General features: G+C 37.0%; 4 protein-coding genes and 1 long non-coding RNA gene across 6 annotated transcripts; 1 reads left to right on the top strand and 4 right to left on the bottom strand.

Moving 5' to 3' along the window:
• Positions 1-8,328: 8,328 nt before the first annotated feature.
• Positions 8,329-31,571, bottom strand: LOC115964066 (DNA-binding protein RHL1). The gene is made up of 12 exons (XM_031083364.1): positions 31,108-31,571; positions 30,909-31,019; positions 30,691-30,777; positions 30,404-30,609; positions 29,143-29,258; positions 28,654-28,871; positions 27,254-27,293; positions 27,122-27,171; positions 26,920-26,968; positions 16,953-16,987; positions 9,027-9,068; positions 8,329-8,731 (listed from the first exon to the last, which is right to left on the bottom strand). The coding sequence occupies exons 1-12, from the start codon at positions 31,402-31,404 to the stop codon at positions 8,696-8,698; spliced, it is 1,287 nt and encodes a 428-aa protein (XP_030939224.1). The 5' UTR covers positions 31,405-31,571; the 3' UTR covers positions 8,329-8,695.
• A 21,141-nt stretch (positions 31,572-52,712) lies between these two features.
• Positions 52,713-59,605, top strand: LOC115963682 (plastid division protein CDP1, chloroplastic). 2 transcript variants are annotated; one of them, XM_031082777.1, is made up of 12 exons: positions 52,713-53,146; positions 53,227-53,340; positions 53,463-53,600; positions 54,149-54,253; positions 54,349-54,471; positions 55,045-55,413; positions 55,638-55,733; positions 55,892-56,011; positions 56,880-56,945; positions 57,015-57,776; positions 58,498-58,666; positions 59,092-59,605. In XM_031082777.1, exons 1-12 carry the CDS (start codon positions 52,814-52,816, stop codon positions 59,115-59,117), a joined length of 2,421 nt encoding a protein of 806 aa, XP_030938637.1. In that variant the 5' UTR covers positions 52,713-52,813; the 3' UTR covers positions 59,118-59,605. The 2 variants fall into 2 exon arrangements, with proteins under 2 accessions (XP_030938637.1, XP_030938636.1); XM_031082776.1 differs by having other exon boundaries at positions 58,476-58,666.
• Positions 59,606-60,042: 437 nt separating this feature from the next.
• Positions 60,043-60,990, bottom strand: LOC115964668. Its single transcript, XM_031083932.1, has 2 exons — positions 60,547-60,990; positions 60,043-60,417 (listed from the first exon to the last, which is right to left on the bottom strand). Exons 1-2 carry the CDS (start codon positions 60,988-60,990, stop codon positions 60,043-60,045), a joined length of 819 nt encoding a protein of 272 aa, XP_030939792.1.
• Positions 60,991-61,050: 60 nt separating this feature from the next.
• Positions 61,051-62,367, bottom strand: LOC115964667. Its single transcript, XM_031083931.1, has 2 exons — positions 62,058-62,367; positions 61,051-61,919 (listed from the first exon to the last, which is right to left on the bottom strand). Exons 1-2 carry the CDS (start codon positions 62,365-62,367, stop codon positions 61,051-61,053), a joined length of 1,179 nt encoding a protein of 392 aa, XP_030939791.1.
• Positions 62,368-82,658: 20,291 nt separating this feature from the next.
• On the bottom strand, positions 82,659-85,433 carry LOC115966073. Its single transcript, XR_004086303.1, has 3 exons — positions 85,087-85,433; positions 83,950-84,011; positions 82,659-82,704 (listed from the first exon to the last, which is right to left on the bottom strand). It is a non-coding gene; the product is annotated as an uncharacterized LOC115966073 (long non-coding RNA).
• Positions 85,434-113,308: the final 27,875 nt, after the last annotated feature.

Below are 113,308 nucleotides of genomic sequence, written 5' to 3'. Positions count from 1 at the left end.
ATGCAACATCACATCTTGAGAATGAAATCAACTTGAAATTTTGAAAACTTATCATAAAACTCAAACCATTGCAACCCACTTTATTGATGAATTATAAGAGTGCATGAATTGAAAGACTCATTGAATTGAAACAATAAATACATGCTAAATTGAAATAACAAAGACACTTCGAAATTGAAAAACACTCTGAAATGAAAGACTATTGTGGATACAATAACAAAGGCTAAACTTCTCGATCAATCAACCTTAAGTAGGAGGAGGCACAACATTGTAGTCGGGGAGAGGATTACTCTTGATGTTTGGGAGGTTGATGGGTGGCTTAGGGATTTTTCCAGATTGAATGAGGTCTTCAATGTCATGACGGAGACGAATACACTTATCAGTAGAATGACCATGGTTCTGATAGTACTTGCAATATTCACTTGTGTTGTAGTTAGGGGCAGAAGTGTTTGGAGTATACATTCCAAGATCCAATGGCTTGATAAATCCTTTGGTTAATAAAGTTTCAAGTGCTTAGGATAAAGTCATTCCCAATGTAGTGAACTCTCTTCGAACATTTACAGCATTAACTTCACTTGTCTTACCACCATTGTTACCACTATTACTTGAATACCCTACCCCAAACTTCTTTTAAGGTTTTGCATCACTCTTCTCAATAAGTCCATTATTAATAGCATCCTCAACTTGCATACCAGCATCATACAAATCTACAAAAGTCTTCAAAGGAATTGTTGCAAGTTGGTGCCCATAAGTAGGTAGAATGTTCTTCATGACCATCCTCACTTGGTCTTTCTCACTAGGACGATTAGGCATCTTGGAAGCTTTTCTTCTCCACCTCATCAGAAAATGAGTCATTGTTCAATTGCTTTTTAGTCTCCAAGTCTCTAAGGCTCACATCCAATTGAACATTGTATGAATATTGTTGTGCAAAGGCTTCAGCCATCTTGTTCCAATCATTCATCTTAGCACTTTCCAATGAGCGATATCATTGTAGGGCTACACCATTAAGAGTTCAAGGGAAACACAAAATGTTTTGCTCCTTGGTAAGACCTAGAGGCTTCATGGCAAGAACATATTGCTTCAAATGATTCTTGGGATTTCTAGTACCATCAAAAGAGTCCATCTTTGGCATCTTGAACTTTGGGGGGAGTTGGACATCAGGAAATGGACACAATCCCTCAATATCAAGCATGTAGTCCTCCATACCTTGGGACCTCTTAAGCATACCTTTCATCTTCTCAATTTCTTGACTCATCTCTTTGGTTTCCTTTGACTTTTCTTTTTTCTTAGGTTCCTTATTGTTCTCAACCTCTTTTTCCTCAAAATAATCCTCATCAAAGATAGAGTCTTCATCTTGAGGTTCTTGCACTACCTTCTTCTTCTTTCCTTAAGCACCCTCAAGATGGTGAAGCCTCTCAATGATAGGAGCAGTCATTCTTGCCATAATTTCTTCCATCTTCTTCAAAATATCTTGGTCACTTGATGCCATTTGGTCGACACAAGTAAGATAAGTTCTTATGTGGTGATTATTAGAAGTTCGGGACCACGATGGTTGTGCAAGATTCTTTTTAGGAGCAATGATGGGTCACCTATAAGAGACTTATCCTTATGAGAAACTTTTCATGAAGATCACTAACAATAACTTTTATGTTCAATTCCCACTCAACCATGCCCCTAGAATTAGACCACAAAATTTAGACAAGACCCAAAAGAAAGAAACTTGAAGATACAACAATGAAAACACTAAAATATGACAAACCTTGACATGTGCCTAATGCCCCTAGGCAAACAAGAGTGGACCTAGGGCCCAAAACAAAAGATAAGATAAGGTAACAACCCTAGATGACATGACATGGACCTAAGGCTCTAAAACAAAAACAAGGATGGGTCTAAGGCCCCAAGACATAACAAAGATGGGCTTAATGCCCCTAGACAAAACAAGGATGGGCCTAAAGCGCAAGACACAACAAAGGATGGGTTTAAGACCCAAGACAACACAATGATGGGCTTAATGCCCCTAGACAAAACAAGGATGGGCTTAATGCCCTTAGACAAAAAAAGAATGGGCCTCAGGCCCAAGGCAAGACAAAACACGGGGGGACCTAAGCCCAAGACACAACAAAGGAAAGACTCAAAAAATCAAACAAAAATGGGCTACTAGAAAGGGCCAACCTTTGAAAAAAAAATTTATTACTAAAGAAAAACTCAAAAGATTTTGTTGGGAAAATTTTATTTTGAAAGAAACTCTTTTCTAAAAACTCAATTTGATTTTCTTTCTTTTATTATTTATTTATTTATTTTTTTTTTTTACAGAAAACTCACTTCTTTTTTTTGAAAACCTTTTAAGGAATTTATAATGATAAAAAAAATCTCACTAAAAACTCACATTTTATTTTGAAAGCAACTCTTTCTTGAAGAAAAATATTCACAAAGAAACTCACTCTTTTTAATTTTTTTTTGAATTGATATATATATATATATATATATATATATAAAATAAAAAACCTAATTGAAAACTCGCATTTTTTTTTTTTTTGGGTGAAAACTTCACACATTTAAAAAAAAAATTAAAAAAAAAACTTGAGAACTTGAAAAAAAATTTGGTTTTATTTTGAAAACATAAAAGACTATAAAAAAGATTGACCCAATTTATTAGCCCAACAAACACTTCAAACAAAGCACACATAATTGGGTAACCCTACATGATTGGGTTTGAAGCTCATCTACATGTGGGTAAGCTCTATAAAGCTAAAGGGATAAATCAATAGGTCACTCACAACTAGGTGGGCCATGATTCCAACTAAGGGCCTAAGTGGACCTTTGTGGATTGGTGTCAAACCGTTAACGTACTCAAAGCCTATCACAGGCAATGGCACAGATTGTGAGTGGTGGGATGAACTTCAAAAGACTTTGGCTTGAATTGAGTGTACTCATCTTCCCACTCATCACCAACCGAGGTGAAAGGGACAAAAAAACCAAATGAAGTTTGTGCAAACAAGTATTGAATAAGCCTTTATTAAAATTAAGAAATAAGACACATTGGAGTCAAACTCTCTATCCCTAGTGGAGTAGCCACCGTGGGTGCAACGATTTCCTCCTTAAAGGAAAAGGGAGTATGCCTCGACCGAGTGTACCGAAGTGGAGAAAAGATGGAGTTGCCACCTCCATTAGGTCTAGGAATCATAAATATAACACCCTTACGTGGAAGGACTAATCTTACTAGTAGAATATGGGTTCGGAGTTTAGGAATGGGGATGGGAAGGTGTTAGGCACCCAACCCCACCCGACCCATGAGTTAACTTCCAGTCTTTGTGTCTTACATTTTAATTTCATTAAAGGCTCATTCAATATTGTTATCCATATCCACACACACTAGCATACATCTAGCAATCAATATGGCATCAATCATCCCAAAACCCTAACATACATTTATTATGGCAACTCATATCAAACCTAGCATACATCTATCACGCATATCATATCATTTCATCCAAGGCAGCCAACAAACAAGATATCACAAGGGTAGAAACATAGACATGGCAACAAGGTATTAAAATCAAATATAACTCAAACATCTAAACACAATATCCAGGCATCAAACAAACATATTCATTGTGTTCATCATCCAAAACGCATGACTTACCTCACTTACTTTACTGCATTATATCACATATGCATTAATGGATGGACATGTGAATGCATGAATGTTCATGTGGTTCATCAAAGCATAAACCTTAATTATCAACCCAACAATCAAAGCATGTGAAACATGTTATTCTACTAACCTTAATGCTAAAAATGTGAAAACTAGACTCAATAATATCTAAACATGTGATTATTTCTAACCAAAACAAATAAAATAGTAAGAACCCTAAATTTGGGTTTTTGGGCATGAGTATGCATGCGCATACATGAAGTATGCATATGCATGCCTCGAGTATGCGTACACATGCTTGAAGCATGTGCACATATACCGCCCAGAAACTCAGTTTTAAAGTAACAACAAAACAACAATCAAACAAAACCTAGCATGCTTCTAATACAAAACTAAACAACCTAATCTAACAAAAAAGATATCAAAGATAAACAAAACAAAATCTATTCCTAAACATGCATTGGATCTTATAACAAACAGGAACAACACTTAACACATCGAAACATGTTCATCAATATATCTAATTATTCAACTCTCCAATCAAAGCATGATAAGACACAATAAGAAAAAAATTAAACAAATAAAAACATATTTCTAAGAATATATAACATATAAATCAATCAAGAATAACAAAAACAAGAATTATAAAAGATTTAAATTAAGGAAGAGCCATGAAGAGAGACTCGCATTACTTATGGAACACAGCTTGGTTTATATTTAACCAACCCCTTAGTGCCTACACAACAAGATTCAATGATAATCAAAGGGAATCAAAGTATTCAATAGTTCATAGGTAATCACATCTCAAAAATAAAAATATTTTGAAAAGATTGTCTGAAATTTTTTTTGAAAGAGATTAGAAAGTAGTTTCTGCCCTAATGAGTAATAAAGAGTGGTTTTGAAAAGCCAAAAACGTGCTCAATGATGTGTGTTCAGAAAGTTCAAAGTTAGAAAAGAGTTTTGGAAGAGTTTAGGTGAAAAATCCACTCTCTCTAGCTAGGGTTTGAGTTTGGAGGCTTAAAGTTGTATTTATATTTTTAAACTAGGGTTTTCCCACTCATTTAGAGGGTTTTGGATGTCCCCAGAAACCCTAGTTTTGACAACTTTGATGGCCCAACTTCAAACAGCCATAACTCACTTGGTAAATAGAAATTAGGAAAACTTTATGTTCAAATTGAAGCCTAGGATGTTTACTTTCCAATAAAACTAACCTCACTCAAAATTTATTTGTGGATCAAAAGTTATGATCAAAATAGTGAGAAAATGTCATTTTTCGACATCATTTTCAAAGCGATTTAAGAACTTTTGAGTTGTGATTACTTCCAAATTATCAAAATAACTTCAATTACCTCCTTTTGTAGACATGTCAAGCTCATCATTGAGACCGAAGACTAAAATTTATTAATGGGTACAAAATGCGATGTCTACAGAGGACGCGACTTCCTAGGCACGAGGAAAAAGGGTAAGGATGCTAGCAAGAAGACGCAAGCCCAAAAAAGGCAATGTTCAGTAGATTAGAAGGCCTAGCCTCTTCGAGTGGTTTCCTCTCTCTCTCTCTCAACCTTTTCTCTAGAACCATGTACTGGGGTTTCCTTTCCATGTATCCTTTATCTTTCCAACACTTTGCTTGGGCTGCGTTCTTTGGGTATGGCAATGTTTGATTTACATTTCCTGTACCTTGCTGGATCATGCCCTTAGAACGTTGGCAATGTCTGTTTTACCTTTCCCGCTCTATGTGATAGCATTATACATGATATATGTATATCTATATAGCATTACTCTTTTAAAAAAGAATCAAAAAATGGTTGGATTTACGTTTTGTAATAAGATATAATAAAATAAGTATATTAAATAGGAACATTGTGTTTTTTTTCTTTTTTAGAAAGTGATTTGATAGAATTTTTTTCTTTGGTAGTTTTTTAATATTTTATATGTACTGTTCCAATGTTAGATGACATCACATGAGTAGGTTTTATTTAATGTTTTATCTTAGTCTCTATTATTCCATCTTTTACCCATTTATGATTTTTAAAGCTACGTATAGGCCTGTCCACGGGTCGGGTCGAGTGGGGTCAATTTTGGACCCAACTTGGAATCAATCCACCAACGTCAGATGGAAGGTGGAGGGACTTGAGAAACCGATTATCGACATCAATTGGTCAAGTCGATTTCAAGTTCGGGTGAAGGCCACTGGAACCTGCAAAAATCGCCGGAATCTTCAAAAATTCATATAATTCTGCAAAAATTCTTTGAAATTTGTTGGGATTTGGGCGGATCTGGCTAAATCTCACCAGATCAAGTCAAGATCTCGCTAGATCTCCCCAAAACATAGCTTGATCTTGCTATATTTGACCGAATTTCTTATATAGCATCGGTCGAGTCAAGTGGCTCAAGTTTTGGAGAAGTAAACTTGCCACTCAACCCACCGATGTCAGTTCTTAGAGGTGGATACTTGCACCGCCAACCATCGGGAGCTTCAATTCGGGCTGGAATTAGGTCACATTGGGTAGTTTGGTCGGGTTTTAGAGTGGTGGTCAAGTGTGGACACCCCTAGCTACGTATATAACAATTTGATTTTCATGACTCCTGTAACAAACGGCTATTTTACTTTTAGTTTAGGAAAAACGCGTTTACTTCCGTACCAATGGAAACAAAACGTTGGACAAAAGTTTAATTCAATGTTATAGATGTACTATACATGTACAATACGTATATTTACTAACTAAATAATAGATAAAAAAAAAAATTAACTTTGTGAAGGACAATTTAGATCTAATTACTTGTCCCGGAAAAAAAAAAAAAATCTAGGCTCTCTTTATTTTGTTGTAAATGTTTCCTGCATTTTATTATGTTTGCTTTATTATAAAATTTGGTCAAACCTGAAAGTGTTTCTGCTGACTATAAAATCTTTTGTAAAAAAATGTTGTAAAACATTTTACATTTAAAAATTTGGCAAAACATTTTACAAAAACACATAGTAGCTTTCCCCTCCCATCAAGTGGCTAGGTGGCCAGTTCGGTATCAATGATCCAGTTGCCAAAGCCTCCAATCCAATGCCAATAGTTCAGCCACTAGCAGCTGAGCCACCGATTTTAGTAATTTGTGTTTGAAAAAAAAATTAAATTTCACATCATGCACCTAAAAATATTTACATCTTTTTTTATAAGATATTAAATTATGTAAGGATGTGGTGTTAAAACCTATGTTTTACCCCTCCAATCCCAACATGTCATATCATCTTATCACATATTTAAGAATAAACGCAACTACACTCAATCAATTATAATACCCATATATAAATCCAACCAAATTGAGAGTTTATTGAAATGTTATTTGGTATGGTAAGATGTATTGAATTAAAGTAAAACTAGTCGCAAACCCACGTGATGCGTGGAAATATACAACTATTTTGTAACGTGGTATAATGTATGATTTATTTTATAAACGTATTGGAGATATCATTTTTAAAATTATGGATGTTCCCCCTACACACACACACTCTCTCTCTCTCTCTCTCTTTATGTTTATGTGTCACCTCTCCAATGGAGGAGGATTCTATTTATACAGGTAGTGCCATCCCATTAACGAGGGGATTGAGTAGAGAAGATTGAAAGATACTTGTCTCGTCAAGGGTTTCTTTCACTTTTTAGAGAGATGAGGGGGTAAAGAGCAATGTTCAAGCCAATCATTTAGTAATAAATGCAGTCATTGGTATGTGGGAATATCAGTTTAATGTGAAAGTGACTATTGCTTGATCTAGGTGCTACTATCCCTAGTTCGCCGGTTGTACTTTCCGCAAGACTTTGGATATCCACTAGTTCTTCCACAGTTTGCTCATATTCATTGGTCATAGGCTGAGGTCATGATATTCCTCGGCCATGTACCGATTTGGAATGGAGATTATTGTTGGGGTGGTCTCTGTGGCCCAATGAGAGCTCCCCACATTCTTTATTCCATTCCCTGGGGCTTTTGGCCCATGGGCTTTTTTGCAAATAGTCCACCCTAAACAGAGATATTGCTCGAGTAAATGTTGATTGTTTCTTCTTCTCCTTTTCTAAGTAAGAACTGAATTCCAAATCCTTCCCCTCATCTTTCACCATTGCACCAGGATAGCCATGGTCTTTCTTTCCCTTCACTGATACAGCAACTATGTTTTGGAACATGTACTGCACTATTGTAGCTTTCTTTCACTGCACCCTCCCTCCGCTTTGCCCTAAACTCTGCATTTGCTTTTAGATACTTGTACGTTTGTTTGCTCCATCACAGACTTGGCGCTCTTGTGACCGGCTGGGTTTCTGGTTCTCTCGTGGTCCTCATTATTCCTGCGCTTTCATTACACACAAAACATGGACTCTTGAACTTTTAACATCACCAGTAGTATACTACTATACTTATTTTTGTTTCTTGTACTCTTCTCTAGTAACATTCTGATTATGCTATCATCACCATTCATTTTGTGTTTTCAGCAAGTTGTGGACAGAGAACAATTCCTACAACCCTCCTATTGTAATGTGTGCATGGACGTGCTTATTTATTTTTCAAAATTTTTTACGTTTCAAGTGCCACACTGCAATTACAAAAAGGCATAGTTGCCAAGCAAACGATTTCCGGGGGAGAATCATTTTCTTGAAACAGCTTACAAATGTCTGCTGCCCTGACAATTGAATCCATGGAAAAGAAAGGGCGCATACATAATTCTAGTGCATGGAGAAGTTGGGAGAGATAATTCAGCATTCAAAATAGAACAGTTGTAATTCACGACCTGAGCAATTTACCTATAAAGAGGAATCAGACAGCAACTTTTCCTCCACACCAGACGCCAACTCATGAAGGAAATTTTTGTTTCTTTGTTATATTTCAGTAACAAAAATCAACTTTAACTCCCCCAAAACAAAGGGTTAAGGCTGTGGCAGTATAACCAGGTTTCAAAGATCACTTACAAGCCTGTGAGCTCCTAGAGCACTATGATTCCACTGGGAATTAATATACATCATTTGGTTGAAAACTATATTGGTGTTTCCTAACAATGACATTAGAATCTTAGGCGGTCCAATCTTCATCACTTCCCTCAGCATCCTAAACAAGATAATAATGAATGAAATTAGCAAGATCAGCAAACTATATAAATTCACACATTCTTCAAAAGACTAGTTGTAACACTGTTGCAGCGTCAATGGCTATCACAGTAACAGTTCAAGTTCAGTGCCAAAAATCAGTTATCACAACCTGGCTTCAAACAACAATACATCAGCAATGACTGAAATTTGATATATAGTTGTTTACCATTGACATTGAGACCAAATGTTTGCAAATGCAATAAGATATATATATATATATATATATATATATATATATTTCATTCGAAAATCACCTGTGAAGAGCTTGAGAATTGTTCAATTTCATCATCTTTAATCTGCAAGGTTCATGAATTCAAAGGTTAGCAAAGAAGCAAATCACTTGATTGAATCCCCCCCCAAAAAAAAAAAAAAGGATCTAAGAAAACCCATATCTTAAGCTCTTATAATAGAAAAGTCTGACCCTTGAAAGCTCTCTATTGCACTCACCACAAATGCACATAACGCATAAAAGACACTGCTTCCAAGCAGCACTGGGTCTCCACCGTGGTTTTAAAATCAGTATGGTCAAAGAATTGGAATAGAGAGTGGTTCTCGGTTTTATGGTCGGACCGGGGTTGGACCGATAGTCGAACTGATGAAAGTATATATATATATAGACAGCCAAACTCAAGCCCACTAGAAAAAGTATTTTAGTTATTCTTTTATTTTGCAAATAACAAAAGTCACCGGTGAGTAGCAATATCATTGCCCACTTGATATTTCTTTCCCACCACATATCCTACCTTTACACGTCGATACTCCACCCACCACATACTTTGAAATCTTACATCCACAGCTTGGTTAATTAAAAGGTCTGTACTTCTAGTTTCTTCTTTCACTTTTTTCTAATTTTTCATCTCTTTGCCTTCAATACTCTCTCTCTCTCTTTCTCGTCAATATATGTGCATCAGTGCATGTGCAAGTCTGCAAGAGCAGCAAGCAAAGCTCTTAAACTGAAGCGGACATATTGTACCTGCATCTCTTTGGTTTGGGCTTCCTCAGTTCTTCCTCAATTGAGTCAACTCATAAATAGTAAATCTGATGTTTTTTGTGTCAATGTGAGCATCCTAGGCTTCACAGCTCTAGACTAGACAACATCTTCAAAGTCAAAATCTCTCTTCTTCTTAAATCTGAAATAAAATTTCTATCTTTTTTATTTTTTTGTCAAAAACACAGTGGCTGAAGTGTTAATGAACAAAGCAGCTTAAAACCGGTTTAACCGTACCGGTTTCCAGTCAAACTGGCGGTTTTCCGGTTTTCCTTTTTTTTTCCTTTAATTTCTGGTTTTTAACAATAACTGGACTGGATTAAGGTCCAGTTTCCGGCTGAATTGGTCGAACCGGCCGGTCCGGTTTGGTTTTTAAAACCATGGTCTCCATTACTAAGTGCCCCACATCAAGAATCCAAAAAGTACATTTTCGACTTGAGCATAATCAAGACAAGCCAGACAAAGCAAACATCAAGATCAAAGCTGGCAGGCAACCAAACCACACAAAAGGAGGATGATCAATTGACGCAAGGGCTATGAAACAAACTGAGCCGAGTACTAAAATTTTAGAATTGTTCATTTAATCTTATTTCATGAGCAGAGCTCAAGCCTATCAACAAACTAGATTACATGTTCAAACTTGATTCATTTTCTTATTGAGCAAGCTCGAGTATTCACGAGATACTTGATTAACTTATTATTTTTCCATATAAGTAATCATCATGACTAAAATTTTTTACATCGTCACCAATTTAGACTAAAACTTAATAACTAATTTAATATTGAAATTATATTATTTGAGTTGATTAGATAGAATGATTTAGATTTATGAACTTATAAGATTACCTTGTATTCACAATGATTAAATATAATTTTTATTATGAAATGAACTATTTGATAAATCGCTAGTTCTCCCAAAAGTTTAAACTAATAGGAAATTGTGAATTTAATCATTAACTATAATTCTAACACTTTCCCTCACATGAGGATCCAAATTTCTCAATAAATGGGACCCAACACATGTGATTTTTAATATTTTATATGAGAGGTAGAGTAGAGACAGGAATCGAGTTCAAGATCTCCTACTTTGTTACCATAATAAATTACCATTTCTCCCATAAGCTTAAACTATTAGGAAATTATGAATTTACTTATTTAACTATAATTCTAACACTTTATACTATTAATAAATTACAAATAATATTTTAATATCTTATGAACTTATATATACACTTATACAATCAAATATCAAGTTTACATAAGTATTGTTGCTAGTGGTATTTACATGTTCGGGGTAATTCTGTAAAAATATACTAAATCTATTAGTATAAATACTAAAAGTCCGTTTGGGAACAACTTATTTAGTTGAAATTAAAAACTTTTTGCTGAAAGTACTAAAATTAAAAGGTAGTTGAAATTATACAATGAAACCCATGAATAATACCAAAAAAGTGTAATGGGACCCATGAATAATAGCAAAAATAAACTAAATAGTAAAAAAAGCTAGTTTTTTAAGCTAATACCAAACGCAACCTAAGTATGTGTTAGGTTAAATTAATTAACCCTAAACACAATTCTCGTCACTAACATGGTATGAGAGCACACAAACACCCATTGCCACTACCACTAACACTAGCGTCGACGTTCCTCATTGCTAGCAGTATAGTAATAGCAATCCCTGACTCCAACAACTGCAGTCACTCCCAAAAGAAAAAGGTCCCCTTCAAGACTTCAACGAGGCTTCTGTTGCCATTAAGAGAGTACCACCACTCGTTTGTACCCATCGTGACTCCAATGAGGTTCTTATAGTCATTCCAAGACCAAACAGTGCCGTCATGACCCAGTTAAGTTACTAAGTCAAAGACCAAACAGTGCTGTCACAACCCAGTTAAGTTACCAAGTCCGACTGGCCTGTATCTCAGTATTTTGCTAGCTTTGTGTTTGGAGTTTTGTGATTGGACAGTATTAGTGACTAGTTGGTGGTTTGTGTGTGGGACAGTAATGCTGGTGGTTTATTCCATTGCTTGGTGCTATGAAGTCCAAAGATGGTAATCCAAACCTAAATTTTTGTTCTCCTGATATGCTTTCCATTAGAGTCTGCCTACGGACATGCCTAAACCTACACCCAATTTCACAACATACTCGGATGTGAACTTATGATTGGATTTCACTACTTACACATGGGACCACTATTGCTAAAACAAAAATTTAAGTGCCCCAATCACAAGGTGACACTAAAGTGTATTGTGGGTTTGGGTGTGTACTTGGATGTGTCTCTAGACTTACCCTTTGAATCTCTGCCTCTTTTGTAATATGCAAGTAATATGTCCTTCACTCCTCCATAGAGAATTCAAATGATTTTGATTCAATATAAAAAAAAAAAATAATAATAATAATAAAATAAAAAAAATAAAAAAAAAAACAAAAAAAAAAACAGATTCAACATTTCATTAGAAAACCTGAAAGTAGGATGCAAACTGAAAACTAAGAAAAACTGAAAAAGACTGAGAAAATCTATGGCTAATTCGAGGTAGCCAGGCCTCATTTATGACTAATTCAAGGTAGCCAGGCCTCAAAAAGAGAAAATTTTCATGGTCTCAAAGTTCACCTAATGGTCCAATAAAACAACAAACTGCAAATTATTAATGTATAAGCAGAAACAATAGTACAGGGAAAAAATAATTTTATAGTATATGTAAAGAACTCAATCTTTACCTAGGAAGCACCTGCATGGATACAGGAGCCAGTGCGGGTGTGAATGCAATGCGGCAACACAGTAATTTTCGAAAAAGTTGGACACGGGTGCAGTGGGGATATGTTTATTAATTAATTATATACATGTGTGTGTGTATATATAAATGTAATTTCAAAGCTTACAGAATTTGTTTTATAACAAATATATTATTCGTTTTAAAGTAATTGTTAAAAATTATTTTAAACCCATATATGTGTGTGTCTATTGTCTATCTAAATAATGAAAAAAGAATTGTAAAAGAATATAATTACTTAGCTTGATAGGGTTTTAATTCATAAAGGACCAATTTGAAAAGAAGCACATGTGGTTGGTGGAGAAGATAAATGCAAAATAAAGATAAACATACACACAGGACACACCCACGGACAAAACAGGTGAAAAGGGCAAGAGGAAAATCCTTAAGAGAAACAGATCTGGCCTAAGGAAGAAGAAGAAGAAGAGGGAGGAGATTGCGTGAAAGGAAGAAGATGGAGGAGATCGCCTAAGAAGAAGAAGACAAGGAAGGAGATCGGTGTGAGAAGAAGAAGAAGAAGAGGAGGAAGGAGGAGATCGATCGGCGTGATAGTACTGAGAGGTTCAGGTTTTCATCTTTTTCTTCTTTTTTTCTCTGAGACCGTATCCCACCATGTCCCGAACATATCCGGGCTTTGTCCCGACCGTATTGGATTAAAAAAAAAAAAAAAACGTGTGGACGTGCGTGCAGCCGCATCCTACATCGCATACGAGTCTGACACAAGTACGAATACCATTTAGCCGCACCTGTGCAACCTAGATCTTTACCAATCCATCTCCTCTGATGTTAAAACGAAGAAGAAACAAAGAGATTGTATGCACGTCAATCACCCTCCCTAGCTTACCTATAGCCTTTGATCTTGTGAAATCACAAATTTGGGTTGTAAAGACATCCCTTTGAGTGAATCTTTTGGTAGACTTAAGCCCCGCTATCTGATTCTAGTACTATTGCATTACCCTCTAGTGATAAATATGCCTTTTTCACCTCTATGAGCGGTAGAGGTTGTTGTGGCATCTATGGAGATCAAGATAATGGAGGTTGTGAGAAAAGGGGAGGAGGTCATGGTAAAGGACATGGTCCTCATAAATGTACATATTTTCATGGTGAGAATCATATGGTAGACATTTGTTGGGATCTTCATTGGAAACCTATTGCACATCAAATTAGTTTCCAGAAAGAGGAGAATGTTCACAACCCTTTTCAACCAAGGGAGTCAATTGTGCACAAAGGCCATTTCGGTTTGGTCAAGGGAACGATTTGTTTTGGTACATGTCATTAGTAGTGTACCGTTTCAAGATTACCACTACATATGTGTGCGTTTATAAACATATAATTCAAAATCCAAATTTTATGAGCTCAAATATTAACCAAAGTACATTAACCCAATGTTTTTTTTTTTGGATAAGTTACATTAACCCAATGTATTAGCTTAAATATCATGTTTTATAACATTTTCTTTATAATGATATTTTTAATTGTTTTTTATTGTATTGGCCAAAACATCAATAGTAGCTAAAACACTCAAAAAATCTCTACTACAACCCATTCAACCCACAATTTTATTTGGTACTTTTTAGAGGAGTACTGGCACCGGTTTAGTGGCTAGTACAATACTAATCGCCGGTACAACCAATACCAATACGGTATTGGCTACCTTGATTTCAACTGGCAAAGTGGTGTCCATTCCTAAGGAAGAGTATCATCACCTTGTGTCTCTACGATCTCAGTCTACTACATCCTCTTCTACTATTGCTCACTCTCAAACACATCCTCCCATTGTCACTCAAGATCCCTAGGTCATATATTCCAGAGCAACTGATCATATGACTAGTAATCCAGGTTTGCTCTCTGATCTAAAGACACCTTCTAATCTTACCCCTACTCTTTCCTTGTCTTCAATGCTATATGATATGTTCCTTGGCTTCCACTTAGTCTAGTGTCTATTAGCAAACTTACCAAAGCTCTTAATTGTGTTGCAATATTCTTACCTCATATTGCACTTTTGAAGATCTCAAAAAGGGAGGGAAGTTTGGTGGCAGACATGAGTCTAACAATCTTTACTATCGAGATTTTCATGATTCACCTCATTTAGTGTCCCTTCAATCATCAATCTCGCCTTTTTAGCATCATTGACATCTTGGCCGTCCCACTCTTTAGAGTTTGAACTTGTTGGTCTCATCATGTCGTTAAATTCAGTCCATACAATGTGAAGCATGTCAATTAAGTAAGCACCATCGGTGCCTTTTGTGTCTAGACGTGAGAGTCGAGTCAGCAATCCTTTTCACCTAGTTTATTCAGATATTTGGGATCCCATAGAAGTCCCTTCATATTTGGGTTTAGGTATTTTTTCATGTTTGTTGACGATTTCTCTCAAGTCACTTACCTTTACCTTATGAAGGAAAGGTTAGAATTGTATTAAATTTTTATATCATTTTATATGTAAATATAGACTCAATTTTGATGCTTTCATTTGTGTTTTTAGATTTAATAATGCTTGTGAATATTTTCATATTGCTTCAACTCAATTCCTTGATGACCATTAGCCTTCTTGTACCCATACCCAACAACAAAATGGTGTGGCGGAACATAAATTGAGACATTTGTTGGAAGTCAAAAGAGCACTCTTATTTCGTTAGTATTCTTAAAGCCGATAGAAGTGATGCTATTCTGACAGCCTGTTATCTTATCAAAACATCAAACTCTGAATTTCCAAAACAAAATCCTAGATCATGAATAACTCTGAATTCAACCAAGCTCTACTAAGTAAATGGCTATGGAGGTATGGTATGGAGACAAGTCACCTTTGGCGGCAGGTTATTGAGATCAAGTATGGGAGGGAGGGTGGTGTACAAAAGAAGTAACAGCTACTTATGATGTTAGTCTTTGGAGAACCATAAGACAATGCTGGCCTGCTTTCTTTAAATCCATCATCCTCAAAGTTGGCAATGGTAATAGAATTAAATTTTGGCATCATTTGTGGTGTGGGGATTGTACTCTTCGGGAGGCATTTCCGGAACTCTACTACTTTAGTTGTAACAAGGATTCCTATCTTGCGGATGTCATGTCCTTTCCTAACCAGAGACTTCACTGGGATCTTCGATTCTATAGAGAGCCCCAAGATTGGGAGATGGAACAATTTGATATTTTTTGGAACCTTATTCATTCTATGACTTTTACTGGTGAGGGGCATGACAAACTTTGTTGGAAGTCAACAAAGAATAAGGGCTTTAAGGTAGTGAATACTACTTATCCCTCTTTTCGAGTCCTGACACTTTTTTTCCTTGAAAACTTGTGTGGCGCTCAAAGATCCCTCCTAGAGTTGCTTTCTTTTTCTTGGATTGTCGCCTTAGGCAAGATTTTGACCCTTGATAGATTATGGAATAAGGGTGTCCCTGTCATGGATTGGTGTTATATATGTAAAAAACGTGGGGAATCGGTAAACCATCTTCTTCTTCATTGTCCCTTTGCTTTCGAGCTATGGTCTATGGTTTGGGTCCTTTTTGGTGTGATCTGGGTTATGCCTCAGAGTGTGGCAAATATATTCGCATCTTGGCAGGGCCCGTTTGGTAGACATCGCAAAATAGACTTGTGGAGGGCCATCCCACATTGTGTATTATGGTGTCCTTGGCGTGAAAGGAACATTAGATGCTTCGAGGGAATGGAACGGTCAATTGTTGAGATTAAATCTCTCCTCCTCCACTCTTTGTTTGATCAGTGTTCTGTTTTTTGTTCTTTTTCATGTTCTAATCTTTTTGTTATGCTTGATCATTGTAGTTTACGATCTTGATGTACTCCTATCCATGTACACTCCCAGTGTACCTAGGTCTTTTTTATTGATGATATTTCGTTATTTATAACCAAAAAAAAAAAAAAAAAAACCCCAAAAAAGCATAACAAACCCTTATTCAAAAAAGGGAAGAAAAAATAAACCATCAATTAAAATGCATTTGGATTCAGATTCACTAAACCATTTGGGATAAGTGCATCTAAAAAGTATTGGATTGACACTATGTCTTGCACTTCTAGGGGAGATACATCTCAACCATGGGGGGAAGTTGTAGGAGGTGCTGAAGAAGGGGATGAGGGAAAGAAGAGGGGTTAGGGGAGTGAGAGAGACTTTTGTTATATATATATATATTTTGGGTGGGGGGGGGGGGGTTTGCTGAAGAAGGGTGAGGGAGATGTCATTAGGGAATTTTCATATAAAGGCTTAAAATGACATAACACAGTAAGATAGACGGTTTTGAACTTGGGACAAGTAATTAGGAAGCCAGCGCCTTCACCACTAAGCTACAACCCTCATTTGTATATGACTCAACTAAATATGTGACTGGAACCAACTTCCACCCTCCTAATTTAATAAGATAGTAACAAGACAGGAATACGCAAAGCATAAATTTGAACCAAAACTAAAAAAATAATACCTCAACTTCCTTTCTCTTTCCCGTGATACTTCCTCCTGCAAATTTAGAAACACCAATTCATTAGCTTGCCAAAGTTGACATATATAAAACACCAATTCATTAGCTTGCCAAAGTTGACATATATACACATCTGGTAATGACACAACTCATGCATAGGAAATTTCGAAATGAAGCATTGATAAACATATATAGAAATGTAATTTTCTGAAAGACCACAGAATCTGTAGGAGAGAGGCCTGACAATGTTTATTGTATAATCCTGGCTCTAACACCATCCACAACTATAACCAGAACTGCAAATAATGATCTGGTCATCCTGCTTTATTTTGAAAAAAATGACACCTTATATTCCTACATGCAAAAAACTAAGTACACCCAGAAATCCATGAAAACAGATGAGATCACAAATATAGGAAAGTTAAATAATGTCCACTTAGACTGAAAACTAAGCGTTAATACAAAAAGATAACCATCCCCATCTTCATCACAACACCAAAGAAGTCACAAACCATTAACCAACTTGAAGAGAGGCTAAGCAGCCAGCTCGGAAACAGTCTCAATTCCATCAAGACACAACCACTTAAAATTTCACAGATGATGCTAATAAAATCAAAGTTGCTTATGTTGGACCTGCTGAAACTTATCCATGCACACGACCAGTAGAAGTCAACCACAACTTTGTCAAGTCTAAAACTAAATTGCATATCCATGTCTGTGTGATGATTAATGAATGCATTCTCATGAAGTCTACTCCTTATGTCCCATATTATTGGGCTTGGATCTAGTTAACTACGCTCGAGGGCCTCTGAATCCCATTTTGCACCAAGGTCCATTGACTCAAATGAAAGAAGCCCAAATCTGTTCACACCAAGAAATTGACCCAGACCTGTCGCAATCTCAGGGAAGAGCCACCCCAAGGTGGTAACAGCAAGCATCCAAAGGTCATCATGGGTGGGCACCTAAGGCAAACAGATATTTCGGGAGCCTCATTGAAACAGCAAGGCAAGGAAGCTCTAGTTATATACGGTCATCGAAATTGTCATATATGGATAGTTGTTCTATTGTGAACCAAGATATTTTACTGAATATAAAAGATAGTTGATTTGAGATGACCAATCTCCTGAACTTGAGAGAGGAAATAGACATTTTTTGTTAATTTTCTGCTTAATTCTCATTAATGCATTTAACGTACATAAATAGCCAAGATGAGATAACCTCATCAACAAATCCTAAAACAAAAGAACTAATACTACCCTAAAACATAGAGATCAATTTGAATACAAATAAATAACAATACTAATCTATCTAGGAAGCCTTATTCTATCACTATACTAAATTGAAATAATTTATCTAGCACCCAGGTGATAACATGTTTCCCATTGTTTGATGTGGTGTTTTTGGAGGGAAAGAAAAAGTAAATGCTTTGAAGATAATGAGAGAACTATGCCAGATCTCAAGTTATTCTTTTTTAGAACCTTAATGGACTGGTTGTCAGCATTGAGAAACCATTCTTTCTTTTCTATTCTTGATTTACTTGATTTATTGCACACCCCTATATACTCCATGTGTACTTGGGTGTCTCTTTCTTTGATATCAATAAATCTTTATTACTTATAAAAAAAAAATTAAAAAAAAAAAAACAGAGCTCTAGAACAGCAATGTATGGCCCTATTGCATAAAATTAGAAAAAGGCTAAGCTGCCAGCTGGGAAACAGTCTTATAAGTTAGACCTCCTGGAGAGAGTCCTGTTCCTGGCTTCACCTCTTCTCCTACTGGGTTTTGCTTTGCAGTTGCCAAGCAGAGCTCATTCCGGTTCTCAAAAGAAACAAAGTGGGTAGAGGGGGCTTACAGTCCAGTATGTTGTGAACCTTTGTGCTGCCTTGATCCCAAGTGTGCTCAGAGAGTGGGGGCCATTCAGGTAGGGGGTATTGAGGATGATTCCAAATGGGTGGAGAAAACATCGCATGGATTCAGTAAATTTGTGGGTTTTCCTATTGAAGGCCTTGAACAGCAATGTATGGCCCTATTGCATAAAATTGGAAATGGTAGGAAAAACCATGTACGGGAAGCTGGCTTGCATAAAGCGGCCAACACAGGTTCCAAGGGAAATTAGGAAGTTAAAAAATTTGGTCTCACTTGAGAGCTATGATTGGAAACAGACATCCAGCAGTTGAGGATTGGACATTGAAGTGGGGCAAGGCAACTAGAGTTTAACTCATGAAGCTGCAAATTTTATTGTAGAATGTTAGGGGTTTGAATAACAACACCCCCACCCCACCCCCCCCCCCCCCCACCACCAAAAAAAAAAAAAAAAAAAAAAAAAACAGTTGTTCTGAACTTGTTAAGAGAATAGAGGTGTGATGTGGGTTGTTTACAGAAGACCAAATTAGATAAAATGGACTCACAAATAGTTAGCAGCTTGTGTTTTATAGAATGGGTGGCACTCAATTCTATTCATCTGTGAAGCATGTACACGCCAAAATGGGCAACAAGTTGGTGTCAGACATGAGAACGGCACCCATATACTCTATCCAATTGAATGAGCTCTGACCACATCCCCCGGCATGCCAAAAAAAAAATAAATAAATAAAATAAGCTTTGTAATAGATTTTAACTTGGAAACCCCTACTTGTACCAGTAAGCCAAGTCACCTTATCCTCTTCTCTTGGAGTAGTATGGACGGCGTATCCTATCTCTAGAAACTGGACCATGGACTCCCAACTCCCAATCATGCAAAGATCAAAGAAAACAACATTCCAAAAAAAAAACTCTAGCAATCACACTAGAATTGAATGCTGGAGTCATTCCCTGCCTTGAACTGAATAACACTCAAAAACTTGGTCCATGCATTACTGATATAATCCAAAGACTCACCCCATGCAATCATATAGCAACAACCACCATCACCCCATTACATTTCATATTTATAACCTAAAATCTCTTTGATGCAGGACAACCAAAAATTTGCAACAATAAAATTGAAAGACTGAAAAATAAAGGGATAGGAACCTAAGAGTCAGCACCAAGGGAGGAAAACTACAAGCAGTCAACACGTAGTATCAGTTGGAGTCAGCACCAGACAAAGAAACTCAAAACAACTTTTTTTCATTCGTCAAAATCATCTCCAAAAGGATTACAATAGTTTGCTCATATAGGAAACTAAACCCTAAGCCATAGGCTTTTAATAAAAATACCCTAGACTTTAAATAAAAATTCGAATTAACCTAATAAACTACTAGGACCTACTAATAAAAATACAATTGATGTCCAAAAATATTAAAAAAAAATACTAAATTATAATAAAATCCTCCATGTGCATCCCGCATAACTCTCTTCATAGGCTATCCTACTCCTCTATATACCACTATAGCCACTTCCCCAATAATGCTTGGCCAAAGACCACCAAATTCTTAATCCCCAAACTACCTAATGAAATAGGATTACAAATCAGTCATTTTCACCATGTGAAGTTTCTGCTCCTCCCCCATACCTCCCCAAAGAAAACCTTGTTGAAGTTTTTCCACTATGTTTGCCACACCATTTGGCAAAGGAAACAAAGATAGATAATAGGTCAGAAGGCTAGACAATGTTATCCACTATCTTGGATCAACAATCTCAGATTGTAATCAACTAGGATTGTAGTGACTGTAGTAACTTTGCGCATAATTAATCTTGAAAATTAGTAAAACGAAAGAAAGAAAAAAAAAAAATCCCTTTATGAGTATGAAGACCTCAACAAAGAAGACCAGCTAATGACTGTCATCACTTAGGCAGTTGCATCAGGTAATGCAATTAAGTAGGAAATATTGGCATTAAAAACTATATTTCAATCCTGCAAATTTCGTGGTTGGCTGGTTATTTTTTGCACTGCTCATCTAATGGTGAGACCCATTTCTTAGGGAAACAATGGATTATTATATTGTTGACGCAGGACAACCAGAACAAAACTAAACAACGGAAAAATAAATAGATATAACCTAGGAGTCAGCACCTAGGCCTTACTTGGAGTTAGCACCAAGCGGGAAAATCACTAGGAGTCAGCAGCTAGGGTAGACCTAGAGTCAACACTAGACTAAAGAAATACCAAACGGCTATTTTTTTTCATTCATCAAAATATCATCTATCTCCTCAAGGAGTACAATAGGTGGCTTATAAAAAATTGCTAAACCCTAGTTTAATTGGCTAGGAAACCCTAATTACCTTATTACAAAAATAACCTTGCTTCCAAATTAAAATACTAATAGCCTAATAAATTACTGGGACCTAAAATATAAAAATACAATTGACTAGCAAACATCAATAATATTAAGTGTGTGTTTGGCTCTAGCTTAAAAAGCTAGCTTATTTTACTATTCAGCTTATTTTTGCTACTATTTATAGGCTCCATTGCACTTTTTGATACTATTTATAGGTCCCACTATACTATTTCAGATAACTTTTACCTTTATTTACAGTACTTTCAGTAAAAAAAATTTCAGTTTCAGCAAAATAAACGGATTCCAAACAAACTCTAAATAATAATTTTCTTACGTCTCTTGCATAATTCTTCTCTGGTTGGAGAAAACTCGACCTCGAGTTCTAAAGCATTAAAGGATTAGGATGTTGACAAGTAACACTTGCTTCGAGTCTAGAATCACCTTAGGGAGCACAAAGAACAGAAAAATCTTGAATTCCACCATGTCAAACTCTTTTGGAATAACAAAATCAATGTATGGAATCAACACAATCTTATCTTGAACCATTGCAAGCACTCAGTTATCCACTTTCTCCACTTTAGCAAACTGTTTGTCTTCATACACCATAGAAGGCTGATCAAAAGCAGATTCATTAGCTTCCAATATCACATCATGTGCACACTCTAACATAATACTCTCTTTAGAAACTATCTCTACACCTTGCTGCTCTTCAATAGATTCGTTTCCTTACACGCATGTTAAAGTAACACTTGTCGAGGCATGTACATCCTTGTCAACATTAGGCTTTGGTGTTACTTGAGGTTTCTCCACTACCAAGATATCATCATCAATGTTGTCTTCTATGGGAGCAACAATAATTTCATTGTGATCAATTATCCTTGGTTTCCTAATTGAATCGGTTTGAGTTTTCATTTGCTTCATCTGAGCAATCATGTCTTGAACACCTCTCATGAGCTTTTCAAATAATTCCTTTAATTACTTGGTAGATTGTTCAAAAGTGCACTGCAGACATGAAATGGGATGAGGATTCATCATATTTGCTTCAACTTGAAAAGTACCACACTGACATTGGGGTAGATACTTAGCTCGAAATTATGGTGACAAATACTCATCACAAAGTTTTTCTTTCATATCTTCTCACACACTAATGGCAAGTTCATACTCTATATAGCGGAAATATTCAAGATCCTCCCAAAACATTTGTGCTCCACCTCTTAACTTCGACTTTGCATACCTAACCTTTATGTTATTTGCAAAATTTGCTTGCTTAAAGAATTGCTCCATCCCATTCATCCAGTTGACAAAATCCCATGGATTAGTTTTACAACCATCAAAATAAGGTGCTTCTAATATTTCCATAGCTCACTGGGCAAAAAGATTTTGCCTCCTTAACTTGCTAAGTATGGCCCACTAAAGAAGGGATCGTCATGGCATTAACCAAATAAAGCTTCACTGTTTGAACACCAAAATAAAAACCTTTGTATCAACGTGGATTGGGCTGACTTTGTGGTTGTAATTTATTTTTTATTTTTTATTTATTTTTCTTTGTTTTTTGGTTATTGGGTTTAGTAGTTTGAGTGGGTTGGGAAAATTGGGTCTAATTAAGGTTTTTTTTTTTTTAAAAAAAAAAAAAAAAAAAAACTGGGTTGGGACAGTAAATGCTGAGGCAAAAAGATGAGCTATCTTTGGGTCGGGTCAGATGTGTTTAATAACGTTAATCAAATCAGGTAGGCCATGTAAATGGCTAAAGAAGGGGAATAGGAGAATTTATACAGGCTAGTGGGTTACCTCATGAGATTGGATAGATGGAGGTTTAGCGACGTGCAACGTTAAGGCTTCTAATGGTGTGGTTGTAGTGGCTAGCTATTCTGGCAACGGGTAGGTGGTGCTTCAACTGGGGACAGATGGGGTTTGTTGGTTATCAGGTCAAAGGGCTTGGGTTGATGGGTAACCTTCTGGTGGCTTGATATGTGTGGGTATTGATAGATGGTTTTCTGATGTTGGTTTGGCAGAGATGTGGCGAAGGGATTTTGAAGGTGGTGTGGTGGCTAGATTTCGGGTAAGGGAAAAATATACAGGTGAATTTATTTATTTATTTATTTTTCAGTTATGGATTGACTACATTGATGCTTCAAATAGATCAATGTTTGCTTTGATACCAAAACTGACAGGACAACCAGAATAAAACTAAACAACGAAAAAATAATTGGATATGAACTAGAATTCAACAGGGAAACTACTAGAACTAGAACTGAAGTCTATTAATTTTGATGTGTATGAAAGTTGCATTTTGGGGAAGTAGAAAATAGTGAGTTTCTTGAAAACTGGCAGGACACCGAAGGCTAGAAATTAGAGTTAGTACACACTGATGTGTGGGAGCCTTCTCCAATTGCATCCCTTGGAGGTTCAAGGTATTATATCACTTTTATTGATGACTCAAGCAAAAGGTATGAGTTTATTTTCTGAAAAATATATCTAATGTATTTGAAACTTTTAAGAAGTGGAAGACCATGGTTAAGACAGAAATAGATTTGAAGATAAAATGTTTAAAGTCAGACAATAGAGGAGAGTACATAGATGGAGAGTTCAAGGAGTATTGTGCTACACATGGAATTAGGATGGAGAAGACTAATCCTGGGACACCACAACAAAATGGTATGACCAAGCGCATGAAGTATGAACAGAGCTCTCAATGAGTATGCTAAGAGTATGAGATTGAATGTTGTATTACCAAAAACTTTCTGGATTGATGCTGTTAATATTGCAGTTTACTTGATGAACAGAGGACCATAAATTCCCATGGAGTTTAGAATTCCTAAAGAGGTTTGGAGCAGTAAAGAGGTAAAGTTGTCCCATTTAAAAGTTTTTGGTTGTCTCTTATGTTCATATTGGTTCTGATGCACATAGTAAACTTGATGCAAAATCTAAAATATGATTTTTTATTGGCTATGGTGATGAGAACTTTGGCTACTGGTTTGGGATGAACAGAATCGGAAAATCATCCGAAGAATGTGATATTTAATCAACAGATTATATATAAGAACAAATCAACTATAGTGTCAGATGTTACAGGGATAGATGAAAAGAAATTTATGTTTGTCAACTTAGATGAACTGGTTGAGAATACTATCCAGAAAAGGGGTGAAGAAATCAATAAAAATATAAATTCACAGATAGATCAGAATACACCTATAGTTGAAGTCCGTAGATATTCTAGAATCACTAGACCTCCATATCATTATTCACCTACTCTAAATTATATCATGTTGACTGATGGTGGTGAGCCAGAGTGTTATGATAAATCCTTACAAGATGAAAATTCAAGTAGGAGAGAGTTAGCCATGAAGAATGAGCTGGATTCTTTGTTAGGAAATCAGACATGGAAACTGACTAAACTGACAGCAAGAAAGAAGTCTTTGCATAATAAGTGGTTATATAAATAAAGAATAAGCATGATGGAAGCAAGCGCTACAAGGCCAAATTAGTTGTCAAAGGTTTTTAACAAAAGAAAGGTATTGACTACTCAAAAATATTTTCTCCAATTGTGAAGACGCTAACAATTAGACTGGTACTAGGAATGGTGGCTATAGAGAATCTACATCTTGAGCAGTTAGATGTGAACTGAAGACAGCATTCCTTCACGATGATTTGGAGGAAGACATTTACATGTGTCAACCACAAGGATTCACTGTTCAGGGATAGGAGGGTCTAGTTTGCAAACCGAAAAAGAGTTTGTATGGATCAAAACAAGCTCCAAGAAAATGGTAAAAGAAATTTGACATTTTTATGTGTAGAACTAGGTTCAAGAGATGTGAAGCTAATCATTGTTGCTATGTTAAGTTCTTTGAAAACTCTTATATCATTTTACTACAATTTGTGGATGCTTATTGCAGAGCACTGAGGAGATTAATAATCTGAAAAAGCACTGAAGCAGTTGTCAAAACAATTTGCAATGAAAGATTTGTGAGTTGCAAAACAAATCATTGGTATGAGAATCACTAGAGACAAGGCTAGTGGTACGTTGAAGCTTTCATAGACAGAGTATGTGAAGAAGGTTTTTTAGCAAGTTTAACACAAATAAAGCTAAACTAGTGATCACACCCTTGGGTAGTCATTTTAGACTAAGTAAAGAACAGTTACTAAAGACAAAGGAGGAAAGGGACCATAGGAATAAGGTACCCTATGTCTCAGCTATTGGTAGTCTAATGTATGTTATGGTGTGTACAAGACTAGACATTGCATATGTAATGGAATTTGTGACTAGATACATGAGTAGGCTAGGAAAACAGCATTGGGAGGCAGTCAAGTGAATTTTGAGGTATCTATGAGGTTCATTAGATACATATCTTTGCTTCACATGTGCAAGTTTGAAACTACAAGGTTTGTAGATGCTAATTTAACAGGTGATATTGACAACAGAAAGAGTACTATTGGGTTTGTATTTACTCTAGGTGGTACAACTATATCTTGGGCTTCAAATCTACAAAAGATTGTTGTTATGTCTACTACAGAAGTTGAGTATGTTGCAGCGACTGAAGCTGCAAAGGAGATGATTTGGCTATATAGCTTCTTGGATGAATTGGGTAAGAAGTAGATGATGGGCATTCTACATCGTGATAGTTAGAGTGCAATTTTTCTTGCCAAAAATTTGGCTTTTCATTCGAAGTCGAAGCATATACAGATGAGATATCACTTTATCCGTTATCTTGTTGAAAATGAATTGTTGATACTTAAGAAGATTTGTGGATCTAAGAATCAAGTAGATATGTTGACTTAGGGTGTCACCGTTGAGAAGCTGAAGTTGCACACAACTTCAGTTGGTCTTCTAGCTCGAGGACAAGAGGATGAGTTGCAGTGATGAGGGATTGTGTTTGGAGGTATGTAGTTGATGTTGGTGATTGAACTAGTCTCCAAGTTGGAGATTTGTTGGGCTTTGTGGAGCTAGTTGTGTTTGATTTGGATTATGACCCAATATAAAAGTGTTACAGTTTTTTAATGAGAATTTTTCCTGGGAAACACGGATATGACAAAATTGCTAACGTATTAGATGGATACATATCCGTAACGGACATAAACATGTCAAGTACACACTCAGGAAGAAAAAAACATTTTTTAATTCAATTCTTCTATTTTGATGTTGAATGTTGTTTATTTGAGCTCTTTTTTATGGGTGTCTAGTTTATTTGAACTCTTTTGTTCGTACTTTAAAAAATATTTTATTGTCTTTAAATTAATTTTATATATATTTTCAAACATTTCATTGTTGTTACATAGTTTTTAAATCCTAAATAAACATAACTTATTCCAAATATAAAATATATATATATCTAAAAATAAATATTAATTAATTAATTGTCTTTTCCTCGACACATTGTATCTTAGTTTTTCAAGAAATGTCGTGTCACCATACTACGCATCATGTCGTACTACATATCGCATTTGTATCCATGCTACATAGATTTTTTTTAGGCTTAGTTGGAAAAATTTTTGGCCCATGTTTAGCCGATTGTGAATCATGTGTGCCAGAGTGAAATACCGTTGTTTTGAGATTAAGGTTAGGTGAGTTGTTTTGAGAGAAAAAACTATATTGCCGCATCTTGTATTTTTCCCTAAAAATAGTGAAATCACTGCAACTCCGTGGAAGTAAGCAAATTGTCAAACCACGTAAATATTGTCTTGTGTGATTATTTTTTCTTTGACACATATTTTCTCAATTTTTGCATCTCACAGATCCAAAAATTTCGTGTATATTCCCTACAAGAGAAACTTACCAATATCTTTTTCCTTGATAACTTTTTCCTTTTTCCTAGGTCCTTCATCCTGCAAGAACAAGATTTTTATGCCATGTCAGCTTGCACACTAACATAAATCCCACAACAGTCCCACATAAAGTAGTCATTACTAGGAAGAGAGATTGCTATACTTGAAATTCAAGAGAGAGGGGACGGGGGGAATTAAAGGCAAAACCTCTACCTCATTATTCTTCCTTTTTGAATTAGGATGCTGCAACTTCTGGCCGGAAACTGGAGACATCAATAGTTCTTGTTCTGAATTTTCTAATCCCAATAGTCCCATTATAAAAAAGAAATAGAGAAAATTAAAAACCTTTTGGAGATGGAGATTTCCTTGGATTTCTTGGTGCTTTCTGAAAATGGAAAAGCTTTATAAGAAAACTGTAATTCTGAATACCAGTTAGCTATAATTTACTTGGCAGCATAGTTTGAATCATATTTCTCCAATAAGACATTATGTATAAATCTGAGAAAGTAATAATAACATGCAGGATTATAGTCAAAGTTGACATGCATTTAGCACCATTCCCTCCCTCCCTCCCTTACTAGATTAATAAGCTACAATGCATCTAGTAGGCCTTGACCAAGATGCATTCTTCTTTGCTTTAAAGAGATGCCTAGATTGAAGATTAATTTGGCCGCCAAATTAATGTCTTACTGGAATTCTAGGATGCAAAGTGTGTCACCTTCCAGTGAAACATATAGGGTTACCTCTAGGAGCTCGCTTCAAATCAAAACCTATTTGGGATGACCTATTTAGGATGGCATCTTAGAAAGAATGTAAAACTCAAGGCCTTGCAGGGTAACACAGGTAATTCTTTTCCCTGGTTGAATTTGAGGTACAAAGGTGCCACGAAAAAAGTTTGTGTTCTTTGCTTCGACAGCAGCATTAAGGAAAATTCTAACGGTGTACAATATTCAAAAATGAAGTCTTCTAATTATTTATTGGTATTGCAGGTGTAAGAGGAGTGGGTAATCAATTGAGCACTTGTTGCTTCATTGTCCAGTGGCTACTGATATTTGGTCTTCTATATTTGTTTTGTGTGGGATATCTTGGGAGATGCTTAGGATTGTGATTGAGATGCTGAAGTGTTTGCAAGAAAGATTTCACCTACAGAGTCTCAAAGATTTAGAGGGCTGACCCTCTTTGCATCATGTGGACAATATGGCAAGAGAGATTTTAAAGGCGAGAATAAAATAATATAGAGAATTGGAAGTAGAAAAGAGAAAAGAATACAAGAGTTACGTGGTTTGTCCTAATGGCCTACGTCCACGGGGGAAAGCCCTTAGTGGATACATATTTTCTATATAAAGCTCATTGTTACATTGAACCCTAAGCAGGGTATATATATAAGAGCTAGGGTCAGCCCTACACGGGCTTACAATATATTGGGCCTCTTGGGCCATTACATGAACATCAACCCAATATCTTTGACACTCCTCCTCAAGCTAGAGCATATAGTTATATAGGTCCAGCTTGAACATATACTCTCTAATGGAGCATATAGTCATGGGTACTGGCATAGCATTCAATGCATGCACATGATAGTCAAATTGATAGTGGACCCTTCAGAAATGCAAAGGTGCAGTGAGGAATTGGAAAAACCAGCATCTCAACAAAGTTTTTTTTATTCTACCAGAATGAAAAGAATAAAAAGGAAAAGGAAAAAAGCATGCACTCTCAATTACCAAATTAAAGTCATAAGATCTTACCTCCTCTACTTTCTTAAACAGTGTGGATATAGTAGCCTGAACAAGTGAACCATGATTACTGCCAGACCCTTCCTTAGATGTAGTTGCTGTAGTGGCATTACGAGACAGTCTCTTCGACTTAGACACTGACATGGCATTATTCTGTTCAGGAAATTGACCCCTTTCTACAGCATCCTTATTGTCAATGTCAAGGTTTACAGAGCAGAGATTTTCAGTCTGTACTTGCAAATTAAGGGAATCAACATATTGCCCGTGAAAGGAAAGTTTGGCTCAGCTTATATCCTAAAATGGAATGTAAAGCTTTTTAAAGTATCAACCTTTTTGACGTAGAGGTGTACTTTAACAGAATAAATAAAATAAGTTCATGAAAATGCTAAGAAGAATAAGGTTCTAATGTTCCAGACTTCCAGTTTGGCTGGCATGCAGAGATGTTTAAAAAAGAAGTGCCTTCACAAACATTTACTAATGAAGATGATATAGTCAGGATATTTCCACTAGTATATTTTGTGATTGAAGAATCAACTTCCTCAACTTTTTTTCCTTCCCCTTCTGATACATCAGCATCACTCTTGACAGATTCATCCCCAGAAGAAGCATCTGCAAAACTGAACAATAAAAAAGCTATAGATAAATGGGAAATTGTAATTTTTAAAGGAAATGATTAACTTAACTAGATAGAACATCAAAGCTTAATCAATGAAAATTTTCAAACAATTGGCTCAAAAGCATCGAAAGAAGGATCTCATATTTCAGTTTTGGTAGTTTCCATATGGTCAACAAGCCTTATCATGGAGCTGTAATGAGCCTAGCTGAGCCAAGCTGAGCTGAAATAAAGGAGTTCAAACTTGGTTTGTATTTACTTTGCTACTGAGCTCAAACCAAACTTGAGCTGAAGACCAAGCTCAATATTTATGTTCTAGCACGGTTTGTTAATTTCCCAAAGAAGCTCTATTAAATTATTAAGTAAATTAACACCATTTTTTTAAGAAACTTATGTTTCTAGCTTTCTGGTGCACATTAGCCACCAAAATTTATACTTAAATTTTATTAACTAATTCATTTACACTTTAATACAACAACGAAGCTTCAAATTTGAGCTCAAGCTTAGTTCATTTAGTTAAATACGACCTAGCACAGATTACCACTTTGTCTGAGACAAGATTCTAAGTGGAGATGTCACTACACCATTTGTGAAGTCTGAAGACCAACCTGCCAATATCTTTACCAAGGCATTATGTAGTGTTTAGGGTCTATATGTTTCAAGTTGGTCTTATATGACACATATGCTCCCGCTTGAGGGGGAGTGTTAAAATAAATAGAATGATGATATTATGGGTTGTATAGGTGGTATTCTACTAGAAGGGTTTAGAAGATTCCAGTGACAATGTGTCCCTACCATCTGTCTCCTTTAAGAATATTCCTTGTCCTATTGTAACCACATTCCTGTATAAGAAATGAATAATAAAAGGGCTGGGAACTAAGAATTTCTAGCACCTCCTTCATGTGCAATATACATCATCTATTAATATTATATACAACAATAGTCTAATATCTAAGACTACCCCTACCCCTTCTAATCGTTTTACTATTCGAGCAAGCGAAGGGACAACATAATCAACATTCAACATCTTTTGGCAATAAAAGAATTATATTGCAGCTATTCACATCTTTGTGAGGATTAAAAATGAATATCAATTATATTTAACAAAAAGAAGATATATAAGGCAATATAAGATGGCAAGGCTAGTACTTGAATGATTTCCCAGCGGTTCTCTGTGAATGTCGAACTGGTGTTGCTTTGATCAAATCCTTTAAATTTTTTTCAGAGTCAGATAAATCAACTTCAAGCTCTTCAGATATAGGAGACTGTGGTTCTACATATGTCATTCCGGCAGGCTTATTAATCAAAGATGTGGAACCTGCTCCACCTTTGAAGTCACATTCAACGAGTTGTCCCTGAAAAAATGGAGATTTGAGATGTGTATCATCAAAGAAAATATAAACTCACATCACACAAAAATTCAAAGAGAACCAAACCTCATTAAAATCATTAGGAAAATCGAGGCAAGCTTCTTCGGGGTTCTCATCTTCTGTCCCAATCCACCATGCTTCAGAAAATACAATCTGTGGTGTAGTATCAAAGTAATTGGTGAGACAAAAAGGGAAAAAGGGTGGTTTGAATCAGATAAATTACCCATTATCTCTAAAAAGCTAAATTAAGCGAGTGAGAGAGTGTTTAGAAAGAAAAGACTAACCATATTATCGAAGTAGTCGTCACAGGTGACACTCTTGCCACCTCTAGGGAATTGTAACGTCAGATATCTGTTGTTGGGATATAAAATAGTCCCAAACAATTTCAATCGGCCCTGAAAGTAACAATTGGCTGGCTGATTGTAAAAAATAAAATTGGGAATTGGGAATTGGGAATGAATATCAAAATAAAAAATAAAAAACCTTGGGGAAATGGAGGTAGAGAATGGGGTTTTTGGTGGCCAAATCCTTGAGCTCACCGATCTTGCCTCCTTGAGCAGGAAGAGGGGCGAGTAGTCCTGGGAAGGAGAAGAGGAATCTGTTCTTCCGCTGAGACTTCTTGAGAATGTCCTTGCCATGGTGTTTCATTACGACATTCGAAGGCGTCAACGCCGCTTCCGCTTTCGCTCGACTATCTGACACTATGATGTCCTTCGCCAATGCCACTCTCTTCAGCCTCTTCCGCTCTGAAAAACCATTTTCACCTTCTTCCTTCGCCATTCGATTCGATGATTTCTTTCTTTTTGCAACGGAATCTTAACCTGATGATTAACTCAATCTCCAAATCTAGAGTCAGTTAACACTTGACCAAATGTGGAAATATTCTAAGATGTGGATTTTTTTTTTTTTTTTTTTTTGCATTTAGCTTCATTTTTATAATATTTTAGTTAGTTGTGTAGTTAACAAAACTATTCAGCAATGGAAACTTAACCTGATGATTGATTCAATCTCCAAATCTAGAGTCGGTTAACAATTGACCAAACGTGGAAATATTCAATGATGAGGATTTTTTTTTTGCATTTAGCTTCATTTTTATAATATTTTAGTTAGTTGTTTAGTTAACAAAACAATTCAGCAAAGCAAGTATTTTCATACACTTTTTTATTCACATGTATTTCAAAAAAATACAAACAACATTATCAAACGGCCTTCTAGCATCTCGAGTTTCTAAAACTCGAGTTCCAATATAAAAATCGAGTTTTAAAAACTTGAGTTGCAAGTAGTGACAGCTGATGTGGAAAAAAAATCCACGTGAAACTCGAGTTTTTAAGACTCGAATTCCACTGTTTATTTTCCCAATGTCTGTGTTGTTTCTTCTTCCCCTATTCTTCTTTCCTTCAGCCCGTGATTCTTCTTCGTCGGATCTGCATTCTCCAAAGAGGTTTTCAGATCTGGTACTTCTACTTCTTCTTCCCCTTCATTTCTTCATTCCTGGTTCTTCATCTTCATCGTCATCTTTGTTCCACTTCTTCTCTAGAGACTCTAGTTCCATGTGGCAAAAACATCTTCATGTCAACAATCAGAACTTGAGTTTTTGAGGCTCATTTTTTCCTTCGAACTTGAGCCTCATAGGCTCGAGATGTTATTCTCCTCATTTCTTTTCAAATCTTGCTAACTAATTACATAGTGTGACAAACTCATGCTATTCTGCAAATTGCCTCCCTATGATGAGCGATTGAAATATTTACATCAAGTGAACCAAATGCATGTTGCGTCACTTTTAACAAGCTTAGGATCTGTATGGGATCCACTTATTTTGCTGAAACTAAAAACTTTTTTATTAAAAATACTGTAAAAGTTAGCTAAAATAGTATAGTGAAACTCATAGATAGTACCAAAAAGTATAGTGGGGCCCATAAATAGTAGCAAAAATAAATTGAATAGTAAAATAAGTTAGTAAAATTAATCATACTAAATGGACAGTTAGGGTCTGTATGGGATTCATGAATAGTATCAAAAAATGTAATGAGACTCATGAATAATACCAAAAATTAGCTGAATAATAAAATATTTTGGCAAAAATTTAAAAAACTAGCTTATTTTTGCTACTATTCATAGGCTCCACTGTACTTTTTGGTACTATTCATGAAATAGTACTTTTAAGTTTTCAGTTTTAACAAAATAAGTAGATCCCAAACAAACCCTTAGTGTGCGTTTGGTTTCAAATTAAAAAACCAGTTTATTTTACTATTCATCTTATTTTTGCTACTATTCATGGCCTCACTGCACTTTTTGGTACTATTCATGGGTCCAACTGTACTATTTCAATTAACTTTTACCTTTATTTACAGTATTTTTAGCAAAAAGTTTTTAGTTTCAGCAAAATAAGTGAATCTCAAACAGATCCTAAGTAGATGAAAGAGAGAAATATTGACGAATCTTACGATATATCTATATTCCTATTTAATGGGTTTTCCCTATTTGGATTACTCAATTTTGATACCTAAAATACCCTCATCATGCTCGCTTATAAGTTTTCAACTAACGGGAATAAATATGTAAATTAAAGCTCCTATATTTTAAGACCCACAAACTCACGTACACTTTGCCAGTTTCTCTCATTCTTCTTTAGATTGAAGACATTCAATATAACTCTACATTCTCTTCTTTCTTCTTCTTCTACTTTCAAATTTGGTTTCTAAATAATTTTAGTAGATTTTGTCAAAGACTCCAATAGCTTTTCAGGTTTTATCGTTTGCAAGTTCCTTTTTCTTTTCTTTTCTTTTGTTTATCATTGACTTTTTTTGAGTTCTTACTTGCCATGACTGCCACGTATTCATAGTTTGAGGAGTACTTACTTTTAGGTTAATGTGAATAGGGATTCAAGGGTGTTTGACAGTTGCTTATTACTCGCGGCTGATTTAAAATTTTCAAAAATGAGAGTTTAAGATTAAACTGGCAACTTGAGAAAGGATATTGGTAAGGGCTATTTCTTTTTGTTTTGACATGCAATCAAACACAAACACTTTTTTTGGTTTTTTATTTATTTATTTAGAATATATGCTATTTTTTTTCTTTTTCTTTTTATGAGGGGATTACGCTACTTGGTTTGGTGTTTTTTTTTTTTTTTTTTTGACAAGAATTTATGTTACATTTTATTTTTGAGGGGATTATGCTACTTAATTGTTTTCTTTTGTTTACGTTACATTTTATTTACATTACATTTTCTTTTGTGTTTTTTTTTTTTTTTTTTTTTTTGACAAGAATTTATGTTACATTTTATTTTTGAGGGGATTATGCTACTTAATTGTTTTCTTTTGTTTACGTTACATTTTATTTACATTACATTTTCTTTTGTTTCATAAAATTTATGTTACATTTCATTTTGTTTCATAAAATTAAAAATGTAATCGATTTCTCTTTTTTTGGTTTTTTTTTTAATCTCTTTTTTTAAAAAAAAAAAAATTCACTTTCCTTACTCACGTTTTCTTCTCTAAAAATATTTTTCTCACTTTTCTTTTTTTTTTTTTTCAAAAATCTTCTTTATTTTGGGGAGGAAAAAAAGACTCCTACTATAAAACCACTACTATAACTTCTCCATCCATATCCTTAAATTTAACCCTAACTATTTTATCTCTCTCAAGTTGACGTATGCACAAATTTATTATATTGCATTGAGGAGGCATGGGAATTGAATATTAGATAAGTTCGAGTGAGAGATTCTATAAGAATTATTGTATGATTTAAACCTCACATGACGTGGTTGTTATCTAAGAAATTGTTGTAAAAAAATTTCTTTTGTAACAAAAACTATATTTATCATTTGTATAATTTTATGCGAAATTCAATTTACATTTTTTTTTAATTATTAATTTACTAATCCATCAAAAATGTTACATACCTTTTCTAGGTTTTCAAGATAGTTGCTAAAATTTTAATTTAAGCTCTTTTTATCTTTTTGTTAGGGATGTGTAGTACATGGCTAAAATTTAGGATTAAAACACTTTTATGGATGTGTAGCAAGTGGCTAAATTATAGGATTGAAAAACTACATTTTAGGATTAAATAAAAATGATAACCGCCAAAAAAGAACAACAACAACAACAACACCAAAATGAAAAAAATGTGGATGCACCATCCTAACTAAAAAATAAATAAAAAACAACAACAACAATAACAACAACATAAAACATTTGAGTCTTTTACCGTAAAAGAAAAAAAATGTAGGTAGTCGCTAAAATTTTAATTTAAGCTATTTTTATCTTTTTGTTATGGAAGTGTAGTAAATGGCTAAATTTTAAGATTAGAACGCTACATTTTAGGATTAAACAAAACTTGATAATTGTCATAAATAAAATTAAGAAAAAAAAACAAAAACAAAAACAACAACAACACTGCCAAAAAATAAAATGTCAACCTTTCACCGTTAAAAAAAAAAAAAAAAAAAAAAAAGAGCCTCATCACACGCGCTTCGCGTGTGCGACAAGGCTTTTAGTTTTTTTGTTTAGTATTATAATTTTTCACTCATTCTAATTTGAGACTTACACTTTTTCCCACAAAAATTGGGCATTTAAAACTACTAATATAGCTAGAGGTGTCATAAGGTTAGTTACAAAAAATGAACATCAAAATAACATTGAAACAATATGTTCATGTGTGGATTTGTTCATTTTTTGTAGCTAACCTTATGACACCTCTAGCTATATTAGTAGTTTTAAATGCACAATTTTTGTGGGAAAAAGTATAAATCTCAAATTAGAATGAGTGAAAAGTTATAATACTAAAAAAAAAAAAAAAAAAGCCTCATCGCACGCGCAAGGCTAGTGTGTGTGTATATATATATTCACGCACTGCTTATAAACTATTCTATTTTTTTAGGAAAAAATTTAATAATTTGCATTCATTATAATTTAGGATTACTATATTTTTCAATCATAAAAAAAAAAACCTAAGGGTGTGATAAACAGTTATTTCACCTGCAAATGTATAATACTCATCACAACACTATAATTTTTTGTGATTAGAAAATGTAGTAATCTCAAATTATAATGAATACAAATTATTAACTTTTTCAATCAACTTTTTATTGATTGGAAGATTATGCTATAATTCAGTATTAACCTTTAAGGGGAGGAAAAAAAAAAGATCATCTTAAGAAATCTTATAAATTTACATATATTGAAAATGCATAATGAAATTGTAACTATAAAACAACTTTCAAAATACATGTGAAAATATTTACAAAACCTATTATGAAGAAGTTGATAGATCAATGTAGAAAATTGAAATATTTACATCAGGTAAAATTGTAAAATAATTTACTACATTTGAAACATGGAATAAGTCAACTTATTAAAATTATGCCGGCTATGGTGGAGAAGTTGGTGGAGCAATGTTTTTTGTTTCACATTCTAATTACTTTCTAGCAGCATTTGTCATGAACCTATGATACTGTTGATGCCCACTTTTGACAAAAGGCCTAATGGCAGAAGAAGCCCAACAATATGAAGAAGATGGGAAGAGAAAATAGTAAAGCAAAGACTAGTAGGCCGGAATGGTAGGAATAATGGTTAACAGGCCCACAAAAAATAATAAGTGGCAAAGAAGAAGCAAATGGGCCGAGGAAACCCAAAGAATGAAGTAGTAAACCCATGGGAATAATAAAAGGTAAAGAAGAAGTAAATGGGTTAGGGAAGCCCAAGAAATGAATTAGTAAATTCATAGGGTTGGCATAAAGGCCAATAAGCCAAAAAGGTAATGAGGTAAGGACGTGGTAATTGGGTCGGGGAAGCCCAAAGGATTTAGCAAAAACCTATAGGAGTAAAAGAGGTAAAAAAGAAGAAAATGGGTCGAGGAAGCCCGATAAATGAAATGGGCCGAGGAAGCCCGATGAATGGAATGGGCTGGCACACTAGGAATGTGGCCTAATAAAGCCCAAAAGAGGTAAGGATGTGGAAAAGTGGGCTAGCCCAACAAGAATGTTGGCCAGTGAAGCCCAAAAGAAGAAAGAATGTAGAAAATGGATTGGCAAGAGCCTCAGCTCGTAAGCCCAGGTGTCACGCCCCAAACCCAAAAGGGTCTAAAGCATGAAAAATACATCCCAAGGGTACTTGTAGATTTTTCCTTTTTGGCAAATCAAATTATAGGAGATCTTTATTTTCCTTTCTTTTCCAAAGGTTAAGAATATACAACCATACTAAAATCTCCACATTAAAAGTTAGAGCTCTGTAACACATTTACAAACATTAACTAAAAATCATATGCCTTCACATAATACACGAATATATTACAAAACTCCGATTAAATTACACAAAGTCACAATCTTATCAAGAATAGGGACCTTAACATCGAGTCTAGGCCTACCACGCCAAGGGCTAACAAACCTCAAGCAATTCACCTCCACTAGAATTAATTAAGGTCTCGTTGAACATAGCAAGATCGAGTCACCAACAATTTACAGCAAAAATTTCCAAATTTAACATAGCACTTTAATCATCACCAAAGAAGTAAGCTCCATACCCAAGGTATAGCTAATAAATTTGAAAAACTGTTAGAGGGTGGGATGCACTATTGCCTAGTAAGTAGCATATTTAATGGGGGTGGGGGAAATAGAAGTTTTATCTTTAATAATAATAATAATAATATGATATGATAAGAATGATTGAATATTGAAACACAAAGTTTCTCAAAGTAGATACCTTGAAACTATATACTATAATCTGTGAGCACTTACAATATAATTTCTAAAGTCATAAAATCAAACATATGGTAATTTATCACAAATATACCATACTACCACATAGATCGTTCAAGGGATCCACCTATTCACAACTGGCATGATATTGTCCTCTCTGGTATGCAAACTCTTGGCCCCATGGACAGCAGCCTCACCCATACCCTCAAGGTTTTGCTCTCCCCCCATGGGCAGTAGAGAAAGCACGTCATATAGGACCTCTCTTGCATGTAGTCTCTTGGCCTCATGGGCAATAGCCTCATCCACACACAATCAAGGAATCTCTTCCCCCCATGGGCAGCACGGAAGAATGTGTCATCCAAAGTGAAAGAACACTGACCTATATCTGATCCCATTGTCACAAAGACTATGAAAATCAAATTGGGTGATCACCGGGAAATCACACATAGCATAGTGTTAAAACCACATAAAACTCACAGGTTACATATACTTTGAAACACATAGTTTATATCTAGGTAATTTTAGAAAAATCTTAAATAATCTAACTTCCACGAAGTTTGTAAGGTTTTCAATTTCATTCTTGTCAAGAGATTTTCTATTAATTTCCCACATAACAAGGCAAGATAAGTATCTTTAAATTTTATAATATACCATAAAATCCATGATTTCCTTATCAAGGATTAAATAAAAGATGCTCATTTTTTCATATCAACAATTCATGCATTTCCCCAAATGCAATACCAAATATGATGCAATACCAAATACGATGCATTTTCATATATATAATCATACATATATTAAGGTTACGACACAATAGTTTTTAGGAAAATATAGTTTCTATAGGTAGTTTCCAAAAGCGTGTCTAACCCAAAAACAACATTTATGCAACATGGTTATTTTTCAAAAATCCCATTAAAAAGCTACTTACCTTGCAACCCGCAAAAAACCTAATTCTCCAAGCTCCAAAGGAGATTAGCTAGAGCCTCAATAATATCAAGTAAACCTAACACAATAAGCATAAAACTTAAAATCATATCTAGTTACAATTTAGGAATTACCAAATAAGCACTTAATTAAGCAAGCCTAGTATTTAACCTAATCAATAATAATATATTCCACTTCCAAAGTTTCTCAACAAATTGATTCAAGGCATAAACTCCAATTTATAAAGTTAACCCATTTAATATCATCTCCAATATTATGACTAGCTTCCATAAAATTTACACTACATTAACAAGAGACCTATGAAAGCAAAATCAAAATATCCTCCAAGACAAGAAATTTAGAACTTCAATTAACTCCAAATAAACCCAATAGCAATGGAAAAATTGGATTTACCAACCATCACATGTTATAAATCAAAACCCCCAAATTTTCCTTCATACGTGAACCTTTGGTAGTCATCATTAGCGTAAACCGTAAACCATAAACCCACTCATCAAATAATTCCACCTATACAAAACTCATACATATAAACACATAAATATTACTTCCAATGCTCATAAATCACACGGCTATCATTATTAAAACTTAGATAAAAATAACCTCAAGCAAAAGCATATAAACCCACCGAAAAGATTAGAAACTTTTACCTCAAATAAAAGATGAAGATGCTTAGAGGTTCCTAAGGATTTTCTGGTGATATTGCCGGAAAAATGATAGTAGGGATGGTGGTATGGAGGTACCGGTGGGAGGGGATGAGCAAGTGATAGAGAGGAGTGTATGAAAGAAAAGAAAAGAAAGAAAAGAAAATAAAAAGAGAAGGATGGCCGGCCAAGAGGATAAGAGCCAATGAGTGAGATGTGTGGTGGGGGTTAGTGTGTTAGGTGGGGCACGTGTGGTCCCAAAAAATCTGACCATTTACTAGGACGTTACACCAGGGGTAACAATGAAATAAAAGAGAAGTGATATCATAGCAGGAGAAGTGTAGTGGCATGGTAGGATCATCAGCCAAGCCCACAGACATAGGAAAGAAAGGGACATGGGTTAGGTAGGAGGGAGAGGGCCTACACCTAAGCAATGCCCGATCCAAAGAATGTAGAGAACGCAAGCCCAAAGACGCATGTATCTTTCACGTCGCAAGAGTTAAACAACTACCAGAACGTATAGTAGAATCAGACAAATATGGAGGCAATGGCAAATGCGTAAAGGGCAGAAAAGTGAAGGATAGACGGAAGTGGAACATGCACATAGGGCCAAGGCACCACGTACCTGTACCCAACCAATACAGGGGTGGTGGGCCACGGGTCAAGGGTATGATAGGGTGTGGTCTAGTGGTGGGGAGAAGGGGGAAGCCTATTTTGGGGTTCTCACTCAAACTTCTTTAGGAAGAAATGTCCTGCTAGGATGACATCTCACCTAAAAGAAGTAAACATGAGCTGAAACCACTAGATGCATGTCATAGAGGTAGGTGAGGAGAGGTTTAACCCTTATCCTGATAAGAGTATTGAAAACAAAGAGATGTAGGAGACAAAACAAAATCACTTTTGTCTAGGAATGAGGCATGGTACAACCAACACAGTGTAATGGTAGTGGCTGGGTAGTCGGCAAGCTAGTGGGTAGTCTTGGAAGGATGCCCATAACGAGCCAAAAGCGGTTAAAGGGTAAAAATGATAATTCCTGTCATAGCAAACAGTATAAAATGCCATAGTCGTGAACATTAGAGGGGGGAACAATGGCAAGATATAGAGGTAGAAAGAAAAAAAAAGCAGAGTAAACAAAAAAAAAAAAAAGGGAAAGATGTAGAAATCCCAAAGAAAAATATGAGTGATAGGAATAGAGGCATACATCAGTAGGCTACCCATTTCTCTCTCTCTCAATAGACCCACTCTCTGATAAGTTAAGAATTCAAGTTTAAGCCATCTAGGTCCTTTTTTCAAAGTGTGTAATCTCTACAGTAGGAGCCTCCTCTGAGGTTACCCATATTAGAGATTGGCTCCCTTTTGGACTTGTGTCTACTGAATAGCTAAGCCCTTTTCTTTGGCAGATGAATCTTGTTTTTTTTGGTTGACAAATGACTAATGTGTTACCTTATCACTGAACTATTTGCTAAAATTTGGTTATTTGTGATTGTATTACTCTGCCACAACCTCGTTATTCTTCCTTGTTGTGTTATTTATGTGTTTTTATTATTTGTAGAGATGTTTTAGTCATCTTGTCGTATCGTGTTTCCTACTGTAACATCTGTAACAGTCTTTCCTGCCGTGAGTATGCTGTACATTCAAGGCTTTTGCCAAGACACGTCTAAATAGGGATGGCCCAACTTGCGCACAAGCTAGCCTAAGGTGTGTTTCAATTAGGCCAGTCCCAACTCTCCTACCTCAGAATCATGGTCCATGATACAGCAAGAGAAATTAAGCCCAAAACACAAAAGGCCCATCACATTTAAATAGGCGACTCCACTAGGGAGTTGGGAAAAAGATAGGGAAAGTAGATAGATCCTTCGCAAGTTATGCCCCCAAGATCAAAGACGACGCGAAACATGAGTACTGTGCCATCACAAGAAAAATCAAGGCTAGCCACGCCACATCAACCTATCCAGGTGGAAGGTGCTAATGAAGTAGGGGCTGGGTCGCAGTAGCAAAGGATTCCCGCTGACAATACTAACTTCTTTATTGAAGTGCTACAGTCTGTGCAGCATTCCCAGCAACAACTGATGGAAGAGATTTGCTAGCTGAAGGTGGATAAGATCAAGAAGAAAGGAAGCTAGCATGACCCTGAGTATGTGGCAGATAAGGAAGAAACCCTTGTGGGTGGTGGCCCGTAGAATGTAGAATAACGTTTCATTACAATGGCTGAAGTCACAGCACTTTTAGAGCAGGAAAGGGCCAAGGTGCCCAAGGAAAGATTCTACACACAAAGACCTCCCTATCCGCTGAGGATACTCAGCAAGCCATATCCTGAGAGATATGAACCGTGAACTTTCGCATAGTATGATGGCAAAAAGGGGAGTGCTGTTAAGCACGTAAGTAAGCTTATTGACACCCTTGATCCCTACGCGGCGAACGAGGACTTGTGTCTTTGAGAGTTTATAAAGTCCATGTGTGACCAAGCATATACCTGGTACACTAGCTTGAAACTAGGATCGATTGCGACGTGGGATGATATGGTAGACGTGCTCTACACCAAGTATTTCCATGGAGAGGAAATGATAACGCTTACAACTTTGCAAGGAACTAAGTAGAAATGTGGTGTGAAGACCTGATGGAGTACATCAAGAGGTTCAAGGACATAGCTCTCGATTGCTATGACCACTGTGAATAGAAGACGTTGGTAGAAATGTGCATGGGTAACATGACCATGGAGTATTGAGCTATCTTGGAGAACTTGAAAATCTTGCAATTTGTGCATCTATTGCAAAAGGCCAAAAAGACAGCTCAATCAGTCAGGCCTAATTCTAACAAGCCCAAGGAATGGAGATCCACACCGCAGGCCATGGCAGTGTCCACTAGTGAGAAAAAGAGGAAATCGGGTGGAAGGGAATACGAGAACCCTCTGCCGATACCATGTACACCAAAGGAGCTAGACGTGCTCCTAGACAAATGGATCACATATAGGGTTAGAGCCCGATATGAACCTAGACAAATGAATCCACTGAGGAAGAACAGAGGGACCCGCATTTCTATCATTTGCATAATTATGTGCAGCATCCTACCGCAGACTGCTGGGCACTTTACAGACTAGTGCATCGCAGAATTAGGGGGGGAACTCTTGAGTTGTCCTAATTGGAAGTGCAAAGAAACCCACTCCCGAATCACAAGGGAAAGGAAGTAGCAGCAGTTGTTATTTGTGCAGATTCTGGAGAGGATGAAGAAGAAAGGCCGGCCCTGCCTGTCGTAGCCATTACCATCTTGCAAGAGAGTTCTTAGTTTAAAAACTTGTTTAATCAACTGGAACTCATAGCCAACAAACGAAGAATTGCCATAGAGGCTCTGGTAAGTATTGCCTCATGAATAGGAGTAGAATGTCTCGCAGTGGAAACCAGAGCTGACAAAGCTTTCCTACAAGATACCAATGAGATTACTTTCAACGATGAGGACATGGAGGTGGGGTATTCAGATCATAGGAGGCCCCTTTACTTGGCAACCTCCATAAACCAAATCCCCATTAAGAGAGCCCTGGTTGATACAGGCGTTTCAGTGAATTTCATCCCACTTAATACACTATAAGCAACAGGAATTTCAGAAAGCAAGATTCAGGGATGCTCGATGGAAGTAACAAGGTTCGGAGGAAGAGGTGAGTATACCGCAAGCCATATTCAGCTATGGTTGAAGGTGGGACTAATAGCCTTTTTAGCTCGTTTTCATGTGGTAAAAATAGAAGTTTCCTATCACATATTATTAGGAAGACCATGGTTGCACAAGCACCGTCTAGTTCCATCTATCTATCACCAGTGTGTGAAGGGGAGATTGAATGGCAGGATGATACGGATAACAGCGAAGTCATCGCCATTTGAGCAAGCAGAAGCCCACTTATTAACCATGTTCCATGATGAATGAGCGCCGTTTAGTGAAAGTTTAGTGTCTAAATTGCAAGGCACCTTTATCCCTAAATGGGAGGACTTCCGGGATGACTTAGAGCCCGACTTGAGAGAGCTACTAATGTGGAAGAAGAAAAGGAAAGAAGTGCCCACTTTGAAATTAAGTGGTATGCCACGATGTGTCAGGGTACAAACACTTGATGGCCAGATAGTTTACAAATTATAAGGGTACGCTGGATCGACCCTCCTGCAATACGCGAAGGGGTCCCAAACGAGGGTCACAGCCTAAGAGTTTAGTGTGCTGTGTGGCCTAGGAAAGTTTAGAGGAAGAAAGCGACACAGAAAGTGAAAGAGAGGTTGTAGCAGAAAAAAAGACGCGCAAGTGACAGCAGAAGAAAAGCTAAAAGAGATTGACTTGGGCACGAACCCACAAAAGTCAAGACCAATTTCTATAAGTTCAAAGTTGTCAAAGGAAGAAAAGGCAGAATTGATCCTGCTGTTGAAAGAGTTTAGAAATGTCTTTGCATGGGACTATAGCGAGATTTCTGGGCTGGACTTGGCGTGGGTGCCATTGAAGGAGATGAAGAGAGTCTAGGGAGAAAATGAGAGAATGAGGAAGTTTTAAGAGAATGGGAGAATCAAATGATGTGAGGAAAAGAGAGGAGAGGGAAGTTTTTGTAGAGAAAAAAGGGGAAGTTAAAGAGTTATGAATAATGTGAAGAGATGAGGGGCATGAAGAGAATGAAGAAGAAAAAGAAATGATTGGCAACCATTGGGAAAAATGAAGAGGCGGGAACACTTGATGGCTAAACTCCGTGTAGTTTAGTCAGGAACAGTTAAAAAAAACAACAACTCAAGATTGCCCCAATTAGGCACAAAGTCAACAAGGACCCCATAGTGAGCAATAGAGGAAGCAGAAGACTATTCCCCCAATGGAGTACGTACATCCGAAGACCATTTCCAGCAGATCACATAAACTCAAGAACACTATCCCTGGTAAGGAAGTAGAAGATTCTTCACTAGTGGATCAAGTATATCTATAACATCATCCCCATGGAGGAGGCAGAAGATTCTTCCTCGATGGACCCAAGCATATTTAAACAATCGCCAGTGAGGAAGTAGAAGATTCTGCCTCAAAGTCCTTAACATACCATGAAGGAAGTAGAAAATTCTTCCTCAGTGGATCACACATCTACAAAAGTTACACTACTCCTCAGCAAGTCCATTTCTACTACTCCTCAGCGAGTTTCTCATCCCTAAGAAAGTCATGAAAGAGGCATAAGATTCCTCCCCATAAATACCTACTCCTCAATGAGTTTTCACCACCCTTAGTGGATCTAAAATCAAGACTACTCATGCACATATCGTCCAGGAATTGAACAAGCACACACGGTAGAAAAGGTAGAGATAGAGATAGAGAAAGAGACCAATGTCAACTCAAGGCAAGAGCCTCACCAGAAAAGGTAGAGAAGGAAGTGAAGAAGACGAGAAGTGAGTCACCCGGAGAAGAGGCAAGAGCCTCGGATGGACACCACAGAGATTGTATCCTTTTGTTGTTTATTGGGTTAGCTAGAAGAGCACCCTTGTTTATTTTTCTTTTTCTTTTTAAGTGACTTTAGGATAGTGAGTCACTCGTCATTTGCTTGTAAGTGGCAAAATAAGTTCTGGGATAATGAACCTGTCATTGCTCATTTCCCGAGCAACAAATGTGGGACTTCAAACATACGAATCCCATGTAGCTCTCCAGAGTTGCACCCCGCCCCATGTATGCATAATGTGTGTCATGTGCATAGGTTGGGCCCAAGTCATACGTCGAAACAAAATATTTTGTCTCATATTCTTTTAATTTTGTTAGTGAAGGTCACAAATCAAAAGAGGGGCATCTATAGATATCACATTTTTTACCCCTTATAACTCAGGCCTTCGTTCCCTAATAATGCCCAAACTTTAAGGCCCAAGGCCAGTTTAGAGCCCAATCAGATATCAAATTAACTTGAGGAGTGTTAAAATAAAAATAACCTTTGAAATGAGCAAAAATCTATTTTTGGAAATTAAATGACCAAAGTGGACCTCGGCCCACGTACATGGGCAGCAGCCTACATTCATGGGCCAAAGCATGCGTATGCAGGAGCACTCCTGCGTACGCAGCTAGGGTTTTAGAGACATAAAAAAGGCAAGTTTTCTATAATAATAGCTGAGAGTTGGAATAAATCCCATATTTTCTAGGAGCCGTTCCAAACCCCATTTTTTCCAGTATGTAAAGCCTTACATGGTATATTTTTAAACACATAGAAATCCCATGGGAGAAATACAAGATTCACAAGAAAATAGTGAATCAAAAGGGAGTTTTTCACGAAACACCCTCAAGTCAATTTTGTTTGATTGGGGCATTTTCTGACCCCAATCCTTTTAGTTTAACGTTGCTAATCACACTTTTATTGAATTGTGATAGATTTGACAGAGGGGAACAGTCAAAATCAACTTATAAAGCTTCTTATTTGAGGTATTGAGTCTAACTCTTTCTTTTCATTCATTTTTCTTTTCTTTCTTTCTTTTCAGTTTTAATCTTGTTTGTTTGCTTTATTTATGCTTATATATGTTTGTTTAGGTTAGTTTTATAGTTTTCTTTACATCCTGAGCATGTTTGGTTGTTAAAATTAGGGTTTTTATTTGTGCTTTGTTTTTCTGCTTTGCTATTTCTGGGTTAGGGTTTCAAGTAGAGTTGTGCACGCATGCCTTATGCATGCGTACGTGGGCCTTCTCCTGCGTACGCAGCCTTCAATATGTGTATGCAGGCCGCTGCCCAGAAACCGTAGTTTAGTCTTCTGCTTCTGTCTCATTTTATTTTCTTATTTCACATGTTCATGTTTAAATTTCTTTTTATGTATATGTGTAACTGATGCCTTTGTTTCACATGTTTTATCGTTATTTACCTTTGATATGCTAGATTAGGGTTTCATCTCTTGTTTCCTAGTTTGATACCATGAATATGCATTCACATGCCCATGCATGATGCCATAGGTGCTGAGTTGTTGTTGGGTGAGTAAAGGTAAGTCATACATTCACATTCACATGCATATGTGTTATTCTGTTTTGTTTGATGAACATGTACATGTGTTGTTGTGTTTAATTGATAAATGATGTATTTGCTGCCATGATTTAGTTGCTGCCTTATATATGACATGATAGGGTTTTCACATGTTAGATGAATGCTAGAGTTGTATATGTGTGGTTTGGTTTCTTATGCTTTATGGATGGATATGTATGTGTTTTGGGATGATGATGCCATGTTGTATGGTTAGATGTATGCTAGTGTGTGTGTAAGTTTGGGACATAAGTGTTGAACATGATTTTATCAAGTTTAAGACGTAAGACTCAATGATGGGAGGCCAACCTTAGGGTTGGGCGGTCATAGTTGCCTAATACCTTCCCAAGAACGTACCTAAACTCTGAACCCATATCTCTGGTAGTAATATCAATTGTCCTTCCTTGAAAGGATGCTATATTCATAGTTCCTAGGCCATTGTAAAACTAGGTGGCAATTCCTCTGTTCTGTCCACATCCTCCTCCTTGACTCTCTTGTTTTGTTCTTTTTTCTCCATTCTCCCTTACTAAACTTTTAGAATTCTCAGAACCCTCTTCTAAACCCCTGGAATTCCCTTTTCTATTATGCTTTGGTGTTCCTTTTATAATTGACATGGTCTGGTTCCTCTAGACGAGGAAGTCCTTAGTCTGCTGGGTAAAACCATATCCTCTGATAGGAATTTGAAGAAGTTCATTGGGTAGGGAGTTAGCTTAGTTTGGCAATTATAACTCAAAAAAGTATTTGGCTTTAACTACAAATGGAAGATGTCTTTCTAGAAAGTCAAAGGAGTAAGTGAGATATTCAATGCAATGGGTGACAACTTTGATTGATAAGCACAACTGAGAGGAAGTTGTGGGAAGATTCCATGCACATGAAGGAACTAAGTTTTCCATTGGTTCATAAATTCCAAACAAATACATTAACTAAAGGAAAACTACAAGTTCCTATTTTCACCAAAAATGACTCCCCTACTGACTAAACCACTTTTCCCTTACTATCAATTTGAGATCCCATGGACTTATACCATGAGTCACAAAGATGATACCTGGTTTGCTAAATATTTAATGACTTTTGCTGGGAATTGGAACATGCACCTTGGTTTTCCCATGTGTCAGCCAATGTCCTCTTTTCAAGGGGTTTAAAAGGATACATCAAGGTCTTGGAGCCTTGATGTTGACTTTTCTTGGTTTGGCCTTTTTTTCTAAAAATAGCATAGATTCCTCCTTCCAATGGGTGAGCTTGGAAAGCTACTGACCATCCTCCCTTGTACTGCATGTCCTTTACCCTAACCAAGATCTTTCGGTTCCTTCATTAGGTACTAAACTCGAGGACATCACTTGTCCCTTTCACTTCTTTCTGCCTTTTGATTTTGATAGGACATCTAACGAATCATTCCTTCTTTTCCTTCTTTCAAGGATACATGTGAGTGACTTATTCCCAAACTATCTTTTAGGTTGCCTACGTCCTTCTTAGGATCTTCTGAGCTGTCTACGTCCTTCTCAAGATCTTTATGCTTTATCTTAAAGGATCCACTTTCTTGAGGAAAGAGGACCTACTCATGGCCTAAGTCTAGGTCCTCTTCTTTTTTACTTTTTTTTTTCCTTTTTTTCCTTCTTTTTAGGCCTTTAGGCCTTCATGGTCCTTCTTAACTTCACAAGTTGGACCTTCTTTTGTTAAGGCCCATGGTCTTTCCTTGCTTTTCATGGAATGTACTTCCTTGTCACATTTTGGTCCTCAACATAGTGTTTCCCACTCCTAGTGATGTTTGCCACATTGTCTTCTAGGACTCTCTTCTTCAATTCGGACATTCCTTTGGGAAGTATTCCCTATACAGCAACCACACTTTTCAAAACCTCATCCTCTTCAACCTATATTCCTTGGACTTCCATCGTGTTAACCTCCATGGTTTCTATCAACTTCCAACAATCCCAATCAACCTCTTCTACTTGCACCCAATTCTGATACAAAGGAGGAGTTTGATGATAATCAAGCAAGGGGTTCTTCCTAATGTTAGGCTTGGTGATAATGTTTGGATTTGGGAGAGTTCCATTGTCTATTAGGTCTTATATCTCATACTTGAGGCGGAAACAATTGTCGGTTTTATGGCCAGATTTCTGATAGACGTGACAGTATTCATTGAGGTTCTAAGTAAGAGGCAAATGATTAGGCATAGGTGTGGGGTCTAAGGGTTTGATGAATCCTTTGGAGGTTAAGTTCTCATATTCTTGGGCAAGGGTCATTCCTAGGTCGGAGAATTCTTGGCGAGCTTTCTTTGTGAAGCTTGGGTAAGCTAAAGGTTGTTAAGGTATGATGACACTTACATTCACAGGATTGGATACTTTAGAAGTGGCTGCTCCTCCTCCATATGTCTTTTTGATTGGAGGCTTGCTCTCACCTTTCTTTAATTGCCCATTATTGATGGCATCCTCAATCCTAGTTCCACAACCACACAACTCCTTAAAAGAACTAATAGGTGATGACAAGTGCCTATTATTATATGTCGGAAGAAAATTCTTGATAATCATGTTGATTTGGTCCTTCTCATTTGGCTAATTAACCATTTTGGATGCTTTTCCTTTCCACCTTATCATGTATTCAGAGAATGTCTCCCTAACTCCTTGCTTAGTGGTCTCCAAGTCCCTCAAAGTTACATCAATCATAGTATTGAAAATGAATTGATCCACAAACAATTCCACTAGCTCATTCCACACTTTGGTCTTGCTCGGATCCAAGCTATAGTACCATCTCAATGCACCTCCTGTGAGTGATAGAGGGAATGCATGTAAAGTTTGCTTCTCATTTAACCCTTTCATTTCGGCAATGCTTATAAATCTCCTAACATGTTGCTTAGGATCCCCAATCCCATCAAACTTTTCCACTTCAGAAATCTTAAACTTGGGAGGCAAAGCGATAGGGGTTTTGGAACTCAATTCACCCATGTTGTAGAGGCAATCATCCATCCCTTGAACCATGCGAAAGGCTAGTTGCATCTTCTCCATCTTTTCTTTCATAGCTATGGTATCTGCAGTAAGCTTCTCAAATTGCTTGTTTCTCTCCAAATCGGCCTTATCCTTTTCATCCCATTCTTCTCTTTCATCCTTGTCATATATCTCCACATGCATAGGCTTCTTTAGCTTGCTTTCCTCAAGTTTAGAGAGACAACTCCTTATTTTCCTAAGGGCATCAACTTGCTCTTCTATAGTCTTGTATATTTTTTATGCAAGTGCCTCATCGATTGGAACGACCATTTCTTCTTGAGATATTTCCTCTTGAAATGTCTATTCATGATGTGTGACCTCAACCTTAATCAAACACCTTCCATTCTTTTCTCGGACCCAAATTGGAGTGGGGACGTGCTTGTTTGATCTTGGTGGTGCAATGGTGCTTGAAAAGAAGTCCCATTTTATTAAGCCCATGTCCCAATTAAAATATTCTTTTATTAATCTAAGATGTTCTTAGAAAGTCTTTGAGCCCATTTTAATGAAGACCCAATTACAAAATCACTCCCTTTCCTCTCATGAACTTTGCCCCTTGTTTCATTGGGCTTTAGTCCATTTACAATAAAGTTCTCATCTACTCTCGCGGGCTTTCATTAGAACATGCATAGAGATCTTCAACCATTTGTCTTAAATATGGGCTTACAATGTATCCATCACCTTTGGGCTCTTTTTTTTTTCATTCATTATCATCATTTTTTTTTGAAGCAGCACTCTAGCTAGAACATATTATGGCCTTCCTCTCAAAGTATATGAATTTCTCATTATTTTGGGCCTTGGCATACAATAAGGAGGCCCAAGATTAGGGAATTTTATATCTGCTTTATAAGATGTTGGATGCTAAGTCCATAGCATATTTGTTACTGTTTGAACCATAATCAAAAGCCAAGCCTGGGACCTCTGCCTGTTCCCTTAAACTAGCCTGGCCCATCTCGACAGTAAACTAAACACTGTTGAGAACATTGAGTCAGTCACCCATCTAGCCGTGGATGAAAGATAGTGCCTTAGGGGAATCTGCCTGCCGAGCATATCGCGGCATTTGGTGCAAGTTCCAAGGATGTCATCTCAAAAGCATGTAGTGGGTCCCATCAGGTCAAGAATATGGAGTTGGAAGAGGCCCACCTGCATGGGAAAGACCACCCTTCATCATGATGAACTCACTAAAAGAAGGTTAAAAAAGGGGGGGGGGGAAGAGGGAATGTGAGGGGGGGTTGGAAAAATTGGAAAAGAGAGAGAGAGAGAGAGAGAGAGAGAGGCACGAAAGTAGTGAGGAAAGATTCATTAGGGATTGAGAAGTTTTTTTCGGGTACTTGAAAAAGGGCTCGGTAACACTACTAACTTTTTGGCTGGGCCAAAGTCGAGAGAGTTTGGGGCCCAAACGACCATTTGATTCCATCAGAAACCTGTAAAACCATCTCTTGGACCTCCCACTGTGGGATAAGCTCAACCTAGAATACAAGTAAATTAGGGGTCCAAGCCCAAAGTCATCATACAAATGGGCCTAGCCACCACAGTTACCTTAGGCCCAAGGTTCTCCTTTTCAAGAGGCCTTTTGATTTGGGCTTATGATAGCAACTAGGCTATGGTCTTATGAACCTTTCATGTTAAGATATACCTTTGGACTCTGGGACAAGTCTCTTATATGTGAGAACTTCCTTTCTTTTATCCCACTATCTTAGGGTATTAAATAACTTTTGGATCATCCTTAAAAAATTTTACATCTTCTATTTGTCTTTTAGAATTAGGTGAACACAAGATATATTAAACAAATAAGAGATATAAAGGATACCCTTTTATTGATAGGATCTAGGATCTTTCTAAGTGTGGGTAGGCTGCCTAGAGCTAAAGGGATAGATCATTAGGTCACTCACAACTAGGTGGGCCATGATTCCAACCTTGGGCCTAAATGGACCATAGTGGATTGGTGGAAAACTATTAATGTACTCAAGCCTATTATAGGCAATGACATAGACTGTGAATTGATGGGATGAACTCTGGAAGATTTTGGCCCGAATGGAGCCTCCACCTTTCTACTCATCATCAACCGGGGTGAAAGGAACATGAAGTGTGTGCAAACAAATATTGAATAAGCTTTTGTTAAGATTAAGAAGTAAGACACATTGGAATCAAACTCTCTATCCTCAATGGAGTTGCCACTGTGGGCATAAGCGCCCGCGTGCACAAATACGGCGTGGTGTCATCCTCACATTGGGTGAGTATGCCTTGGTCAAAAGTGGACTATGGCGAAGAAATATGGAGTCGCCACCTAGATTAGGTCTTGGAACCATAAATATACAAATAGCATTAACTGTCTTCCACCATTTGCGCTAAATAGAAACCCAGTTGCAACCTTAAACCCACCAAAAAAACCAAAGAACTCTTTCGTGGTTGTAACCCAAAAAAGAGAGAAAAATTAGTCATTAGAGATAGACAAACACAGAGCTCAAGAAATCGAAAGAAAAGCAAAAAAGGTAAAAGAACCACTCAATTTCAAGTATAAAAGGAGTAGATATCACTTGCCCAAGGGAGGAGGTAACACAAGGGGAAGAGAGAAAAAGGGAAAACAAAAAGAAAGAAAAAGAATGAGAGAATATAATGAGAAATAAATAAGAGAAAATTAGTGGAGAAAATGTTGAGAATTTGTGCAAAGTAGTGTACTTAAACTCTTCTGTAGAAAACACCTTGAGAGAAAGAGATTACCGCAGAATAGTAGTATTGACATGCACCGCTAGAAAACTTCATCTCTCTCACGAGACACATCTCTCTTGAGTTTCTCAATATTCATATTCATATGGCCAATCTAACTCACATTCTAGACCTAACAATATTGTGTCAATGTTAAGTAATAAGACTGTGTGAGTTGGAGTTGAAATCTTTTTAGCCCGATTTGTTCTGCAGAGTGTTTTTATACATATATGTGTGAATACATATAAGTAAATATACAAATATATATGTGTAAATATATAAATACATTTGAGAATATGTGTGCTAACATGTTGTAAACTACATTTGATTGATGAATACTTTCTTTGGGGTTTAGTATTTTTTATGCAAACTTATAATCATAAAGCGGAGTAATGATTAATCTGCAAAAAGTGGAGAACAACCCATTCTATGGAGAAAGTCTCATTAACAGAATAAATGTTCCTTCTGCAAAAAGAGGAGAACAACCCTTTATAGGGCAATAGAAGAGGAGAATAAGTCCATTTCGTAGTAGCACTCCTTAGATCAGACTTAACGTTGGTGCACAAACTATTAGCCACAGGATGGGAACCCAAAGCTCGTTTTGCGAAAGCGTTAGACCCAATTTCCTTCTTAGAAAAATGCCCAGACTAGATGGTGTCCAATAGTATCAAGACACATATCTAAGGTGCTAAAACGTGAAAAAACGACCTTCAACAAGAGGATATTTGACAAATTGGCAAATTGACAATAATTCAAGATTTTGAAGAGGGTGGTATGAAAAAGAGAGAAGAAGAGAGGGAAGGGAGAAGGGTTGTGTTAGAGAAGAGTAAGAAAAATATTTGACAATTTTTTTTGTTTTGTGGTAAAATGTTTTACAAAAGACTGAATATTTTGTTACTTGTATTCCTTTGGGTTCAAGCAAGGTTTACATTCTGTCGCGTGTTTACTCTATCAGAACGACACAGTTTAAAAGCATTGGAGATTCTGATAATGGGTCCATCGGGGCGAGTCAACCCGACCTGACGGAGCTATGTTATTTTTATTAAGACATACACTTTTCTTTACATTAGTGGTACTTTACCAGTCATTAATTATTAATATATTGAAAATGAAATTAAGTAGAGAAAATTAAAAATAAATAAGAGAGAGAGAAATATAAAATAGTAGTAGTTTTGTCTCTAAGACAAACAGGTAGTTCCCCGTTCCCTCAGGCTCAGGAGCTCAGGCTCAGGCGGCCAGCAAATTTGTTTATGGTGGTGAATTGTGAAATGGGTGTGTCGCAAGATTTATGGAATCGTTGTTGGAATCAAGATGTGGTGGGTTTGGACAGAGCATCATCATCATCAGCATCAGCATCAGCCTCATTAGCATCAGCAATAGTAATGCTAAGAATCAGAAGCTCCAATTCCTCCAAATTCAAGGTGTCTTCTTCTTCTTCTTCTTCTTCTTGTTTTAGGGTATCACATTTGAGGCACTGTGACATTCTCACTCGCCGCCGCTCCAGACTCAACGCCATTGACACCCACATTATTAATAATAATCATGTTCATGTTACCGTTGATATCCCCGTCACCTGTTACCAGGTCAGATTTTGTTTTTCTTTTTATGTAACTTTCTTATGGAATTTATATATAATAATATAAAATTGCGTTGCAAATTGCAGCTTATTGGTGTTAATGATCGAGCTGAGAAAGATGAGATAGTTAAGTCCGTCATGGATTTGAAAAGTGCAGAGATTGAAGAAGGTTACACCATGGATGTTGTTACATCTCGCCAGGTACACACACATACTTGACAAATTTTGTTATAACTAATATTCATATTCATATTCATATGCCTTGCTTGACTTTTTTTATTTATTTATTTATTTTAAAGTATATCTTTATTTTGGGTTTGCAGGATCTTGTAATGGATGTGAGGGATAAGCTTCTTTTTGAACCAGAATATGCTGGTAATATTAGGGAAAACATCCCACCTAAAACTCCCCTTAGAATTCCTTGGCCTTGGTTGCCTGCTGCTCTTTGCCTCCTTCAAGAGGTACACTACACCTTTTTACTTATTACCATTTTGTTTCGGCACTGCAGAAAAATCTTGGTCAATGGAAAAATAGCCCAAAGAAATGAAACTTTTTTTTTCTCTCTGCTGTCACCACCATGCCTAAATGAAATATTAGTGATTTTCAGTGTGAGTCAAATAGTAGGAAAAGTGTTGGTGTGTACATTTTTAGGTTAGCAACCAAACACAAGAATACAAGTTATTTTCTGCCAATTTACACAGAGATAGTAGATAATCACTGTATGTTAGGATTTTGTTTAGGTTCCATGTGCACAAGAATTATATCCTTTTTGTAGGGTCATGGTTCATTTGTTGTGGCCTTGTAGGGTTAGTGGTGAAACGTATATCCTGTCCTGCTTGTGAATCTTTGTTCTTTCTATATTCTACCATATCATTACCCTCTTACTACTTTGGTAAACTCGCAGAATATTTTCTTCCATTTGTAATGTCAAGTACTTGTTAGAATAAAACAAAATAAGGCTTTTGGTTTGGAATATAGATATGATATTATGTGGATTTCTCCTATTTAGGTTGGAGAGGTGAAGCTTGTATTGGATATTGGTCGGGCAGCTCTTCAACGTCCAGATGCTAAGCCATATGTTCATGATTTGCTTCTGTCTATGGCACTGGCTGAGGTAAGACATATCAGCAAGGAGGTCAGGAAGTTGAACACTCTTTTTGTAGCAGCCTTGTTATGCCTCCTTTTCTTATCATAGGTGCTTTCTTGAAGTGTGCTATTGCAAAGATTGGTTTCGAGAAGAACAAGGTGTCCCATGGATTTGAAGCACTTGCTCGTGCTCAGTGTCTTCTAAGGAGTAAAATATCTCTTGGAAAAATGACATTGTTATCTCAGGTAATGCTCATTTCAAGAAAGCATTTGCTTGGTTCAGTCTGCAATATGCATCTTTCAATTTCTTTTGGGGTTGGTCTAGTGGTTTCCAAGGTCTCATGAGATTTATCAGGTCTTGGGTACAAAACTCCTAGCAAGCATATTGAGGCCACCCTAAGGAATTCCTCCCTTTAATTATCAGGTATGTGTGGGATGGGGGGGCCTGGACATGTTAGGGGAATATTCAAGTGTTCGAAGAGTTTTGGACACCCATGTTAGCAAAAAATAAATATTTTTTGAATCAATAGTTGAAAATAAAACAATCCGATTTTCTCAATCTTTTCAGCCATGCATTAGAAAAAAAATTCCAAATAATTAGTGAAAGTGTGATTAATCAGATCATGAAATATAAATATAAATATAATATATATATATATATATAGAGAGAGAGAGAGAGAGAGAGAGGGCCTTGAAACATTGAATAGGGGATGGGTGCTGCTACTTGGCAGCTTTTTAATTTATGCCGTACTTGTTGCTTGCCATAGTTAAACTTGACTTCCTACTGTTTGTGGTAAATTTGTGTGCCTTGGTTTCTAGATAGAAGAATCTTTGGAGGAGCTTGCACCTGCTTGCACATTGGAAATATTAGGCATGCCTCATTCACCTGAAAATGCTGAACGGAGACGAGGAGCAATTGCAGCCTTGCGTGAACTGCTCAGACAGGGCCTCGAGGTTGAAACTTCATGCCAAGTCGAAGACTGGCCATGCTTCTTGAGCCAAGCACTTAATAGGCTAATGGCAACAGAGATAGTTGATCTTCTTCCATGGGATAGTTTAGCCATTACACGAAAGAATAAGAAATCACTTGAATCACAGAATCAAAGGGTTGTAATTGATTTCAATTGTTTCTACATGGTGTTAATAGCTCATGTAGCACTCGGATTTTCAAGCAAGCAGACAGATTTGGTAAGTCCTTTCTGCGTGGCTTGTTTACTAAATATTCCTATCCCTACTCCCCTCCTTGCTATACTATAATTTCTTAGAAAAAAAGTTATTGATAATTTAGTATATTTTGTATGTTTCTTTTATCATCAACATTACTATTCAGGTTTGATTTCTTTAGGAGAGAGATGGAGAGGAAGGGTTGTGCTCCATTTTCTAATCTCACTTTTCATGTAACTTTTGTGAAGATAAACAAGGCAAAAACTATGTGTGAATGTTTGGTAGCATCAGAAGGAATTGATCTGAAACTTGAAGATGCTTTTTGCTTGTTCCTTCTTGGACAGGTACAGTATTCATTTTGGTCCATACTATTTTTAGCACTGACTCAAATAAAATACTGTGGGAATTTTTTCTTGGTTTCATCTGATATAATTTTCATTCCATTTTCCATTTTTGCCCAGTATGTTTATTAAAATACTTTGATTTATACATTGATCTCTAGGGTAATGAGGCCGATGTTGCCGACAAGCTCCAACATCTTGAATTGAATTCAAATTCCACTACACGAAATTCAATCTCAGGGAAGGAAATAAAACATGTTTCTGGTGTGAAACCATCATTGGTTTGTCTCTCTCTCTCTCTCATGCTTCTGTCTTTGGAATTATGATTTTTGTTGCCCTTGAGAACATGCTACTGAAACTGCTTAGGGGGTTGGGGGGGGGGGGGGTCCTTTCATTATGGGGAGCTCAAGTGATGCATGTTGACATATCTATTTGCAATTTATTTGCATTAGTAGCATATGATTCTTCTTGGCAATGTAATGTTCTCCATTAGTTTCCTTTCTTGGTGAAAGACCTCCTGACCTGTTGGAGAGGTAGCTTTAGTGGCAATCAAAGCTTTGACGTGTGGAATGCTATCCCTCTGTCTAATGTGGTATATTTGGATGTTATCCAATGCTAGATCATTTGATGAGATTGAGATATCTTTGCTTCATTTGAAACTCTGCTTTCTTAGATCTTTGATTGATTGGTTGACTCATGTTTGTTGTTCTTCTCTTTTAGAGTTCTTGGATCTAGGTAATTTTAAGTCTTTATTTGTTGCATTGCTCTTGTATACTCCCCATGTACTTGGGTTTTGCCTGCCCTTTTTAATAAAATATTATTACTTATAAAAAAATGCATCTTGGATGATAGGATCTTGTATATTGCCTTCGTAAACTATGATTTTTCTTATTGAATCCATCGGCAATTTAGGGATGTACTCCAGTAGATCAGAGCCTACGTTAACACTTATTCTCATTTTTTGTGTTGGTTTTCTTATTTTGTGCTCAGTAAAGTGAAGTGGTTTGTGCCAGATAGATATGTTGTTTTTCTACATCATGGATTAAGTTACATATGATGCCATCTTACACTTTGTTTTCACTACCGATTTCATGCTTGTCATTGAGGTTGATGCTTTCTCATGTTAGACTGCCTTCTGTTCTTGACTAGGAAATTTGGCTGAAGGATGTTGTCCTTGCTGTCTTTCCAGACACACGAGATTGTTCTCCTTCTTTGGTAAGGTTCATAATGTGGATGTAGTTTTAATTTTTAATATGAAGTCATTACGGATGTATGGCTCTGCAGGTCAATTTTTTCAGTGGTGAAAAGAAATCTCCTGGGAGCAAAAAAAGTAAAGGAGCTGCACATACGGTGCCTGCCATATGCCAGAGACCACTGGCCACTGCTCCTCTGTCAGAGCGGAAATTTTTTGAGGAATCTCTTCCATATGTGAGCTCTTCTCGACTTCCTGGGTCTGGGTCTGCTGTTAAGCAGTTGGCTCCAGATATTCAGAGTCCATTAATATTGGGCAAAAGTAGCGAGGGTAGTAGTGCATCATCTGGTAGGAATATAGGTACACACCATAGTAAAATTTGGGAAAGTTGGTCAGTTGGAAGGATTACTTTTGTTACTGTACTGGGTTGTATTGTGTTTGCTGCCTTGAAGTTATCAGGCATTAGTGATAGTAATATGAGAAGAACTTCTAAATTTGATTGTAGTAAAACAAATGTGACGACAAGTTTGCTTTCTCAGACACTAGATTCTTCTTTGGATTACAACGTAGGGCCAGCTCATATTAAGGAAAGTGGTGTTGCTAGCAGACTCAAGATGCTTCTAGCAATGGCTAATATCCTGGTCAGGAACCACTCAGATGCTGGAAATCCACATGTTTTATCCCCTGCTGCTAGTATATCATCATCTATGACTGCTGTGTTTAGGAGGCTAATGCCTATGGAAGAAGCTGAAGCCCTTGTTAGGCAATGGCAAGCAATTAAAGCTGAGGCTTTGGGGCCTAGCCATCAAGTTCATACCCTCTCTGAAGTCCTTGATGAATCTATGCTTGTTCAGGTAAAATCATGGATTGGTCTTCACATCATGTCATAGATTCATAGAACAAGTATATAATTATATGGTCAGATAATCTGAATTTTTGAGTAATCTGATTATAGTGAGCAACAAATCGAAGCTGGGTATCACAAATAGCTGGAAGGAAGTTATCAACTTATGACATATTTACAGCTATCATATTTGGTGAATCACCTAGTGATGTGATAAATGGGATGCTTGCATTGTGTAGAGAATGTATTGCATACTCCCAATGCAAAGCTGGGTCTTGTTTCAAAGGGAAGAAGGGGAAAAAAAAAAAAAAGTAATCTTGAGAGATTGAAATATCAAAGAAATTAATGGATAATGTAGGGAACTTTTCTAAAGAAGAGTGCTTTGGACTCGTCTCTAGCTAGTAAAACCTATGGGTGACTAACCTGCACTAGAATCAATTGAAAATTTGATTTGGATAATAGAAATATTATATAGGAAAGAATCGTAATTCTAGTCCCTGCAGATTTTAAATTGGTTAAGTGAAAGGCTGAACTTAGTAACGTAGAAAGCCAAGTAATGGTAAAGCTTGCTTAATGCATATGGTGGAGAAAATATTTTGATGCATTTAATATCTAAGTTTTCTTTCCTGGAGGCACACAATTAATGCTTTATCACTGTATGTCTGTTTGTTTTTTTTTTTTTTTTTTTCCTTCCCTTAATGGTTCACAGTGGCAAGCTTTGGCTGATGCAGCAAAAGCCAAGTGTTGTTATTGGAGATTCGTTTTACTACAACTGTCTGTTCTGCAAGCTGAAATTATATCTGATGGGATCGGAGCAGAAATGGCAGAAATTGAGGCTTTGTTGGAAGAAGCTGCAGAGCTTGTTGATGAATCTCAGCAAAAGAACCCAAATTATTACAGGTAATTGGGCTCATAAAATGTGTTGATTTGATTTTTTTTATTGATTCCTAAAATCATATTGTGCATTGGTCATACTGAGTCTAATGAAAAAAAAAGTAAAAAAATTGTAGATCTTAAGTCTGCTTTTTCAATATTGTGTATACATTGGATTTGTATATTAATTCCCACCATGTGGTTCACTAATTTGTGAACACTCGCTACTTCAAAGAAAGATTGCTGGATAATTAGTCAAGATTGCCAAGATAATAGTACAATATCTTTAGTAATATTCCCTAACTATCTTTTATTCCTTGGTCTGATTTGTTATTTATTTGCTGTCCTGCAGCATTCAAACTTTTCTTTGTCTCCTAAAGACCTGAATTTGGAACATTTTATTTATTTTTGATGATATTTTCCTTTTCTTTTGTCTCATTGATTGGTTGCAGCACTTATAAAGTTCGTTATGTTCTAAAGAGGCAAGATGATGGATCTTGGAGGTTCTGTGAAGGCAATACTCAAACACCATCATAATATTCTGCCTAGTTTGGAAATGAGGCAGTCATGACATCTGATGTTCTGCTAACTTTGTTCCACCCATCCTCCACTTTTCTTTTGCAGAGGAGGCCTGAAAAAATGAAAGTAGATCTTAATTGAGGAGGGTGGTGATAACTTGTTACAACTGGTGAAAGGTATATCAGCCAAGCTTGTTGCTTCTGAATGATTTGTTGTTAGAAGATAGTGTATCCAAAGGAAATTGAAAATCAAATGTGGTTAGTACTAACCAAGTAGTGTAAAGAGTGTCATTGACCTCGTTTAGAATCTACATCAATTCTTTTACAGCAATTAATGTGAGTGCTAAATGTGTAATTATGGGCATAACGAAGTCATTTATAGAAAGGGATGCGTACGTGTAAACTTTCTCTTGTGATAATACACTCGATTTCAAGTTTGTGTGTGTAATATGCATTATTTGAGAAACTAGGGTGAATATGTATCTCCAAGCAGACATTTGTACCATATATGCAGGCATGCAGCAATGGCTTCACCCAACTTTTTCTAAAGGGCAGTGTTTTTTTTTTTTTTGGAAGAGAAAATGCATAATATCAATGACACATGAAAAGGATTACAACAGGGCCTCAACCTACATTCAGCCCAAACTAGACTGTATCAGAAAATCTAAGAAAGGCGGAGAAACACTTTTCCAAACACAACTGACATTATTACATTTTGCATATTGGGCAAGCTCATGGGCAGCCCTGTTGGAGTCCCTTTTCACGTGACGAAATGAGTAACTCAAGAAGTACAATTTTGCAAGCTGTATCCCTTGGATCAGGTGGCCAGATTCACCACCACAGAGGTTTTGAGAAATGGCTTGAATGACAGAGGAAGCATCAGATTCAAAGATGGCCAGCTGGACAGCCATTTCCCGAGCCAAAAGAACACCTTGCTCCATAGAGCTCAGTCCATTCAGCTGGATAGTGCATAGGCAAAGCTTTACTAAGAGCAATAACCACACCACCTTTAGCATCACGAATGATCACTCCCACTCCCAACACCCCCTGACCATCCAAGGAAGACACACCATCCACATTAATTTTGAAAAAACCCGGGGGAGGCGCTACCCAGCCACCATTCGATGGTTGCTTCGTGGATAGGTATATTGGGTTAGCTTCCTGGAAGTCCTTAACAACTCCCTTCGCCATTTCCCAGACTTGCAGAGGGGAAAGACCACACTCATTATGAACTATCAGATTTTGGTTATGCCATATGGACTAGGAAATCGCAAAAAAATATTCCAATGAAACCCCACAAGAGTTTGAACAAATTTGGTGCACTAGACCTGTGAAGTCTTTTGCATTCAACAGAAAATTTAAAGGGCAGTCTTGCCAAAGCGACCACACCGATAGAGCAAAGTCACAAGAAACTAAAGCATGAATAAGGCTTTCTGGCTCTTCCCCACAAACAGGATAATCAAAGTCAGACTTAATACCCCTCTCCACCAGCTTTACATTCACCGAGAGCCCATCTACACAAGCTCTCCAAGAGAATATTTTGATTTTTGCAGGGAGTTTTAGCTTCCGCAAATTTTTCCAAAGATAAGCATTTGAGTCTTCAAAAGAGCATTCCCCGACATCAATACCATCCTGGAGATTGGCAGCTATGTGATAAGCACTCTTGACAGTGAAAACACCCCTTTTATTTCCAATCCAAATAAGATTGTCCTCCGGTAAATTCTGACTTAAAGGAATTTTCAGAATAGTGTCCACTTTAAAAGGCAAAAAGAGCGCCCGAACTACACTAGTTTTCCACCATTTAGTCTCTTGATCAATGAGAGAGGAGACCATGGGAAAGCCATCAAAATCCCTGGGAGGGGTGATGACTTTGTAAGTGGAAGGGGTAGGGAGCTATTTATCCTCCCAAATGTGAATTAACTGACCATTTCCCATTCTCCAACGAGTTCCTTTCTTAATGACTTTGAGACTATGAAAGATGCTTCGCCAGGTAAAAGAGGGCCTGCTGCCTAGGCTTGCATTAAGGATGTCATCGTAGGGGAAATACTTGGCCTTTAGCACTCGTGCAGCTAGGGAGGAAGGGTTAGTAATAATCCTCCAAGCTTGTTTTGCAAGCAAGGCAAGGTTAAAAGCTTGCAAGTTCCTGAAGCCCATCCCGCCAAGAGATTTAGGCTTGCACATTTTCTTCCATCCAACCCAAGCAATCTTGGTCTCTTGATGTTTTTGGCCCCACCAAAAGCTTCTCATCTCTCTTTCGAGGTCGTCACAAAGACATTTAGAAAGAAGGAAACAACTCATCGTATAAAAGGGGATGGCTTGAGCCATCGCTTTAATAAGAATTTCCTTACCCCCCAAGGAGAGCAATTTACCCTTCCAACCCGCTAGCTTCTTACAAACCTTCTCCTTTATCTCTGCAAAAATAAGCTTTTTTGAATGACCAATGATTGAAGAGAGGCCAAGGTACTTTGTGTGATGAGAATCAGTCATAGGCCCAAGTATGTTTAGTATTTCATCTTTGAGCTCTTGAGAAGTGTTTGGGCTGAAGAAGATTGAAGACTTCTTAGTATTTATTTTTTGCCCCAATGCAGCTTCATAAGTTCTGAGAATTTCCTTCAACTTGTTGCATTCAGTACCATTGGCTTTACAAAAGAGAAGACTGTTGTCAGCAAAGAACATGTGATTGATTCTTGGAGAACCTCGACATATGGATATACCATTTAGTTGTTGGCTCCGAGTTGCTTCATTTATGAGAGCTGAGAAACCTTCAGCACATAACAGGAATAAATAAGGAGACAAAGGGTCTCATTGCTTGAGTCCCCTAGTAGGCACAATGCTTCCATGAACTGAGCCATTAATGATAAATGAGTAGGTTACCGAAGTTTGACACTTCATCACCAGACCGATCCATGACTTGTTAAAGCCCAATTTCCTTATTACCATTTCAATGAAAGACCATTCAACCTTATCAAATGCTTTGCTCATATCTAGCTTAGCCGCCATAAAGCTATCATTCCCATTCTTTTTGTGTTTTAGATAGTGCATAATTTCATAAGCTACCAAGACATTGTCAGTGATGAGCCTATTAGCCACAAAAGCGCTTTGATTTTCTGAAATGATAAAAGGTAGAATAGCTTTGAGACGGTTAGCCAAAGTTTTTGAAATCAGCTTATATACCACATTGCAAAGGCTAATTGTCCTAAAATCAATCATTCTTTGAGGATTTTTATTCTTTAGTACAAGGGCTATATTAGTTCTATTAATTTTAGAAATAAGCATGCCATGATTAAGAACATGTAGAACTAAATTAGAAACATTAGTGCCTACTATGCTCTAATACTTTTGAAAGAAAAGTGCGGACATACCATCGGGGCCAGGAGATTTTGTTGGGTGCAACTACTTTAGGGCTGCAACAACTTCTTCTTTGGTGAGGCCTTTTGTTAGCTCCATGTTCATTTCATCTGTCACCTTCACCAGGATGAGATCAGTCACCTTCTCAATCTGACTTGGCGAGGAAGTGGTATATATTCCCTCAAAATAGGAAATAGCGGCTCTAGCAATACTGTCTTGGTCACCACACCAATTCTCAGATTTATCCCAGATACCCAAAATAGTATTTTGTTTCCTTCTTTCCAAGGCTTGGGCATGAAAAAATTTCGTATTCTTGTCTCCCTCTTTGAGCCAGTGAGCCTTTGACCGCTGACACCAATAAGTTTCCTCACTGTTAAGTAGCTCATTAATTTCTTTCCTAGTCTGATTTATTTCATCACCCAGCAGACCATCCCTATCAGCTTGAACCAGAGAGCTTAGTCGTTTTCTTTTCTCTTGAATTTTTTTCGGAATTTGACCAAAAGTAGTAGAACTTCAAGCTTTAAGATCAACAACACAAACATTTAAGACAGCAACCATACCTTCCGATGTATTTACATTGCCCACACTACACCAGGCTGACTCAATAATATCTGTGCAAGCTTCATTTTTTTTCCATATGGCCTCAAAATGAAAACGTCTTGCACGGGGCTGTTTTGAAGTTCTGGGGTCTGCAATGTACAAAACACAATGATCTGAAGTGGAATCCACTAGGTGGTTAACTCTTACCTCACCAAACTTATCAATCCAATAAGTAGTTGCAAAAGCCTTGTCCAGCCTCAAATACACTTTATTGTCACTAGACTGCATATTGCACCATGTAAAATCTGTCCCCGAATAGCCCAGGTCCTTGAAACCACAAAGATTAACCACACCCCGAAATCTATCCATTTGACTTTGACATCTTGTAGCACCGCTTGATTTTTCTTCCATTGATAGAATTTCATTGAAATCACCATAACAAAACCAAGGAAGCTGGGATTTCTTTAAATAAGCAAGTATATCCCAAGATTTTTGCCTCATGTGAGTTTGGGGGTGACCATAAAAACCTGTGAGCCTCCATTTAAAATTTGAGCTCTCCTGTATAACAACTGCATCAATGTGGTAGCTGCCAAAAATTTTGATCTCCAAATTTATCTCCCTCGACCATAAAAGAGCTAAGCCACCGTTGCGCCCTTGACACAGAACAAAGAGTCCATTCGCAAAACCGATTCTTTCCTTTATTCTCTCCATTCGCTACTGCCTTACCTTAGTCTCCAAAAGGAAGACTATTTTGGGATCCCAACATCGTACCAAATCGTGCAATGCTCGAACTAATCGAGGGTTCCTAACCCCCAGCAGTTCCATCCTAAGGAATTCATGGCTCCCGGCGGTGCTGCACTGCAGCCATCGCCGATGATTTTGCTTCCTCATTAACACTTTCATTAACATCCATACATTTCCTTTTCCTGGCTATGCTTTCTTCTCCCTCTGTGAAGAGCAGAGCTAATTGGTGTTTGGAACCTACGTTTGGACCTTTGGCTTGTTTTTCTTTACCTTAGGCCGAACCTTGTTTCCTTGCTATTTTCTTTATACGGCATTTCTTTTGTGAGCTTTTAGCAACTACTTGGGCTGCTACTGAGACATTATTTTCTTTATGAGTTTCGGCCCAATTGTTAGGCTTAAGTGGGCTGCATACCTTAGCGTAGCACTCCTCTATTGAGGTGGGGTAGCTTTTACTAAGTATACCACTACATTCCTTAAGCCGAGTCACTGAATCAAACTTTTCCATTGGGATTGGATCAGATCTCACTCCACTTGACCCTTCATTTTGTCCCAAAACCTTACCTTCAGTTAGCTTTATGTCCCATCCAAGTCTAGTATCAGTCGTCTGACTCATATGAGTGTCTGGCACGCCACTTTCCGGCCTCTGAGTGGACTTGCTGTAAAATTTTGAATTTTGAAAACTTCCACCATCCTTGTTTCCTTCCACGTGACGCGTTAGAGAGAAAGAAGACCGGCCCATAGCAGCGGCGCTTTCTCCATTTGCTCTATCTTCAGTCTCAACATTTTGATTGCTACTTGAGAAAGTCTTTTGCCTTACATTTCCTCCTTTGAAATTTCCATTTGCTCTTAACCATTCTCCATATTGCTTTAGAGTGCCTTGCTGGTCTGTAGAAATCTGGCAGTGTTTATCATCATGGCCAAGCATTCCACATAGGAAGAAAAATGTTGGAAGCCTTTCATACCTAAAATGAATACAAAACTTCTCACCATCCTTGCTTACAACATTTCCGCCTCTACGGAGAGGCTTATCTATTGGAAGATCTCTCTGATACGCATGAACTTGGCTTGATCTGATTGACATGCCCATTTGTCTACTTCAATAAGGCATCCCAAGCTTCTTCCAATATCTTGCCCAACCTCCTCTAACATAAGCTCAAATGGCAGTCCCCACAGCCGAACCCAAAAAGGAGAATGAGTGAAGACTATATTCTTAATAGTGAGGCCTTTCCTCCATCTACAAAGGAGAAGCAAATTATTCTCAAAGTTCCATGGCCCACTATTTTCAACCCAATCTCTTTGATAATTGGAGCTAAACTTGAATTGTAAAATGTTGCTTCCTACCTCAACTATTCTCAGTTCTGACCCTATTTTCCATGCTGCTCTTAAAGTGCTTTTTAGAGCTCTTATATTTTGTTGCCTATTTGAAAGAAGCCGTCCAAACAAACTTAATGAACACTCTTCCAAAAGGTCATCCCGGCTTTGTGCTGTTATTTGTATTTCCTCTTCTTCCTCTTTAGTGAGGTAGAGGTTTTGTAGCTCTTCAATCACTGCTTGCTCCATTGGGAAAGAAGTGTGTTGAGGGGGGTGAAAAGCCCCACTGAGGGGAGCTGAGATCTCTTCCAAAAGGGAGAGGAGTGAAAGACTCTTACAAGGTGAGAGAGAGAGGTGCTCCTACGAGGGAGAGAGAAGTTTTTTCATCCTAAAGGGCATGTTTATTACACACTTGTGTAAACACACTAATGTGTGATAAGATTTACCATTTTATAATTAGATTATTATTATTATTAGGAAATAACCGGCTAATTTCATTAATTTTGACCATTGAGTTTGGTATTCAAATTAAAGACAATTTGCATCTGATAATAGAGAGAGATAAGTCAAATAGCATCTGGAAAGCTTTGGATTTCAACTACTATTAATTTATTTCGATCCAAATCAAGTGCTTTGGATTTCAGCTACTAGATGTGTGGAAATTGTACCCAAAAATACTTTGACCAAAGCTCAAGTGGTTAATATCAATACAAGAACAAAAGTTTTAAATAAAATGCATTGTATGGCATTCAACCCATAGCCTGAAACAGTGAAACTGAAGACACAAGAATGGAGAAATATATCAATGAAAGTTTCATACTAGTGTAAGAAAAGTACGCATTTAGATACCATGAGAGACAATGACTCATTCTTTAAATGCTCCCAAAAAAAAAAGGGGGGGGGGGGGAATACAGTCCAGCACATCATGCATGCACAAAGATTGCACTATTTGACAATAATGATCTTAATACAAATAAACCATTTGGAGCTTTTATTGGGCTTCCAATAAGTAAAAATAAAGATAACATGTTAACATCCATGAAAACTAATCCTAACTGAATCCAAACTACAAATCCATGAAAGTGCTCTAAAAACTAATCCAAGCTAATATATATATATATATATATATATATATATATATATAACCGAAGCCTCTGAATCTCCAACAATTTTCCATGTCAGTATTATTAAAAAAAAAGAAAAAAAAACTATTTAAAAAAAAAAAAAAAAAAACTAAAACCCGCAACACTCTTAAAAAACCCCGACTACAACACTTATATGCATAAAAACCCTAATTGAAAAACCCTACCATAGCTAGAAAATTAACGCTTCAATTGCTTTCTTCTCTTTCCATCCAATCTCTGTCTCCAAAACTTTCACCTTTGCTGGCCTTCTTTGTTTACTAGTGGGTTTTCACTCTTTCTATTTTCTATGAGAGATTGAATTGAGGCATGGCTTTTTGCAAAATGTATTGAACCTTACAATTGATTATTTGTCTGAGGGAAACTGAATTGAGGCATGGCTCCAAGCCTCAAAATTGTTTACAAAGAGCATACTAAACCTCCAAAGTAGGCACCCACTAAACATGTTGTGTAAGTTTTCGCTCTTTCTATTTTCCAAGTTTTGCAAAGAGCCTAATGTTCATCTTTAGGCTAGACTTCTTTCTTTGCTATTTAACTTGACTTATGGTCATTGTTTTCTATTTCTCACAAATGCCAAAATTTTCTTTGACATGATTGGAATTTATTAAAACGAATGCCTTGATAATGCCATGTCAAATAATGAATGCTCCATTGCACGTATTAGGTTCTATTTTGAGCATGAAAGACACATATTAATAGTTATGCTATGCACAACTCTTTCTATTGTGGGAATGAGCTATTAGTTTACCTGATTGCTCTAAAGATTGCTCCCAGTATATCACTAGGGATGGAAATTTCTACCTGACCTGCGAGTACCTGGCCTGGCCCGACCCTAATGGGTCCGGTTTACCCAGTTCAATAAGGAATAGGGTCGGGTATGTGTTAAAAAAAAAAAACAAAAACTTGAAGCAGGTCCAGGTCGGGTCTGGATTTTATAAAAAATTCAGCTCGAAACTCGGATCCGGACCCAAACCTGGCCCGGTTATTTTGAAATTACTAAAACCCCTATATATATAGCTATAAACTAACCCTAACTCCCTCATTTTTTCAGCTCATGCCTACTTACGTCACTCCCTCATTTCAGCTCACGCCTCCTCACCCTCATTGCCTCACAGAAGCACACTTAGTCACAGCCATTTCTACACAACACACGGCCTCACTCACTCTCAGTCTCACACATCACACAGTCACACGGGCCATGGCCTCTGTCTTTGCCTCTCACCGCCGGTCCAAGCTCTCTTCACCACTGGCCCAAGCAAGCATTCACCACCAGTCCAAGGTCTCTCCTTAATTAGCTCCACCAAGACTCTTAAAGTCACAAATCAGGTTCAGACACTCACATCTCATCCTCACCCTCACTCTCATTCACTCACCGACCCACCCTCACCCTTGTGGAGGAGCACAAATCTCGTGGTAGTTGCCGTTTTTGTCATAGAGGAGCCTGTGATTGTTAGATTGGAGAGAGATTTAGTGGTTTGAGTTTTTTTTTTTTTGGTTCATTACCTCTTTCAGTAGTTTTTGTTTTGGGGTATTTGTTTGAGGATTTAATATGTAAAAATTTGTCCATAAATGGTAAATGGAATTTTGTTCCTCTCTCAATAGTTTTTGTTTTTGGGTATTTGTTTGAGGATTCAATATGTAAAAATCGAAGTGAATGTTGTTTTGATGTAAAAATCTGTCCATAAATGTAAAAATCGGAGTTTTGTTTCTTCCATAAATGATAAATGGAGTTTGAGGATTTAACTGATAACAATGTTGATTGATTTGTGTTTGTGTTTTTTTTTTTTTTTTTTTTTTTTTTTTTTTTTTTTTTTTTTTTAAAATTTAAAATAAGATTGGTTGGATTGGGCGGCCACAGATTACACCTAGAATTGGCTGGACGGGGCTCGGGGACACTCGACAGGCCGAGTTTAGGGCTAAAAAAATGACCCGTTTATTAAACGGGCCGAGTCCTGGTAACAAGGGAGGACCCGTGGGTTGGGTTTGGGTATCAAAAAACCCAGCCTGCACCTGACCTGTTGCCATTACTATATATCACTCTATTTTCTTGGAGGCAATCACACTGAAAAGCTATTGATTGGAATGCAGGCTATTTAAAAGAGAATTTATGCAGGCTATTCTTTTTTTTTTTGCATGCAGCTATTTAGAGTTATATGCATTGATTTTGTTTTTGATTTGTTCACTTCATTGAAATAGTATCATCTCATGCTTATCTTGTTTGATGATGTGCAATTTCGAAATCTAATAAAGTCTAATAAGTAGGAGCCTTGTGCATGACTTCGACCTTTTAATGAGCAAGAAGCTATAGTTTTATTTATAAGATGTTATTAACTTAATTATAAGATATAAGGCAAGTTAGGTTGCTTAGATTTTGTGTAAAATGTAATTTTTATTTGAAATCAATTTTCACATGCAGGTTTAATAGAAATAGATGAGGTCAATGTTAGGACGTATATGATTCAATGTTAGGAACATATGCCACTATTTTATGTAATTGGTTAATCCTTTGACAAAACACACTTTACTTGTAATTGGGTAGATCTAGAATGTGTTTTATACTTCAAAGAACAAGAGTTCAAGTCTAATATTGAAGCCATGCAAATCTATCCAAGAAACGAGTGAAGAAGTGCTGATTCATTAAAGTTCGACAGTTGCTCGACAGATAGCTATCTATCGAGGTTTAATGAGGCTCGACAGATACTATCTATTGAGGTATCTATCGAGAATTATGAAATTCAGATTTCCAGATCTGATTTTCGGCCCATGCTTATCTATTTGTGTAGGGTTTCTTTTCTCACAACTCTAGACATATATAAGGCTTATTTTAGAGGCCGTCACATAAGAGAATACAAGGAGAACGAATGCAAAAGGTGACTGATGCCTTATTCTCTTTGAAAGAAGCTATTACGTCTTTGCGCCTTAGGGTTTTGTAACCAAGTGCTTCTTCATCTTCATTATTGATGAAGTGAAGAACTTTGCAGCTAACATCTTCTTCAAGTTGGTGTGTTAGTCACGTATTGAGAGCTGTGCATCATTGGTTAGTCACGTACTGGGATCCGTGCAAAAATGGTGGCGTTCATATATTGAAGAGTTCATAGGTTCTAAAGCAGTAGAAGGTTTCTGCTGTAAGTTCATCTACGGGGATTGTAGAGTCTAGGGACAAAGGTTTTGTATTAGATTTGCAATTTCTCTTTACTATAGTGAATTGCTTTTCGGGAAAGTTTCTCCCCAGGTTTTTTACTGTGAAACTATTTTGTTTCATTGGTTTTTCTAGGTTATCATATCTTGTCTTATTTATTTTTCCGTTGCATGATTTTGACATGATATTGATGTTTGTTTGTTTTAACAAGGTTTATTTATAATAAATCTAATTAACAACTTGGGTTTAAAATTTGTTAATTCTATCAACCGGGGTCTAAATTTCCCAACAGTCAAAATTGTCATAGCATTGAGCAACTGTGATAGCTTATTGTGGTTGCTATTGACTTTTGTGTAAATTAAATGTCTAGAACAAAGATAAAAGTGGCAGTAGTGTTTATTGAAATTCTTGACACAATGAGTGTTTTTAAATGCATGATCTGTAAAATACATTATAGCCCACATTGGATTTGTGTAATGAGGTTGATTTTAGTTAATATGAAGTTGTATGTTTTTATTGTTGTAAAATTGAATTTTAATCCTGGCTTTGAGCCAAGTAAACATACAGTAGTTGCAATTCTTTGCGATTAGTTTTCATATTGTCTTTAATGTTGTTGTCGTTGATTTTTTTTCTTATTTTCTTTTATCTTTTTCTTAATGGGGGGAAATCAACTTCTTATCGATTATTTTAGTATTTATTTATTTATTTATCGTGAGGTAGATTAATTATCTTTTTATTTAATTATCTCATGCATTGCACGGGTTAGCGACTAGTTCAAATACATAAAGATAAAGATAGAAATAATCCCCTCAAATGTGGTGTCTGCTTGCCGCACCACACAACTGTAAGCAGTTTTTCTTTTTGAGTCAGGGTATGATTTGTGTAAGTAGCTTAACTGACAATTAAAACATGTTCTTTTTGTCTAAATATTATGTGTGGTAATTGGGTTTTAAAAATGGCTTTAAAGGAACTGGTTTTGGATTACCTGTATATTTAGTTGTCAATGTGGGTGCAGTGTGCATGTTTTGGGGAGTATGCCTTGGCCGAGTGGACTGGAGCAGAGAAAAGGAGTCGCCACCTAGTTTTATAGTCTAAGAACCATGTATATAGCGCCCTTACATGGAAGGACTGATCTTACTACCAGAGTACATCTATCATGCTTCTCATACCATCACAAACCCAAGCAAGCATATATCATGCTTCTCATACCATCACAAACCCTAGCATACATCTATCATGGTAAACATCTCATCTTATACAAGGTAGAAACATGTATATATCAAATTAAGGTAGAAATGTGGGCATAGCAAGAGTGAAATAGCATGTGATATCCTCAAAACATCCAAAGCATATCATCAAACGAAACATGTTCATATTCATCATCAAACATATACTTAATGCATGTTCATGTAAATGCATAACTTACCTCACTTACCTTATTGCGCACTTCAGCACCTATGCATCAATGGATGGCCATGTGAATGCATGTTCTTAGAATTAAAGCAAGAAATAAAAAGAAACCCTAATCTATCATGTTAAAGGTAAACAAGTAATTAAATAGAGGAACAGAGACTTAAAAAGCATAAAAGGAACCAAACAGAGGCATATGATGTAAAAGAAACAGAGAAATAGAAGCAAAAACCCAGATTAGGGTTTTTGGGCACGAGTATGCGTGCGCATACATAGGCCTGCGTATGCAGGCCATTTATATGCGTACGCATACTTTGAGTCTATGTGCGCATACAAAATCATGCGCATGTAGACATGCCAGATGAACCCTAACTCAGAATCTCAAAAACACATAAAACAGAGCAGGACTTAAAAACAACAAATCTAATAGCCTAACATGCTTTAAAACAGAAAACAACTAAACATATCTAAACACAAACAAAGTAAGGAAACAAGATTAAAGTAGAAATGAAAGAAAAGAGTTTAGAACTCAATATCTCAAACAAGAAGCTTTTCAAGCTTGATTTTGACCATTCCTCTCAGCCAATTTATTCACAATTAAATACAAAAGTGATTAGTGATCTTAAACTCGAAAGATCAAGACCAAAAAGGGTCCCAATCAAATGAAAATTGACTTGAGGGTGTTTTGTGAAAAAACTCCCTCTTTGATTCACTATTTCTAGCAAATCTTAGGTTTTCCCTTAGGATTTTCTATGTGTTTTTGTAATATACCATGTAAGGTATCATTGAAAAACGGGGACTCGAGTCGTAAGGGGTACAAAATGCAGTGTCTACCGTCATTGATTTTCCAATGGTGAGTGAGTAATTGGGTTGCTTTTAGTGACTATAAACTAATCAGGAGGAGTTAACAACGTAGATAACACGCGATTTTACAAAGAAAATCCCTTTGCTTGCTAGAGCAAGATGTATGAATAATGAGGACTACATGTTGTGTACTCTTCTCCTTTTGTAGACCAAGGAGAGGGGGTGTCTCTTTTTATAATGTTTTATTAGGTGTGGGTACAGTACATAAGTTGTTAGAAATTCTTTGGAGTTTATTGCAATGCCAATCTTTGCCAAGCTGTGATGAATGGTTGACACATTAGGGTGTTGCAGAGCATCATGCATGCCAAAGCCTTCCCTGACTACTTATTTGTATTAGAGCTTATTCTACCAATGATGCACTTCGGCAACAGTGAGTCATGTTATGATTTTTTTTTTTTTGGTTTGTATTTAGCCTCTTAGCCCATTCGTTGGGTTTTAGCTATTGAGGATTGTACCCTAAAATCCATTTGGTATGTGTTGGGAAATTTAGACCTCGGTTGATAAAATTAACAAGTTTTAAACCCAAGTTGTTAATTAGATTTATTATGAATAAAACTTGTTAAAACAAACAAACTTCAATATCATGTCAAAATCATGTAGCAGAAAAAATAAATAAGACAAGATATGATGACCCAGGAAAACCAATGAAACAAACTAGTTTCACAGTAAAAAACCTGGGGGGAAACCTTCCCGAAAAGCAATTCACTATAGTAAAGAGAAGTTTCAGATCTAGTACAAAACCTTTGTCCCTAGACTCTACAATCCCTATAGATGAACTCACAACCAAAACCTTCTGCCGCTTAGAACCTTTGAACTCTTCAATATATGAACGCCACCCTTTTTGTTGCATGGATCCCAGTATGTGACTGACTCCTTTGCACGAATCCTAGTACGTGACTCATTCACCAACTTGAGAAAGAAGAATGTTGGTTGCAAAGTTCTTCACCTCATCAACAATGAAGATCAAGAAGCACTTGGTTACAAAACCCTAAGGCGCAAAGATGTAGTAGCTTCTTTCAGAGAGAATAAGGCATCGGTCACCTTTTGCATATGTTCTCCTTGTATTCTCTTATGTGACGGCCTCTAAAATAAGCCTTATATAGGTCTAGGGTTGTGAGAAAAGAAACCCTACACATACATGTCAGCATAGGCCGAAAATCAGATCTGGAAATCTGAATTTCGTAATTCTTAGTAATTCTCAATTGATCGAGGAGGTGTCGAGCAGGTGTTGAGGGGACAGAAATTTGCTCGATCGATCGACCTAGCTATCGAGAGGTGTTGAGATTGCGATAAGAAGCAACTGAAGAGCTTGACAGATAAGCCAGGTGTCGAGCAACTATCGAGCTTTAAAATTCAACACTTTTTCACTTGATTCTTAGACAGACTTGCATGGCTTTAACACTTGAACTTAAAACAAGGTTTCTTGAAGTATTAAACACATCCTAAATCTACCCAAATACAAGTAAAGTGCACTTTTTCAAAGGATTAGCCAATTACATAAAATAGTGACATATGTTCCTAACAAGTGAATCATAAATGTCCTAACAGTATGATATATATATATATATATTTTTTTTTTTTGGGCTAAAAGGAAAATATCATAAAACTACGAAACAAGGGATGTCTTAGGGCAAGGCTTGTTTAAGTACAAACCAGAGAGGTCAGCCTCTATTAGGTCAATCAAGTCCACAAGGCAGATTATTAAACAAAATAAAATCAGAGTCTTGATAAGCTCCAATCCTTGCTAGTTTGTCAGCACACCTATTTGCCTTTCTGAAATAGTGCTTAAAGTGAATCTTGGGAATTTGGGAAGCCATTTGCTTGTAATCATCCATGATGGCATGAACCATAAAATTAGAACAGATTAGATTGACTAGAATATCAAAAATAACTTTAGCATCTAGTTCTACTTCAATAGAAGAAAAATAACGATCAATGCATGTAGATATCGTATTTTGCTCACCCTCGATTTGCGTGCCAGACACAAAAAATTTCAAAAATATTAAATTTTCTTCATGGGGCTGTGGAAACATTTAGATTGACGTAGCGTAACCCGTTCGGGCATTGAAGCACTCGAAGTGCCTTTTTTGGTCAAACTAACCAAAATGCCCCTGTCAACCCTAGGTTGACCAAAAGTCAAAGAAAATCAAAATCACTCCAAAACAACATTTTTCATGCTTTTACATCAAACTTGAACTACTTGGAGATTTTTGTCAACTTTGACCAAGTTTGACCCAAGGTTGACTTCTAGGGGTACCAAAAATCCTAATTTTGATCCGACCGGTATAATGTATTAAGGCCAGTGTTATTGTAAAGATTATTGAATTCCCTTTCCAACAAATATTCATGGGTATCGGAGTTAAAACGGTTAAGATATCTTGAAAACCGTGCTAGACGCATTAGCTCACTTCACGAGGCCATAACTTTTGATCCGACTGACGAAATTTCAATTTCTTTAGTGCTCTGGAAACTAAACATCTAGAAATTTCCAAAGATACCAAGATCAGCTCAATTAGAGTATAGAAAAACCTTCAAATATGCGATCAAAACTAGAACCAGAAAAAGTCAAGATTGCTGACATCAACAACTAGCACGGCACACCTTAAAGGGCCACCGGAGCTAGCCAGCGGCCATTTAGCTGAAAGATCATTTTTCAGCTATAAATGCCCCTAGACCCCCCCTCCCCCTAGACAAAAAAAGAAAAGGAAAAAGGTTTTGGAGCATTTTGGAGCACTTTTTTGGGTAGATTCTCTCTCTCTTTTCCTCTCTAAATTCTCTCCCACACACATAAAAAAACCTTTGATTTCTCTCTTTTCTCAACAATCAAGAGGTAGTATTCTTGCACTATTTTTCCTCTCCTTGGTCTTAGGACCTTGGATTTGAGGTTTAGGGGTGTAGATGTAGCTTTTTAGCTACTATCTACACCCATTTACTTGCCTAGCATCTTTTCTTGCTTTATCTTGCTTTACAACGTGCTTTATCGCTTCCCATAGTATAGCTCTTGCTTTATCTTGCTTCCTAGCATGTTTTACTGCTTTTCTAGCATGTCTCCTTACTTTCTAACATGTTTTATCGCTTTGATGATGTTGGCCTAGCCTTCTTGGGCTAGAATATGCCTAAATACCTTGTTTATGCTTAGATCTACATGCTTAGGTGCTTTATACCATGTTCATATTCTTTTTACCATGCTTGCGCTTAGATCTTTATGTTTGCATGCTTTTCGCCATGCTTGTGCTTAGATCTATATGCTTTTGTGTTCCTTGCCATTTTTAGGTGTGTAGATATTCATGTTAGATGCTATGTCTAGTGTTTGGCTTTGCCTTTTGTCCCTTGGCTCTTAGGTAGGATGTGGATCTAGATCTTGTGGTCTAGGCCTATATTCCTAAACCTAGGCCTAGAATAAAGGGTTTGCATCATTTCCTTTATGCATGTGCATACTTGCTTACTTTTATGCATTAGATCCATGTTTGTTTGACTAGATCTAGGCTCTTGCCATGCTTTGTGCATTCCGTGGGTTTGTGCTTGTTGGCCTTTAGGACCACTTGCCTTTTTGGTTGCACCCATCCCTCTTGTGGTTTGTTGGGATGCAACCCCTTGTGGGAACACATATTCGTGATGTTGTTTTGCTCGATGCATACATTTTTTCACTCTGTGTGATGATATGCTTGCCTTGCTTGCTTTATGCCATCCTGTTTGGCTCTCTTTGTTTCATTGCATCTTTGAACATTTGCCTACATGTTCATGCATGTGTCATTGTGTATGCTTGTTTATGCCATCAAGCTTGGTTATACGATCTCATGTGGGTTCACACCTGTTCTTGATACACAAGATCCTGAGTCCCTTTTAGGAACTTTGTTTGATGACACATGTGTCGTCCATACTCCAATCGCATGGAACTGTGGACACCCAATCCAAACCTACATTTGTCCTCTGAGGACACCCCTTTTATTTGATAACATGCTTGTTTACCCCCGTTTGGCTCTCTTTGTTCGTTTGTCCTTTCACGTGCTTTCCTAGTAGTTGTTTTTTTGCATGTTTGTTGGTTTTGTGTTTCTCTTGTTGTTGCATGTGCACATTTGGAGCTAGGATGCTTGAAGCAAGGATGCGACTTCCTAGGTGCAAGCCAAAAAGGGCAAGGACGAAAGCGAGAATACGCAAGCCCAAAAGGGGCAATGTTTAGTAGATTAGGAAGCCTAGCCTTTCCGAGTGGTCTTCTCTTTCTCTCTTTCTCTCTCTTTTACCTTTCTTTAGAACCATGTACTAGGGTTTCCTTTCCTTGTATCTTTCTTGGGCCACATTCCTAGGGTATGGCAATGTTTGTTTTACATTTTTTGTACCTTGTTAGGTCATACCCTTGGAATGTAGGTGATGTTTGTCGTAGGTGCATATTCACACTACATTGTGTACACGATCATTGCGGTGTGATTGTCTCGATCCATGTAAGCTAAGTGACATTGGTTTCCCTGTGTACGTGACACGCATCAAAATGTTGACGCGTACCACATACACAGGCGTGAAACCCTGTCGGTGCACCATAGCGTACCAAACTCAAAACTTTATCGAATTTTTGCTGTGAAAATGGGGCATCTTCGTTGTTGTATTATCACAGTGAAAACTTGGTGAGAATAGTGTTTTATGTGCTATGATGCACCTGAGGCAAAGCGTTGTTGGATTTTGGTCATGAAAATATGGTGAAATGCTGTCGGATTTTCGTCGTGGAAATTTGGAAACGATTCTAAAACATACTAGTAAAGCATTGATCAAGACCACGCCCTTTTCAAATCCAAACCTCAAAACCCAATTCTGTTAAAGCCTCGAAAGCTAATGCCAATAGCCCATTTTTAATGCCAATGTCCAAAAATTAAGATTTTACCAAAATAAAGGACTGTCTACAGACATGCGTTATGAGGTGCCTAATCCCTTCCCCACACGTAACTAGACTTTTGAATTCAAGAATCATGATTTTTTACCTGTCCATATTAGATTAGGAAAAATGACATTTTTCTTAGCCTAGGATTGGTAATAAAATCAAATAGAGTTAATTGACCAATCACACCTTAGAAAGAACCTAATGATTGGTGGCGACTTCACTTACCATTGACCCAATTCTGTCACACACACGAGAGGTCTCAACCTTTTTCATAGCACCCGAGCTCCTAGACTGCAATTTTTAGTGCGTGCATGACCGTCACCGCGATGGGTGGTTGAATTGTCGTTAAGCATCAACAAACTGGCGACTCCACTGGGGATACTTAGAGAGTTTAGCCTTTAGAAATTTTGATAAAATCTTAATATTTGTTCATTGGCTTTTAAAAATGTTGAAATTGGCATTAGCTTTTGGGGCTTTCCTTTTTGAAAAATGCTTTTACTATATCCTTAGTAAACTATTTTCAAAAATCAAAAATATTTTTCAAAAATGTTTTTTAAATGGATTTCCAAAAATTGGCTTTGAGGCATTTTCATATGCGTGAAGCTTTTCTACTTTCCTAGAGTATGCTTTACAACTTTCCTTCACATGTGTAAACCTAGGGTAGTAGATCTAGTTTTTGCTACACCTTTATTTGTTCATATATTTGTTGTGCTTAGAAAGTCTTTTCCTTTTTATTTCAAAATGCATGACATCACCCTTCATATTTGGTCAAACCTGGACTCAGCATTGAAGGCGATTACTGGATGCGTATACCTTAGATAGTTATTAGGCGCCGGCTTGTAGGCATTTTTGGGTCCATGGGTGGACAGGAGTAGCTGAAGAGGCCCCTTTGATTTGCTTTATCTCACAACTTCTATAAAGGGAAGGATTAGATAATCGAGGCCCCCCCTAAGATTAAGACCAACTTACCAGTTAAGCCGTATCTCATATAGTTGGCCTAGAGTAAGTCAAAATCCCGTGAGGACTAGGTAGAGACAAAGATGAGTGAGCATCCAAGCCTAGAATATGATGTCCTTGCTAGGACTATTTCTAAAATTAGTCAAGGGGAAAGTGTTCAATTTCCATTTGCAGGATTGCCCTTTTTGCTTGCGTTGAAAATTTGTGCTCTACTCTAGGTTCTATCCATCTTGCTTACACAACATTCATAATCAATCCCTAGGGAAATGAAACTCCATTGCTTGCACATTAGATCATACCCAAACCCTGAGGGTTTCCAACCCTACAAGGGCATGCATACACTAATGGCCCCGTCATGTAAATGTGTACAGATAAAATTTATGGCAAGTAGCCAGGACTCTACATCAAGGAGGACAATGCCAAGAGTTCAAGTTCTTCTCCATGAAGGCGAGGCTTGTCTAGAATGAAGCATCTACAATTTGTAAATTTGAACTTCTTTGTATTGTAAAATGCCCAATGTTGGAGTCGTTGTATATAGCCCAGTTTTAGGGGGTGTTGTAAAAAGCCAAAGTTTTGTAAAAGCATTGCTTTCTTTGTAATGAAAAGAGAAGGGTCCATCCTACAATTTCAAGCATGATATGAAAGTTTCTGCATCACTATAGAAACGCACTAGATAGAAACCCAACCTAGGGTTCAAGCCAATTTTTTTTTGAAAATGATAGGTGCATTTTATATAAGCAAGGACCTAAACTAACTTCGTGTTGGTTTTGTGTTTCCACATTGTCAAAATTTCAAATGTACCCCATTTCTTTCCCATCCCATTATTTTCTTTTCCAGGGTTATAAAGGGAAAATATTGCTCAAAGGAAACAGTCCAAGTTATTGCCACATCATGATCCCATTATCACTAGATCTTGTGCTAGATAGATATCTACTAGTGATCCTTTAACTTCCGAAGTGAGTCTTGCCGAGTTCATTCAGATGAAAGAATAGATGGCCGATATGATGTGCATGAGGCAATAGATGGTTCTAGGAGGAGGACGTGATTCATCTGGTCCTACTCTAAAAGGCTCTGCACCTTAGTCTGAAAATGAGACAAGGCCACCACCAAATCTGAACCAAGGTTAAACCACACTGTCATTTAACCCACAATGGGTAATAAGGAAGTGTATCCTTCTAAGGATAAGACCTTAGATTCTAGATATGGTTATGTTAAGAGCCAAGTTGAAACCCTAATAGAAAAGATGCGTACCATGGAGAGCTCCAACTCTTGAGGAAGTGACAATTTGGACAGTCTAACCAATTTCCCATAGGTTGTTATGCCTCCCAAGTTCAAATCGCTTGAGTTTGTCAAGTATAATGGCACTTACACATGTTTTGTAGGAAGATGGAACCCTCTGGGGACAATCTGTCTATGCTTTGTCAAATCTTCCCTGATAGCTTGACTGGCTCGGCCGCCACATGGTATGTGAGATTGGAAAAGACTTCCAGCTAGAGAGAGGAGGCCAATGTCTTTTTGGAATATTACCGGTTCAATACTAAGATATCTCCCAATCGTACAATCCTTCAGAGAGCTAAAAAGAAAAGTGCGGAATCTTTTCATGAGTATGCCCAGAGGTGGCATGAGCTAGCCTCACATGTGCTTCCTCCTATGATGGAAGAGGAAATGATCAAGTGGTTCATTGATAATCTTAAGCCTTTTTACTATTAGAAGATGATTAGTGCCCAAGTCTCTCATTTTGTAAGCTTGATTCCTATTGGGGAGTATATTGATAAGGGTATTGGGAGCAAGAAAATGGTCAATCCTGAGGCTTTGAGTTCTATGATAGAATAACAGGTGAAAAAGGCAACCAGTCATAAAGGAAAGCAGGCCGATGTTTATATGATTGCTAGGACACTTGAGAAGCCAAAAGGTCCTACTTTTGCTTATGCGGCCTTGATTGCCCAGCCTTATCAGCAGTAGGTCCAGCTAGTCCAGGCGCTTTACCGAGCATTTAATCAAAAGGGAAGGCCAGATTAACCCCAGTATCCTAGGGGAGAGAATCAAAAATTCTCTCCATTACTGATGCCTATGGCAGAGCTTTATGCCTACTTATTGGAGTAAAAGCTAGTGACTCCACTATTTGTGAAACCTAGAGACGGTCCTTTTGCACTCGATTTTGATTCATCTAATAAATGTAAGCACCAATTTGGGGTCGAAGGGCACTCCTTGGAAGAATGTGTGTAGTTGAGACATTGAATCTAAGATCTCATTGATAATAAGCTGATACAGTTCGATAACACCACTGGGCTGAATGTCATCACCAATCCCTTGCCTTCTTACCTAGAAGGGAATGTGAACGCTATCTCTACAGTGGAAGAAAGGATTCTAGATTTCTCATCCCCTTTATTCCCTTGGAAAGCCATGTTGTGGGCTCTAGCCTAGGAAAGTCACATTGTTTTGGACAACATGGGAACCCCAGGATTTGACTGGGAAGTCTACTCATTCTGTGATAATGGAAATAGGCACACCTTATTCAATTTTGGAGTGCTTAGGGTATAGGTTCAAAGTTTAGTCGACTGTGGTATTATCTGGATAGCAAGAAAGGTTATGCATAGGAGTGATTGAATGCCAGCTAGCCTATGCCCTCTGGGGGTACAAATAGGGATGAGGAATAAGTATTTGAGAGAGCGCATTTGTAAGGTCCCTCAAGGGATGAGGACACCAGCTCCTCTGACTTCGATCGTTATCGAAGAGATTACAGATTTGTCTGTGGATTCTAGAGCATTAGCTTCAAGGAAGCAACAAACCATGCTAGTAGTTAAGGGTTTCGCTCCTTTGATCTTATCGTTGCTTGGGATTGTAGAGTCATCACTAGGGTTCATCCAAAAAGAGACCTATGTTGTTCCCATTATTCGAGGTTTTACTCCTCTAGTTCTACCAAGGTCAATTTCTGGCAGCTTTGGGATGCTTGACCCTAAGGCTAATGAAGCCTTTTTGCCCAGTCCAGTCATTATTGGTCCAAAGATGTTCTCCCTAGCGCCTAATCTACAAACTTAGGAGGGTTTGATCATTCACATGCCGGAGCCCTTTCTTTAGAAAGATAGCCATAATGTCCCATGGAAGTACGATGTGACTTTAAATTTTGAACGAAGAAGTTTGCTCTAATGGCTCTTCAGGTCTATCCAAACTTACTAGGAGTGGTCGATATTATACTTCTGAGGAATTAGAAAAGAGAAAGAAGGAGCTTGCAAGGGTACAGCCGAGCCAGTCAAGAATAGGGTCATCACTAAAGAAGTTGAGGAATTTTGAAGACTATTTGAAAGGTTGACTATAGTTTGATTTAGCAATTGAACAAATCTCCAGCTCAGATTTCTATCTTGGCATTGTTGTTATCTTCCGAGGTCTACCGTGAGGCTCTTTTAAAGGTGTTGAAAGAGATGCATGTTCCTACTGGTATTACAAATTCCTCCTTTGAGGGTATGGTATCATTGGTGTTAGCCACCAACCAGATTTCCTTTTCAGATGATGAGTTGCCTCCAGAAGGAAATGATCATACTTTGGCCATGCACATTGTTGTCAAGTGTGAAGACATAATTATCGCAAGGGTATTAATTGATAATGGGTTAGCTCTGAATGTCTGCTCGATGGCCATTCTAGAGTGCTTGAAAGTGGATATATTGCTTATCCGACCTAGCACCATGATTATCAAAGCCTTTGATAGAATGCATTGAGAAGTGCAAGGTGAGATTGAGCTAATGATTAAGATCGGCCTGAGGTCCTTCATGATTAACTTCCAAGTGATTAAGGTGGATTCTCCATACAATATGTTTCTAGGGAGGCCCTGGTTACACGCAGTAGGTACAGATGTGTCTACCCTCCATTGGAGACTCAAGTTCATATATGAGAATCAATTAATCACCATTATGGCCGAAGAGCCCATGAATATTTTTTGGGAGACATCTATACCCTACATTGATGCTAATGTCTTTCTAGAAGCATCTTTCCATAGCTTTGAGCTAGTTTCTATGATTCATAATGCTTCAAGGCTTGAGCTAGGATGGCCTGCAGTAGCTTTGATGGCCGCTAGATAGATGCTCAAGTTTGGTTACAAGTTAGGCTAAGGCCTCTGCCGCAGGACATAGGAGCCCTACCCTGGTGGAACTTTCAGATAACAAGGGAGGATTTGGTCTAGGGTATAAGCCCACTCATGAGAAACTCTTTCAAGCTTCTAGAGGAAATAAGAGGAAGTTTGCTAGTCTAAGGATGTCCATTCCCCATATCAGGGCTACTTTTCCAGCTCCTGCCGAGGTCATTATGCCAGAACCTTTTAAGGAAGTGGATGATGAAAAGTCTGACCTAGCTTTTATTATTCAACTCTGTCCCAAGGAGTTCTCAGTGAACGTTAGCATATCTTCCAAAGATAGTCCAACTTCTACTATCCAACTGGGGCTACGCCTTTGGATCATCGAGCCTTGCTTTATGATTGCCCCGGTTAAGTAAGGAGTATTCCATCATCGAGTGATTAGGCCTCCCAATCACCTAAGAGGGTTGGAATAGCATATTTAGTTTATTTTGCATGCTTATGTTATTTCCTGCTTTATTTGTTTTCCTTGTTTGTTCCCCCAGTTTATTTTCCTAGTAACAACAAAAAAGAGTATATCCCTTTTATCATTGTCAGGCATGAATTTGTTTTTCCCTATTCCTGTAATCTATTAATGAGATATTCAACATATTATTCAGGAAACTTCTTGCATCTCTCTTTATTTTCTTTCCTATGAATGTGTGTGCAAATTATCTTATGTCTCTTTGTATATGTTCTGTCACGCCCCAAACCCGATACTCGGATTTGTGACCATGACCGGCATGCTAATATCAAGCCTAAACCTGATATTAACAAGAACCAACTTAAACTTTTACAAAACTTTTCCAAAAGCTTCTCTTTTTATTTTCAGAATAATTTTGTTGTTTCATTACTTCTTGATATCACTTTTCACTTCATAGTCAGAGCATCTATATTGTACTCAAAATGTAACATAATCCACCAATCATTTAATTTCCACACTTCACATAATACATCTCTTAATACTTTAAGGTACACAACTTTCTTTAGATCCTAAAATACACAATACTACAAAGCTAAACATAAAATTGCTAATTTAGGATCTATACAAATCAAACTAAAACCAGCTCTTTCCAAAACTCGACTAAGGCTCCCTCTGCTCCAAAATAAAACCTGTTAACTGAAAGAGTGGAAGGGATGAGCTACACAGCTCAGTAAAGGTAAGATATATGAGAATTCAATAAGGATGCATGTAAATCAAATCATTTCATTCTATGCATAATCAAATAGGAGAACAGCTTTCCATGCATAGTATTTTATACTATTCAGAATAATAACTTATACGCTTTTCATAGGAAAATAATTGTTCTCATTTTTCTTATCAGCTTGATATTACCAAAACCTTTCGGATTAAACTTCTATCATTTTCTACAAAGTCACCACATATATTCTCATTACAAAAAAATCATTTTAACGTAAATCAATTATTCGGCAACTTTGTATTAAACTAGAAACATCTTGACCCAATAAGAAAACCTTTTTTTTTATAAACCTCTTCTCATAGAATACTATAACTTTCATGATCAGAAAACTTAACGTTTCATAAAAACAAATATCTGATACTTTTAAACATAAACTTGTACTTTTATCAGAAACTTTACTTTTATAGCATAACAGAACTTCAGAAACTTTTATCTTTAATGAACAGCTTTTCTTTTCATTAGAAACTTCTTCTTGCCATGAGAGCTTTGACTTTTCACAATGCATTTAAACAAAATAATTCTCTCATGATTAATAACATAACATAGCTGTTCATAACATATTGGTTAGTCCATGTCTGATAAGCTGTACAGAGAAGGCCTCATCACATTTGGAAAACCTCATGTGCATGATATTGTCCCCTTTGAGAGGCCTGATGGCACATCTCCTCCAGGTTTTGTTCCTCCCCGCCGTCCGTACACATTGGGGAGAAGGCCTTAGTCAGATTAGAGTTACGGGCAACCCCATTTCCTCTACTTTAAATGGCCTAGAGTTACGGGCAGCCCCATTTCCTCTACTTTAAATGGCCAAACAGATAACATATTTCCATGGAAAGCCAATAATTAACCCCTACTGGCTGAGTTCAAATTATCAGAGGACATAACCCGAAAACATTTCATACTTTACATCATACTGAAATTTCTTATTTTGCATAACATTTCATAATAATAGCATTTCCATTCTTTTCATTAAACATCATGTTCGTGAAATCAATAATAGCATCAATATGCTTAAATCATATACATAAGTTTTTCGAAAGCTCACGAACATATCTTTGTCAGAATAATGATTACATGCCATATCTCTAATCAAAAACATTTTAATGCATAACATACTTTAAAATAACCTCATGACTTACCAAATGCTCATATAACTTATCCCTTACCTGAAAGCAGAGGAACCGAGAGCCTACAGTCGACGGAGCTTAAACTTGGATACTGGTAACACCTAAACCATAAATCAAAGCTTATTACTATCTATAATTTCCTTGTCATAGACTTCACAATCATTCATCTCAAAACCTATCTCTTAGAATCAAGGAAGTCCTAATCCCACCTCAAAGAGGTTCCCACAAACACAAAATGCATTCATCAAACCACATGATGTACTAAATCATAGAGAAACCAATTCATAAAATTTATATATGATTCTAACATACCAAAGGATGAGCATATAAAATTATAGCTCAAAACATTCATCTTAACTTTAGAATTTAAATCCTCAAAGTTAGGCATGTCCCTTACTGTTCACTGTGCTATTCCAGCAGCATATGCCCCATTTGTAAAATACAAACGGGCTGTCCAAACACATCCAATTGTCATGAAATTTTACATAACTACTCCTCTATATGTCCAGTATAAACCATAAAAATTTCGGAGTCAAAGCATAAACCCATAAATTACTAAAAATCACACAAGACAGCATACTCAAATCTGTCCTGTCAGAAATTCATGCAACTTATAAATTAAACCATTATTTTTATGTTCATCCAAATGCTGTGAGACCAATTCAATAACAACCAAAACTGTCTTAAGTTTCATAGTAATTATCCCTAGCATCCAAATTCACTATATAAAATTTAATACATAATTTAACATGCATGAACACAGAATCTGTCACAGTGACAGCTTCAGAACATATTCTTACAAAATCATCAACAAATAGCAATAAGCCTTAATTTCATTTGGGTATTTTTATACACTCATTAGACATGTTATAAAACACTTTCATACAGTCATTTAACCATTTAGAGCAAGATAAGCACAACCAAAAATCCCAGCAGCAGCATCAACAATACTCATCCTAACTTTTTCTTACTTCCTTAATCATACAAAATCATTAATTAATAAAAACCCTAATCTACCTTCAACAAATCATCAACACAACTTCAAAGCTTCTTAAAACAGCATATATATATATATATAGACTTACAAGCTTTCCAATTTTACAAACCACAAAACCAACTTCTTAAGATTCCATGAAGAAATTATGGATTCTAAGGTGAGAGTAGCTAGACCCTTACCAAATTTCTGATTCCAAGGAGAAATAGAATCACTCTTGCATGGAAGAATTTCCCCATTTCCTAGTGGCTGGACCCAAAATTATGAGAGGTGGAGAGCTTGAGAGAATTTTCTTTCTTTTGGTTTAGGACCCGTGGGAATGAAAGGGAGAGAAGAGTTGAGAGAATTTTCTTTCTTTTGGTGTGTGAACCCTTGGACTCAAGAGAAAGACTCAAGGGAGCTTCCTAGCACTTTCCTTAAGACAAAAGAGAGAAAAGTGAGGTGCAAATTTCTGATTTGCATTGATCCGTGGAAATGGGAGCAAAAGAGCTTCTTGAGTCTTCTTTCTTTGAGAGAGTCAAAGAAGAGATAAAGGTGCAACCAATAAGAACAAAGAAGGAATAAAACAAAGAAGTAAAGCAAGAGTGACCAAGGAAATTTCTGATGCAGCCAAGAAGTCTAGCAAAATATCTTGGGTGATTCACGTGTAGTGCTAGGAAAGAGAGGATACTTACCTTTTCAACTTTTAGTATTTATACCTTTCACCCTCCCATAGTTCTATATTCTAGAAAGGCCCAAATAACAAAATAACTTTGCATATAAACCCTTACTTTTATACACTTAATTAAACACCAACAATTATATATCTAATAACTTAAATCACTTAATATAATTTTGTACATACTTAGTATATATTTAAAATACCAATAGCAATTCAGTTATGTATAACCTTTACAATTCTCATTCAATGGCATTATAAAATAATATGCTTATTAAATACTCTTCTATTAATTATAAAAATAAAGTGGTTTAAAATAGTAACTAACCACTTAAACACATGGTTTAATCATAAAGTTGGGTCGGGGTGTTACATGTTCCGTTCTATAGGATTTGTTCTGATTCCCAAGTGGGTACATCGCCCCTTTGCCATAACGAGGATATGGATGATGTGAATGAGACAATAGAATTGCATCATTATATTGAAGGATTGGAAGAGGTTTCGAACTTACCTCGAGATATCCTAGAAGCTCTGAATAAAGAGAATGAAGGGTCCAAGCCCAATATAGAAGAAATAGAGGTGATAAACCTAGCTGAGGAAGGCGAAGAGGGAAAGCTTGTCAAGATAGGGATAAATTTTCCCAAGAACACAAGAGAAGAGCTCATAGCTCTGTTGAAGGAATTCAAGGAAATATTTGCTTGGTGTTATCAGGATATGTCAGGATTGGATACAGAGATTGTTGTCCACAGGATTCCGGTCAAACTGGAATGCCCCCTTAGTGCACAGGCCCTCCGAATGATGAAATTTGAGATTATCCTGAAGATTAAAGAAGAAGTGGAAGAAGTGAATGCTAGTTTTCTTACCGCCATAGCCTACTCTGATTGGGTTGCAAATATTGTTCCCATGCCAAAGAAATATGGGAAAGTATGCATGTACATTGATTATAGAGATTTGAACTGGCTAGCCCATAGGACAATTTTCCCCTATCGCATCTTGATACCCTAATTGACAACACAACTACCAACATGTTCCTCTCCTTTATGGATGGATTCTCGAGTTATAATCAAATCACGATGGCTGAAGAGGACAAAGCCGAGATGGCATTCACTACCCATTGGAGAACTTACGCCTATGATGTCATGCCATTCAGTTTGAAAAATGCAGGTGTGACTTACCAGTGAGCCATGGTAACCTTGTTCCATGATATGATGCATGAGGAGATCGAAGTCTATGTGGATGACATGATCGCCAAGTTGTGCACTCCTAGAGATCATTTGATAGATTTGAGGGAAGTTATTCAAGCGCCTTGTTAAGTACAGGTTAAGGCTTAACCCTAATAAGTGCATCTTTGGAGCCAATCTAGGGAAATTGCTCGGTTTCATAGATAGCCAGAGAGGGGTTGAAGTGTACCCCACAAAAGTCCAGGCCATCAGGGACATGCTCGCATCGAAAACCGAAAAACAAGTTCAAAAATTCTTAGGAAGAATCAATTATATAGCCTACTTCATAATGCAGTTGACCGCCATATGCAATCCCTTATTTAAGCTCTTAAAGAAAGACACAAAGATAGAATGGATAGATGAATGTTAAGCGGCTTTTGACAAAATCAAGCAATATTTGTTGAACCCTCCTATTTTGGTTCCCCTTACACTGGGACATCTATTGATTCTTCAGCTAGCGGTGCAAGAGACATCCATGGGTTGCATGTTAGGCCAGCTAAATGAACCCCGATCAAAAGGAGAAGGCGATTTACTACTTGAATAGGAAGTTCAGCAGTTGTGAGATTAACTACATTGTCATTGAGAAGATATGTTGTGTCCTAGCGTGGGCCTCGCATAAGTTACGGCAGTATATGCTCTACTTCAACATGAGGTTGATTTCCCGCATGGATCCTATCAATTACATCTTCGAAAAGCCTGCTCTCATAGGGAAGATCTCCCATTGGTAGATGTTGCTATCTGAGTTTGATATTGTGTTTGTAGTGTGAAAGGCCATCAATGGCCAGGCCATAGATAATTACTTGGCGAATTAGCCATTGAACGATCAAGATTTCTTAGAATCCCTATTCCCAGATAAGGATGTTTTGGTGATAGAGCCAGAACTGAGCAGTGTTGAATCATGGCGTTGGAAGCTTTATTTTGATGGAGCCGCCAATACCATTGGAAATGGATTAGGAGCAGTTCTAGTATCCCCGAAGGGCCAGCAAATCCTTGTTTTAGTTGAGTTGAATTTCAATTGCATGAATAATGTCACAAAGTACGAAGCATGCATAGTAGGCCTGCGAGCCACCTTAGAGTTCGGCGCATATGATTTAAGTGTATTTGATGTTGATCATCTCCCAGATAGAAGGAAAGTGGCAAGCTTAGGACACCAAGTTGATTCCGTACCAGAGATGTGTTAGCTACTTGATCTCGAAGTTTCAAAACATTGCCTTTGCTTACTTGCCTCGAGCACACAATCAGTTTATAGATGCTTTAGCGACCCTAGCTAGCATGGTTAAGTTGACAGAGGGAGGTGAGATGTGACAATTGCACATAGAAGTCTGTGGTTTGCCGGCCTACTGCATGAGCATTGAAGAGTGCATGAACGTTGAAGTCGAGATCGATGGAAAACCATGGTACCACGATATTAAAGCTTATATCAAGGATGGTGAATACCCGTTTGGAGCTACAAAGAGTGAGAAGAAGTTCATCAGGTGCATGGTATGATAGTTTTTCCTAAGTGGGACTTGTATAAGAGGAACTATGATACAAACTTGCTTCGATGCATAGATGCTATTGAAGCTAGCCATTTGATGGAAAAGATGCATGGGGGCTTGTTTGGAGCCCATGCCAATGGACCCTTGTTGGCCCAAAAAATTATGAGAGTTGGCTACTATTGGCTCACCATGGAGAATGATTGCATCCAGCATGTAAGGACATGCCATCGTTGCCAAGTCTGTCAGAATAGGAAGAATGTTCCTCCCCAACCCTTGCATTCCTTAGCAGCGCCGTGGCCTTTTTTAGCCTGGGGTATGGACGTAATCGGACCTATGATTTCGAAAGCCTCGAATAGGCATGAGTGTATTTTAGTGGCCATCAATTACTTTACCAAATGGGTGGAAGCCGCTTTATACAAAAGCATCACCCAGGCAATAGTAGCCTGATTCTTGAGACCAAACATCATTTGCCATTATGTTGTGTCAAGCTAACTCATTATAGATAATGGAAAGAATCTAAATGGAAAGATGATTGAGTAGCTTTGCCAATAGTTCAAGATTGAACACCGAAATTCGGTTCCTTACTATCCACAAATGAATGGCATGATGGAAGTAGCCAACAAGAATATAAAGAAGGTCTTAGTGAAAATGATAAATATCTATAAGGATTGGCATGAGTACTTGCCATTTGCCTTGTGCGCTTATTGCACTTCTGTTCGTACTTCCACGAGCGTGACCCCGTACTCTTTGGCTTATGGCATGGAAGCCATCCTCCCAGTAGAGGTAGAGATCCCATCTCTCAAGATTTTGTCATAGACAGAGCTATTAGAAGCTGAATGGGCCTATTCTTGATATGAACAGTAGAACATGATAGATGAAAAGTGTATGACTGTGATGTGCCATGGTCAGTTGTACCAGCGCCGCATCGAGCAAGCATTTAACAAGAAGGTTAGACCTAGAGTCTTTGAAGAAGGTGACCTAGTCTTGAAGAAGTGCAACTAGGCCATGCTTGATCATAAAGGAAAGTTTGCCCCAACTTACGAGGGCCCATATATGGTGAAGAAGGCGTTCTCTGGAGGAGCCTTAATTCTAGTCGACATGGATGGGCATGATTTCAATATACCCACCAATTCTGATGCCATCATATAGTACTTTGCATGAGGGAGCCTCCAAGTGAAACCCTTTCTACATTCCTATGTAAAAAAAAAAAAAAAGCATAAAATATAAAAATATGAAAAGGTAGATTGAAAATCCGAAAGGGCGGTTTACGCAAAGGGAGAGCCAAAAAATAAAGTGTGAGGAGCTAGCTAGATTGAAAACCTGAAAAGGCAGTCTAGGAAAAAATTAAGGCAATAAAAAATTTGTAATGTTTGTTTAAACTACGTGATGACCCGATCCTTCCTAGTAAAGGTATGTGTAAAGTTGTAATTTACAACTATATGTTTTGTTGGCTTTTATTTCGTGCCAAATTTGATTGTAATTTTACTTAATCTTTTGTACCTTGTATTTATTGTGAGATTTAATTGTAAGGGTTATATGATAGAGAGAGAGAGTGTGAAGACTTAAGCAATTGAAGATAGAAGAGTTTTCGCAGGTAGCTCGTGACTAAGCATCCCGCGAAATGATGCATATGCCCTGCACATAACTGGAATGCGAAGAGTCAGGACAGATGGAGACAATTGTGTTTTGCGAGTAGCTCGCGAGTAAGCCTTCCCGTGAGACACTCACGAAACATTTTGTTTTGCCAGACTGTGCTATTTGATACACACTTTCTGTACCCACACTATATATACCCACATTATCCACAAACATTAAGGAGTACTTCAGGGAGAAAACCCTAGCCACAAACCTTGAGAGTTAGAGATTGTTATACCCACATTTCTCTACACACCTCAACTCCTTCCTCTCCATTTCCATACCATTAAGAGGTTGATAGCCCAAACACTTACCACACCCTTTCAGAGTGTTTAGTGAGGTTTTGGTGCTGTTGGGAAGCATTGGAAGAAGCCAAGGATGGAAAATGCAACATGGAGCTTGTTGCGGGATCTAGAGAGCTAGACAAGACATAGTTCCGAGAAGCCTTGTTGGAGTAGGAGCTTGGAGGGCTTAGGTACATCGAGTAGATTAGGCTTGGAGGGTCTCTTGTTAACCCATGTATCCCAACTGATTGTCTAGTGGATCGATTATTGCTTAGAGGGTGGCGGAGAGGTTTTTCGTTGAGTTCTTCGGTTTCCTCTTCAATAACACATCGGCATGTTATCTTGTGTTTGCATTCTTCTTCCCTACTCTTTTACCTTTCTTTTTACTGCTGTGTTATAATGTTTAAGGGTTAGAGTAGCTTGTTTGTTTATTCGCTTGCATTTACTCTATTCCGCATTTAGTATTAAGTTAGAGTAAAATCAATCGAGCTGTAACTTTAATTTGAGGGTCTAAATAACTCTTGTGTTTTCACACATTTTCAAGCATTCAGTATGTAGGTAGCCAATTTTGGCCTGGTCACATTTTAAAAGAAAAATCAGTTAGTTGAATCTGCCTGGGTGTGGGATTAGGATCAGAAAAAAATGGACCCTTTTTCAAGATGAAGATATAAGGATGCCTTAGGATTTCCCAAGAATTGCTCTATGTTTACAACTCATGTAACCCTCTGTGGTTTGTTCAAATATTTTATGGCACATGCTAGTGGAAGGTGTACCCCAATGGGAATGGAAAAAATCTGTATAGAACAGGATGTATCCTTTGGAACCTAAGATATTGATATGCATAGACTTACATTTACCATTTTTATTTGAATGATCTTGCATTTTCAAAGCATTTGCGCACATATTCATTAAACATGCTTGTCTTGTGCCTTTCTATCCTTTCATGCATCTATCATCATTCTTTTTACAAACATAGATATCATGACATAAATATCTCCTGATGATCAATATATACATAAGTATCTATGTTTCTACATTCTTTCTATTTTAAGCATGCCTTACAAACTAGATTATGCTTTAAAACCCCAAAAGTGGAAGGCCTCACGTAATTTTTTGGCAATTTACGAAGGGGCTTTCCATGCATGGTGGAATACTAACTACATAGCTCATGTGTAGAAATGAAAAGAAATAGAAAAGACTCAAGCAAGTCAAACATGGCCCAAATGGTTTGACACTACCTAGCATAGTCTCCCAAAGCTGGTGAGAAGAATCAGATCATTCGAGGAATGGGTTGAAGCAACACTGCTACATCAAAACCGAGGTCTTTGCCAATCTCGCTAAGTTTGGCATATGAATGTCGAAGCCAGACCAAATCCCTCTCTAAGCTAGGACCTGAGGTGCAACTCTACCTATCTGTATCAAGCAAGACCTATAATGTGTTAATCTCGGCAGTGGCAACTCTTAATGCTTCCTCCTTCTCGGCTACCTTAGCCTAGAGACGACGAAAAGCCAACTGTGGCTCACTAGGCTCATTAGCCGACCTATTCTTAAGGCTTAAAGTAGAATGAACGTAGGATGTAGCCTTCACTAGCCTTAATGCTAAATCATTAGCCTTGCTACTCGCCTTAGCATGGCTAGCTTCTACTGTGGCTCTCTCCTCATCTCTAGTCTAGCTCAAGACAGTGAATCTTTGAGTAAGATTTCCAGCTCACTCTCTAGACTCGTAACCAAATATCTCAGTTGATTGTACTCAATATCTGTGGCTGAAAAGGTCTGACCCCTCTGTGAGAACTCTGCTTGAAGTGTGGCAAGCTTAGTATCATGTGTCCTCCCCATCTCATCAAAATTCTCCATAACGGCAATAAAGGCCTCCTTGCAACAATCTAGATCTATGATGGCCTATGTCAAGCACTCTCGTAGGTCCCCAAGGCCTTTGTCAGGCACTCTCTCAGGTCCTTAAGAGTACTCTCAACTTTGATCTGAAACTCCATGGTATAATCCCTCAGTATATCAGCTGGAAGCCTCGGATCAAGTGGATCGGGCTTTGTTAAGTCAATGATGAATCATGGATCACTAATGGCTGTACACTTTTTGAACTTAGTAGTAGACCACCCATAGTCATCCCCGGGACAAGTAGGATAGTCAATAGTCAACTTGCACTCCTTCTAAAAGCCAAAAGCACACTCTACCATAGCTATGTCTATATCCTTGAGTCCATACTCACAAGTGATGTCAGAAAGATCACTAAGTCACGGGACGTGTTGAGTACCCCTGAACTGCATCATAATCATACTCAGATAATATCTAGTGCAACCCTAGATGCCCATTAGTGGGATGCCAAGCAAACCAGTGCAGTGAGTCTAACCCCACCACTTGGTGACTCCCCACTTGACTCTTCATACACAGTCAATGGGACCCAAGCTATACAAATATCAAAACCAAGTAGTGATGTCCCCAGTGAAAGGAAGAACAAGGGCTATAGTGATCTTAACTCTATTCCTCCATAAAAACCTTGCGGGTTGTGTATGATATTATGTATGACGTTGTGTATGATATTATGTATGACATTATGTTATAAATAATGAAGATGTTTTATTATCTAAAATAATGGTAACATGAATATTTGGACATTATCATATAATTCTTGAGATGCATAGTCTGTGATTTATGTGATTAGTCGCAAAAGACATAAATCACAAGTTTTTTGTAAACTCAAAACCTTAGTTCATAGTCGGTGATGAAATTGGGCATTTCATCTTAGAAGACTATAACGTGTAAACTAAGATGGTTTGTCTTGATCATGCAAGTGGAGACTTCTAGTTGATATGTTGATGTGTCTTAAGTATATAAAACATATTGAACTGGACCGCTGTGAGATTAATTATTTTATTAATGACTGTCAACTGAAGAATAAATCTTACGACTTTAATTCACATAAACTCTCAATCCTAAAAGGATAGTAAACACGATCATGAAATGTAGGTTGCTTTGATATATCAGGAGTGAGATCTAATTCAACGGTTAAAACCACAGTATGTTAGGTAGCCAAACGTAGTGTTAAAGGAACACATATCCTCAAGATGGAATTCACAGTCTCTTTGTAGAGATATAAAATATTCCCTTGAGAGAAGTTTAATGAGTTTGGTTATCAAAGTGTTAGGCCTAACCACTTTAGTAAAGAGTTACTAAAGTTTATATTTTATGAAATTTGATTTCATAAATATATATGAATAACTTAAAGGATTAAACTGGGTACTCAAGGATCAAGGGGTAGTGATTTTCAAAGTGGCAGTTATATATTATGACTTTGTATTACTACGAATATTTCCATGAAGGGGTTAATTGTTTAGATAATAAAGTCTTGAGATTTAAAGCCTAGAGTGCAATTATATCAAAGCAACCGTTGGATCTTTCACATCGGAGCTCCGATTAGGACATAAGGCATATCATCGTGTAGATTTTCAACCGCTCTATGCAACGCTGCTGGAAACATCATCATCTGACTATTCACACGCTGCTATGCGCCGGTCAAAGTTTTGGTAAATTATTTCACACGCCTCATGAGCCATAAGTGTTGCTCCAATCCTGTCGTCGTCGTCGCTATTGGAATTGTCTTTCTCCGATCTACATCATTGGAAAAGAATCGGCCTCAACGAATGGCTCACGCATCGCTTGAAATTTTCTGCAACAGCAGCTACACACCTCATGCGCTTCATGCGCCGCCTTGCTGCCCACTAATGTCATCTATGACATCATTAGTGCCATGTCAACCCTAGTTGATGTCATCTTCTAGGTTTGTGCTGATGTCATCTTGATGTCATTAGCCATGTCATCATTAGGTCTGCTAACGTCATCTGTCCAAGTCATCACCAACCCTGCTGACATCATCTGCTTCCATCAGTGTTGAATTCCTTCATTCACTGTTGACCTCACTGAGTGTTGACTTTTCTAGGTTGACTATTGACTTTCTAAGGGTTGACTGTTGACTTTTTCCAGAGTTGACTTTTTGCAGTCTAGGTGCTCCTTGCCTAGTTTTTTTTGGGTAGATTTCATTTTTGCTTCCATTTTTGCATATTTTTTCTTCTAAATGAAGAATAAGGATAGGTCTTCTTTTTATGAATAACAATTTTGCAAATGTCATGGCCATAATATTAAGACTTGCTATCAATCGGCTGTTTCCATTTTTGCTACTACTGTTGCTAACACTGAGGATAGGTCTTCTCCACTATCACCATTTCCAAAGTTGACCTTCAAAACATCATCGCCAATACCATTCGTATGGTTGGTAATGCATCTTATTCCTCTTCTCTTTCAGTTACATCTGGTATTCCTCCTTCCTCTTGGCTTATGGATTCTGCTTGTTGCAACCACATGACACCTCACTCATCCTTATTTTCTCAACTTGAACCTACACCACACCCTCTTAATATTTGCACAGCTAATGGTTCCACAATATTTGGTCATAATATAGGTTCTATCTCGACCTCCAAGCTCTTGGTTCCTAGGGTTTTTAATGTTCCTAACCTTTCTTACAATTTATTTTATGTGGGACAATTAGCTGAGTTGGGTTATCGCATTACCTTTGATTATTCTGGGTGTATTGTGTAGGATCTAAGGACGAGATAGGAGTTTAGGACCGTTCCTAGAGTTGGGCGTATGTTTCCCGTGGACAACCTTCATCTTCCACTTATTGCTCATGTTTCTGCAGCTGCTGCAGTTTTTTTTATTCCTTCCCCTGCACTTTGGCATGCCCGACTTGGTCATGCATCTTCGTCTCAGGTACAGCACTTGGCTTCTAGAGGTTTGTTGGGTTTAGTGTCCACATAAAATTTTGATTTTTTTACACTACAAGACCATTGCCTTCCTCAAACCACCGTTATAGAGCCAAACTTCATTCAAAGGATCTTCTCAACCTTATCAAATCTCAAGATTTCATCAAGCTTCCATCTTGAGTTTGAGAAAAGGTGTTAAAGAAATATTAGCCCATTAGCATAGGCCCAAGCCTAATTCTACTTTGTGTGCAAGCCAAGTCTCCTACTTGTACTAGAAGTCTATTAGTCTAGGGTTTAGTGTACTATATATGCACATGTTATGATTCATTGTAACATAGGTTTTGTACTACACTCTTATATAATAAAGATGTAACCCTTAAGGGTTTCCTCTATGGACGTAGGCTGTAAGGTTGAACCATGTAACCCTAGTGTTCTTGTATTCCTATTTTATGCTTCTCTCTTCCGCATCTACTCAAGCATATTCAACATGGAATATATCATAGCTAATATTTAACATGGTATCAGAGCCCCTTTCTGTGGCTATGGTTTTCTGTCCTTACGGTGTATTTAAGAGCAATCTTTGTCTTCCTTGGTGTTTCTTTGCTACGTTCATCTTCTTTGGCTTCTCACTGCTGTTGTCAAAACTCTTCGGTATAGTCATGCCACCATTAGAGGTCGCGTCAATACTACAAGACCATTGTCTTCCTCAAACCACCATCACAGAGCCAAACTTCATTCAAGAGATCTTCTCAACTTTATCAAATCTCAAGATTTCATCAAACTTACATCTTGAGTTTGAGAAGGGGTGTTAGAGATATATTAACCCATTAGCATAGGCCCAAGCCTAATTCTACTTTGTGTGCAAGCCAAGTCTCCTACTTGTACTAGAAGTCTATTAGTCTAGGGTTTAGTCTACTAGATATACACATGGTATGGTTCATTGTAACGTAGGATTTATACTACACTCTAATATATTATTGATGTAGTCCTTTAAGGTTTCCTCCGTGGATGTAGGCAGGCTGAACCACGTAGCCCTCATGTGTTATTTTGTTCTATACTTTATGCTTTCGCTTTCGCATCCATACCAGAATATTCAACATGGTGTATCAACACTAATATTTAACAAAACCGATGTGCATTGATTAATATATGATATATTAATTATTTTTTTTAGGCCACGGTTGTAGTTTTTTGTATTGTGTCGTGTGTGCTTTTATTTTGGTGTTTGTATTTGTTTAGGACACCATCTACATTAATTGCAAGTGGGTTTTCTGAAATAAGTTTATAAACAAGATCGGATAGGTATTTTTTTTTTTTTTTTTAAAGATTTCAACTACCTGTTATTCAAAGTGGCATATGATCATAAACGTGTATTGGTAATATTAAAGTTATGAATCGTGCTTTTGTATTCTTGAAATCCTTTAATATATATATATATTACATATATGGATTCATATGCATGTGAATCATATAAGTCTTTTAACTAATGCTTTGAAGGTATATCAATTCAAGGTTTTTTTTTTTTTTTTTTTTTTTTTTTTTTTGGGGCATTGATAAGTATAACTGATGGATGAAGTGGCCCATAGTATATCTTTTTATGACGGTGCCGACTTTCAATGTTTATATAGGATTCTTGGTGTTTATATAGGATTCATGGCCTGACTTCAGTTGGATTAGTTTAGATCCTTGAATTAATAATATATGCATGATGTTACTTTGAGAAGTTAATGTAAACATTCAAGGAATTCTCTTTTTCGGTACTGATATAGATGCTCTCATGCTAATGCTAGAATTAAAGTATTCCTTTAATGAAATTTATTCCTACTGAGATTAGGATTTTGTTTTCAAGGGTTTCTAGCATTTTAGGGTTCTTGATCTTGATCTTGAAAGCCTTAATGTTTGATCTATAAATATTCATTTATAAAATCAAAAGGTGTTTTTGATGGAAAATAATAAAAACCTTTCTTTTAAAATTTCTAGTGGGAGAGAGATTCAAGGGTTGAATCTCATAGCCTCCATTGTTGGTTTATAGTAGTGTGATTAGGCACCTCGCCTTGGCATATATGTCTTGCTCCCTACGGAGGGAGTTTGATTCATGGTACTACAAATTAAACTTCTTAATGATGGATGATATGTGTTTTTACATTGAGAACGGCCACGCTACCGTGGAGCACTTGGTGACTCACATAGAGTCTAGGCAATGGTGTACACTAGACTAAGTTTAGTGTTAACCTCCCTACAAAGCTATGTCATTATTACTTAGAGGCTAAAGGCGAAAGGGCATATTATTAGTGTTTGGTAAGAGTTATCAAGATAGTTCTAGTAATAAGAATAGTTCTCAATCAACCATAATATTTATTATTTATTTGCTACCAAGGAATTTTAAATATGGGATTGGATTGTCATTGCATATTTTTATATTATGGTTTTGTTAAGGTTCCATACTATGTGCTTATATGCTAAATTGATAATGTCCTATTTACTTATTGTATTCATGTTTATTATTTTCAGATTTAATCATGGCATCTTTTAGTCCACTTATTGCTATTCTTAACCAAAACAAGCTGACTAGACCTAATTATGTTGATTGGAAAAGGAATTTAGACATTGTTCTTATTGCTGAAGAGCACAAATTTGTGCTTAGTGAACCATTTCCAGACTTTCCTGCATTAGATGCTCCTTTTGAGGAGAGGTAGTGATATGATCGTTGGCGGAAATCTAATGAGATGGCTAAGTGCTATATCATAGCATCTATTTAAAATGTTCTACAACATCAAATGCAGGATGTGGAACTAGCTTCAGACATAATGTTTAGTCTGAAGGAGATGTTTGGTGAGCAAGGTCGTTTTGCCAGGCAAGATATTACGAGGCTTCTTTTGAATACCAAGATGGCTCAAGAGACTCCAGTTAGAGAACATTGCCTTAAAATGATATCTTATCTAAATACATTAGAGGCTTTAGGTGCTAACATTGATGGAGAATCCTAAGTGGATATGATACTTCAATCTCTGCCAGAGTCATTCAAAGAATTTAGACTTAATTATAAAATGAACAAAAAGATTTATACTTTGTTTGAATTGATGAATGAATTAGTGGTAGCAAAAGGCATCCTTGTGAAAGCCAGTGTTGATACTAATATGGTTGAAACATCTTCTTCTAAGCCTAAGTCGAAAGGTGAGGGTGGTTGGAAGAAGAAGAATTTCGCCAAACAAGAAGGTAAGCATGTTGCCTTAGGCATTGCCAATAAGGGAAAGAAGAAAGCAAATGACTACACCAAAGGAAAGTGTTTCCATTGTGGTGAAAATGGTCACTGGAAGAGAAACTGTCCAAAATTCTTAGTTGCCAAGAACAAAGGTATGATAAGATCATTCCTTCTTGAAATTGGTTTAATAGAAAATCCCACAGATTCCTCTTGTGTGGATTCAAGATGTACTAATCATATCCGCAATGTTTTGCAGGGGTTCCAGGAGACAGGAAGGCTAAATGAAGGGGAAATGTTTCTTACTTTGGCTAATGGGAGCAAAATTCCAGTTGTAGCATTTGAGGTGTTTAATTTGTGCTTTGGTTTTAAAGTTTTAATATTAGAAGATTGTTTATATGTACCTAATGTTCGTAGGAATTTGATTTCGGCAACTTATTTAGGTAGACATGGATATTGTGTTATAATTAAGAAGGATAAAGTGTTTATCTATTCTGGCAATATTGTTGATGGTCTTTATATTTTAACTCTTGATAAGCATGATTTGTACAATTCTGAATTAGATAATAATTCACATGTAAAATTATTAAAGAGAAAGTTTCCTTCTATTAGTGATGCATATCTTTGGCATTTGCGTTTGGGTCATATTAATTCAAACATGATCCAAAGACTGGTGAAAGATGGGCTTTTAGAACTATTAGATTTTAATGAATTCCCAATCTACGAATCCTATTTGGAAGGTAAAATGACAAAGAGACCTTTTAATGCAAAAGCAAATAGAGCTAATGATTTGCTAGAAATAATGCATTCAAATGTATGTGGTCCTATGTCAACTCAAGCTAAAGGAGGCTATAAGTATTTCATTACTTTCACTGATGATTACTCTAGATTTGGTTATGTGTACCTAATGAAATGGAAGGCCGAAGCCTTTGAAAAGTTCAAAAAGTTTAGGGCTGAAGTGGAAAATCAATTGGGTAAACACATAAAGGCTATTTGATCTGATCGTGATGGTGAATACCTCCTTGGTGATTTCAAGGATTACTTAACTGAAAATGGGATTATATCCCATTTTCTTTTTGGGGGTATGACTTAGGTTCAACAATGCACCTACTAAACTTAGTTCCATCAAAATCTGTTCCCAAAACACTTATGGAATTGTGGAGAGGGCGTAAGCCTAGTATGAGATACCTCCACATTTGAGGTTGTCTAGCACACGTGCTAAAAGGGAAGCCTGATAAATTGGAACCAAAGTTTGAAGTATGTTTGTTTGTAGGCTATCCAAAAGAAACTAGGGGCTACTTATTCTATAGTCATATTGATAACAAAGTGTTTGTTAGCACAAATGCCAAATTTTTGGAGAATGATTATATGAATAATTTTACTCCTAGACGTAGAGTTGTCTTTACTGAAATGAATGAAACTGTAATTGATCAACCAATGGATGAAACTAGGGATGTTGTGGTTGTATTAGATTCACCACAAGACACTACTCATGTGATGACTAGTACACTAGAACCTTGTTGTAGTGGTCGAAGTATTAGGCCACCTGTAAGATTTACACTTCTGGGAAAACTTTTGAAGCTATCTCAGAAGGGCTTGAATTTGATCCTTACACTTATGAAGAGGCAATAAAAGATATAAATGCACATCATTGGGTCAAAGCTATGAAATCTAAATTGGATTCTATGTATTCCAATCAAGTTTAGGATCTTGTAAAGGCGCCTAATGGCATTAAACCTGTTGGTTGCAAATGGATCTACAAGAGGAAGAGAGGGGTAGATGGAAAGGTTGAAACCTTTAAGGAAAGACTAGTGGCGAAAGGGTATACACAAAAAGAAGGCATTGATTATGAAGAAACTTTTTCGCCAATAGCCATGCTTAAATCTATCAGAATTCTCTTATCCATTGTTGCTCATTTTAATTATGAAATATAGCAAATGGATGTCAAGACTACTTTTCTAAATGGAAATCTTGAAGAAGAAATTTATATGAAGCAACCAGAAGGATTCAAAGCAAAGAACCAAGAGTATATGGTATGCAAATTGAAAAGGCCCATTTATGGACTTAAGCAAGCATTTAGGTCCTGGAACATCAGGTTTGATCAAGCAATCAAATCGTTTGGTTTTGAACAAAATCTTGATGAACCATGTGTGTACAAGAGACATCAAGATAAAGTAGTAATTTTCCTAGTGCTTTATGTTGATGATATCCTACTCATTGGGATGATATAGGGGTAATGTCATCAGTTAAGATTTGGTTGTCAAGCCAATTTGATATGAAGGACTTGGGTGAAGCAAGCTATATCCTAGGGATCAAGCTTTGGTGAGATTGGAAGAATAGGATGTTAGGCTTATCTCAAACCAGATATATAGATAAGATTCTAGTAAGGTTTAGCATGCAAAACTCCAAGAAAGGATTACTTCCTTTTAGGCATGGAGTACCTTTTTTCTGATGACCAAAGGCCTAAAACTTCTGAAGAGGAAAAGATGATGAGACAAATTCCCTATGCTTCAGCAGTGGGAAGTCTCATGTATGCCATGGTATGTACTAAGCTAGACATTTGTTACTTAGTTGGCATGGTTAGCCGATATCAATCAAATCCAGGACCAAAACATTGGGAGGTTGTAAAGCATATTCTTAAGTATCTAAGGAGAATGAAGGACTATATGCTTGTTGTGAGGATTTGATACCTATTGGTTACATATATTCTAATTTTCAGTCAGATCTTGATTTTAGAAAGTCCACTTTAGGTTATGTGTTCACCTTGGGAGGAGGAGCCATTAGTTGGAGGAGTGTTAAATAATCTTGTATTGCTGACTCCACCAAGGAAGTTGAATATACTGCTTCTTGTGAAGCAGCAAAGGAAGTTGTTTGGCTCAAGAAATTCCCTTATGATCTTGGTGTTATGAGAATGGAACAAGTTCTAATCACATTGTTTTGTGACAATAGTGAAGCAGTTGCACAATCCAAGGATCCAAGGAGTCACAAGAAACTAAAGCACATAGAAAGAAAGTATCATATTATTCGAGACATTGTGACTCGAGGAGATGTGGTAGTAGCAAAGATTGATGGTGCTAATAATCTGGCAGATCCCTTTACCAAAGCCTTGCCCCAGAGGACCTTTGAGTCACACCTGAAGGGAATGGGAGTTAGATTGGTACGCAATAGTCTTTAAGGGCAAGTGGGAGATTGTTAGGATTAATGCCCTAGAATCCTATTGTATGATGCTGCATATGATATTATGTATGACATTATGTTATAAATAATGAAGTTGTTTTATTACCTAAAAGAATGGTAACATGAATATTTGGACATTATCATAAAGTCCTTGAGATGCATAGTATGTGATTTATGTGATTAGTCACAGAAGATATAAATCACAAGTTCTTTGTAAACTCAAAACTTTAGTTTGTAGTCGGTGATGAAATTGGACATTTCATCTCTGAAGACTATAACGTGTAAACTAAGATGGTTTGTCTTGATCATGAAAGTGGAGACTTCTAGTTGATATGTTGATGTGTCTTAGGTGTATAAGACATATTGAATTGGACCGCTGTGAGATTAATTATTCTATCAATGACTGTCAACTGAATAATAAATCTCACGACTTTAATTTATATAAACTCTTAATCCTGAGAGGATAGTGAACCCGATTATGAAATGTAGGTTTCTTTGATATATCAGGAGTGAGATTTTATTCAACGGTTAAAACCTTAGTATGTTGGGCAGCCACACGTAGTGCTAAAGGAACACATATCCTTAAGATGGAATTCACAGTTTCTTTGTAGAGATATAAAATATTCCTTTGAGATAAGTTTAATGAGTTTAGTTATTCAGAGTGTTAGGTTTAACCACTTTAGTAAAGAATTACTAAAGTTTATATTTTATGAAATTTGATTTCATAAATATATATGAATAACTTAAAGGATTAAACCAGGTACTCAAGGATTAAGAGGTAATAATTTTCAAAGTGGCAGTTATATATTATGTAAGGTTAAATTTATTCAACCATCTAATTGGCTTTATTCCATGCCAAATTTGCTTGTATTTCAGCATTTAGTAACCCTGTATTTAGGTGGGCTTGTTGTAAGGGTAGTGAGTGAGATAGAGTGAAGTTTGCTCAAGAGTGTGCATGAAAATAGAGATTCGCGGCTTGGCCTCGCGGGTGACTCGCGGCTGCAAGCCGCTAGACGCAGCACACGTGCCAAGCATGCCAGAAGGTGAACAGTCATGCTAGTTGGAGCACTACAGGACAAAACAGGACAACTGGCCATACGGTTATCTCGCGACTAGATCTCGCGACTCAGTCAAGTCGCGAGGCCAAGCCGCGAGCCAGCCCTGTTTTGAAAAACCTGACATTTCACATTCCTCTCTCACCCTAGTATATATACCCCTTATACCCACAAAAGAAAGAGAGCTTTAGAGAGAATTTTAAGAGAGAAACCCTAAAGAAAAACAAGATTGATTCACCCATAATCTATACATTAGAGTCTCTTCAAATTCCTCAACTCTCTTCCTCTCCATTGTTAAATCCTTGAGAGGCATTTTACCAAACCTTGTTTTCACCATATTTATCACTGTGAGAGGGCTGTTTGGATTTCTGGGAAGCAGTTAGGAAGGAACCAATCTACATTGGTTGATGCTACGGTCTAGTAGCGGAATCCAGGAAGCTAGAAAAGAAAAAGGTTCGGCGCAACCTCGTTGGAGCAAGAAGCTTGGAGGGCTTGGGTGCACTGGGTAGATTAGGCTTGGAGGGTCTATTCCTGTCCATATATCCCAACTACATTTTCTAGTGGATTGTTTACCGCTTGGAGGGCGGTGGAGAGGTTTTACGCCGAGGGCTTCGGTTTCCTCTTCGATAACACATCGCGTGTTCTCTTTGTGTTTGCATCTTCCTTCCCTTTTATCTTTGCCTTTTTATCTGCTGTGGGTTGTGATTTTAATTTGGCTTAGATAGTTTTTCCAATTCCATATTATAACTTATGTTAATTTTCCGCACACTAGTTGTTTGACATAATGCTTGAATTGGTTAAGTTGTAATTTGGGGGTCTAAATGTTCAAGGGTGTTTATACACATATTTGAACTTTTATATTATGACTTTGTATTACCAGGAATATTTTCATGAAGGGGTTAATTGTTTAGATAATAAATTCTTAAGATTTAATTTTATTAATAAAACCTAGAGTGCAATTATATTTATATAGCGGTATTAAATATACTTAATGGTAATTTTAGGCTTGTCAAGAGTTGATAGAAAAGCCTGAAGCCCATTGGAGCTAGAATTTTATTTGTCCCTTTGGTCCATCCCAAGCCACACACTAAAGCCCAATTGGGCTGGCCCAAAAGACTAGCCTAATTAGATAATCAGTTGTTTATTTAATAAGAGTTATTAAATAAAGTAACTACTTTTGACAGTTAAAAATGTATGTACAATTAAAAGAGAAAAATACAATTTTCTCAAAATACATTCTCTCTTGAACAAGTGCGTACATAACTGATTGAGAGACCACACATCTTGGGCATATGTGGGATTGGGGTGAGGATTGAAGGTCTTCCTAAGTTCGATATTCTTTTATTTTGAATTTCACTACATCAAGGTACGCCTTTCTATTCTTTGTTTCTAAAACTTAGAAATTCTATGTTATCTCACATGAATGAAATAGATCCTTGTGTTGCTTCCGTTGTAAGTTTTGTATGAGATGCAAAACCAATTTTTCCAACACTATGAGGAAGAGTACTCACTAGGGGTAGGACTACAAAGCTGATAGAACCCGGCTGAGAAGGGAATATCACTGAGTTGAAGAAGGCAATCACAAAATCGTAGCACTTGTAGAAAGTCCAATGCTCCTTCAGGTCCACAAAGTTCCCTCTATAGCCAGTAGGGCACTTAACTAAGTCAAACCGGCATATTAGAAAATCCAAGGGTAGGCTACCTGCTAACTGTTAGGACATATGTGTTTCACATGTTAAGAACATATGTCATGATTTTATGTAATTGACTTATCCTTTGACAAAACACACTTTACTTGTATTTGGGTAGATTTAGGATGTCTTTAAATACTTCAAGAAACCTTGTTTCAAGATCAAGTATTAAAGCCTTCAAGTCTGTTCAAGAAAACAAGTTCAGAGTGCAAAATCATTAAAGCTCAACAGTTGCATCTATTGAGCTTAAGGAAGCTGTTCTACATTCGATGTGCTCGACACCTTCTATCTGTCGAGATTTAAGATTCTCAGAATTCCAATATGATTTTCTTGGGATCCGTGAATTTGTCTTTGGGCTTTCTTTTCTCCTAACCCTAGACATATAAAAGGATCAGTTTAAGGGCCGTCAAAGGGTTCACAAGTTGCACAAGCTTTGAGCAAACTCTGTTCAAGCAAATTGTGACCGGAGATGAAGTTCTTGACCTAGTTCATCTCTTTCTCTTGAAGAAGTTGCTGTGTATGTGCACCGTAGGGTTTTGTAACCAAGCATCTTCTTGATCTTTATCGTGTGGATGAACTGAAGAACTTTACAACCAACAACCTTCTTAGTTGGTGATTGAAGTCGCGTACTGGATCCACGTAATTAGTTAGTCACGTACTTGGGAGTCGTGCATCGAAAGGGGAATTGTCACTACAGAACAAGTCCAATTGGGTATTGGGGTAAGGGTTCAACTGTAGGTTGGTAAGGTACTTGGATTCTTTTACTTGTAACCGCTTGTTGTGATAATAGTGGAGTTTCGAGAGTGGTGACCTGAAAATCACCCAGTGGGGTTTTTGCCGTTAGCTTTTCCCCATTCGTAAACAAATCATCGTGTTATTTATTTTCCGCTGCATATTTAGTTTATTGGTGATTTGTTTGTGCTACCACGCGTTTGCATGATAAATTGATTAATTAATAACTTGGCTAATTAGTTAATTAATTTCTATCACAAGAGGTCATTTAGTTTGTGGCCTATCACTAACCTATTCCCATATTGAGTCAGAATATCTACTATAGGCGTCTTCAGACCTAGTAACTACACCAACCGGTTGCGATAGCACGGCCAAGCAGGTGGCTAGTAGATTTGGTCTACAGGGGTAGGCAAAGAAAGAAAGCGATCATACTCCTCCAAAGTAGGGACCAAGTCCATATCCCCAATTGTGGCATACCTTAAAGTGGGATCCCAAGAAGTGACTATAACCTCTAATAAGTGCCAATCTAGAGGAGCGCAAAATAGTGCAGTGGCATCTTCGAGGAATCGCTTGATATAGGTCTAGTCCTTGGAAGAAAATGTAGCCCACCACCTCTTGAGCTCCTTCTCATGGAAAGTCTATCACTCAATCTCCACAACTGTGTCATAAGACTTGAACTCAAGAGCATCCATGCTCAGATTTGAGAAAGAACAGTGTTTTGATGTTGATCTGTGCAAGAAAGCACAAGAAAATGGTGTTTTTAGATGTTTTCAGTAAATAAAATGGGTAGGAGAAGATCTAGAAAATTGGAGATTAGAATATGGAAGGTCTGGGAGGCGCTCGGACCTTTATGCACAGATTTCAAGGCCTTCGCACCTTTAATGGCTACTAATCCTAACCGGCACACCTTAAAGGGCCGTCGAACCTTGGGACATGTGCCAGACCTTTCCAAGACTCCCAGCACATTTCCACATGCTTTTGACCACTGGGTTTAGAAAATGAAGAGTTTTGCATAGCTTTGGGGCAAAGATTCCCTTGGTTTTTGCACTAATAGTGGTACACGAGTAGTTGAGTAGCTGATAGGCCAAGAATGTATTGACTCCTTGTGATGAATTAACCAATTAATTAGCTAAGTTAATTAATTAATTCAATTAGCATGCAATAAGTGTGGTAGTATAAACAAATCACCAACTAAGTTAAAATGTAGCGGAAAATAAATTGAGACAGTGATTTGTTTACGAATGGGAAAAACTACATGGCAAAAACCCCACCAGATGATTTTAAGGTCACCACTCCTGAGAATTCACAATTATTACAACAAGCAGTTACAAGTATAGGAATCCCAGTACCTTATACTAACCTATAGTTGAACCCTTACCCTAATACACAATTGGACTTGTTCTGTAGTGACAATCTCTCATTTTCAATTCACGGCTCCCAGTATGTGACTAACCAATTTAATGCGCGGATCCCAGTACGCGGCTTACTCAACAACTTGAGAAAGATGTTAGCTGCAAAGTTCTTCTGTTCATCAACATGATGAAGATCACGAAACTCCTTGGTTACAAAACCCTATGGTGTATAAACACAACAACTTCTTGAATAGAAAGATGAACTAGGGCATATGCCTCCGGTTCACAATATGCTTGTGAAAAACTTTTACATTGAGTTGCATCAACTATGACAGCTCTTAAAAAAATCCTTATATATGTTTAGGGTTGTGAGAAAAGAAAACCCAAACATCTATTCACGAATTGGAGTGAAATTAGCTTTGAAAAACTGATTTTCATAAACCTCGACAGATAACCTATCTATTGAGCAGCTGTCGAGCATCGGTATTAAACAGCCTTTTTTAAACCTCGATAGATACTAGCTGTCGAGATTTAAAATCCAGCACTTCTTCACTTGTTTCTTGGACAGACTTGTATAGTTTTAACACTTGAACTTGAAACCTTGTTCCTTGAAGTATTAAACACATCCTAGATCTACCTAATTACAAGTAAAGTGCATTTTGTCAAAAGATTAGCCAATTCTATATTGACATATGTTCCTAACAATGATTCAAATATGTCCTAACAGTAGTGAACTGGTCTATTTGGAGATTTTAGCGTAAATTGAGACTACACAAAACCTTTTTTGTGCATCTCATCCATCATCTCAAAATATCTTAAAGTCATTGTCAAAACTCAGTTCACTCGGTTCAGGGGTCGGTTCAGCTCGCGTCTTTAAGACATATGATGGGATAGTGCCAAGGCCATTTCCAATTCATTAATGATCATTTACTGCAGAAGTTAATTCTTGCATGCTATTCGTCTAAGGAACTTTTCAAAAGACTAGTTGATTCAAAAGATAGCTAGGCCCAATCAATGCATTCAACCACAAGGCGAGTCTGAGAGAATCCTGCTTGGGGAAGTCAATGTTTACGATTAGGGTTGTCAAGGAGCCTATTATGACAATTGTCTAGTGCGAGTTGGATCCCGTTTCCAGTTGGTTCATCGGTTTAGAATAGTGCAAAATCCTATACTGGGCAGTTTATTTTGCGCAGTTTGGTCCATTTCTACAAGTCAATGTGCTCAAGATTGAAGCTTTAGGTGTAATGACGAGTCTATAAAGCTGAGAATTGTTCCTCTCAAGTTAGAAACCACATAAAACCTATACTGGGGCAATTTGATTTTATGCGGTCTCCCCATTTCATCTTCCCAGTGGATCAATCCTTATTAGGGTCTATCGATAAATCTGTGAGAATACGCTGCAATGCTGATGCCATATATGATATGCAAGCAGATACAAGATGAATATAAAAGATAAGCTGATGCAAGAATATCATTTATTCTAGAAATGTCACAGTGCATGAGTAAAAGTAGTGGTACAACAAGCTCATAAACATCAAATGCTACTAGCATACATACATCTAAGGCCTACTAGGAGTCAATGTCAAGAAACATACATCTAAGGCCTACCAAGAGGCAATGTTGAGAAATATACATCTGAGACCTACTAAGAGGCAATGTCGGTAAATATACATCTAAGGCCCACTATGGGGTAATAATAAAGCCATCTTTGACATACAGTTCCCTTACTTTTTTCTCACACTTGACGGTTCCATCCTCATAGTTTGCAGTTCTAACATCACATGTGACAGTTCTTTTCTTATATTTGGTGGTTCCCTTAAATTTTTCTCACATTTGACGGTTTTATCCTCACATTTAATGGTTTTATCCTCACATTGTGCAGTTTCAACATTACATGTGATAGTTCTTTAGTCACATTTGGCGGTTCCCTTACTTTTTTTTCTCACATTTGACAGTTTCATCCTTACATTGAGCAGTTTCAACATCACATATAACAATTCTTTTGTCACATTGGATGGTTTCCTTACTTTTTTCTCACACTTGACGGTTTCATCCTCACATTGTATAGTTCCAACATCACATGTGACAGTTCTTTTCTTACATTTGGTGATTCCTTTACTTTTTTCTCACATTTGATGGTTCCATCCTCACATTGTGCAGTTCCAACATCACATGTGACAGTTCTTTTCTTACATTGGGTGGTTCCCTTACTTTTTTTCTCATATTTGACAGCTTCATCCTTACATTGTGCAGTTCTAACATCACATGTGACAGTTCTTTTGTCACATTTGGTGGTTCCCTTATTTATTTCTCACATTTGTTGGTTCCATTCTCACATTGTGCAGTTCTAACATCACATTTGACAGTTATTTTGTTACATTTAGTGGTTTCATTATTTGTTTCTCAAATTTAATGGTTCCATTATCACATTGTGTAGTTCCAATATCAAATTAGACAGTTCTTTTGTAACATATAGTGGTTCCTTTATTTTATTTTTTTTCTCAAAGTTGATGGTTCCATTGTCACATTAAGCAGTACCAACATCGTATTTGACTCTATTTTTGTCACATTCAGTGGTACCCTATTTTTTCTCAAATTTGACAGTTTCATTTTTACATTGGGCAGTACCAATATTTCTTTTGACCGTACTTTTGTCACATTCGATGGTACCCTATTTTTTTCCTTACAACTGACAATTCAATTGTCACTGTAAGCAGTACTAATATCACATCTGACCATAGTTTTAATTTTAGGCCCATCACTGAATTCACTTTTTTACTTACTAATAACCGCTCATCACAATAGTAATTTTTTTTAAAAAGTTATAAAAAAATTTAGATCTAAAATATAAAACCAAAAAAAAAAAAAAAAGCATCCCAAGAAATTAGCCCAACCACAATAATTACTCTTGTTTACAAAAAAAAATCAGTTGGAATTATCTTGGTTTCTTCCACAAATATTTGAATATACCAATTAACTTCCCACGTGTCTCCGTTGGTAGCTTCCATCACATTTAGGGGCATATCTCCCTATAAAATAACATAGTTGAGGTCACTTTCTTGATGTTTATATTTTTATTATTTATATATACTATAAAACCGAAGATGTATAATCTTATGTGCTCTCTAATTGTTCTTATGCAACATCTGCAACTTAATCACAATTGTGTGTTTATTGTGGTGTCTAAGGTTGGAAATAGGGTGACTATACAATTAGCAAGTTATGCAAAAATTCCAATACAAAGATTGTTGACAATTTTAAAATTTTTAGTAAACACTTGAATTGAAACTACAGATTCAGTATGAAATAGTCATCAATCAAGGCTACTACACTGGGTTTTATTTTTTTTAGGCATTTTCATTAAATCCACGTGTGTGGAAGTGTCAAATGACTGTGTCTGACATGAGAATAGCCACCCCAACTAAAGTGTCTATGCAATTTTGTTTCATAAAATTATTATTACATTTAGACCCATCTAAAACAAAATAAACAGCCCTAAATATTTCCACAATAACAAAAATTATCAATAGAAAAGCTAAAAACAATTAAGCACAATTGACCAATTTATTTATGCCTTTTAAAGGAATGTGTGAGAGGAGCTCTTAGAGGCAAGACCATTTTGCTAGTAACCCACCAATGTGGATCTTATCTTAGTAAGTGTATTTTTCCCCCCTTTCATTTCTTCAATTACTTTTCTCTCTCTCAAGAACAAACACATACATGTGTTTTTCATATTTAAATTTTAAGCACTTTATTTCCTTTGTAATTCCAGGTTATGAAAGATGGGATGATAGTGCATTCTGGAAGGTACAATTATCTACTGGATTCTGGCTTGGATTTCATAGCATTAGTAGTTGCCTATGACACATCCATGGAACTTGTAGAAATGGGCACCACCATGCCTAGCCAAATATGTCTATGTATGTATGTGTATAGTTGGCTAGCTTTTTACCTAGATTTGCAGGTGACAGTGGAGAGCCAGGCCTACCACAAGTCATGTTTCAAGTGCTCTCATGGTGCAAAATAAAGGTGATAGTGTTAATTACAATGTTGGTTTGTTTTGGTTAGATAGAAAAAAAAATTAATTCCTTCCACCTATTTGATTGATAAAAGGAAAAAATAATTTACAAAGTTTATCATGGAACACATTGTCTTATAAGCACAGACAAAATTTGTAAGGATGAATTTAATCAACCATTTTGTTGGCTTTATTCTGTGTCAATTTGCTTGTAATTCAGCATTTAGAAACCCTGTATTTAAGTGGGAATCCTGTAAGGGTAGTGTGTGAGAGAGTGTGAAGAAAAGCTTAAGAGTGTGCATTCAAATTGGGCCTTACGACTGGCTCACGGCTAGCAAGTTGCCAAAGCAGGCACACGTGTGAAGCATGCAGGGGAGCTGAAGAGTTACGTCAGCTATTGTACTACAGGACAAATCCTCCAGTTTGGCCTGGCAGTTAGCTTGCGACTTGAACTCGCGACTTAGTCAAGTTGTGAGGCCAAGTCGCCAGAACACCCTGTTTGTTACAAAACTGACTCTTCGCATTCCATACACACCCTACTATATATAGACCCTTATACCCACGAAATGTAGAGAGCTTCCAGAGAGAATTTTAAGAGAGAAACCTTAGAGAAAAACAAGATTACCTCACCCACAATCTTCTTCCTTTGATTCTCCAAATTCCTCTACTCTCCCCCTCTCCATTGTTACATTCTTGAGAGGTACATTAGCCAAAACCTTTTCTCACCATACCCATATCTGTGAGGAGGCCGTTTGGTACTTGGGAAGCAGTTAGGAAGGGACCAATTGATATTGGTTGATGCTATGGGCTATAGCGGGATCTAGTAAGCTAGAGAAGACAAAGGTTCAGCGTAATCTCGTTGGAGCAAGAAGCTTGGAGGGCTTAGGTACACTGGGTAGATTAGGCTTGGAGGGTCTTCTGCTATTCATGTATCCCAACTTCATTCTCTAGTGGATTATTGACCGCTTGGAGGGCGGCGAAAAGGTTTTATGTCGAGGATTTCGGTTTCCTCTTCGATAACACATCGCTATGTTGTCTTTGTGTTTGCATCTCTCTTCCCTTAATCTTTGCTATTTAATTCTTGCTGTGGTTGTGATTTTATTTGGTTTAGATTGTTTTATTAATTCTGTTTGAAGCTTATGTTCATATTCCGCACATACATTGTTTGATAATAAACTTGAATTGGTAATTTGTAATTTGGGGGTCTAAACGTTCAAGGTGTTTTACACACTATTTGAACATTCAAAATCTGCATAGTGACCTTTTTATCAATTGAAAGTTTCCTTTCATTTTAGTAACTTTAGGGGAAATTTTTTCAAAAATTCCAAACAAATTTAAATTGAAAAAAAAAAAAAAAAGACTGGCAAATGTTTTGAAGGTAGAGTAAAGGGGACAGGCAGAAAGAATAGATAGTAGAAATGAACTTTTTTCTCACTCCATATCTTTGTAACAAGCCAAAACAAAAGGTACATAAAGCTCATGAAGTTTCTGCAAAATGATGTCCTGCAAGTCGTTTTACAAAAGCTGGATTTGCATCCCATGTTCAAGCAAAACACAACAGTATGCCCAACACTGATGATGAGCTAAAAGCAAAGAGAGAACCAAGTTTTGCCAATTCTCCACCAAGAAAATTAGGTATCAGAAGAAACACACTTATAAAAAAAGAGAAAACCATGTAATCAAACCATAATAAATGATAGGGATTTTAAGCCTCTGGCGTAAAGGCTGCCGCATGCTTCATTGATGCAGACTTGATAAGATGGTTGTAATCAAATATACAAGTTGGGAGTAATCAAATCTCCCATAAGAGCAGTGAGAGGGATAATACCTATATTGGATCCATAATATAACCATTGTGAGTGAGGAGCGTTGGTTATTAACTTATTATTTGAATAATCAAAACCAAAGAAGAATCTTCTAGCAATTGAATATTAGAGACAAATATAACAATTCCATTTTTGTTTTTTCAATTTATTCATAATGATCTCCAGAAGTTTGGACAAAAAATTAAAAAGATAATAACATCAAACACAATATAATGACCAATGAGCTAGTTTGCTTGCAATTCCTGAAGAATATATAAAGGTTAGTACAGCATAAAGGGGCTGATTACCTAGCCTGCAACAAACTAGCATAAAAAGTTACAAGGAAATCAAGGCGAGAACAAGCAACCTAAGTTCAGCACAGTAAAGATTAGCTACCATGATACCGATGGAATTTAAAGTTTCCAGTATATTCCCAGTAGATGCAATATTCCTGATATGATACCCCAGAATTGTATCTCCGCAAAGATGACAGAGTAGAATGCCTACTCTTCTCGAATGCCAAATCCCAACAAAAATCTGCTTTTGAATCCAATATACCTATCACAGTTTAACAACAAAATATTAACAACACTAACAAATTAAAAGATTATTATAGAAAAAATGACAAGGAGTAAGAAGATGATTAAAGTTTGGTAGAGGGTTTTTTATTTTTATTTTTTTTTAAATTATAAATTGTACAGGTTGATTGCTCATATTTGCCAAAAGCAAGGTGCAGACCTTGTAGACAATAATCCATGTGTCTATAAGCAAGACCAATAAGATACATTAGGTTGAATCCACCAATATGAAGATTAAATGCTTGTGCAGGGAAGTAAGATATAATTTGATGGCATTGAATATTAAACAGAAAAGGAAGACACAAAGACATGGATGCGAGAAAGGGAAATGAAAAGTGCCTCCTCAGTGGAGTTTTGGCAAGTTTTGGGAGATTAAACATGTTCCAAAGCTTGACAAGTTGTGCATATCTGACAGGAAAATATATGTGCAGTTCTGTAAGTTCATTAAACATGAGGGACCTGAGGGCCAATGACATTTGAATTGACAAATTCGAAATCTTAAATCCACATTTGCAAATTGAGATTACTATAAACATTAATCCCACTCTACTCTAGCGCATAATTGTCAACAAAGAATCGAGAATGCTATACCTATTTCCCCATGTTTGTTAGATGTTATATATGAAATGTGAGATCTACATACTCCAATGCCGTAAATTATAATTAACAACAGATGCATTCATAAATTCATATATTCCAATCAATGAATTATTTACCATATAATTTATATATCTTGAATCAACAGAAGCC

This window comes from Quercus lobata, chromosome 10 (assembly GCF_001633185.2).
Source record: "Quercus lobata isolate SW786 chromosome 10, ValleyOak3.0 Primary Assembly, whole genome shotgun sequence".
In the NCBI taxonomy this organism is placed as follows: Eukaryota; Viridiplantae; Streptophyta; class Magnoliopsida; order Fagales; family Fagaceae; genus Quercus; species Quercus lobata.
The sequence above is the reverse complement of the archived record's forward strand: the minus strand, read 5'-3'. Positions and strand labels throughout refer to the sequence as shown.

Excerpts from the sequence above, each read along its gene's own strand:
- LOC115964066 (XM_031083364.1), bottom strand. The coding sequence starts at position 31,404 with ATGGCGAAGGAAGAAGGTGAAAATGGTTTTTCAGAGCGGAAGAGGCTG. Across the intron at positions 30,778-30,908 it reads ACGACTACTTCGATAATATG|ATTGTATTTTCTGAAGCATG; the intron begins GTTAGTCTTTTC and ends ACTACACCACAG. Across the intron at positions 30,610-30,690 it reads TTCCTAATGATTTTAATGAG|GGACAACTCGTTGAATGTGA; the intron begins GTTTGGTTCTCT and ends CCATTTTTTCAG.
- LOC115963682 (XM_031082776.1), top strand. The coding sequence starts at position 52,814 with ATGGTGGTGAATTGTGAAATGGGTGTGTCGCAAGATTTATGGAATCGT. Across the intron at positions 55,734-55,891 it reads GCTTGTTCCTTCTTGGACAG|GGTAATGAGGCCGATGTTGC; the intron begins GTACAGTATTCA and ends ATTGATCTCTAG. Across the intron at positions 56,012-56,879 it reads CTGGTGTGAAACCATCATTG|GAAATTTGGCTGAAGGATGT; the intron begins GTTTGTCTCTCT and ends GTTCTTGACTAG.
- LOC115964668 (XM_031083932.1), bottom strand. The coding sequence starts at position 60,990 with ATGGTCTCCTCTCTCATTGATCAAGAGACTAAATGGTGGAAAACTAGT. Across the intron at positions 60,418-60,546 it reads CTTGTGACTTTGCTCTATCG|TCCATATGGCATAACCAAAA; the intron begins GTGTGGTCGCTT and ends GCGATTTCCTAG.
- LOC115964667 (XM_031083931.1), bottom strand. The coding sequence starts at position 62,367 with ATGATTGATTTTAGGACAATTAGCCTTTGCAATGTGGTATATAAGCTG. Across the intron at positions 61,920-62,057 it reads CTTTAACAAGTCATGGATCG|GTTTCTCAGCTCTCATAAAT; the intron begins GTCTGGTGATGA and ends TATGTGCTGAAG.